Source organism: Pelodiscus sinensis, chromosome 11 (assembly GCF_049634645.1).
Source record: "Pelodiscus sinensis isolate JC-2024 chromosome 11, ASM4963464v1, whole genome shotgun sequence".
NCBI classification, from domain to species: domain Eukaryota; kingdom Metazoa; phylum Chordata; order Testudines; family Trionychidae; genus Pelodiscus; species Pelodiscus sinensis.
Genome location: NC_134721.1, coordinates 33,182,116 through 33,314,875, shown reverse-complemented (window position 1 = coordinate 33,314,875; position 132,760 = coordinate 33,182,116). Strand labels below are relative to the sequence as shown.

At 57.2% G+C, this 132,760-nt stretch overlaps 12 protein-coding genes across 25 annotated transcripts in view; 9 read left to right on the top strand and 3 right to left on the bottom strand.

Moving 5' to 3' along the window:
- The window catches only part of DNAJC4 (DnaJ heat shock protein family (Hsp40) member C4), a 97,469-nt gene extending 76,862 nt beyond the window's left edge, over positions 1–20,607 (top strand). Inside the window, exons 5-7 of one of the 2 annotated variants that reach the window (XM_075939059.1) lie at positions 733–900; positions 19,254–19,340; positions 20,400–20,607. In XM_075939059.1, the coding sequence (XP_075795174.1) occupies positions 733–900; positions 19,254–19,340; positions 20,400–20,502 (358 nt within the window). In that variant the 3' untranslated portion in view covers positions 20,503–20,607. Of the gene's footprint in view, positions 1–729; positions 901–19,253; positions 19,341–20,399 lie in introns of both variants that reach the window. The other variant, XM_075939058.1, reaches the window with a different exon arrangement.
- Positions 20,608–22,893: 2,286 nt separating this feature from the next.
- On the top strand, positions 22,894–28,030 carry VEGFB (vascular endothelial growth factor B). Of its 2 annotated transcripts, XM_006129646.4 has the most exons (8): positions 22,910–23,571; positions 24,475–24,517; positions 24,809–25,014; positions 25,483–25,556; positions 25,901–25,933; positions 26,047–26,127; positions 26,629–26,754; positions 27,194–27,821. In XM_006129646.4, exons 1-8 carry the CDS (start codon positions 23,500–23,502, stop codon positions 27,213–27,215), a joined length of 657 nt encoding a protein of 218 aa, XP_006129708.3. In that variant the 5' UTR covers positions 22,910–23,499; the 3' UTR covers positions 27,216–27,821. The 2 variants fall into 2 exon arrangements, with proteins under 2 accessions (XP_006129709.3, XP_006129708.3); XM_006129647.4 differs by lacking the exon at positions 26,047–26,127 and having other exon boundaries at positions 22,894–23,571; positions 27,194–28,030.
- Positions 28,031–32,044: 4,014 nt separating this feature from the next.
- Positions 32,045–39,037, top strand: FKBP2 (FKBP prolyl isomerase 2). 3 transcript variants are annotated; one of them, XM_075939066.1, is made up of 8 exons: positions 32,080–32,199; positions 32,723–32,771; positions 33,200–33,239; positions 33,654–33,822; positions 34,096–34,208; positions 37,850–37,896; positions 38,470–38,505; positions 38,853–39,037. In XM_075939066.1, the coding sequence occupies exons 1-8, from the start codon at positions 32,095–32,097 to the stop codon at positions 38,912–38,914; spliced, it is 621 nt and encodes a 206-aa protein (XP_075795181.1). In that variant the 5' UTR covers positions 32,080–32,094; the 3' UTR covers positions 38,915–39,037. The 3 variants fall into 3 exon arrangements, with proteins under 3 accessions (XP_075795182.1, XP_075795181.1, XP_075795184.1); XM_075939069.1 differs by lacking the exon at positions 32,723–32,771 and having other exon boundaries at positions 32,174–32,199; XM_075939067.1 differs by lacking the exons at positions 32,723–32,771; positions 33,200–33,239 and having other exon boundaries at positions 32,045–32,199.
- Positions 39,038–40,866: 1,829 nt separating this feature from the next.
- PPP1R14B (protein phosphatase 1 regulatory inhibitor subunit 14B) lies at positions 40,867–44,724 on the bottom strand. The gene is made up of 4 exons (XM_006129648.2): positions 43,657–44,724; positions 42,367–42,450; positions 41,709–41,741; positions 40,867–41,253 (listed from the first exon to the last, which is right to left on the bottom strand). Exons 1-4 carry the CDS (start codon positions 43,873–43,875, stop codon positions 41,185–41,187), a joined length of 405 nt encoding a protein of 134 aa, XP_006129710.2. The 5' UTR covers positions 43,876–44,724; the 3' UTR covers positions 40,867–41,184.
- A 7,514-nt stretch (positions 44,725–52,238) lies between these two features.
- PLCB3 (phospholipase C beta 3) lies at positions 52,239–73,661 on the top strand. The gene is made up of 33 exons (XM_075939057.1): positions 52,239–52,541; positions 56,290–56,367; positions 57,766–57,834; positions 58,508–58,648; positions 59,273–59,352; positions 59,549–59,602; positions 60,315–60,390; positions 60,470–60,570; positions 60,911–61,077; positions 61,303–61,449; positions 63,827–63,984; positions 64,493–64,575; positions 64,676–64,760; positions 65,093–65,279; positions 65,806–65,919; positions 66,207–66,277; positions 66,529–66,625; positions 66,994–67,078; positions 67,353–67,477; positions 67,767–67,921; positions 68,097–68,258; positions 68,401–68,500; positions 69,076–69,180; positions 69,333–69,424; positions 69,723–69,855; positions 70,501–70,536; positions 70,719–70,935; positions 71,137–71,281; positions 71,569–71,645; positions 71,751–71,840; positions 72,085–72,142; positions 72,358–72,444; positions 72,722–73,661. Exons 1-33 carry the CDS (start codon positions 52,443–52,445, stop codon positions 72,872–72,874), a joined length of 3,627 nt encoding a protein of 1,208 aa, XP_075795172.1. The 5' UTR covers positions 52,239–52,442; the 3' UTR covers positions 72,875–73,661.
- A 568-nt stretch (positions 73,662–74,229) lies between these two features.
- On the bottom strand, positions 74,230–86,401 carry LOC102449703 (sodium/calcium exchanger 1-like). Its single transcript, XM_014576858.3, has 7 exons — positions 85,823–86,401; positions 80,833–82,611; positions 78,209–78,315; positions 77,961–78,085; positions 77,263–77,362; positions 76,794–77,066; positions 74,230–75,809 (listed from the first exon to the last, which is right to left on the bottom strand). The coding sequence occupies exons 2-7, from the start codon at positions 82,581–82,583 to the stop codon at positions 75,433–75,435; spliced, it is 2,733 nt and encodes a 910-aa protein (XP_014432344.2). The 5' UTR covers positions 82,584–82,611; positions 85,823–86,401; the 3' UTR covers positions 74,230–75,432.
- A 569-nt stretch (positions 86,402–86,970) lies between these two features.
- LOC102449948 (glyoxal reductase-like) lies at positions 86,971–91,695 on the top strand. Of its 5 annotated transcripts, none has more exons than XM_075939061.1 (2): positions 86,971–87,083; positions 90,141–91,695. In XM_075939061.1, exons 1-2 carry the CDS (start codon positions 87,070–87,072, stop codon positions 91,003–91,005), a joined length of 879 nt encoding a protein of 292 aa, XP_075795176.1. In that variant the 5' UTR covers positions 86,971–87,069; the 3' UTR covers positions 91,006–91,695. The 5 variants fall into 5 exon arrangements, with proteins under 5 accessions (XP_075795176.1, XP_075795179.1, XP_006129712.2 ...); XM_075939064.1 differs by lacking the exon at positions 86,971–87,083 and adding an exon at positions 89,505–89,618; XM_006129650.4 differs by lacking the exon at positions 86,971–87,083 and adding an exon at positions 89,655–89,781.
- A 3-nt stretch (positions 91,696–91,698) lies between these two features.
- Positions 91,699–93,667, bottom strand: BAD (BCL2 associated agonist of cell death). 2 transcript variants are annotated; one of them, XM_075939070.1, is made up of 4 exons: positions 93,468–93,667; positions 93,098–93,255; positions 92,662–92,834; positions 91,699–92,098 (listed from the first exon to the last, which is right to left on the bottom strand). In XM_075939070.1, the coding sequence occupies exons 1-4, from the start codon at positions 93,650–93,652 to the stop codon at positions 91,970–91,972; spliced, it is 645 nt and encodes a 214-aa protein (XP_075795185.1). In that variant the 5' UTR covers positions 93,653–93,667; the 3' UTR covers positions 91,699–91,969. The 2 variants fall into 2 exon arrangements, with proteins under 2 accessions (XP_075795185.1, XP_075795186.1); XM_075939071.1 differs by having other exon boundaries at positions 93,522–93,667.
- A 197-nt stretch (positions 93,668–93,864) lies between these two features.
- On the top strand, positions 93,865–100,973 carry GPR137 (G protein-coupled receptor 137). Its single transcript, XM_006129652.2, has 7 exons — positions 93,865–95,468; positions 96,267–96,316; positions 96,959–97,184; positions 97,528–97,677; positions 98,293–98,421; positions 99,848–99,954; positions 100,304–100,973. The coding sequence occupies exons 1-7, from the start codon at positions 95,103–95,105 to the stop codon at positions 100,467–100,469; spliced, it is 1,194 nt and encodes a 397-aa protein (XP_006129714.2). The 5' UTR covers positions 93,865–95,102; the 3' UTR covers positions 100,470–100,973.
- A 1,460-nt stretch (positions 100,974–102,433) lies between these two features.
- On the top strand, positions 102,434–110,958 carry LOC106732466 (uncharacterized). Of its 3 annotated transcripts, none has more exons than XM_075939055.1 (14): positions 102,441–102,888; positions 103,124–103,320; positions 103,799–103,869; positions 104,023–104,090; positions 104,327–104,474; positions 105,034–105,146; positions 105,700–105,813; positions 106,245–106,337; positions 106,503–106,611; positions 107,001–108,505; positions 108,929–109,109; positions 109,402–109,548; positions 110,174–110,334; positions 110,432–110,958. In XM_075939055.1, the coding sequence occupies exons 1-13, from the start codon at positions 102,727–102,729 to the stop codon at positions 110,314–110,316; spliced, it is 3,051 nt and encodes a 1,016-aa protein (XP_075795170.1). In that variant the 5' UTR covers positions 102,441–102,726; the 3' UTR covers positions 110,317–110,334; positions 110,432–110,958. The 3 variants fall into 3 exon arrangements, with proteins under 3 accessions (XP_075795171.1, XP_075795170.1, XP_075795168.1); XM_075939053.1 differs by having other exon boundaries at positions 106,500–106,611; XM_075939056.1 differs by lacking the exons at positions 109,402–109,548; positions 110,174–110,334; positions 110,432–110,958 and having other exon boundaries at positions 102,434–102,888; positions 106,500–106,611; positions 107,001–109,068.
- Positions 110,959–112,767: 1,809 nt separating this feature from the next.
- On the top strand, positions 112,768–124,858 carry KCNK4 (potassium two pore domain channel subfamily K member 4). 2 transcript variants are annotated; one of them, XM_006129654.4, is made up of 7 exons: positions 112,768–112,909; positions 114,960–115,285; positions 116,569–116,689; positions 116,849–117,009; positions 118,244–118,430; positions 122,409–122,548; positions 123,532–124,858. In XM_006129654.4, the coding sequence occupies exons 2-7, from the start codon at positions 115,097–115,099 to the stop codon at positions 123,997–123,999; spliced, it is 1,266 nt and encodes a 421-aa protein (XP_006129716.2). In that variant the 5' UTR covers positions 112,768–112,909; positions 114,960–115,096; the 3' UTR covers positions 124,000–124,858. The 2 variants fall into 2 exon arrangements, with proteins under 2 accessions (XP_006129716.2, XP_075795167.1); XM_075939052.1 differs by lacking the exon at positions 112,768–112,909 and adding an exon at positions 113,188–113,554.
- Positions 124,859–125,282: 424 nt separating this feature from the next.
- Positions 125,283–132,548, top strand: CATSPERZ (catsper channel auxiliary subunit zeta). Of its 2 annotated transcripts, none has more exons than XM_075939065.1 (10): positions 125,283–125,326; positions 126,132–126,178; positions 127,851–127,893; positions 128,181–128,227; positions 129,080–129,146; positions 129,341–129,419; positions 129,622–129,713; positions 130,221–130,274; positions 130,863–130,951; positions 131,778–132,548. In XM_075939065.1, exons 1-10 carry the CDS (start codon positions 125,321–125,323, stop codon positions 131,971–131,973), a joined length of 720 nt encoding a protein of 239 aa, XP_075795180.1. In that variant the 5' UTR covers positions 125,283–125,320; the 3' UTR covers positions 131,974–132,548. The 2 variants fall into 2 exon arrangements, with proteins under 2 accessions (XP_075795180.1, XP_025043823.2); XM_025188038.2 differs by having other exon boundaries at positions 125,287–125,326; positions 130,885–130,951; positions 131,778–132,541.
- Positions 132,549–132,760: the final 212 nt, after the last annotated feature.

The window sequence follows — 132,760 nt, the reverse complement described above, 5'->3', positions numbered from 1 at the left end:
CACTGTCCTCCCAGCACTGGCTCAGACCAAAGGGCCCATCCAGCCCCATAACACCCATCCTTACACATCAGACCAAGGGGCTCATCCAGCTTGGAATCTCCATCCCCCCGCATCAGATCAAGGGCCCAATCCACCCCAGTAACCCCCATCCCCCCGCATTACCCTCTTCCAGAAGGGGTAATGGGGTGTGAGGACTGCTAGCCTGGGTTGGCTGCATTGGTGGCTGAGTCCCCTCACCAGGGCGGGCCATCCCACAGCTTGCATGTCAGCACCTAGCACTGCTAGGGCGAGGTGCCAGAAGATGAGTGAGTGAGACTGCAACAGACATGCCTTGAGGTGAGTGCTCCCAGCTAGTGCTGGAGTTGGGACAGCCTTCTGCCAGCTCTGGGAAGAAACCATTCAAGCATGTGCTGGGGCAGAACACCATGAGCTTGGGCACTCTGTGTGGAGGGCAAGGAGGGCCCTGCTGAGTTTCACAGGCCACCAGAGTAAGGTGGCCCCATCCGCACTGGAAGGGTTTTGTGGCCCTGAGACTCTGGGAATGTCATAAGTGGCTGATCCAAGGGGCAGATAGAAGCCAGGAGCCCTGACAGCTGGCGCCCTACCCTGAGCCTGCAGCCCTCTCCTTGATCCTTGGAGAGACCCCAGGAGTCCTACCCAGTGACATCAGTCCCCTGAGGTGAGACCTTTCCCCCAACACAGCCCCATCAGTGTCCCTTTGTCTCTCAGCAGTTGGGGGCCTGACAAGAACACGCGCTACTGGGAGCAGTTCCACACTCACCGTGCCGAGGCCTTCTCAGGTGCCCAGGCCAAGCAGAGGCAGCACTGGAACCGACAGCTTTTTGGCTACTGCCTCCTCCTCATGCTGGGCAGCATGGCTGTCCACTACGTGGCTTTCAGGTAGGATGGGTGAGGTATCGGTGGGGCGCTATGCGACAGCCTGCCTGGGAGGAGGCTAGAGGCCTTCAAGGGGGGATCCCAGGGTCATCCTCTGTTCTGCTCCCTCCACAAGGGCAGGCTCATCTCCTGTTTGACAGTTTGGACCCCGGGATATCACCCAATGTGCTGAGGTACTAGGGAGCCCATCTTTTCTGCCAGCCTGGGCACCCTGTAACCCCGTCTTGCTGAGCCAGGCTCTTAAGTCTTCTCCAGCAACATATAGGCAGAGCCACACGCAAATGCAGAACGATACAGACACTGAGATCTACTCTGGGAAAACTCAGCTTAAGGGATTTGCCACAGAATGGATGTGTCCACCTCTCTTGAAGAGCAAACCCAAAGATACGAAATTTGCCTCCTTTCTCAATGTGGAAGAAAGGATGCACAGCTCCCCCAACTCCTGTGAGAAATCACATACACTGGGTTATATTATAAAGAAGAAATGAGTTTATAACTACATACGGTGGATTTTAAGTGGTTAAAGCAAACAGAGCAAAGCAGATAACTAAGAAAATAATTCAAATCACAAACTAAGATTCCTTCATAGGTCAGGTATCTTTACAGCCTAGGTCTAGCAGTTCTTCCCACCCCCAGAGCTGTCCCATCCATAAGATGGTTCAAGGTGGCCGCACCAGGCCCCATGCTTTTGGAGACCCTGCAGTGGCCACTCCAACCATCCTATGGACGGGACATGGGATTATTTGAGGTTGGGAGCCTGGCGCTCACTGTGGTGGCAGGAGATGGAACATCCCAGCAGCCTGCTCTGCCCCACTGCCCTCTCCTGGCCCACTGTGCATGGCTTCTGAGTGGCAGCAGGAAGCAGAGCACCCTGGGGCTCTCTGCCTCCCACTTCCTCTGAGAAGCTGTGCACAGCACACCGGGAGAGGACAGTGGAGTGATACACAACGGAGCAGTCTGCCAGGCAGCTCCAGTTCCCGCTGCCCTGGTGAGTAGGGAAGGCAAGCATTGCTGCCACCATGCCAGACCCCTATAATCCCTCAGGCTTCATGGCTCAGGGCGGAGCAGAGGCAGGGCTTGGGGAAGGAGTGAGATGGGGCCTGTGTCCCCCTCAGGATGGCCCTTCCCATCCCAGTGTTTTCAGGTGTTTTCAAGTATCTGTTTGGGTGTGGAGGTGGAGGAGAAGAAAACTGAAGACTTTGATTATTTTCTTCCCATGCCTTATTAAGGATTTCCATAAAGCAGGAATCCTTTGTTTGATTCCCCCATCTCCTAGTGGAACAATTCAGCAGTCCAAGATGGAGGTTAGTATCAGGTGACTAGGATACCTGACTCAGCATACATGAGTCAGTAGCTGTGTGGAGAGTCCACAGAGAGGCCAAGTCCTTTCAATGTCCATTTTCCTCATTCATGGGCCATCAGCTCTCTCTGGCTTTTCTCTTTTTGTACCTGATGTGTTAGCAGTCAGTGTCACCCAAAGTAGCACAGATGAACTATAGACACATGGTTAATATTCCTAATTTCAGATACAAAATTGATACATGCACACAAATAGGATAATCATATTCAGTAAATCATAACCTTTCCAATGATACCTTACATGAGTTAGCTTGTGTAAAGTATATCTTAGTTATTCCATATTCATATCATAAGCATATTTTCATAAAGAATATGGAGTGTTATGTCACACCCTACAGTCTGTTCTACCCCCACCCCTCTTCCAAGGACATGATCTCTACTTTCTATTCCAATCCCACTCCAAGGGCAGGATCATCCCATAGTCTACTGTGTCCTTCCCCCAGAACAGAGTCATTGCCTCCAGTCACTTTTCCCCAGAAGGAAGGCTCACTCGCTACAGTCAGGTCTCCAGGACTCTGGTCTTGGCAGTCCTCTCCTCTACCTCGTGAAGAGACAGTTGCTTAGGCTAATATGCTCTCTCTATTGTGGGTTGTTCCACAAGAGCCCACAGAAGTGTCCTTTTCCCCAAATGCCTCTCTGGGCCCTGCACACCTCCCTCTCCCAGAGCCTGAAGACAGTATCTGGGCCCCCACAGGGGGCATGGGATCCACAGTAGGGCTATGTCTAGACTGCAGGCGGATCTTTCAAAAGAGCCTCTTTCGAAAGATCGCGTCTAGACTGCAGGCGGATCTTTCGAAAGAGCAATCCGCTTTTTCGAAAGAGAGCACCCAGCGAGTCTGGATACTCTCTTTCGAGGAAGCCCTATTTACATTGAAGAACGCCTTCTTTCGAAAGAGGAACTTTCGAAAGAAGGCGTTCTTCCTCGTGAAACGAGGTTTACCGCCATCGAAAGAAAAGCCGCGTTCTTTCGAAATTATTTCGAAAGAACGCGGCTTGAGTCTGGACGCAGGGGAAGTTTTTTCGGGAAAAGGCTACTTTTCCCGAAAAAACCCCTGAGTCTGGACACAGCCTAGGAGGAGAGGAATGGACTTTTAAGAAGGGGCAGCTGATATGAAGTGTCCATCCAAGCCCCACCCTTCATCATATAATCCCTTCTCCACTGATTCCTGGTGCCATTCTGTGCCTCAGTTTCCCCATCTGTAGAATGGGGGGATGACACCCGTTGGCACTGCCACCCATAACTCTGATGTGGCAGATCAGCACCAGCATGCACCTTAGGGTCCTGGCACCAACAGAGCTATAGGAAACTTGGCTGGAGGTGGGTGTTGCACTGACCCTCGCTCTGGTTGTGGGGTGAAGTCTTCGTCTCATTGCATTTCCTGGAAGCCATCTGGTGCTGTCTTGCCTGGTATCTGGTCTGTTCTGTACCATCCCAGCATGCCTCTTCAGAGAGACCTGGGTCAGATGATCAGGAGTTGTGCTGGGTGGGGTGTGGTTGGGTATCTCCCTGCTTTCCTTGCCATTGCGCCCCAATGTCATCCCCACCAGCCCAAGCCCCCTCCAATCAGTATTTTCCCACCCACGCCCACCAGCGTAAGCCCGTCTTGATCTCAGCTTCCCATGTGGCTGACCTTCCCACTCGCATCGCCATCTGCCCCCTTGCCTCTCACCATGATCTGTCTCCCACACAGCCAGTGTCACTTTGCAGCTCCAGCCCATGCCCCCCTCACTCCCAGTCTCAACAGGACCCTGGCACCTCAGTCCAGCTTCCCATTATCCAGCACAGCTGGGCACGCATTTGTAAGGCATCATCATACATCTGGGCAACTGTGGCAGTGTTGCCAGCCAAAGAGTTGGGGAGCCGACAGTGTGGTTTCTCTTAACCCAACACCAGCCAGAGACTTGCCCCTGAGGAGCCAATATCCCAGGGCACCTGCTAGCACTGGGAGCAGCTCTCCCCTGGCCCTCGAGGCATGGAGCATACATACACCTGCTTCCCTAGGGAAGCATCTGGGTCACCCTTCCCAGAATGTGGATTCTGCCACCGTCTGCCCAGGGCTTCCATCAGAACCTTTTGTTTCTTATTAATATTTTAGCACATTAATGATTCTCATAAATTAACAGTGGCAGGGTTTTAGGGTCAGGCTCCAGCTGCTGGCTGCCCAGTCCCCTACAGGGGTGTGGCCAGGGTCTGACTACCTGGCCCTGCCCAGCAGAGGTCTTAGATCAGTGTTTCTTAAAGTGTGTTCCACGGCACACCAGTGTGCTGCGAGGCAGTCGGAGGTGTGCTGCAGAGATATGGTGACCATATGTCCCCTTTTTTCTGGGACAGTCGCGAATTTAAAGACACCTAGCGCTAGTGCAGCGTCTTTGGCAACTCTCCACCTCCACCCAGCACCTAAGTGGCTCCCTTGGTGCTTTGCGTGGGGAGCCAGGGCTGCTGACGGTGGTGTGCAGTGTCCAGATCTCCGAGCTCATGTGCAGCGCACGCCGCCGTCCAGCACCCCCCCTTCCCCGCGTGGCCCTTCCCTCCCGCTGTGGGACTGCCTCCACCGTGCGCGGCCGCCAGCCCGGCCTCCTCCATCCACAGGCGGCAGCCGCCGCTGCTAGAGGAGGAGGGGCACTGGTTGGAGGTCAAACCCGGTGAGCCGCTCCTGGGAGCTGCCACTGGAGTCCCAGCAGGTAGCGTGCAGAGCCTGGCTGGAGTGCTGCAGAGCGTGGTACGTTCAGGATCTGCCAGTGCGCTCTGTGCATGGCCCTTTCTCCCACTGCTCTTTCCCACCCCGCTGGGAGAGTGGCATTGCATGGACCCACTCGCCCTGCTGCGCGCCGTAAGCCAGGTCTGGTAGGGTGGGGGGGTTTCTCCCCTCCCCCCCCCCGCCGTGTTCCTCCTAAGGGAGCCAAAGCTGTGCAGGGACTGGAGTGCACTAAAATTAGCACCGCAAGCAGCCCAGCTCCAGGCCCAGCAAGCAGTCGTGCCCCAGAAGCAGCTGGGGCCAGGGCTGCAGGGACTTCTGGGGCCCGACCACAAACTGCAGCCCCGCAAACTAGAAGGCAAAAGGTGGAGGAGGGGCATGGAGCAAACTTGGGGTGGGAGAGGAAGGGGCTTGTGCTGAGGGGAGGGGGGCAGGGCAGGAGAAGAAAGGGGAAGGCATCAAGGGACAGGGTGGAGGAGAGATAAATGCCAGGGGGCCAAGTGGAGACAATGAGGAAAAGAGCAGGAGGAGGGAGGGAAGGTGTCAGTGGGGGTGGGAGGATGGAGAGGACAGGGTAATGTTTGGAGAGGTATTGGGGGCAAGAGGGAGGAAGGGGAGGGGGAGGTGCTGGGAGAAGTGTTGAAAGGAGGGGTGGGCATGAAGAAGGAGAAGATGGAGTAAGTGATATGTGAGGGCACAGAAGGGCATGAGAGGAACTGGGGCAGAGGGTGGTGAAGAGATGGGCATCAGGGAAAAAGAGGGCAAGGGGGGCAAGAGCAATGACGGAAGGAGGAGGCACCAGGAGGTTGCAGGGGTAAGGGAAGGTGCAGGTGCCAGGGGATTCTGGGGGTGAAGCAGAAGGGCAGACACCTGCAGGGGAGGGACCAGCACCAGAGGAGAGAGGCAGGGCAGGTGTGTAGAGAGAGGTGTTAGGAGAGGAGATGAGGAGGGGTAGCTACACATGATCAGAGGGGGGCTACTGGAGGAGTGGGCACAGGGGAGAGAGAAGGGCTGGTGCAGAGGGCAGGTCCCATGAGGGCTGAGGACAGTGAGAAAGGCAGGAGTCAGGACAGCAGAGGAGGGTGAGGGGGTGGGGGGCAGCAGGCACCAGGGGAGCTGATTGAGTAAGGGGAGGAGACAGGGCAGCAGAGAGAAAAGGTAAAGGTTTATAAGATATTTATTAATAACTTGGGTGCCACAGTGGCACATCCAAACAGCCACATGAATTCAATACTAATGCACAACACAAAATTCATTCTGCTTATGGGAGGAAAAGAGGGAACACTTCCCCCAGCCTCTCCTCCCCCCTGAGTTAATGTGATACAAATTGGGCTAATGCAGTTGCAGGATAGTTGCATGAGGGGGGTTTGGTGGGGGTCAAACTCATTCCTGTTGGTAGGAGGATGGTGGGAAAAGTGTTAAAAAATCCTTGGTGTTCCCCATAAAAAAAATTATTGTTTGGTGTTCCTCAGTCTTAAAAGGCTTAAGAAACACTGTCTGGGTATGTCTACACTAGCCACCCTAGTTCGAACTAGGGGGGCTAATGTAGTCATTCGAACTTGCAAATGAAGCCCGAGATTTAAATATCCTGGGCTTTATTTGCATATTCCTGGGCGCCGCCATTTTTAAATGCCCCATAGTTCAAACTAGCTGCCCACGGCTACACACGGCACGGGCTAGGTAGTTCAAATTAAAGCTCCTAATTCGAACTACTGTTACTCCTTCTGCAATGAGGAGTAACGGTAGTTCGAATTAGGAGCTTTAATTCAAACTACCTAGCCCGTGCCATGTATAGTCGCGGGCAGGTAATTCAAACTACAGGGCATTTAAAAATGGCAGCTCCCGGGAACATGCAAATAAAGCCCAGGATATTTAAATCCCGGGCTTCATTTGCAACTTCGAATGACTACGTTAGCCACCCTAGTTCGAACTAGGGTGGTAGGGTAGACATACCCTCTTAGGTACTCCTCGTGGAATGAGGTGTACTGGTAGTTCGAATTAGAAAGCCTAATTCGAACTACCTACTCCGTGCCGCGTGTAGCCGCGGGCACGGAGTCCGCACTAACGGGGATTTAAAAATGGCGGCGCCCAGCAAGATGCAAATGAAGCCCGGGATATTTAAATCCCGGGCTTCATTTGCAACTTCGAATGACTACATTAACCACCCTAGTTCGAACTAGGGTGGTAGTGTAGACATACCCTTAGAGACTGGCCACCTGTAACACAGACTGTTATTAAAATACCTTGAAATGGAGCCCAGCCACAGGATTGGACCCTGAGAGACCAAGAGAGAATCCCTGTCTTCAGACCCTCCTCCCTGCTTCTCACTTCCCAAGAAACTAAGGGAGAACTGATCCCTGCAGCTGCTTGGTCAGGCTTGCTTTACCGTGGTCCCTGCTCTCTGGAGCCTGGACTCCCCTGGGTGAAGGGGCTGCGAGCTGAATGCACACCCAGCACCAATGGACAAAGCACTGTGTGTTTGCAGGGAAGTCAGGGAAGAGGCTGCAGCCTGCCTGACCACTAGCTGGAGCATCTCCTCAGCCCCCCATTTCCCTGTGATCCCAGGCTTCCAGTAGACAAGATCTGGGGCCACTTGTTAGAGAAATGGCACATAAAGCAAGAGAGACCCACCAGCTTATCTGTGCTCTGGGAACTCACACAGCAATCAGTGCGGTGACGTGCAGGGAAGGGCTCAGAAACATGCTATGCATGCCAAGTGACCAGGAGTGGGGGTGGCACAGCAAGGGAACTGGCAGGAGTTGTGCCTGGGAACCACAGGGTTGTGACAAGCCTTCAAATGGCTCTTTGGAATAGGCCTAGCAAAATCCAGCTCTGTCAAATGGAAGAGGCATAGTCCTGTCGTTAAGGAACAGTGCTGGAGGATGAAAAGACGCCCTTTTTGTGCCAGGAGCTAGAGAGAGATCCGGCCCCTGCTTTGCTGGGTACTGCACAGATACCCCATGAAAGATAATCCCTGCTCCAGACAACTCACAATCTAAACAGCAAAGGGTGGAGGTGCGGGGTATTGAGGCAGCCATGTATTCCACACAGGTGTGCTGCACTAAGTGCACTGGAGCTGGAGAACTTTGCTTGGCAGAACCCATAGAAGCAACGGTCACACCTCATGGTCGTAGCCCTGAGCTTGGCTATATGAGGTGCTACTGCCCTGACTCTCCTCAGTTCCTTCTCAGTGCCTGTGGCTGGCATCAGAGCTCTGTGTGGTTATCACCGCACAGTCTCTATCTCATTTGTCTGAGTGTTTTCTTTGTGTGTATATAGTTGAGAGTTAGCAGTACCCTAGATTGCTTAGTTATGTGGGAATTAGTTAGAATACTTACTGTCCTCTGGGATGCCCTCATCAGGGCTGACTCTGTCTGTCATAGAGAGGGGGGATGATTCCTAACAGTGATCCCCATGCAAGGTGCTTGTGATTAGGGAAGGGACATGCTCAGGAGAGGTGCTTTGTTTGTAAGTTGATTACCAAAAGAGCCCTGATTACCCAGACTTACATCTGAAGCAGCACCTCCTCGAGCAGGCCTGTTTCGGCACCGAGGCCCGCGTTTGAGCGTGGTGAATGAGTCCACTCCACATTCCAGTGCTAGAGTCTCCCCAAGGAGGAGCCATTTGCTGTCTTCTGTGGCACAGAGGAAGAAGTCCCGTAAAACTAATTGGGACTATCTCAGGGATTGTGGACATCCTTCCTCCTCCTCCTCTTAGATTGACTCTGTGCCACTTTGGACATGTGGGATGGAACAGATCCATCAAATCCCTCTCCAGTATTATGCTGGGACCTCCAAGAGTCAATAGCATTGACACTGGTTCTGCCATGGGGGCATCTGCTAAGTCTGGTACTTAAGTCTGGTGGCACACCAGGTGGCAGCAGATTTACCCTCCCTGTTTGTTCTGGGCTCCACTCCTCCAGCACTTTGTCAGGGCCATGGCCTACCCTGTGTTGATGCTGTCTGGTCATGTGGTAGAGACAGTGTCCACAGTGATCCTTCTGCATGGCTACTGTGGAGTTGAGGCCAGTGCCAGGCTCCATCCCATAGAGCAGTAGTGCACTCCTCTGCACCACCATTCTTTTATCCATAGATCTTGTTTTCTGCTTCCGTACATGTGCTGACCTCAGTACCAAAGCCTTCCCAAGCATTGGGCAGGTGCCACATATTTGGTACCAGTGATGCAGATTCCTCACTTCTTGTCAGGACAGGGACCGCTTTCCAGTTGGGCTAGAGATGAGTCTAACTATCTGCTGTCACTGGACACAGGGACTCCTCCGAATCCATGTTGGAATCCTCCTTCCTGTCTTCATTGCCTGACTGGCACCATAGACCGTTCTTGGAGCAGTATCAGTATTGAGATTAAAATGCAGGATAATGTAGCACTTTAAAGACTAACAAGATGGTTTATTAGATGATGAGCTTTCGTGGGCCAGACCCACTTCCTCAGATCAAATAGTGGAAGAAAGTAGTCACAACCATATATACCAAAGGATACAATTAAAAAAATGAACAAATATGAAAAGGACAAATCACATTGCAGAACAGAAGGGGGATGCGGGGGGGTGGGAAGGGGGAGGAAGGAAGGTAAGTGTCTGTGAATTGCTGATATTAAAGGTAGGGAGAGTGGGATGTTTGTGAGTTAATGGTATTACAGGTGATAATTGGGGAAACTGTCTTGGTAATGGGTGAGAAAGTTCAAAGTCTTGTTAAGTCCTTGTTGGCAAGTGTCGAATTTTAACATAAATGACAGTTCAGAGGATTCCCTTTCAAGTGCAGATGTAAAAGGTCTTTGTAGCAGAATGCAGGTGGCTAAGTCATTTAGAGAGTGTCCTTTCTGGTTAAAGTGGCAAGAAACTGTTTTCTCTTTGTGATCTTGTCTGATATCTGTTTTGTGGGCATTAATCCTTTGGCGAAGTGTCTGAGACGTTTGTCCAATGTACATAGCAGACGGACACTTTCGGCACATGATAGCATAGATTATATTTCTGGATGCGCAGGAATATGTGTTCTTGATCTTATAACTCACTTGGTTAGGTCCAATAATGGTATCAGCAGAATGAATATGTGGACAAAGCTGGCAACGGGGTTTGTTGCAAGGGAAGGTACCAGGGTTGGTATTAGTGTGGTATGTCCTGTGGTGGTTGGTAAGAATCATCTTGAGGTTAGGTGGTTGTCTATAGGAGACTATGGGTCTGTCTCCCAGAGCCTCTTTGAGTATGGTATCCTGTTCCAATATAGACTGTAGTTTATTGATAATGTGTTGGACAGGTTTAAGTTGGGGGTTGTAGGTGATGACAAGTGGTGTTCTATTGTTGGTTTTCTTGGGTCTGTCTTGAAGTAGATGGTTTCTAGGTATTCGTCTGGCTCTTTCAATTTGCTTTTTTATTTCTCTGGGTGGGTAGTTGAGATTTATAAATGCTTGGTAGAGATCCTGAAGCTTCTGGTCTCTGTCAGTGGGGTTAGAGCAGATGCGGTTGTATCGAAGGGCTTGGCTATAGACGATGGATCGTGTGGTGTGTTCTGGATGGGAGCTGGATGCATGTAGGTAACTGTATGAGTCGGTGGGTTTTCTGTAGAGAGTGGTGTCTAATCTTCCATTGTTGATTTGTACGGTGGTGTCCAGGAAGTGGATCTCTCGTGTAGAATGGTCCAGGCTGAGGTTGATGGTGGGGTGTAGGTTGTTGAAATCTCTGTGGAATATCTCCAGTGTTTCTTGGCCATGTGTCCAGATCATAAAGATGTCATCGATGTACCGTAGGTAGAGGAGGGGTGAAAGGGGACGGGAGTTGAGGAAACGTTGTTCTAGGTCAGCCATAAAGATGTTAGCATACTGTGGGGCCATGCGTGTACCCATGGCTGTGCCGCTGATCTGGAGGTATAAGTTGTTCTCAAACTGGAAATAATTGTGGGTGAGAACAAAGTTACATAGGTCTGCTATCAGGTTGGCAGTAGTGTCCTCTGGGATAGTGTTTCTAATTGCTTGTAATCCGTCTTCATGTGGGATGTTGGTATATAGAGCTTCTACATCCATGGTGGCAAGGATGGTATTATTGGGGAGGTTATCGATGTTTTGTAGTTTTCTTAGGAAGTCAGTAGTGTCTCGGAGATAGCTGGGGGTATTGGTTACGAAGGGTTTGAGAAGAGTGTCTACATAGCTGGATAGACCAGTAGTGAGCGTGCCAATACCAGAGATGATGGGACGTCCGGGGTGCCCAGGTTTATGGATCTTGGGAAGTAGATAGAACAATCCTGGTCGGATTGAGATTGTCACTCTCTGCATAGTCAGAACAGGAGCTTACTGGCCACCTGTGCCTTATCTGGCCAAAGGGAAGTGTTTTTATATGGTTGTTGGCCTGTAGAGTTCCAGTAAAGGCTGCTAGTATCCATCCTGAAACATCTTGGAGTATTCATTACATCTTCACTTGTCAGGTCTCCTACTTAGCTCATTGAGGGTGGCATCTGGCTGAGATTACAGCCTTTTATCCGCCCATCCATGGGATGCTGGTAATTTCTAATACCATGGTAACAAGGGTCTTGAAAGGATCCTTTGTCCCTGCTCACCATTGAGAGAACATGTTCCTTTGTAGGACCTTAATATGGTCTTAGTGGTGCCAATGGGACATCCATTCAAGCCCCTGGCATCATCCTCTTTTTCTCTTTTGTGTCAAAAACCTGTGTTCGGGATGGCAGTAATGTCTGCAAAGAGAGTAGAAGGTCACAGGCTTTGAGGACAGACTCCTTACACACAGTCCTTAAAGGCAAAGACATAGTGGCCACACCTTACGTTTTTCTCTGACACGATGTCTTGATTTCATTTGAAGCAGGTGGCATATTTACCTGGGTTCTCTCTTGTGCTACATCCAACTCTGGCAGACCAGTGTCTTCACACAGATGTCAGGCAATGTCTAGCATTTTACCTGGACATACTAACCCTTTTCGTGCATCGCCTGGCCTGCTTGTGTTGAATGCGGACAGACGGAAGGGACAGGCAGTCACTTCTCAGGCAGTCTCTAAGGGATAGCTTCCTGTATCAGGAGAGCATGTGGCCAGCTGTTTCTCCTTAATGGTGTGAGCTCATTCTACCAGAGCACAGGCTGTGGCGGTGGCATTCAGAGATATTTCAGCATAGGTCACCTGCAGGGCTGCCACTTAGTCATCTCTACATACACCTATGAAACATTAGGCCATTACTGAAGCACCCAGAGGAGATGTAAGCTTTGGGAAGGCAGTTCTACAATCCTTGTTTCAAACAGACTCCCAGCCCCACCTCCTCAAATACTGCTTGAGTCACCTGCTTGCATTACACAATTGCATCTACTCCAAGAAGAAAACATGGTTACATTCCTGTGTTGTGACCATCCTTCCAGATGTGCTGCAGGTGTGTGTGTTCCACAGCCCACCTTCCATCCCCTCTGCCTCGAACTCTGTGCTCCTGATGTTCAGAGTGAAAGACCTGAGGAGGATCAGGGTAGCACAGCCTCACTTAGCCAGAGGAGGGCTTACAACAGTGAGGTGTGAGCATTCCCCTCCAGGTACTGCTAGGAAAAATTTTCTGGCTCCTGTGCAGTGGGAGTGCACACACCCTACATGGAACACACACCTGCGTCACATCTTGAGGAACAACTGTAACACCATAGATAAGTAGCTGCTTTGCCTTATTGGGCAGCCAGCTGAACATGGGCTCCTGGTGTGATGCTGTAACCAAAAGGGCCAGTGCCATCCTTGGCTGTGTAAACAGGAGTATCCAGTAGGCACCGGGAGGTGGTTTTGCCTCCATAGACAGCACCCACAGTGAAATTGTGCATCCAGTCCGGGAGTGCACAGTTTAAAAAGCACACTGAAAAACTGGAGCGGGTGCAGAAGAGAGCTAGAGAACTGATCAGAGGGCTGAAGAAGTGCCTGACAATGAGAGACCTGGACAGCTCAGTCCATTTAGCTTCTCCAAAGAGGATCAAGAGATGATTTGATCATTGTGTGTAAGTAGCTTCCCCGGGAGAAAATACCAAGTGCTAAAGAGCTCTTGAGCCTAGTAGAGAGAGCTAGAGCGAGGGCCAGCAGCTGGAAATTAAAGCCAGATACATTCTAATGAGAAACAAGGCACCAAGTTTTCACGGTGATGGTGATTAACTCTTGGACAAACTCCCAAGGGAAGGATGGTCTTTCCATCTCTCAGTGTCTTCAGTGCCAGCCTGGCTGCCTTGCTGCAGAGGCACCCCTGTGCTGTAATCAGTCACAAGTGACTAGGCTTAATCCTGGGGTAATGGGGCCATTCTCTGGCCTGTCCCTCACAAGTCAGACTAGCCAGTGGTTCTCAAAGTGGGGGTCAGGACCCCAAAGTGGGTTGCGATCTGTGTGTTAGTCCACAGCTGGCTTGGACTTGCTGGGGTCCAGGGCTGAAACCCAAGTCCCACCACCTGGGGTCAAGCCTAGGGCTGCAGCCCTGGGTGGCAAGCCTCAGATTACAAGCCCCCTGACTGGGGCTGAAGTCCTTGGGCTTCATTTCCCCTCCCCCACCCTACAGGCAGTGTGCTTTGGCCCCCATTCCTGGGCTGTGGGGCCAGGTGGGCTCAGGCTTTTGTCCCCTTTCTGGGGTCATGTATTTTTTGCTGTCAGAAGGGGTCCTGGTAGGATGAAGTTTGGGAATCCCTGACTACAACTCTCAAAGGGTACGTCTACACTACAGCGCTAGTTCGAACTAACTTAGTTCGAATTAGTTAATTCGAACTAAGCTAGTTCGAACTAGCGCATCTAGAACTAAAAACTAGTTCGAACTAGCGTTTTGCTAGTTCGAACTAGCGCGTCCACACTGATTGGACGCAGGGGGGCATTTAAGGGCAGCTGAAACCGGTTCTGGCAGGGCATCAGGTCAGCAGTTGCTTTGTGTGGCTGCTGTCTGAGGCTATCTGAGGCTCGTGCTTAAAGGGACCCCCCCTGGACAGCCGGTTCTCAGCTTTTCCTGCTTGCTTGCCAGCCTCGCAGAGGGACAGCAAAGCGTCGGTCTCTGTGCCCGTCTGTGTCGGTGCTTCCCTTCGGGGGGGCCGCCGCAGGTGGCAACATGGAGCCACGGCTCGCCCTGCACCTTCTGGTGCACGTTCTGGACTTGCTGCTGCAAGCCTGCCAGCAATGGCTCGAGGCTGCCTGGCACCACCTGGGGAACGTCAGCCCCCTGCCTCTCCGCCTGGCCGCCCTGGGGGCCGTGGAGGAGCCGCGGCGGCGCCCCGGCACCGGCGTGCCCCGCCGCATCTGGCGTCTGGACACCAGCAGCGACTGGTGGGACCGCATCGTCCTGGAGCGCTGGGACGACCGACAGTGGACCCAGAACTTTAGGATGAGGAGGGACACCTTCCTGGAGCTCTGCGAGTGGCTCGCCCCTGCCCTGCAAAGAAGGGACACTCGCATGAGGCCCGCCATCCCCCTCCAGAAGCGGGTGGCCATCGCCCTCTGGAAGCTCTCCACGCCGGACAGCTACCGATCCGTCGGGAACCAGTTCGGCGTGGGGAGATCCACTGTCGGAGCAGTGCTCATGCAGGTACGGCGCTCGTCGGCCACCGAGCCGGGGGGGAGGGGGGCTGCGAGGAGGGGATGGGCCGCCCCAGGGACAAAGGGGGGGGCGGGAGGAGGCGAAAGCGCCCCGCACCGGAGGGGTCGGGCTGTCCCGGCCGTACTACACGCCGCCAGGGGGGTTGCTTCCGGGAGTGGGGCGCGGGGCACTGCCAGGGCACGCACGCTCCCAGCCACCCGGGCGCCCCACTGATTGACGCTTTGCTGTGTCTCTCTCCGCAGGTGGTCAAGGCCATCAACCGGGTGCTGCTCCGCAGGGTGGTCCGCCTCGCCAACCCGGATGCCGTCATCCGGGGATTCGGCGCCCTCGGCTTCCCCAACTGCGGGGGGGCCATCGACGGGACGCACATCCCCATCCGTGCCCCGGAACACCAGGCGTCCCGGTACGTGAACCGCAAGGGGTACTTCTCCGTCATCCTGCAGGCCGTATGTGACCACCGGGGACAGTTGACGGACATAAATGTGGGCTGGTCCGGCAAAGCACACGACGCCCGGGTGTACCGGAACTCCTCCGTGTGCCAGCGGCTGCAGGACGGGACCTTCTTCCCCGACCGCCACATCAGGGTCGGGGACGTGGACATGCCCGTCTGCCTGGTGGGGGATGCCGCCTACCCACTGCAGCCCTGGCTCATGAAGCCCTACACGGGACACCTCAATCCCTCCCGCCAGGCCTTCAATAACAGGCTGAGCAGGGCCCGCATCGTGGTGGAGGGGGCCTTCGGGCGACTGAAAGCCCGCTTTCGATGCCTCCTCACCCGTCTGGACCTGGCCGAGCACAACATCCCTCCCGTGGTGGCGGCATGTTGTGTGCTCCACAATTTGTGTGAGCGGAAGGGGGAGGCTTTCTTGCCAGCCTGGATGGCTGAGGCTGACCGCATGGCTGGACACTACGGTCAGCCCCGCACCGACGCCGTCCGGGAAGCCCAGCGGGGGGCCATCCGGATCCGGGAAGCCCTGCGGGAGAGCTTCCAGGTGGAGGAGGAGGAGGACTGACCTCTCCCTGCATGCCCCACCGGGGCCTTCTTCCACCCTACCCCCCCCCTTCCCCTTTCCCCTCCCTATCTACTGTACAATAAAGACACCTGTTTTTCAAACAAAAACGTCTGTTTATTTCAGAGAACTGGGGTGGGGGAGGGAGGAATGAAGGTGGGAGAAGGGAGGGGGAAACCTGGGACGAGGGAGCTGGAAGGGGAGGGGAGGGAAGGGAGGAAGGGAAAGGAAAGCTCAGGGGTGGGAGTCTGGGTGCCTCTCCCGTCTCGCCACACTGCGGGTCCGGGGGCGTCGGTGGGGAATGGTTGTGGAGGGGGGGGCAGAGAGGACAGGGGGTGTGGAGGAAGCAGGAGCGGGAGCAGGAGGAGCAGGGGGAGCAGGGGGAGCAAGAGGGGGAGCAAGAGGGGGAGCAGGGGGAGCAAGAGGGGGAGCAAGAGGGGGAGCAGGGGGAGGAGGAAATGGAAAGCGGTCTAGCAGGCTCTGGAGGTGGCCTCGCAGGGCACGGCCCTGCTCCTCCAGGGCCTCCAGACTCCTCTGGCGCAGCCTGAGGTCCTCCTGGACCCAGTGGTCCTGGAGACGGAGCTGTCGGTCCAGGAACCGGAGATGCCGCCTCTGGTAGTCCTCCTGGTTCCTGGCTGTCCTGCTTGCCCGGGCGCGGGCGGCTGCTGCAGGCGGTGTGGTGCGCCCTGCAGTCCCCGGTGCTGCAGCTGTGGTGCAAGAAGACCAGCGGTCAATTACCCCAGGGGCCCAGGTGTGTGAAACCCAGCTCCCCTCTGCAAGGCCAGGGCCCCTGCAGGATCCCCAGCTGCTGCTCCGTAGTGGGCAAGGCCCAGGCGCACGGTCCCGGGGCTCCCTCTCGCCCCAGCCCCCCGTACACATAAGGGGAACACGAGGGTACTCACAGGTGGATGCCTCCCCGGCCTCTGATGATGCAGGCGAGCGGCTCTGTGGGGTGCCTCGGGGGTCCCGGGTCCTGGGAAGGCTGGCAGCAGGCTCCTGGCTCTCAGAGCCCTCTTCCTCCTCCTCGGTGTCCAGGAGCGGTCCCTCTGCCCTGGGGTCAATCACGTCCCGGGGGGCAGGGACGGCATGAGGCCCCAGGATGCGGTCCAGGGCATGGAAGTGGGGGCAGGCCTCCGGGTCAGCCCCTGGCAGGCAGGCCCGGGAGTAGGACTGCCGCAAGTCTTTAATCTTGCAGCGCACCTGCTCCCGGCTGCGCTGGTGGCCCCTGGCGGCCAGGCTGGCAGCCATGCGTCCATAGACGGCCGCGTTCCGGTGGCTAGTGCGGAGATCGTGGACATTTGAGGCTTCCCCCCAAACCTCGATGAGGTCCACGATCTCCGCACTTGACCAGGCGGGCGCCCGCCTTTTGCGCCCCCGGGCAGGCTCCCGGGAGCCGCCAGGCTGGTCGTGGGGAGCAGTGGAGGGCTGGGAGCCCTCGGATGGCTGGCTCATCCTGTGGCAGGTGCAGGCTGTGCAGGCACGGGTGCTGGCAGCCTTGCAACTGGCACAAAGTGAGTAGCCAGCCCGTGGCCCTTTAAGGGCTCCGGGGCCGGGAGGGGGGCAATAGAGTTTCCCTGGTGTTGGCCAGAGTGGCCACCAGGGAAACCTGGGAAGCCTTAGCCTCCCACTAGTTCGAACTAAAGGGCTACACAGCCCTTAGTTCGAACTAGCTAGTTCGAACTAGGCGTTAGTCCTCGTAAAATGAGGTTTACCTAGTTCGAACTAAGCGCTCCGTTAGTTCGAATTAAGTTCGAACTAACGGAGCGCTAGTGTAGCGCATAGGAAAGTTAGTTCGAACTAACGTCCGTTAGTTCGAACTAACTTTCTAGTGTAGACATACCCAAACTGATGGCACAGACGGGAAGAAGCTGCCCGGAGGCTGTCCTTCCTGTGGGCTGGGATTTCACATTGCCTTTCCAGTTCAGCATTGCTGCCCCGGGACTGGCTCTCTTCTCTGGTTGTTGGATGGTCCCTACCTCAGATTGCTCACAGACTAGGACCTGCTCTGCAAGAAGGTCTGGGGTCAGTTTAATTGGATCAGTTAAAAAACAGGAATAGTTATACTGGGAATGACTCCTCCAGTGCACGATGTGGATTGGGGGACACCTCCTGCTTCACACAGTATGAATTGAGGATACCCCCTACAGCATAGGACATAAATTAGGGGGTGCCCCCTGCAATACAGGACGTGGTTGGGGGGATGCTCCCTCCAGTGCAGGACATAGTTTAGACTAGAGGGTGCCAACTGCAGTGCAGGACATGGTTCAGGGGACTCCCCCTGCAGCACAAGATGCAAACTGGGGGCAAATCAAGGCAGCCTCCTCCACACTTCCCCCAGGACAGGATGCTGCTAGAGCCTCTTAGTGCCTGTACTGTGGTCACGGTGATTCCCTGCACTGTTGCCAGTCCCAGTCTAGTTAAAGTGGTCTCCAGTCTGCATGCAGAGTAGCCTGTTAGCACATGACAGCCAGACAGGGGAGTGTGAGGTTCCAGGGAGATCCAGCTAGTCTGCGCCTCATAACCCTGCTGGAATTGTCATCAGCAGTGGTAAAGCCAGAAGCAACCATTAAATCATCCTTTCTGCTGCCTGCATGCCATAAGCCAGAGAATCACACCCAGTTACCCCAGCCCTAAGCCTAATGACTTGTGTCTGGCTAAGGCATCTTCCAGCCCCTGCACCGCTCTCCACCTCTCCTACTCCCCTCCCACTGCTGAGATGGGCTGGGAGCCAGGACTCCTGGGTTCCCAGTCACCTCTCTTAAAGTGGCTCTTTCAGACAATGAGGTAGGGGGCAGAGGGAGCAGAGGCTGGGGATGGGTGCCTGCCCATCCCTGAAACTTGGGCACCCCAGAGCTAGTGCTGTGGACTCTGGTACATAAGGAGATGGTGGCTTCCAGGGGAAGGTTGGGGCTCTCACTGGCCTCAGAATTGCCTCAGCCAGTCTATCCCTGCCTGGCTTTTCACCCGCTCACACCCCTTGCCCAGCACCCAGCGCAGTCCACACTGGGCAGCCACCTCCAGCCCCAAGTTCTGGCCTGGTCTCTTGTGTGCTCAGCATTCAGCCTGCTGGAGCAGAAAGAGGGTGGGAACCCTGTTATGATACACCACACAGGCACCACATGTAGTGCACGGACAGGCTTGCACACAGACATGCTGGACAGACACACATGGTGCACAGGAGGGACATTCATACACGCATACAGATTGTACAGACACATCACATGGACACACTGCACAAACATACTCGCACACAGTCACTGCACGGGCACACCACATGCGCACAAGGCATAGATAGACTCACACACAGGCGCGCCACACAGTGACATACATTTTGTATAGACAAACATCCTGTACCCATGATATCCTGCACAGACACAGACCACATGCACACACAACATGTGCGCACACACTACACATACATATGCACACACATACACAGCACACAGAGACGTACACACCACACAGACACATAAACATTCGGTGCGGTCACACACCATAAATCCCACCCCTTAGAAATACACACAGCATACAGACACACCCAGCACATCCACCACGGTCACATACACTCAATCCACATAGACACAAACCACTCACAAAGCCTCAGACACACACAGATCTACCCATTCATTGCCAGACAGGCTGATGCATTCATCTTTCAAATTCTCCACTCACCCCCCCTACATCTCTCTGCCCCTTGACAAGGAGGGTGCAGGGCGAGGTGTGTAATCCCCACCCCTGTTCTCTGCAGGAAGCTGGAGGAGATACACAAGAGGTTCATGGACAACAAGGACGAGCTCATAACCAGCATCTACAATGAATCCAAGGAGCGGGCCAGGTTTGCACAGCTCCCCCAGCCCCTGCCTCAGTTTTCCTCACCTTATCCTATAGACAAAGATTTCCTCTCCCAGAGGCTCTAGTGGGTGTTTGCTACCAGAACCCCTCCCCATGATGGACCCCCTATTCTCTGGAGACCCTTCCCCCTTCACAGCATGCTGCCCCACCACCCTCAGGAGAGTTTTCCCCCCAGTTTATCCCATATTGCCTACCATCCTCTTGGAAATCCCTTTACCCCATATGGAGGTTCCCTACCCACTGGGAAGCCATGCCCTCTGTTCACCCTATGTTGCCCCTTACCTTCTGGGGATCCCTCTCACACCAGTTTACTCCTTGCCAGCTCCTACCAACCTTTGGGGACAAATCTCTCCTTCCCCTCTGGGCATTCCCCTCTCCTGCACCCCATATGCACCCCAGCCATCACAAGGGGAACCCTGAGGCACTAGTCAGGGGCCATCAGCTTGAACGGGTGGGTGGAAATGCAAACATGTGTTGGAGGGTATGGATCAGTGTGTGTTAGTAGCTAATACAGGTTCACTAGTGTGTTAACTTCTGTGTGTGTTAGAAAATCCACAGATACTTTAGTGTGTTTGTGTACCAGCCTGGTTTGGAGTGTGCATGTGCCCTCTGGGGCATTTGAACTAATATGTTAGAGCATGAGCATGTATAACTAGAGCATGTGTTACTGAGCATGAGAACACAAATGCGTGCACTAGTTTGTTTCAGAACATGTGCATCTGTACACTAGCATATGTGCCCATGCTCTAATGTGTGTTAGCATGGGCTTCATGCACTCGCATGCTACTATGTCAGAGCACATGCCCCCATGCAGTAGTGTGTTAGCATGTTAGTGTGTGCCCCTGAGGACTGGCATGTTGGCATCCTAGTACATGCACATACTCCCACCGTAGCGAATGCCTGTGTTTGTATTAACACATGCATGTATGCATGAGTGTGTTAGAGCATGTGCATTCACATGTTAGTGCATGATGCTGAGCATCACTGTCCTCCACCCCACTGTCCCAAGTGTGACCTGGCCCCTGTGCCTCTCCTCCCACAGGGTCAATGGCTTCCAGAAGCAGCAGGAGATCCTACGCCAGAAACACGCCGAGTTCATGCAGCGCCACCACATCCGGCACAGCAAGGACAGCGCCCAGAAGTGACAGGCGCTCTGAACACTGTATGGGGGACTGGGAGCCACAGATGCTCTATGGGCAACATGTCACATACGCACATCTCTCCCCCCTTCAATAAATCACTGCTCATGGGCCTGGTGCCACTGGCCTTCCTGGAGGGTTCCCATCATCGCGTAGGGGATGCGGACATGGGATTTTTCTGGGATCCCTAGCTACCAGCCTGCACTACCCAGGGTCACCATACAAGGGGTCTTGGATCAGGGATGTGCTATTAGGCTCTCTGCTGTCCCCACCATCCCTTCCCGTGCTGCAAGCTTCTCTGCGGCAGTGGCCAGGAAAGATTCCAGTTCTGAGAGCTTCCTCCCCTCACTGCCATGCCAGGCCCCCCGTCCCCATGAGCTGGGGCAGGGAGGACAATGGTGGAAGGAGACTGCGTGGCACATACGTAGCCCCCACTGGCAGGAGGAGCAGAGACCACTGGGGCCGATGCTGCCAGAATGGGAGTCAGATAGTTGGGAGAGCAACAGCCCCCCAGAGGCAGGTGCTTAGCCAAGGGCTCTGGGCTGAAACGCTGTTCTGAGTGGGTGACAAGGCTCAGCGGTGCTCTAAAGAACCACATCACGCCACTGAAGGTGCCATGGCATGGCTAGACAACTGTGCAGGCGCTGAATGAAATATGCCAGGTGGGAGCTGGGCTGGGTGCATATGGCAAGAGTGGCAACCAGTGTTCCCTCCAAGGTGTGCGGCAGCACCACTTCACGGGGGGGGGTTAACCAGCCTCACCAGATCAGTCAGCTCCCTGCTCAGAGCCCTAAGCCTCTGATTGGGCGGGGCTGATTAATCACCTGTGAAGCACCTGGGGGGCAGGTGAGCCACTGGAGGTAGCAAAGGTTCCAGACTCTGTTCCCCCCTTCCCTGGGAAACCGCCAATCCCACTGGTCATCCAAGAGCCCCCATGACAGGGCCGCAGATATCAGAGCCCCAAGGGCTCCTGTGCATCCCTGAATTCCCTTCACCCCTTTGTGTGTTATAGCTCTCCATCCCCACTGCACCCTCCATCCCCATCCTCCTCACCCCCTCCGCTCCCCGCATTTGTCCATATACAGCCCTCTAGCTATCCACCCATCGCTGTATACACCACTTTGGTGTATCCACCGCTTTCGCTGTATCCATGCATCCCCATCTCATCCGCTTCCCTCTCTGCTATTTCCAGTGTGACTGTGGGACCATGACTCTCATACCCCAGGGACCCGTGTCGGGTGCATACAAAGGAGTGAGTGGAGGGAGGATTTGGGAGACACACACACCCCTGCTGGGCAGGTGCCAGATGGAGTGCCATTCTGGGGCCTGCGCATGAAGGATTAACCCTGGAATTTCACACATTTCCCATTGCAGCACACTTCACTAATCCCCTGCTTACGTCACAGCCAACCCTGCCACACACCCCTCTGTGCCTGCTGGGTGGTAGCTGCTGCATGGAGCTCCCTGCTGGGAGGAAGAGCCCCTAGGTGTTGTGAACTTCCCCTCAGTAGTGCCCAGCTGGCAGCTCCAGTGCCATGAGTTTCTACAGTTGCAGCCAGAGATTCCAGTACTGTGAGCTTCCCTGCAGTAGTGCCCAGCCAAGATCTAAGAATTAGCAGGGAATTAATCCCTTCAGGGTACAATAAGTGCCCAGTAAGGAAGTGCGCTGCTTCCAAACACATCTCATGGGCAACACCACGAGCTGTGTATCCTCCATCACACCTCACAGCCCATTCCTGGCACCCTGCTCTGCCCCCTGTCCAGGATGGAGCTGGCATTAAATTGGCTTCTACATTTGTGCAGCTGGGGAGTTTAGCTTTGGTGGCATTTTCCATGCCTCTTTCTCCATCTCCCATCCCAGCAATTCCATCCTGTGCGGTGGGGCATGGAAACCCATCTAACCCATTTCAGGCTTTCCCCTCTGTCAGTGCCCCCTGCCCTGGGACTTGCCGTAGTTTCTCCTAGTGACTGCCATAGGGGACACCAACTCAACTCCTGCTCCACTGGTCAGAGATGGAGTGGGCCCAATGTAGACAGAATGACCCAGAGCAAGCTCCCTATGGCCAGTTGCTCCTGCACCTACTACTGACACCCCTAGGGGAACTTCCCCAAGTGACTCCAGAAGGCTCTGCCAGTCCAGCACCCTGAGCTGCCCCCCTGCAAAGCAGTGGATATGGTCACATGGGCCCCAGCTCAGCACAATCCTTTCTCATCTCCACCCATTTGTCCCCTTGCACCCCTCCGTCCTTCCATCCATCCCCATGCCTCCAATCTGTCCTTGTGCACCTCTGTCCTTCCATCTCTCCCCACTCACTCACCTATCCCCACCCACCCCTCCATTCATTCTGCAACCCCACTCACCCCTCCACCCATCCCTTCCCACCCAACTCTCCATCCTTACCCCCATTCCTCCCCACACACCCCTCCACCCTTTCCCCACTATCAGGCTAGGGCTGCTCCTGGCATCTCCCTCCTCCCTGTGGGAGCCAAGTACCAGCCATTCCCCAGCCAGCTCCCTCCGCCTCTGCTCCCTGCCCGTCAGCCCTCCCCGCTCCGCCCTGCTACCCCCCGCTCCACCTCCCGCTGCTGCCGCCTCCCCCGGGGCCGGGCTGGGCTGGGCCGGGCCGGGCCGTCACTCACTCCCCGGAGCCAGCCCCGCTCGCTCTCCCCAGCCGCCCGCGACCGCCTGGCTCACTCCGAGCCGCTCGCTCCTGTTGGCGCACTGGCCCCGCGGGCTCCGATGCACCTGTAGCTGCCCCCTGGGGCCGGCCAGTCCCGGTCCGGTCCTTGGATTTACCTTCTCTCGGACTGCGGAGCGGGGATCGTGCGCTGCCTTCGGGGAGCCCCAGGCGAGGGCTCCGTGCCCCGCGTCCCGCCAGCCCAGCGCTCGGAGCTACCATGCCACTGCCCCGGACAGCGGGCGCTGCCGGAGGAAGGGGGCAGCTGCCCGCCAAGCGCCCCGGGCATCAGCGCTAGGGAATTCCCGCGCTCCGGCTCGGCACCATGAGAGCCCCCCGCGAGACCCTGCACCTCCTGCTGGCTACAGCCCTGCAGCTGGTCGGCTGCGCAGCCAAGGTAGCGGGGGAGCTGGGCCCTGGGGCACTGGGCACTGGGGAGCCGGGCACGAGGCGTTAGGGGAGCTGGCACTGGGCGCTGGAGGGAGACAGACACGGGTGGGCGGAGCCGGCACTGGGGAAGGGACCTGGTACTGAGGGACCCACCGGTGGGACGCATCCCGGCATGGGCAGGGTACAGGCCCCTGGATGAGCGCCGCGTACGGGGCGGAGGTGGGTGGCGTCCGGGCTGGCCTTGCCTTGCCGGGGGCCCCGGCAGGAGGGGGGCTGGAGCCCGCCCGCAGACTGGGGACTTGTACCTGGGGGAGGGGCTGAGCTGCAGTGTCCGGGGTAGGGCTCAGGGCAGGGGCCAACCCGGACAGACGAGCGCCGCCTCCCGCCCGCCTGGGATTCCCCCTCCGCACCTCTTGGGTACCTGCCGGGCTGGGATCGACCCCCCACTGCCCAGCGCCTGCTGCCCCGGCCACCGGGGCTGCCATTCCAGCCCCCTCGGCCCCCTCCCCTCTGAGCCCGGGTGGCGGGGCTGGGAGCCGGGACGCCTGGGTTCTGGGTTCTATTCCTGCTGGGCCAATGACTCCCTGTGAGCTGGGGCCGGGGGCGCACTGGCCAGCCCAGGGCAGTTCCTCAGGCTCATCCAGCCAAAGATTGTTCCATTTCCCCAGTCCTAGTGCCACATACACGGCCCCCCCCTCTGCTGGTTTATTATTGTAGGGTCTCCTGGGCGTGGACCTGGCCTACCCTATGAGCTAGGGAAGAGCCCCTGAGGCTGGGGTGTAATGAAGTGGGAGTGGAGTGGGGGCTCCCTCAGAGCTCAGAGGGGGCTCAAGAGAGTCTAGGGAGGCAGCCTCTCCCTCCGCCTTTGCCTGGGTTTCTGAGCCTGTTGCCTCCGTCTTCTCCTTTCCAGGCACCACAGCCCCAGACAGAGGGGACCCACCCACCAGGGGAAGGTAAGAGACTGGGCCCAGGGTGTAGTTGGGGGGCTGCTGCCATCAGGCAGAGGGACATGTTTGGGGGTAGCAGTGCTGAGGGGGCACATTTGGGGGATCGTTGAGGTTACAGGCACGTCGCCCCAGAGGTAGTCGCATGTCAGGGCTGAGTGAAGGATCCCCATGTAATCAGCCTTCACACCCCACCGCAGAGCTTGCTGTGTCTGCATGTGGACCCATTGGGGGGGGTGCCTTGGCCATGTTGGTTGGCACTGTCAGGGCATACTGACCCTTCACACTGACCCCTTTTAGCCCCCCCAGTGATGCAGTGGATGGAGGTTTATAACCGCAGCTTCTGCCAGCCGAAGGAGATGCTGGTGCCAGTGAGCGAGGAGCACCCGAGTGAGGTGGAGCACCTCCTGGCACCCTCCTGCGTGCTCCTGCGTCGCTGTGCCGGGTGCTGCGCCGACGAGGGACTGCAGTGCATGCCCACCCGCATGCATGTGGTGGTGATGGAGGTAATGGGAGGGAGGACAGGATAGAGAGGTTAAGAGCCAGGCTCTGGGGATAGGGAAATGCCAGGGGTGGGCAGATGGCTGGGGGAAAGGGATGCTGGGGGGAGGGGGAACCAGGCTCTGTGGAGAGGGGAATGCTGGGAGGAGGGAGCTGGGCTTTGGTGAATGCCATAGATTGGGCTAGGAACCAGGCACCAGGAGGAGGGGATGCCAGGGGTAGGCTGGGAGCCTGCACTGGGGGGAGGGGAAGCCAGAGGGTGGGTTGTGGCCAGGCACTGAGGGTGGGAAATGCTAGAGGTTGGAGGCTCCAGGTAGTGGGGCCAGGAGAATGCCCGGGGGTGGAAGAAGAGGTGTCGGGGGTAGAGGAATGCCAAAGGGAGGGGAGCCAAGGGGAGGGCTGTTGGGCATTAACATCACCCCTGATCCCTTGGCACTGGCACCTCCCTCCCTCACCCCCTCTCTGCCCCCCAGGTGATGAAAACCCGCTACCCGCACAGCCACCTGGGCCAGCTGGCCTTCGTGGAGCACAGTGCCTGCGAGTGCAGGTGAGGGGGTGTTAGCTGTTCAGAGTATGGGGGGGGCATTGGGAGGGCTCAGTCTCCCCCAACTTGTGACTCCCTTGTTCCAAGCTTAACCAAAGCCTGAGCACTGCACTGCAGCCAATGACCCCCCCCCCCACCTCAGGCAGGTGGCCCCACAGAGGCACGTGGGGGGCTATGAGCTCCCCGGTTCCTAGGGTGAGTGCAGTGGTCTTTTGCCTTTGGCACTGTGCCACTCCCCACATTGCAGAGGACATCACAGTGTCTCTCATGGATTGATCTCCTTTGGGGAGCAGTTCTCAGCAGACCCCCTTTTCCATGTTAACCTGGCATCACCTCTTCTTTTGCAGACCAAAGACAACTAGCAAAGTCAATCCAGAAAGGTAAGGACCCCACCTCCCAGAGCTCCCTCCACAGCCTGTGCTCCCCCCCCCCCCACTCCCTGCAGTGCCCCCTGCTGGCTGAGAGGGGAGCTCAGGTCTGATTCTCTCCACAGGCCTGAGCGGCCCAAGGGGAAAAACAGCACTGGACGCAAACACAAAAAGAAGAGGCCCCCTGAACAGGACTCCCCCCACCTGTATGTCCAGGGACCACCATGCTTCCTCCAGTCCCTGCATGTCCCCCACTTCCTTACTAACTCTGCTTGCACTGGGGACAGTGAACTGGGGTGAGCAGGGAGGACTGGGTCAATGCTCCCCACATCTTATGGAGGTTCACTTCTAACTGGGGTAGCCTCATCTCCCTCACTCCCTGTATAGGGGATCAAAGGAGGAGTGGACTATCCAGTCCAGCAGCATCAAGGCCTCCTCCAGCATCAAGGTTAGGGGTTCCTCCTCCTCCATGTGGTGACCCCTTTGAATTGGAGTAGAATGGGGTGCTGTTTTATAGGGTTCCCTATACATCCTGAAGGGTGATAAAGGGCCCTCTGTTATATAGCAGGCAGAGTAGGAGATCATCAGAGGTTCTGGGGGGACAGGAAGGGAGACCTTCCTCAATGTGGAAGTGAGAGAGTGTGTGTGTGGGGGGGTCCCAGCACATGCCCCTGGGGCTGAGATTATCTGGATTCTTACTCCCCCAGGCCCTCCTGCCCCCCCTGCCCAGACAAACGGAGGCGCCAGGATCCCCAGACATGCCAGTGCCACTGCCGGCGCAGAAGCCAGCACTGCCGGGATCGGGGCTTGGAGCTCAATGAGCACTTGTGCAGGTGAGACCCCCCTGACTCCTCCAACCTCCCTCCAAGCCAGAGACACCCCAAAACTCCCTCCTGGACCAGGCAGATCCCCCAGCCTCTCCCAGACCAGAGACACTCCAGATTCTTTCCTGGACCAGGCAGGTCCCCTGGCTTTCCCCAGACCAGAGACATCCCAACCTCCTTCACGGACCAGGCAGATCTCCACCAACATCTTCCCACGGGCCAGGGACAGCCATGACCCCCCTCAGGCTGACGGACCCCCAGGAGTTAGAGAACCCCCCTGATCTCCCTTCACAGGCCCCCCTATTGGTGCTGCAGGATAGAGCCCCCCCAGACTCCCATCAGGCTTTGGGACAAGGGAGGGGCTTCTGCCTAGAAGAGTTGTGAGTCCTGGTGTTGGGGGCTGAACCTGCATTTCCAGCTGCCCTGAGCCGCTCTGTTCTCCCCCCAGATGTGAGAAGCTGCGCAGATGATCTGATGGAGGAGGGCTGGGAAGACCTGTGACCAGGCTCTCCACACCTAGCCCTGCTCTGCATTGGGAACAAGACAAGACTCCAGCCCTGAGTGCCCCCTGCTGGAAAGGAGCCCAAGGAAGCTGGGCAAGACTGCTCAGGAATGGACCTGATGACAAGACTCCTGGGACCATGTGGGAGGCCAGACTCCCTTGTCCACTGCCTGCACAGGACCTGCCAGAAGGGGCTGCATCTTGCACACCCAGTCCTGGACTGGGGCAGCTGAATCTAGTGGTCCCTTCAGGATCGGGGAGGCCAGATCCTGTGGCTCCTCGAGGACGTGGACCCCCCGATTCCTTCAGTGCCCACCAAGGTGGCCCCAGCTCTGCTGGCCAGATTCCCTTGTCATTATTTAAAGTTCCGCATCACCCCTCACTGCCCCAACCCTTTTAATTTAATACTTGCCCTCCCCTTCTTCTCCATCCCCCCGGATCAAACCCCATTTGCCTGCTGGAGCCGAGGGCAGGCTGGGCACCAGCTCAAGCCCCCTCCCGGGGCATGTCTTGCTGCTGTAACTGCCCGCACATTGGGATCCGGTGATAAAGCTATTAAATGGATGAGACTCGATGTCCCGCAGAGCTGTGAGTGCACGATCCCGCAAACAACTATAGGGGTCGAGGGAGCACGCCGCACTCTCAGGACACATGGGATTGGATTCTGTGGGGTGTCCTATATGCTGTATGGGCTGGGGAGTGCTTTGCTGGAGGGGTTCCTTCTTGTGTAGGGCGGCAGAGCTGGAGAGAGGATCCTTATGGATTATTGGCATTTCTCTTTGAGACAGCGTCTTCGTTTATACTCCACAAAAGCGTGGCAGCATTTACACCCTGAGCTCTTTATCCCAAGGTTGCGGGCTCTTTCCTGCTTGGCGTCTGTGGAAAAATTGCTGCTCCATCCTAGAGGCTGCTGCATCTCAGCACCAGGCGAGGGATCCTGTAATGAGCCCTGGTACCTCCCTTCAGAGGTGGCTACATCGTGGTACGGGCCAAGGGATTCCTGTTGGTACAGTTGCCATATTTTTGGATCCCTTGGAAACACATGGTGCCAGGAATGAATGAGATGCCATGTTCTCTGTGGGGAGGCAGGAAAAACAAGTGGGCTGGACTAGCTGGGAGCTGTAGGTCAGGATTAAGACCCACCACAGAAGTGAGTGGAGGGAATATGTGGAGGGTTCCCTTCCTGGGCCTGCCCCCCTCCCTTGGAAGCATGCGGAGCTGTCACTCTGGTTCCCCGTGCCAGCGCTGGCATTGCTCACACAGCTGTGCTGCACTTCATGATCAGGCTGCAGCCCTGGGAAAAGGGAGGGATGGATCCTGGCAGAGCGAGCACCAGGAACACCTGGCAGAGTGAGTCTACCTGTAACACATGGATCAGAGGCAGCTCACGGATGAGCCTAACTCTGCTGCTCCCAACCCCTTCACAGCTTGTGCCCAAGCGCAGGCTTCCTAGGCATCAGGAGGAGGGGCAGGGACCAGGACGCATCATGCAGCTACAAGGGGGGAGAGTGTAATGGAGAGAGCTCCCGGACTCTATCCAGGCTCTGGGAGGAGAATGGGGTCTAGTGTAGGGAAGTGAAGGATTAGTCAATATGCTGGTTGCTTCCCTCTATCAGATAGAGTCAGCAAGGGGCAGGGGAAGAGAAGGTACTTCAAAGTGGCAGTGCCACTTGAAGCTTGGGGCCAGATCCCAGACTCCATGTGGTGCTGCTGCTTTGAAATGTCACATGCAGCCCAGAGCCCGCTGGGGTGTCCCCAGGCTGCACGCGGCATTTCAAAGGGGCAGCGCTGCGTGGAGCCCGGGATGAGCTGGGGACTCCCCCGCTGACCCTGGGCTGTGAAACACCGTGGGAACCCGGCGTCAGGCTCCTCCCAGTGTTTCAAAACGGCAACTCTGCTTGGAGCCCAGGATCAGCAGGGGAATCCTCAGCTGATTCCAGGCTCTGTGCAGCATTGCCACTTTGAAATGCCGCAATGCCGCGAGGAGTCCTGTATCAGGTTCCTCATGGCATTTCAAAGTGGCAGCACCACGTGGAGCTCAGGATCAGCTGGGGTCCCCAAATGATACCAGGCTCCACGCAGCGCTTTCGCCCTTGAAGTGTAGCAACAGCCCCTAGAGATCACCCTATCGACTAATCGAATAGTCAATGCAAAATGCATCGACTGTTTGATTAGTCAGTCAGTTGATATTTAACATCCTTAGTCTAGTGATTAGAGCAGTGGGGGTCTGGGAGTTAATACATCAGGTTTACAGTTCTGCCTGTGCCACCTTGCCCTGTCCACCCCCATATGTGCCACTTGCCTAGCCTACCTCATCTGCACTGAGCTTCTCTAAGTGCTGAATGGCTCCTGTTTCTATGAGATATGTGGCTAATCCTGATTCCTACGGACTTGCACAGAGGGGGGAGGGCACCATCTCCACCCTGCCAGAGAAACTGAGGCACACAGGGGGAAGGATGGACCAAGTCTCACAAGGAGCTAGGGATAGACTCCAGGAGTTCTGACTCCTAGGCCCCCTGCTCTAACCACTCAATCTCACAGTGTAGCTCTGATCTCAATTCCAGCTGGATAAACTCCCAGGATTCAATGGCCTGTTAGGAGGGGATCTGAGGGCAAGCCTGTGACATCCTGCACATGCCATGGCCTCAGAGAGCCTGGGGTGGTGGGGGAAAGGCCTCTGGCAGATAAGGAACCACGCAGCCTGGCAGAGGGCCCATAGCTGAGCACTTGCTGCCAGTCCCTTATCAGTTCCCAGCTGTGGCCTCCTACTCTGGTGCATGTAAACTGGTAGTGCAGCCTTAACGCCAGAATCCCAAGGCAGGGGGCAGCTCCTGGATGCCAGGGTCTTACACCAGGCTAGAAACGTGCTGTTGCCCTGACCCGGGGCCTCAAGCCAGACTAAGGTTCTAAGCCAGACTGGGAGCAGGGCAGCCAAGATGCCAGGGTCCCAAGGCAGGGTGAGAAGGTGTGAGACAGATGCAGCAAGCGAGAGGAGGCAAGGCTGTTTGTTTGCCCTGCACCCGCTTGTTTGCCCTGCACCCGCTTGTTTGCCCTGCACCCGCTGCCTCCAGACTTTGCCCCCACCCAGAAGCTCCAGGAAATTGCAGGGGGAGGGGTGGAGGGTCGACTTTGATCCCAGAGGCACTAGGTGCAACCTCAGACATAAACACCCCGTAGCCCCTCTACGATCCCATGAGCAAGAGAACAGCAAAAGAGGTGGCACCATGCCCTGTAATGGGGAGCCAAGACTCCTGAGTTTTATCCTGATTCTGAGAGGGGAAGGGAGTCTAGTGGTTGGGGAGCCAGGACTCCTGGGTTCTAGCCAGGGTTCTGGGAGGGGTTGAAGACTGCCAGGGCACTGGGCTTCCCCCCACCCCCCACGGCTCCTGCCCAGCTGATTTCCATTCTGTCCGCACTTTGGTCCCAACTAGATCCCTCAGGAGAGTCAATATTTGGAGAGTCCTGTGGGGGGCTTGACTGGCTCCCCAAGCAGCCCCTCTCCCCCAGAGACACAACCTCTTCATTTTCCTGGTCAAGGCCAGTGGGGAAATGAGCCAGGCCCTATGCATGGGCACTGTGGCAGAGTGTATTCTATGCTAGGCAAGTGGGGATGCCCTGCAGCTGGCAAGGCAAAGAAATACAGGGCTACCCTCCACCTCAGAGGTGTATGTGCTTCTCAATTCTGACCCACAGCCCCCTGCTAACCCAGCACTGCCCTCCTACCACCAAAGCTCTGCTCATGCCCCTTGATCCTGACTCATAGCCCCTTGCTAACCCAGCCCTGGGCTCCCCCACCTACACATCACTCACATCATGAGGCAAGACCCAAGGGTAAGGGGGCTGGGGCTCGAGAACCTTATAGTCAGAAATAAAGAGAGTTAGGGTATCATGACCCAGATGCCAGAGTCTGAATTCAGGGTGCAGCCCAGACATCAGGATCTCCTGCAATACCCAGGGCCAGGGAAAGGTTGTATTTGGCTTACTTCAGATGTCACTACACTGTTTTGCAACTGGCCCATAGCCATGGCCAGAGACCTCAGATCTCATCTGATCACCCCATCTTCTAGACAGATACCTCCTGGGATTCTGGGAGGGAGCAGCACAACCCTGCAGGCCCCAACATAACAGGGTCAGAGCTGGATCTTATCCCCTTTGTGCCAGGAAACAGTGAAATAATGGGACCCCCCCATAAACCTCTTGCCCGCCTGTAATCACCCAGCCAGCCAATCCGTACTGTCTGGGCACTGAGTGATTAGCGCCAAGAGCTTCTCCCAAGCAGAGGCAACTCCTGATCCAGCCCTGTTACATCTGGACCCCCCTAGCAAGCTGGGCAGGCACCTGGCCCTGGAGAGGGAAGGCAACTTCCCTCCCACCAAGCCGGCTCCCTGCAGAGCTGTCATGGGGCACTGGCACCCCCTCGTGGGGATAATGGGCACGTCCAGGTGGGGAAGGTGCCAGTTCCCCAATGCCCAGGGACAGGCGAGTGGGGTGAGGGAGCTGGACAGATCCTGGGAGACACTGCTGGGTGCCAGGGCCCAGGGGTCACTAGCGATGGGCGCAGAGCGGAGAGGCTGGGCCAAGGCGGGGGCAAGGGGTGGAGGGAACCTCGCAGGGCTGGGGGTCAGAGACAGGCAAGGGGGGGGGTGTCACATGGGGCCAGAGGTCACAGAGCGGTCAAAGGGCCATATAAGGTTATCTGATGGCAGCGCGTGCCCCTGGGGTTAACCCCGCCCACGGCAGGAAGGCCCCGCCCCCCACGGATGCCATTTTGCGCCGCCAGCCAGCAGCCAGACGCTGAAGTGGAACTTGTCTCTGGTCACGTGACGTGGAGCGGCGATGTTCACGTGATGGAGAAGATGGCGGCCGCCAGAGCGGCTTCCGGGCCTGGCCAATCAGGAGTGGGAGCTGCCGGCGGCTGCGCAGAGGGGTTTGGAGCAGGGTCTGGCGAGGAGGTGAGAGCGGGGGGATGGGGGGCCCCGAGGGAGACCAGGGGCGGGGGGGTCCGGTAGGGGACGCGGGGCCCCAGGAGAGCGGGGGCCCGGCCAGAGGGGCGAGGGGCCCGGAGAGGGGCGGCCCAGCTGATGGGGAGCCCGGGGCGGTGGGGAACCAGGTGTCTGAGGGCGCAGGGAGGGGGGAGCCTCAGGGTCAGGAGGGAGTGAAGGAGGCCGAGCTGGGGGCTGTGGGGAGCCAGGAGCCAGTGGGGCCCAAGCGGGACCCGCCCCTGAGGAAAGGGCAGCAGAAGGTTCCGGTGGGGGGTGGCCAGGGAGAGGCGATCTGGATCCATAGGGAGTGGAGGCAGGGGGCCCCGTCGGGGGGGCAGAGCCCTGTTGAGGTCTGGGTGCCCCGCAGACATATCAAGGGCACCCCAGCAACTGGGGTGCCCCCCTGGGCTGCTCAGGGCAGGTGGGCATCGAGAGGAACCCATGATGGAGGAGGGGAGTGCTCCACGGATCCTGACCAAGTGTGGATCCCTAGGGAGAAGCCAGCTCCTGCTGGGGGGCCTGGAGACATCTGGGTGCACAAGGTGAGGGACCCAACAGGAGCTGGGGAGATGTGGGTTTGGGCTTGGGAGACCACAAAGAGTGAGGAGAACCAGGAGGAGGCCAGGGTGTGGACCCTCCAGAAAGCTGGGGACAGGAAAAGTGGGCAGGGAGAGGGGAGGCAGGAGGCACCGTAAGTGGGCACAAGCAATATGCATCACATGGGGCCTGATACTGGGGGGAACTGCAGACTCATACTGGCAGGGGAACAGATATCATTGGGGGGGTGGGAATGGGGAACGCAGACTGAGGCACACTGGAGGGTGGGAATGGGAATACACATGAGGAATTCACATTGGGGTAAATTAGAATAGAGGGTGCAGTTGGGGAGACGGTGGATTTAGGGAAACCCCACCATCCAGGAGATTCTCTGGCTGGCACACCAAAGGGCAATGGTGTCTGTTGCTGGTAGGGCAGGGAGCGGAGGAGAGGCTGCTTCAGTGGGAGGACAGGTAAGTAGGCGGCACAGAGACTCCCGGGGGGGATTCGGACGGATGGACTACGTGCCGCTGCATGCCTAGGGTAGGATCTGGATGGGTGGGTAGTGGTATGAAGGACCAGTGGAGGGCTTAAATTATTTATAGCATGTCACTGTGTGTTTGAGTTGGGGGAGCATGGGGTGTGCAGAGGATCTGTTCCCAGGAAATGGGATAACAATAGTTTCCTCTCTAGGGGATGCTGGCTCTGAGTTGGCCCCAGGGTGCAGGTACTGGCTAGCTCAAGGGGAGATAATGGGTTAGGGGGACTTTCCTCTATAGGAGGAGGCTGGCACCAATCCAGCTCTGGGGAGGGATGACTGGCTGGGCCTGCGGGCAAGTCTCTTGGTTTATCTGCACCAACTAGATTCTCTTTGCATGGTCTACCAGGATGCAGTCAAGCTGGGCCACAGCACTGCTCACACTCTGCCTGTGTATGCTCTGCCAGCCACTGCTGGGCACTGAAGGCAAGAAGAAGCTTCAGATAGGTGTCAAGAAACGGGTGGAGAACTGCCCCATCAAATCCCGCAAGGGAGATGTGCTGCACATGCATTATACCGTGAGTCCTGCCCTGTGATGGGGGATGGGTATATGGATGGGACAGTGCCAATAAGCTAGGGTCTGGAGGGGTCTGTGCACCAGCAGGCATGGGTGATGCCAGCTAGCCAGAGCCCGAGGTGTTGTTGCCAAGGAGAATTCTAGCTAACCAAAGCCCCTGTAGGAGGAGAAGCAGGGGACACAAATATTTACCAATAGCTCCTGGGGCAATGTTTGTGTTGGGAGTCTTTGGCTGGAGGCAGGCCCCACATCTCATCCTTCTTCTTTTCACCAGGGCAAGCTAGAAGATGGGACCGAGTTTGACAGCAGCATCCCACGTGACCAGCCCTTCATCTTCTCACTGGGGACGGGCCAGGTCATCAAGGGCTGGGACCAAGGCCTGCTTGGGTAAAACCGCACCCTGCAAGTTGGGGGAGGAGGTATTCAATAGGCTGTTCCCAAGTGAAGGATCCAAGTGTCCAGCTCATGGCCCAGCCCCCTTTAGTCTCTTTCAATATGTCACTTGGCCTCCCCCCTTCTTGCCCCGAGGACCCTTCACTGCTCCTGGCACTACACAGACAGGGCCAGGGGCAGCCCTGACCCCCACCACTGGTAGAGGGGGTGAACGGCTCCTGTTCTGAGCCTGGGCATGGATTTGCAGTGCGATCTGTGCCCAGTCTTTGCACAGTTCTGGAGCATCTGCTGGATTGTGCTGCCGTTAGAACCATCCCCTTTGGCAAAGTGTGAACCCTACCACTCTGAGACAGGGCCCTCAGGCTCTTTCTCTCTGTGGCTCCCCAGCTACTGCCTGGTGGACACTCCCTTCAGGGATTTGCAGTGATCCGGTGCAGCCTTTTCAGAACAGGTGGGTATTTGTTAGTCACTTTGCCTCCAGAGGCCATCTTAAAGTGGAAAACAAAGCGAGTCTACTGGCTCCTCTAGTCCAAAGGCTGGCGGCTTCCTGTCTCCCTACACCAAGTGTCTTCCTATAACGAGTGTTGGCAGCAGCTGATCTCAGCCCTCAGTTTCTTGGTACCCAGGTGCAGCCATGCTCTGTATGGGTCTCCTTTCTTGACTGGCCTATGGATGTAAGTGACTAGTTGATTATTCGATAAACAAATGCTTATTGGATAGTCGACAGGATAACCGACTAGTCACTTCTCTTCCCCCCCTTCCCCTTGCTGCCTCTATCTATTAGAAGCAGCAAGGCGTGTGGAAGAGAGGGGTACTTCAAAGTGGCAGCACCGCACAGAGCCCAGGGTCAGCTGCTCTGTGTGGAGCTGCCGCTTTGAAAGCCGCAGGGAACCCAGCGTCAGGCTCCTTGTGGCGCTTCAAAGTGGCAGCACCGCATGAAGCACAGGGTCAGTGGAGAAATCCCCAGCTGGCCCTGGTCTTCAGTACTTTTGCCTTTGAAGTGTAGCACCAGCCCTAGGGCTGGTGCTACACTTCAAAGGCGGAGGTGCCCTATCAACTAATGGAATAGTCGATGCAGAAATGCATCGACAATTCAATTAGTCAATTACCTGATACTTAACATCCTTAGTAGGAACTCAACTAGTCGCTTTACCTCCTTGCTGCCTCTGTCAGAGAGAGGCAGCAAGGGGGCAGAGCAGGAGCTGGCTTAAAAGCTGGTTTCCCCCCAGTACTGTCTTCATAGGGGGCAGAGAAGGCAGAGGGCAGCGGGGAAATGGCATGAACAGGGATTGAAACAGTCTTGCTCAGGTCAGTTTTGACTGCTGCTCCTCTGCTGTTGAAATGTACAAGAGCCACCTGTGGCTCTTGTACATTTCAAAGGGAGAGGCATAGCAGGATAACAGGTCTGTCCCCCCCCCCCCATTGACTAATTGAGTAGTTGATGGAAATTCCATCAGCTACTTGATTAGCTGATTAATTGAAATTTAGCATCCCTAGACTGGCAGTGGTGACTGACCAGCAGAGCTCTGTGTTTCTCCAGGGCTCCCTGCCTAGGGACAGTTTTTGACAATGCATCTGCCCCCATCTGGAGAGGCCCGCAGTAGTCAGGTCTCCCCTGCCCTCAAGGAGAAAGTATCCCCTTCTTGCCCAGGAATGGTAATCCCAAGTGGGTGGGAAAACCATGTGAACGATAGGACCACAATCTTCACGCTGCCCGTGCTTTCTGATCCTTAATTCTAACTTAGCTCCACCTGCCCTGTCTGCAGTGATCTTCCTGATGCTGCAAGCCATCCATCCATTGCTGGGGCTGTCCATTCTGCATGACTTCAGAGCAAAGAAACAAACAGCTTTCTCTCTTTGAGCATGATGCTGCTAATTTCCACTCTTGGTCGGCCGAGCTGTAAACAAAGCAGGAGTCCCGGCTCCCAGCCTCCTTTGCTCTAACCACTAGACACACTGACTATTAAGCTGTGCTGCTCCAGAAATGTTATTCAACTGTTAATGGCTATAGGCAGCCTGGTACCACACACTGTTCCATCCCTAGTAGTGGTTACACGTGGATACCTGGGTATATTTTTTTGCCCCGAGGGCGGGGTGAGGGCAGATACCTCACACAGACCAGTGAGCAGTGGCTCTGCTGACACTTCTCTCTTACCCACTATGATTCTCCTATGCATCTCTCCATTGGCTAATCTTAGTTTTGAAGCCTCTTGTTGTGGTTTGGGCTGTCCTGTTTGCTCTTGGAGCCAATAGTGGCTCAGGCGTGGACAAATTTATAACAGGAGCTGACTGAGAGGGAGCAATAAGCAGACAATGGATTCTCATGCAAGTAAGCCACTCTGAGCCAAGCAGCAGGGTTGAGGGGATTCCACACCTTCTGTGGGGTGGTCAGGTGCCCCAAAACCTATCCACTGGGTGAAGGGGGATGTACAATGGTTGGAGTGGCTTAAATTGCAGATTCTCTGAGTGGCTCCTGCTGTGATGGTAAGAGAAACAGGCCCACCCTCCCCTCCGCCTATGGCTTCAGGAGCTCTGGTTCCATTTACTGTATGGGTAGGTCACTCAGTTTCTCCATCTGTGGTGGGGATAATAGCTCTGCCCTGCCTCAGACCTATGCTGAGGATTGAGGTGCCCAGCCCTGGTAAGGATGGGACCTGAGCGGTGCTGAAGATAGGTCTGGAGCTGACTCTGCCCTGCACAGTCATCTGTCCTAAGACCACTCTGGCCTGACCTGTCACAGGACTGATGCTGAGCAGTTGGAACAGCCTGTTTTGATTTGCTAATTGCCATGGTGGGGAACCCACCACATCTTGGGAAAGCAGATTCTGGATTTAGAGGCCAGAGTGTAGCCATTACCCCACATACCAGCCATCCTTCACCTGGAGCGGCAGCCAGATTCCAGCCCCTTTACCTTCAGATCTTGCCAAAGCCTCTGGTGTTTGAGGTACAATGGAGGTGGTTGAACTCTGCCAGGTTTCAGCACTTGTGATGTGTATGTGCTGCTAAATACCTGCTTTTTGTGTAAGGGGAATTAGCCAGCTCTCTGTGCCAGCAGAGGGTTTCCAGCTGTGGCACCTGGGAGAGGCTGTGGTACTGGAAGGTAAATAGTCCATTGACAACTTTGGCCTCAGATGTTAAGCAAGTGGACAATATCAACTCTGCACAATCAGTGGCAGAGGCCCCCAAGCACTTGGCCCCTGTGGAGTGGGGTTATCTGCCATTGCACTGAGAGAGGCCGCAGGGGAGGGGGGTTTCCCCAGGCTCCATAGAGTGAGTCAGTGGTTGGGCCAGGAGTGGAATTCAGGAGCCCTGCCTCCCAGCCCCCTGCTCTAGCCCACGAGACCCATTCTCCCACAGCCAGGGACAGGAATCCTGACTTTCATTCCCACTCCCCCCCCCCCCCATCTCTGCCCTAGCCCCAGAGCTAGAGGTAGAACCCAGGAGTCTTGCCTCTCAGCCATATCCTTTTGCCCCGTGGGAAGGCCCTGAGTGGTGGGGTAGCAGGGGCAAGGCTTGCTGCTGCTGGAGCTACAATAAGTGTATGAGCCTGTCCTTGCTTCCTAAAAAGGGGCTTTGAGGGGATTGAGAGGTCTGGTGCTATTCACTCACCAAGTCTCACTGCTGTCTCCTTTCAGAATGTGTGAGGGTGAGAAGAGGAAACTGGTGATTCCCTCCGAACTGGGTAGGTAGCCAGGGATTGGACTGACCCATCCTGCAGGGGGAATGGGGTTCAAAGCCTTTCTCCTCTTGGGGGCACTAGCTCTGATCCAGGCCTAGCAGGCAGTGATCAGTGATCATGTTTGGATCTCCGTCATTTTCCATGTTGTGCTAAAGTCACCTGCCCGGAATCACTGCTAGAGGGGGCTGCGGGCTGGGATGGAGCAGCATCAAGAGAGCAGTGAGAGGGGAAACCTGGGGCTAGTATAGCAGGAGCTGTGGGTGGGGATTGAGGGGCACTGGCCGAGCTGTAGGATACGAGGCCAGGGCTGGGCTAGCAGGGGGCTGTGGGCCAGGACTGAGGCATCAGGATGCCCATCCCGAGGCCCAGTCCCTTGGAAGGCAGATGTGAGGGGTGTTTTGGGTACCGAAGAGACCCATTTCAGGGAGGGTGTTCTTTGTGCCAGTCTTGCCTCTTTCCCATTGCTCAATCCCTGCCCAAACCTCCCCTCGCCCCAGGAACTGGTGTTCCCCCCTCCCACATTGGGCTGTGGGGGTGGAAGTGTTCCTTGCTTTAATTTTTCTCTTTCTCCCCAAGGCTATGGGGACCGAGGGGCTCCACCCAAGATTCCAGGTAAGGCCACTGTGCCCCCCCGTGCTTGGTCCCAGCCTGTCCCTCCGGTGTAGCAGAGCTATTTGTATGAACTGCCAGCACCTCAGTCACTTGCTGGGGCAGCCCCTGAGCAACAGGGTCCCTATTTCCTAATCACAAATTGGGGGAAGCCCCTCCTCATCCAGCCATTAGGCTGCGATGTACTCCCTGCCTCCCCCTCAGCGTCTTCACGTCCCCGCTGGAATGGTGGGGGGGGGGGGGGGGGTCCCTCCTCTGTTTGTCTGGTCCTTGGGGCACCCCTGCTCAGGTTGGGAAGGAGAGGGCAGGGTTGCCATGGCGCCCCTTGACTTTGCCCTGCCCCCCTCCAGGTGGCGCAACGCTGATCTTCGAGGTGGAGCTACTGAAGATTGAGCGGCGGCCGGAGCTGTAGGCGGGTAGCATTGGCTGGGAGCGGGGGCGGTCCTGGCTAGGCAAGGGTGGGGTGCACAGTCACACAGAGGGCAAAGGGGTGTTTAAAAAACGTGGAAGATCAATAATAAAAGCACAGAGTGGAGCTGCCTGGTATGTGGGGGAGGGGTATTGGCAGGAGGGAGGTCCCTGGAGAGCAAGGCACGGGCAGCGCAAGCCCTGAGCAAAGGAAATGGAGAGCTGGGGCTCCGGAGAGCAGGCTCAGAGGGATGTGGGGGCTTGTTGGGGCAGGGAGTCCAGGTTTCTGGGTTTTCTCCCTGGCTCAGGGCAGTTGCCTCAGGCTGTGAACTGTCCTGCTATGGAGCAGTGCTTCCTGCCTTCACCACATGATGACGCCTGGTATCTGGCAAGAGGTGGCTGTGTGGCAGCCTGCCTGCTTGTGACCCGCTTTCCCAGGCAGACAAGGGAGGGGCCACTTGCTGAGCCTGGCACAGACTAGGCAGGGCAGGAGGGAGGCCTTGGGCACTGGCCTGGCTGGGAAGAGGAGCTGGGAGCAGGCTTGGACCCACTGCAGGCCAGCTTCAAAGGCAGAGCAAGCGGCACGTGGGAAACCAGCAGCAGTGACTCAGCCTGCTCCCAGATCCACCCTGTGAGACAGCAGCTGCACCCTGTGCTCATGAGTGCCCTGCAGCAGCAGCTGGGGGCAGGAGGGCTTGTAGGGCAGGGTAGCAGGGACGATGGGTTGGGAGGGCACTGGGCTAGCTGGGGCTAGAAGGGGACATAGGGGAGGATAGCAATGGCTGAATCAGAAGTGAAGGGGACTGGCTGAGCTCGGTAAAAGGGGACCCTAAGTGGGGTAGCGAGGGACTGGCAGAACTGGTGGGGTGCCCAGGGAGAGGCGGGAGGGGCAGCGCCTGGTCTGTGCCAGTCCCATCTGAGCAGCCCCATGCTACATTACCTGGCAGGGTGGAATGAGGAGCCAGCTAGGTTGCTGCTGGGGGGCAGAGAGCCAGGCTGGGTTGGGCTGGAGGCCACCAGCATAATGGGGTGCTGGCCCTGGCCCCATCCTGACAGCCCCAGCCGCCTGCTGACTTCAGGCCAGAAGCATGAAGTGCGGCTGCTGCCCGATTTGTTCCAGGAGCAAGCGACATTCTTTCCATGCTGAGCTCAGCCCTGCCACATGTGGGGGAGGGGAGGCACTCAGCCTGGCCTGGATGGGGCCTAACCAGGCTCCTGGGGCATGAATTCTCTTCCCCACCCCACCCCCCAGCACAGCCAGCCTGTTGCCAGCACTGGGACCCATCTCACCACCCTTGTTGCCACAGCAGCTGCCTCCCCTTGGGGAAAGAAGGCCTTGGGAGTGCAGAGCTGGCAGGGAGTGCAGAGCTGGCAGCCACTGCATGCAGGGGAGAAGGGCTGCTCTGGGGTTGGAGGGGGCGCTGTTGCCCATTAGCCAATCTCCTGCGTGAGGTTCAGTTGGTCGGTCTTCTGCCTGTTTTCCCCTGTGATTTACAGGTGGAGGGGACTTGCCTTAGTGCCAGTGTCCCTCCCAATCCTACTGATTAGCCACAACTAGGTAGGCCTGAGATTTCCCCCTCCACACCCCACTTGGCATCAGTTCAAACTCCAGGCCTGTCCCCAGCTGGGCAAATGGGGCCCAGTTTGGGCATGCCTCTCATTCCCTTATTCTGGTAGGGGGAAATGAAGGATGCTTGAGAAGCAGGAGTGGCTGCAGACCCCCTCACTAGAAGCCTTGCTGATTCCCATCCACCCTCCATCTCACCTAGTGTCCCCTTCAGCCACCTCCTACCCACGGTGGGATGTGTCCCCCACACAACAGTGCCCACTTGCACCAGTGTGTGCCACCCTCTGCCCCCCATTTCCTTCCTGCAAGAGTTCCCCCATTGGTCCTGCACCCCCCACAAATTGCTTACTATGTACGCCTCCATTAGTAACCCCCACTGCAGCCCCCAATCTCAAACCATCTTTTATTAAATTCATATAAAAACATAACAGAAAATTCATTTAATAATTAAAAACCTCAAAAAAAATCCTAAAAAAAATCATAACCTCCCCCAGAGACTCCCCACTACCAAAAACAGAGGAGGCTCAAGTGGGGGTATTGCTAAGGAGTTGTCCAGCTGGCTAGTGATTATCAATGCACTGGGGAGCTTCTGGAGGCCCCTTCTACATCCTCAGATTTCAGAGAAGGGATTCCCCCACCCCAGCCTGTGCCATTGGTTGCTTTCCCTCCTTTCCTCCCCCTTCAGCTGGGTCTAAGGACCGGATGGATCATTTCTTCTGGGGGGTGCTGAGCTTCTGCATGCCCCGGATCTTGTCAAGCAGGTCACCCACAAAAGCCTGACATGGGGAAAAACAAGGGTTATGGGGTGCAGTAGTGAAATGCCCTTTTCCTTTTTGCTAGAATCCAGGAGTCTTCCCACCCCCTCACCTACCTGGCCCTGCCGTAACCCCCTAGACAGATGCTCTCCCCTCAGACACGCACAGGACATACTCCCAGACTGGTTCTTCTCCCCAGTTACCCAGAATCCTCTAAGGATACAGCCCCTACCCAGCAGTAGTTTCAGGAGGCCTCAGAAATCAGCTCTGGAGAGGAAACCCCCAAATGACAGGTGTCAGGGGTGGGGAACTGGAGAGGGAAGAACAGCTGCTAACACACACACACACACACACACACCCCTCCATTGAGCACAACAACTGCTGAAAGCCATCTATCCCCTCCTCCCTCCCCATTGACAGAGGCAGGGCCCAGTGTTCTGGCTCCTGTGCCTGATGGAGTGGGACCTGGCACTCACCTCAGTGGGTTTGTAACAGTCAACCAGGAGCTCCTGGGGAAGGAAAAGAGGGGGGGGTCAGGGCTTGGCGAGGCCTCTTGGGCCTGATACACCCCTTCTCTGGGCCCTGTTGCCATCCCCAGCATAACAGTCTTGCAGTGCAGCTACCTTGCCCCTGCCTTTCTGCCCCATAGCCTGGTGCACCATCTCCCCACCTCAACTTATATCCCCCTCCTTTGTAGCTCCCAGCCCAGCTTCCTCCCCTGCCTGGTCCCTATGACTCCCAAGACTTTACCACCACCCTCCCTTTGGGTTCCCCACCCTTTCTGACTGCGTAATGCCCAGTCCTGTGACCTAATCTCTCCCCCCCTCAACAAGCTGGCATGTGCCACCTCATCCCATGGGTGGCAAATACAGGCCCCTCCCTACAGCCAAGCCAGTGCTGTCCCCCATTCTGCCCCCATCAAGCTGGCTACTATCCCCCACAGCCTGGTGCTCTGCTTCTCCAACCCTTTCCCTCAAGCCTGGCACTACACACCACCGTCATCTCAGGTACCTCACTAGTCCCAGCCCCATCCTGCTCTCCTCTCCTTGGACTCCCAGCTGAGCCCCACACCAGCCCCGGGGTGTGGGGCTCTGTGTCTGTTGGTAGGGGGACCCTGCTGTACCGCCTCCCTACCTTCACCCTGGCTCCCCGGGCCTCATCGCTGCCCATGTCCAGCAGCTCATCTACATCAATCTCCAGCTCTGGGATCTCCTCTTCCTGGGGAAGGGATGGAAATAATGGGGGAGGGTTAATGCACTGGGGTAGCTAAGAACCAGGTGGCTCCCACCTTGGTGTGAGTCAGAGCACTGCATGCTGGGAATAGTCACACCTACCCCCATCACCCAGCCCCCGCTAACACTGGGAATAAGGGGGTGAGGTGAGGGATTAGTTGGAAGAATTTTAGCAGCATAACAGGAATGGCCTAATCAGGTCACCCGCCACTCCAGAGCCAGAATCACCCCCCATCAGTTCCCTGGCTCAGTAAAGTCTGGAGTTGGGCGCCTCCCCCCCAGGGGGCCATGGCAGGCACCAGTCTAAGCAATAGGCGTCTGCTCCCAAGCAGCTTCAGCTTCTTACAGCCCCATTAGCCGTCTCAGAGACACGCTCCACATGGTGCATCTGGCCCTGTGCAAACAGCCCTGGCGCCTCCCCCCGAGGTGGCTGCACCTCAGCTCCTGGGCGGGAGCCCTGCGTGGGCCCCTCCCCCCGGCGCTGTGTGTGCAATCGGGAGTCACCAGAATCCAGACGGAGATTTGGAAACAGGAAGCTTAGTCAGCGGGAATCCAGGGAGGAGTCAAGCGCCCTCCCCCCACTTGCCCCACCCCTTGTTCTCGGGGGGGGGGGGGGGGCGCCAACGTACACTAGCCGGTGCCCCCGTGGGGGGATTCCCCCACCAGCCAAAGCTGATTAACGCCAGCAACCCCCACCAAACGGCCGGGACCCCGAACCAAGGGGCGGGGGTAATTCGCCTTCCCATAGGCAATTCAGGAATTAACCCTTTAGGCTCCATCCGGCCCCAGAGTAGAAACGAGGGCGGGGTTTCCAGGCTGCGCGTCTCCCCCCACTCCATCGGCTGAGACTTTAACGCGATTACAGCCAGCAAAGGAAATCCTTGGAACTAAGCAGCGTGAGAAACCTTGAGCCACCTCCCCCACGGGAGTGTGTTTAGCCGCTGTCCCATCCTGCCCCAAATCCGCCGGCCAGAGGGCAAAGCCTGGGGCGGGTTGTGGCTGGTACTTAAGGGGAGCACGAATCCCAGGGGGTCCCAGTCATGTGCCCGGGCGAGGCCCTCTGGCGCCCGGCTCTTGGGAGGGGTGTTCCCGAGTATGGATGCGGGGCCACCATGGTGGTTATAGGGAAATTGGGGGGTCGGAGGTCCTTGGCAATCAGAGATGGGCTGTTCCTGGGCTGGGGGCAGGGTACCTGGCAGTCGTACAGCTGCGTGAGCTGCTCTAGGATCCACTCCTCCAGGTTGAGCCGCTTGCGAAGCTCCTTGCGATCGTATTTCACCGTGACCTTCCCCTGGCGCCGGCCCGGCCCCTCCTCCTCCTCCTGGCCCGGCTCCCCCGGGGGGTTCTGGAAATATACTCGGGGGCCTGTGGCCCCCGCCGGGCCGCTCTCTGGGCTGCAAGGCGCTGCCATCCGCCGGGCCGGGGACCCGAACCGGGTCAGAACCGGCTACTGCTGCCCCCCGAAGCGTGGATTCAGAACTTCCTGCTGATACTGGGACTTGCTTTCCGCTGAAACCGGCTGATGCTACCTCTGCCCAGACTAGAACCCGGCCCACGTGGGTCCAGCACCGACACCGCCTTCTGCTGCCGATACCGAGATGTAAGCAAGTTCGAACCGGATCCCCCTTCTGCTATTATGGGCTCGGGGTTCTGCCTCCAAGGAACCAGGGCCACATACAGTCTGGGCCAGATCCTCCTAGGTATGGGAACAGAACCAGCACCGTCTTAAGCCCACTATAGGTGCTGGATCGAGATTTACTTCTTGTCTACACCGAATCAGAACCAACCCCACGTCCGTCCTGCCTCTTCTGGGACCACGTGCACACTGAACCGGGACGATCGTCCTCTCTGGACCCTAATTCGCTTCTTGCTGGAACCTAGTGGAATCGGAACCGGGTCGTGGTACTGTCTGGGTCCGAACTGGGTCCAGATCTGCTCCTCTTCCTGATGTTTCCGAACCAGGGGTGGAGATCAACCCGAATATGGAAAAGCTCGGTCTTTTCCCGCCGATGCCGGATTCCGGATCTGCCCCTGGAGCTGCCGTCTCGGGGTCTTCCAAGGCCCAGTTACTGGTACCGACTCCGGCCGGCGCTGTCCTGGGTGCTGCTGCCGGGGCCTCCGGTATTTACTTACCCTGCAGCCACACCCGGCAGTACCGGTTCCTCTCCCCCCTTGCTCCCAGCTCCGGTTCGGTTCCGATCCGCTCCCCCCGACGGCCCCTTTGTCCCGCTGCTGCCGCTATCGCTCGCTCCTCGCCTCCCTCTCCCGCCCCCTCCCCGCCCCCTTAAAGGGGCCGCGTGTCTGTCTGTCTGTCTCCTCCCCTCGTCCTTCTGTCCGTCAACACCCTCCTCACTAGAGGAGAAGACAGGTCAAAGCTGCGATCCCGACCCACTCCAGCGTCTCTCTGTCAGTCCGCGTCCCGACCCCCGGCGCCCTGTATCTGCCTGACGGTCCGTCACCCCCTCAGGGGCAGGAGTGAAGTGAGGGTACTTCCCCTCAACACAGCTACTTTCTGTTCCATCCAGGGTGTGTCCCCCCCAATTCCCTCCCCCCCGTTGTGTCCTCCGTCAACCCTCTCCATGGGACAGAGGTGCTCGGGCTATTCTACCCACTCTCAAAAACGGAGTCGATCGGCCTGACTTTTTGCCCCCCTCCTGTCCCTCGTTTGTCAATCCCTGCCCTAAACTCCTCCCGCCCCCCCCCCCGCCCCATACCCAGTGGCTGGCTGCCCCCCGCCCTTCCCCATGGAGGTCTGGTTGTCAGAAGTGGGGTATTCTGTCCTTCCCCCCTACAAAGTGCTCATGCTGCCGTCCAGGTTTTTATTTTCAGCGCCGCCTCCGTGTCTGTCCTCCATCCAACGCTACACAGCTCCCTCCCCGCAGTATATCTACCTGTCTGGCCCCTCCAGAGCATGCCCATTTGTCCTCCTGTTTCACAATGCGGAAGGGGGAGTGTCTGTATGTCCATAACAAAGGAGAGGAGGGAGGAGGCTGCCCCTGCTCCATGGCACTGTCTCCACAGCCAGGGGATCTGCCCCCTCATCTCTGTCTCTACCTGCCTCCATCCTTCCTGTCCCACTGTGGCAACGTGGGAGGAGCAGCTCCCTACAGTCTGGGAGATATTAAGGAATCTGGCTCAGATGAAGTTTGAAGGAAGGGGGCAGCTTTGATCTAGGTTATGTGGAGCAGGACTAGGGTAGAGCCAATGGGGGCTGGGCAGGGCCCTAACAAGGGCAGGGCAAGTGGAACACTTACCCCAATGCATCATAATCCGGTGCAAAGACAATAAGTAAAAATAACCTGCACAAGCTGCTAGCCTAGGCTAAGCATAATTAATATTTTGCTCCAGGCCCAAAAATACCTAGTTGGGGGAGGGAGGGGGGGAGTCAAGTAATTACTCCTCATGCTGGTGGGGCACAGGCTCTGTTTATCCAAGCATTGTTCCCTCCCTGGGGCAAGGTGCTGAAATTCAGCCACCTTTGGGGTGGGGCATGGGACTGTTTATACAGGGATTCCTTGCCTGGTGCTGAGATTCAGCCACCTCTGGGATGGGGGAACATCCATATGCTGAGCCGCAGAGTGCTACCTTGGGGGTGGAGCACAGGGGTTGCGCAAACCAGTATTAGAGAGGGAAGAGGCAGAGATTTAGAGAAGTAGAATGGAAAGGCCTGGAGGCCTGGGGTCACATTGCCCTTCTCATATGGAAAACTCTAGGGAGTATGCACTGGGGTTTGTTGTCCTTACTAACAACTGCACTGGGGTGTTGCCTCCCACCTGACCAGAAGGCAGAGGAGGGGACAGAAAGAAGGGGTAATGGTGGAAAAGTTTCAGGGGGTTGGAGGATAACTCTGGGTACAAGGGGAGAACATCACACACACACACACACACATTCTCTCTCTGTCATATGCACCCCCTGCACCCTGGAAGGTGAAGACCTAACGGCTGCTGTCCCTTTAAGAACTGTCTCCCTGCAGCCTTCGGCTGGCCTGGCCCAAGGCATCAGGGAAACACGTGGCCGAGAGTAACAGAGCTGCGATTCAGACACTTCCTGCCCTGGCCCTCGCCCCGGAGCAAATGCGGCAGCTGCGCCGGCAGCAACACCCTCCACAGCCTGATCCGAGCCCCCTGTGTGACTGCACCCCCCATCCCCAGCGTGACCCGCCAAAGTGAGCACCCCCTGTGGCTGGCACTACCCAGTGTTACCGCCAGTGTTCCTGTAAGTCCCCCAGCTAGATGCTCCCCATCCTTTCCGCCGCACTCCCCCAGCACGGTGCAGATCATCATACCCATCCCTCAGCATCTCCCCAGAGCTGCTGGCGCTGTTCTTGGGTTCGGCATTCTGGAGGAAGGGCAGCGGTTAAATGCCCCCTGTGGTTGTCCCGATTGAGGTATCCCAGGGGGTAGAACCCCAGTGTGGGGAGCTGGGAACCAAAACTCCTGGGTTCTGTTTCTAGCCCTAGGAAGGGAGTGAGTTCCCTTGCAGCCCTACAATTTTACTGTGCTTCAGGAAAGGGAGGGGAGAGTAGTGGTTAGAGAGCCGCAAGGGCTTGGAAATCAGTGCCTCTCCCCAGAGGTACCTTAGCCACCATGGTGGTGTGATTGCACACCATCCACACCATGGCAGGCTATTCATGTAAGTTGCATGTCACCCATGCAGTATTCCGTGGGACAGACAAGGCATTGTGGGGGATAGGGACCAATTGCAGCACGTGGCTGCTGCCTGTGAGCTTGCACTAGGGTGGTTAGTTCAGTCTGCAGTAGTCCAATGCACTATCCCCATGCAACATGCAGGGTGCATGCAGCAGTAATGCGTTCCATATACAGGCACTGGAGTCATGTAGCACTCCCCTGCTGTGACCCCATGCATCTAGGACAAAGTTAGGGGGCACATATGCAGCTATAAGCACACACTAGGGTCAGTGCATCCGTGGCACTTTTCCCAAGCAGGGCAGAGCCAGAAAAGGCTACAACAAGGCAGGCACCACTCCATTGTGCCGCTGTCTGTGCAACAGGCATGGGGGCTGTGGCCCTGCGAGCCACGTGCAGCACACTGTGCATGCTGTGGTGGTCTAAACTTTCCACAGGCTGTCCCCATGCAGCACGTTGACACAGCCTGTGAGTATCCACTAGGGCCGATGCACACGGTTCCGCTGGCACGAGTAGGGTCCTTAGGTGTAGGGAGCGTCGCGTGGCCCCTGCCAGGGGTCAGCTCCATTCACGGAGCCAGGGCTGAGTTTCAGGAACGTAAAGACTGGGACACAAAGGCTGTTTTGCGGGAGGGTGCGGCAGCTGCATCCCGACACTGCCACCTGCAGGCTACTCGGGGAATGGGCGCAGCAAGGACAAAAGGGAAATGGGATTCACCCATGTATATGGAAGGGGCGGGGCTGCTGCTCTGGCTTGAGGGGCACTGTCAGAGTTGGGGAGGGGAGGGCAGAGGAGCCCAGGTTTGGGACTATAGGGTGCTGTGGGGCAGGACTGAGGGGCACCAGCAAAGCAGGGAGAGAACAGGCAGAGAAGGACATCCAGATGCAGTACAATTCTTCCTTTGTGCTCTTCATGTCTCCACAGTCCCACCCTGCACCAGACCCGGACGCTGCCTTTGGTTTCCCCTACTCTGTTCTCATTGCAAATTCCCCCAGGAGCCTCAGGACACAGTTCCCCCCCCCATTGTTTATTCCCCAAAAAGGCTGGCATCGGGCTGGGAGGAGGAGCGGATGCAGATAGGGCTTGGTAAGGGGAATAACCCCAAAAGGGGCTTCATACAGACTGAAGGGTGCCATCCATTTGTGGAAACTGCAGGGTGGGTGGGTGAAGTATCACTGGAGTGGGCAAAAATGTCTCAGTGGGGTAGCGGTGTGAGAGTCTGTAACTTTAAAAATGAGTAGTCCTGTGGCACCTTAGAGACTAACAAAAATACCTAGTAACATGAGCTTTTGTGGGTAAAACCCACTTAATCAGTTTAGGGGGTAGAGCAGAAGTGCAATGGGTCCCCCTCTTGCTACTCCCCACACCAGGCACTAGGTGGCTAGATTTCCCTCACAGCATCCCCAGGATTCCTGAGTCCTGGGACAGTGGCAGGTGCATGGAGGCAGGTAGACCTCACTTTTCTGGGTCTGGTTCCATCTTTGGTGAATCCTGTTCTCTCCCCACTCCCATGCCTCTGTGTTTGCCAGGCTGGAAATGGCCTTGGGATCCCCTGGATTGATCTGGCACTAGGAGGTGCTGTGTTACAGGGAGAGCAGGTGACAGGCTCAGTACAGGGTACTCTTTCCTTGCAGTCCGTGCTGGCATCAGTGTGGTGCTAGGGAGGTTCTGTGCTCCAAGCTGCAGTGCTCTCCCATTGTATCAGTGCTGACCACAGTCCCTCAGGGCTCTTGTGTTGCAGTAAGCAAGGAGGTCAGTGGGAGGTGCTCTCTCCCCAGAAGCAGTATTCTTCCCAATGGGGGCTTAGAGGGCCTGTGCTGCAAGGACTATGATGACTTATTGGCCCAGCTTGCGAAGCCTTATACTCAACCTAATGGCGTTTCTTGTCTGCTACATGTCTGTAGCACAGTAATGTTAGACTGCCTCATCCCATCAGTTCCAACATGCCAGGGATTGATCTAGGAATCTCTGGTTGGTACCAAGGGTGCCATTTATGGGAGGCTGGGGGGCAGTAGACCCCCCTCCTGAGTTCGAACTCTCTGGATTTCATACCTGAGGTCTGCTTAAAGCTGCATGCCCTGACTCCAGAGGCACATCTTAAATGCAACAGAGTTTGAGCTGCTTGCAGCTTTGCCTTTGGGGCAGGGAGTTTGTTATAAAAAGAGGGAGGCTGGGTGATTAAGAATAACAAAAGGCTGGGCATTCCAGTAATTGAAGGATCATTAGATCATCATAAAAACATTGCTGTGTAAAAGATAGGGGAGGAAAGTGTAGGAATGACTGTTGTGCTGCAGGGATATGCATTTGGACTACTGTGTTAAACTTACAAATGTTCCTGATGGGGTAAACAGGGACTAACCCAAAGCTGACTGCAAAGAGCTACAAAGGGATTTCACAAAATTGAGTGATTGGGCAACACAAAGGCAGATGGAATTCAGTGTTGATAAGTGTAAAGTAATGCACATGGAAAAATATAATCCTAACTATAGATACAAAATAGCTGTTACCACTCAAGAAAGAGATCTTGGCATCATTGTGGATAGTGCCCTGAAAACATCTGTTCAATGTGCTGTGGCAGTCTAAAATCTAAAACAGATAACATAATATTCAGAATCATTAGTAAAGGAATAGATAATAAAACAAAATACCATATTGCCTCTACATAAAGTTATTGTATGCCCACATCTTGAATACTGTATGCAGATCAGGTCAACTCAACAACAACAAAAAAGATGTATTAGATTTGGAAAAGGCAGAAAGGGCAATAGAAATTATTAGGGAGTAAAGAACAGCTACCATTTGAGGAGAGATTAACGAGGCTGGAACTTTTCAGCTTCGAAAAGAAAAGACTGAAGGGTGGGGAGACATGTTAGAGATCTAGAAAATCATGAATAATGTGGAAAAATAGAATAAGGAAATGTTATTCATTCCTTCACTAACATAACACAAGAAGATGACCCAGTTAAATTTATAGGCAGCAAATTTAAAACAAAATAAATTATTTTTTCACAATCAACTTGTGGAATTTTTGCCAGGAGATGGTGGAAATTGGTGACAGGGAAGGATCATGATGATTGCCCCTTCTGTTCATGCCTTCTAAAACACCTGGCATTGGCCACTATTGGGAGTCAAGTTACTGGACTAGAGGGACCTTTGGTCTGACCTCGTCTGCTCATTCTGATGTTCTTATATAGAGCTGAAATGTATCTGCCCCCTTGCTGTAACGCCCTAGACCCTCCTCACTTCTTCCATAGCTGAGATAGAAACCAGGAGTCCTGATGGGGCCTCTCTCCACAGAGTTAGTAACAAAGTAAATATACATTCACATTTTAAGGCTAACCAGTGTCCCTTAAGTGACTTGCCACAAGATGTCAGAATATTAATATTAGAGCTGAGTGGGTCTAATATTTATTTAATTTTCTTTCTTTTATACAGGAATTAGATACAGTGCTCCTGTCAGTTAACTGCTAAGTTGCCTTCCAAAAAAAGTAGAGTTTTCCAGTACCTTAGTAGGCCCTGGATAGAGACAATGTACAGTGTGTGTGGAAGAGTGACTAGAGTTGGTCTGCTTCCCATTTGGTGCTTGGCTTGTACTGAGCATACTCAGTAACACTGCTGCAGCCTCTGTCCTCAGTTTGCCCTCCCATGTTTTCACTCTCCCCTCCCCCGTCACAATCTAAAATGGCAACCCTGGTTGACACCGACTGGGTTTGGGAGGAATTGGAAACCAAAAAGGAGAAATGGGGGGCACACTGAGCCCTGGGCACTTAGGAGAGCCTGAACTTCAGCTGAGTCTGGAACTGGCTATGGATCAAAGACCAGATTGGTGCCAGTAGTCAGCATCTTCCAGCACAACTCCCTAGTCCAGTAGTTGATAGCCTGAAAGAGAGGAGAGATTCAGAGGTAATATGAAGGGTGAGGGGATGAGGGCACAGAAATGTCCCTGGCATAAGGGCTTTGAGAACAAGAATGGGGAATTCTATGGGACTAGGGGGCAACCAGAGACCCAGGCAAGAGTGTAGTGGCAAATGCAGAGTCCCTGAAATAGAGGGGGATGGGTGAATGGTACCCAGCAAGCTTGGAGAAGAGAGGGCATTGAGGAGCCCTATTGAGTTGTAGTGTGCAAACTTTTAGTATTAGCTGAGATCCAAAGTCCAGCTCCCATAGCTTTAAACCTGGCATCAGGAGCACATCCACACAGTTCCCTCATTAAATCTCTGCTTCCCCAAACTGCCCTTTTGGACTCAAACCCTGGAGGGGCTATTCCCAGGGGGCGAGGGGGAGTTATTGTATGGAGTGTAGCTCATCAGCTTATTCCAGTGGCTCCCTATCAATCCACGCCCTCGAGAATGAAAAGTATTGTTTACAGATAGGACCTACACTACAGGAAGCAGGACGGGTACAGCCGGCATGGGGGCGTGGGGAGGGCGCTAGACTGCTACTGTAAAGGAATGGAGAGGGGGGATTGCCAGCCTGGGCGGGACGTAGAGGCAGCTCCTTCCCTTGCTGCTCTTCACATCACCCCAGCCCTCAGGAAGTTGAAAGTGAAGGCTGTATCCTCTATGGAAGGTGGCCAAGCTGGCTTATGCAATGATCCTGTTAAATATCTTACACTCTGCGGGTTGGGGCGGGGCTGGGATGGGGACAAGAGTCCCCAGGGTGACGCCTCGGGGCTCAGTAGAGGGCGCTCTCCCTCCCTGGCAGTGGTGACCCCAATGCCCTAGCACCATCTTGGGGCTGTACTGGTGGCAGGAGAGGGGTGAAAACTCAGTCGGGGGCACGTGCCCCTCTCAGTCAGTGCTGGCCCCAGTGCCCCAGTTTGGCGCTAGAGGGCGTTCTGCTGCAGAGAGCAGAGCTTGGGGGATGGTTTGTTATTGTAGGGTCTCTTTCCAGGCCCCGGCACTGGGGAGGAGGTGGAGGGGAAGAAGCCTTTCTGGAGCCTAATTTCTGCAATGCTCTTCCAGTCAATGTTCCTGGACTATAAACTATGAAAAACTTTCCGTATGTTCCGGGGCGGCGGTCCCTTTAAGAAGCTGCCCCGTCCTGGGGAGGAAGACGCTATTCCTCCCCCTCCCCCGTCAGTGCCTTAAAGGGCCAATCCCTCAGTCCTCGCTGTCTTTTAAAGGGACAGCGCCCCTCCCCCAAGTCTGTCCTCTCCCTCTTCTTAAAGTGGCAGCACCCCCTCCGGGAAGGGGGGGGGACGACGACTATTTCTTTAAGGCGCTCTTCAGCCGGCCCCACCCCCGCGCCTGTGCCAGCTCCGCCCGCCCGCAGCTCTCGCAGGAGAGGCCGAAGCAGCTGGGTTGGGTGTCCCGGGGCGCTGGGTGCAGCCATGGCCGGGGCGCGCCCAGGGGTCCACTCGCTGCAGTTGGAACCGCTGCGGGTCCCTGAGACTCTGATCCGGGGCAGCAAGTTCATCAAATGGGACGAGGTGAGTCGTGGGGGAAAGACACCCGCCCCCGCCTGTCCCAGGAGAATCCTGCCCTGCTTTCCCCCGCCCCGTCCCGGGAAACCCCCGCACCCCTGCCGGGGAGATCGCCCCCAGACGGGAGGCGTCCCCACAGGAGAGACCACCTCCTAGCCCGGGATGGCCCTGCACCCCCAACCCAGGAGACCACCTGCATCCTCTCCTCCTCCCTTCCCCCCCCCCCCGCCCGAGAGACCGGCTCCCAGCCCGAGAGACCGCCTGCACCTGCCCCCCTTCCTGGGAGAGTCAAATCCTCCTCCCTTCACCTCGTGCTCCTGACCTGAGAGAGGCTTTCCACAGCCCCCGTATTCCTCCCAGCATCCCTCGAGAGAGTTCCCCCTGGCATTTCCCTCTCTGTTGGACAGATCTCCCCCAGGTACCCCCAGATTCTCCTGCACGCCCTTCCCCTGAAGGGGGGACCCCCCTGCATCTATCTCCTTCCTGTGAAGTCCCTCCAGGAGGAAGACCCTTAACATCACTTCTCACAGGAGAAAGCCCCCCAATAGCAACTTGGTATGGGTGAGGAAGTTAGAGTGGGAGGAAATTACCCTGGGGGGAACACTCCACATCTTGAGGGAGATGCTCCCCTGCCCTCTTCCCGCAAGGCAGCTGGTCTTTCTTGCCTCACTCCTGCACCCCTCCTGGGGACAGTGCATTGCCATGTACCTCAGGTCCCTGGAGAGATCCCTCTGACCCTGCCTAGCACCCTAGAACCCTACCCAGGCAGATCGAACGCTGTCCTGTGCCCCCTAAAGCCACACTGAGCCACATTCCTGCCTTCTGAAGCCTTGAGGTGAAGGGCTGAATAGCGTCCCTTGCAAGCTCTATCTGACTGGTTTACAAGGGAAGGACTCTACTGAACCCCCAAATCTTCCTGTTTGAACCCTAGGAAAGGCCCTGCCATTCATCCTCTGCACATTCCTCCATGCTTTGTGCACCAATTCTTTTCTGCTTCCCTCCAGAGAGGGTTCCCTTGCTCCACCACTGAGCCCCAGCATCCTGGGGGAGGGGACATATTTGGGGAGCAACCCTAGGCATAAGCCTGTTTTGACTTTGAAATTTTCAGGGGCAACTTGAGTCAAGCCAATAGGGCTGCAAGTGGGGGCAGATTTCTGTGCTAGTTCTGAGGCTTGCAACTATGACAATCGTGACCCCAGGATGGTGGTGGGATCTCCCTGGCTCCCCTCCCCACCCCAGCTGGTTTTGCAGTCTCAGGCCCAGCAGTTCTCCTGTGGCTTGGAGCTGAGTTCCCAAAGCCAAATAAGGAAGTGGGAGATGGCAAAGAGAGGACCCCTCTGGGGAAGAGTGACCCCCATCTAGCGAGGCACAGAGTCAGCTCTGCCTGGCCCTTCGGCCTGATATCATGGCTCCTGGGCTCCCCCTAGCTGTGCAGGAGCCCCCCAGTCCTGACTTGCAGACCCCTCCCCCGATTGGTTTCATTGAGTCTAGTACTGCTTTTGCCCTCCTTCCTTTCTGCCTGCCCCTCGCTGGGGGGCCAGGTTCCCCTCCCCAGTCCTGAGAGGGAGGCAACCCATCATAGCTGGGGGGGAACAAAGGGTCCCCGGCACCTGGTCTCTCAGCTCCATGTGTGTTTGTCCTTATCACTGGGAGCAGTGAGAGGTGGAAGTGTAGCAGGGGTTATGTAGTTGAAGGTTTCCCTCCCCAGCCTTGAGCACCCCAGCCCATAGCAGTGTGCCCCTATCCATCCTTCACACTCCAGGGTGCCCAAGCTCACACTGTAATTGGATGCTGCTGGGATGATGTGGACAGGGTGGAGTAGGGAAGCTGTCCCCGGGAACTGGCCTTATCCAAGCCCTCCCACCACATCCCTTCCTCACACATAAGGGCCTAGTGCTGAGATGTAGCCACCTCTAGGTTGGGACATGGCAGCAGCTTAGAACCCTTGGAGCCAGGAATGACAACCCCTTTTCCATGGAGGACCAGATTTAGGGATGGAGGGGGTGGAGTCTCTTCTAATCTCTTGTGCTTTGGCTCCCTCCTCTCCCAGCGCCAGCATCCCCCCTTCTTTTTCCCTGTGGGATGTGAAATCCTAACTATGTTTGCACAGCTCAGAGAAACAAGCTCCCAGGTCCTTGGCCAACCACCTCTCCACCCCTCAAGCACTTCCCAACCAGCTGTGCGTGTGGCCAGGCCAAGCCCTCAAGGTGCTTCCCACGGCCCCAGTTCTGTCAATACCCTTCAGCCCTGGCACTCAGCCCTCAGCTATCCCAGCCTGGGCTCCTTCCCAGGCTCTATGGCACCCCTCAATCCCAACCTGCAGGCCCTGCTATTTTAGACGTGTAGTTGTCAAATCACACCTTGTAAGTTCAAGGCTGAGCCGGTGCCAGGCTCTGCCTGGGATGGGTGGTACTAGGAAGGCTGGGGGAGAGGGTTGGGCACTCCCTTCCCACCACCTTTGCACCACTCAGGGGCAAAGTCCCGGGGCACCAGCGTCTTTGTGATGCTATTTTATTGCGGCTGAATCTGGGGCCCAAGGTCTTTCCCAGGTGAACAGGAAACAGGTGCTGTCTGTGCCCCCATCCCCTCAGCTAGTGCTCCAGGCTGCATCCCCAGCTGGAAGAGGCCAGTAGCCCAGAGCTCCCCCATAGCCAGAGCTCCTGCCTAGTTCTCGACAGCATCCCTTGCTGCTAGCAGAGGAGCTAGAGTAGCTAGGAGCTCCCCCACAGCGGGGGCTCCTGCCTCACTTACTACAGTGCCCCCTAGTGGAAGAGGCTGGGCTGGAGTAGCTACGAGCAGCGTGTGTCCCTATCTCTCTGGTTGGGTTTTTGACTCATTGTCTGGCATCCCCCTCCCCCAGATCTCTGCATTTAAGCCAGAAGCACAGAGGGGCCATTGACCAAGAAGCACATCAGGTCTCCATTTCCCCCCCCCCCCCCGCCCCCGAACAATGTGCTGCCTAGGGGGAATCCTGTCTCCTGGAGAGCCAGGATGGGAGTCAAGGGGCGTCTCCAAGCAAGGAGGTTAATAACCCTCCCCCCAGCCCGCTGCCCAGCATTTGTGATCCCTGGAGTTCGGCTATAAGCTGTTTTTATTGGGGGGAGGGAGACCCTGCCTTTCTGGCAGGAGGGGCAATCTGGAGTAGAAAGGGGTAGATCTGCTCATGATGCTGAACAGTTCTATATGGGGGCAGCTGGGCTTGGAGGGGCCCTCACTGTGGATTACCATCGGCTTTGCAGGTCCTGGACCCCCAGATCAGGGCACTCCCACCCCCTGCTTGTGGCTGCTAATGCTCCCTATCCCCAACTAGAACTTCCAGGCCAGGCATCCCATGTCCTCTCGCCAGGGCAGTTATTCCTGTGTGCTCACCCCTAACAAAAATACCTCTGTCTAGCATGATAGGGGACTCGACAGAGCCGGGGGCACTGAGTGTCCCGAGGGTTAGGTATGTGCAGAAAAAGTCACTAGGGTAAGCGTTGTCTTCAGATCAGGGAGCACTGGCCAAGCTGGGGGGGTGGTCTGGTATATGAGGGGGCTGTGGATTAGGGTTGAAGGGCAGGGCCCTGGCTGAAGTGGGAGGTGGGATAGAGCCCAGGGCTGGAGTAGCTGGGGGCCATATATTGGAGCTGAGGGGCACTGGCCGAGCTGTCTGGGGGGGAGGGGAGGGAGGGAGCCCAGGGCTGGGCTAGTGGTGTGGGTCTGGATCAGGAATAGAGCCGATTGTGCTGACACTCCCTCCTTTTTGTGCACCCAGGAGCCAACAGCCCAGACCCTGGTGACGCTGCGGGTCGACCCCTTGGGATTCTTCCTCTACTGGAATGCGCCCCATATGGTAGGGCCCTGGCAGCACTTGTACTGCATGGCTTGAGCTGAAGCTGGTTTCTGGGACCCCACCCCCTCATTGGGGCCCTGTTGAAATGACCAAGTCCGGAAACACTTGGCACTTTCCCTGCCCTTATCGAGGTCAGCCAGGGAACAAGGCGGGAAAGGCCCCGTGGCCGGAAACGTCTGTCAGCTGTCCCCTGCCCGCCACCCCCCTCCGCTTCCTCGCAGCCAACCCTTCCTATGGTGCCCGCTGCTGGCCGAGGCTAGCACTGGATGGGAACTCCCTCCACACTGGCAGTCCCACCCCACTCCCCACAGTGCCCCCTGCTGGGACAGGCTGGTGTTACAATAGCTAGGAGCTCAGCCTGTTGCTGCTGATCTTCTGGAACTGCCATGGGAGGCTGGGTCACTCACTCTGGGGCTGAGCCATCAGGCCTGTTTGGCAGGAATTTGCTGGGGTGGTGCCAAGGGGCGGTCACCTGCCTGCCCTCTCCCTCCCCAGGCTCAGTCTGGGGTGAGCACCTCTGCCCCCAGTCTTGTCTTCCCAGTGTGCCCCACCCCCGCACTCTGATTAATGGTGTTGATGCATTCTTAGAAGGGGGTGGTTCTTGAGGGAGAGGGAGCAAGCAGAGGCCTGGGAATAGTGGGATTGGGAGCGGATGAGAGTGGAGGGACCGAGGGGAGAAGTAGAGGGGTGCAGAGTGGTGGGAGAGTTGAATTTGACCCAGTCTGTATTCAGTTCTCCTTCCTCCCTCCTCCCCATTTGTCTCTTGTAGCTCTCCCATCCCTTCCCAATTACGTTGGTTTCCCAAGGGTGGCTAGTTTTGAGACACCCCCTGGTGTGGAGGGGGGAGGGGCAGCCTGTAGGTCCTCTCTCAAGGGACTGTGTGGAAATTCATATATTTATCTGAGCTGCGGAGCATGGGTAGGTTCCAATCTCTGCTGTGTTCCCCCACCCCCCTGCGGGGGTGTTAAGGAGAGTGTTTCTGGCTTGTCCCCTCTCCCTCTCTGCCCTTTCCCATGACCCAGGAGTACAGCCACCCAGGCATCATGCAGGAAATGCCCCCCTCCCCCCACTGCCAAGAGTTTGGGCTGCCTCCCTCCTCCAGGCTCCAGATGGTCCCTCTCCTGGACTCCCATTGCCCCCATAGCCCACTACCTATGTCATCCTCCCACTTCCTGTCCTGCCGGGTCCTGGGCCTGGGGGAGGGGAAATGCAGTGGGGATTCTCCAGCAGCAGTTCCCACAGGATTTGCCTGTCTTGGCAGCTGATTTGCATATGGCTGGGATTGATGCCCAGAGCCTGGACCGTTAGGCAGGCACCCCGCCTCCCCTGGGTCTGCACTGCCCCAGCTCATGCTGCGCTAAGGACATCTTCCCCTGCCCCTCTTTTTCTCCCTGGCAGGAAGTTGACATCTTGGACATCAGCTCCATTCGAGACACGCGGACGGGGCGCTATGCCAGAGTCCCAAAGGTGAGGAAGGGGGCTCTGCCAGACTCAGCGGGGAGACCCTACAACCACAACCCTGTAGCCCACCCTTCTCGCAAGCGACCGTAGATCCTACGACAACACAATGGGGGGGGAGACTTTCATATTCAACTGGCCCATATAGTCCCCAGTGTGCCAGGGGAGACCCTACAATAACTAACCCAGCCCTCCATCCCAGCTTCCGGCTGGCCAGTGAGCCTCTGCAGGGGTATCTGAATAATCTCTGCCAAGCTCCACCTCCTCCCTTTTTATGTCCGCCTCTGCTCTGGGCCCCAGTTAGGGAGCATCTGCAAATTCCTTGTCATGGGAAGACAGCTCTCAGGATGGAGCTGGGAGAGGCTTAGGGCTTAACACTTCCCTCACTTCTGCAGGGGAACCATTCCAGATGGGGGAGAGAATTAGGGCACCTGGGAGATTCTCCCATAATGCACCGGGGGCCTAATCCTGGCTTGTGCTGGGAGATCTTACAAAATGCAGCAGGGGAAAGGCAGGGGAGCCGGGCACTGGCTCCTGTTCCCAGAGATGGCCTGGAGTTGGGGGTATTTTTAACTCTAACTGGCCTGCCCAGTGCCACTCTTCCTGGGGGGAGGTGATATCAGCTCACCCCCTGCTGGCAGGCAGAGCATTGTTAGCTCACACCATCCTCCAACCCTGGCAGGACCCCAAGTTGCGGGAGATTCTGGGGTTGGGGGCCTCAGAAGCACGCCTTGAGGAGAACCTGCTGACTGTGGTGCATGGTCCAGACCTCGTCAACATCAGTTTCCTGAACTTTATGGCGGTGCAAGAGGATGTGGCCAAGGTGGGTTGGTGGTGAGGGGCAGTGAGGGCAGCTGGCAGGGGCCTAGGGTTGACAATAAGGAGGGGGAATGATGGAGAGTGTTGCCATCTGTGATGCGGGGGATGTTGGAGGGGGTCTGATGGGGGTGAGGTGGGAAAGGGGATGCTGTGAATGCAAGGGACAGTTGAGTGCCTGGGGTAATGGAGGGAGTTGTGGGTGGGGAAGGGAGCTGGCCAGTAAGGGAAGGTGAACATGCAGGAGTAAGCACCAGGATAAGGGTGTGCAGGACATGGGGTTAGTACAGTTCTTGGGGTGAGGAATGAAGAGGAGTCCATGGGAGAGGGAGACTGGCAGAAGGATGCCAATAGGCTGTGGAGGGTGGGTCCAACTATGTGTGGGGTGCTGGAAATGGAGGAGAGTGGGGCTGTGGGTGAGCAAAGGTTGCGAGTGGGTTGCCAAATGAGTGGGGATTGGAGACAGGAGGGTGCATCTCAGATGGGCTGGGGGCTGGGTGGTGCCTAGATACTGGCCTATGGGAATGCACACTACTGGCTTCCTGACAGGTGGAGGAGAGAGCTTCCTTGGCAAAGGGAAGGAAGGAGACAGCAGCCCTACAATTGCTCATCTCTCCCCTCTCCCCCCCAGGTTTGGACTGAGGAGCTGTTCAAACTAGCTATGAACATTCTGGCCCAAAATGCATCTCGTAACACCTTCCTGCAGAAAACGTAAGTCTCCACATCTGCAAAGGGGTCCCTGTATATGCAGCCCCTGCACCCTACCCCAGAAGCAGCTGCATCCCAGCACCTGGCAAGGGATCCCTGTACAAACAGCTGGTGCCCCCACCCCCAAGGTGACCATGGTGGAGAGGGTTTGGCCAGGCGCTGCTGCTCTCTAACCTCTGTCTTTTTTCCTTCCCCTTAGTTACACCCGACTCAAACTCCAGGTGAACCAGGAGAGCCGGATCCCAGTGAAGAAGTAAGTTTTCTGCCCTGCCTTCCACTCCTTTACTGTCATAGGGTATGTCTACACTACCCTCCTAGTTCGAACTAGCGGGGTAATGTAGGCATACCGCACTTGCAAATGAAGCCCGGGATTTGAATTTCCCGGGCTTCATTTGCATAAGCGGGGCGCCGCCATTTTTAAAACCCCGCTGGTTCGAACCCCGTGCAGCGCGGCTACACGGGGCTCGAACTAGGTAGTTCGAACTAGGCTTCCTAGTTCGAACTACTGTTACTCCTCGTGAAATGAGGAGTAACGGTAGTTCGGAATAGGAAGCCTAGTTCGAACTACCTAGTTTGTGCCCCGTGTAGCCGCGCTGCACGGGGTTCGAACCAGCGGGGATTTAAAAATGGCGGCGCCCCGCTTATGCAAATGAAGCCCGGGAAATTCAAATCCCAGGCTTCATTTGCAAGTGTGGTATGCCTACATTACCCTCCTAGTTCGAACTAGCGGGGTAGTGTAGACATACCCATAGGGAGCAGCCAGAGTCCCACCAGGCCCAGGGGTGGCGTCCTCAAACTCCCTGACCAAGATGAGCTCTACTTGTACCCCTCAATCCCAGCCCACAGCACCCCAACCCTTGCTCTGCTGGTGCCCCTCAGTCCTGACCCACAGCCCCCATCCAACCCTTGTTCTTCTGGAACCCCTCAATCCAGACCACAGGCTTCCCACTTTCCTGTCTCCCCAGCATCCTGAAGATGTTCTCGGCTGATAAGAAGCGCGTGGAGACGGCTCTAGAGTCCTGTGGTCTTAACTTCAATCGGGTACGTCCCTCCCCACGGCCCCTCCCCCAGCTGCCTCATGCCCCCAGTGTCTGACATGGCCCCTTGTTATTCCCCCCAGAGTGAGTCGATCAAACCGGACGAGTTCACCCTGGAGATCTTTGAGCGCTTCCTGAACAAGCTGTGCCTGCGCCCTGACATTGATAAAATCCTGCTGGAGATGTGAGTGCCAGCCCCCATCCTATGGTGCCACTGGGATGTTGGGCCAGTGTCTGGGCAGGGCAGTGGGGCTGCAGCAGAGGGTCCACAGGCTGGGAAGCAGGGTAGGGGCCTGCTGAGGGTGTCTGGACTGGAGAGGGTCCATTGTCCAGTGGGGTGTGTCCGGGGATGTTTTTTTGGAGGGGGATGGCATCTAAGATGGGGTGAGGAAGGAAGGCTCCCAACCACCAGGCAGGTTGGAGGAAGGGGGTTCAGCATCTAACTGGGATAATGGTGCCTTGCCAGATGGAGGGGTGCTGTTGGGGGTGGGGTTGCCTGGTGGGTAACATCTCTGCCCCCCCAGTGGGGCGAAGGGGAAGCCCTACCTGAGCCTGGACCAGCTGATGGATTTCATCAACCAGCGGCAGCGGGACCCGCGGCTGAACGAAGTGCTGTACCCCCCCCTCAGCCGCGCACAGGTGCGCCAGCTCATCGATAAATACGAGACCAACCGCCAGTTCCTGGAGCGTGGTGAGCCCCTGGGGTGGGGGGGGGAGGAGGGAGGACCACAGGGGCAGGACTGGAACCTGAGTGCAGATGGCAGGGCTGGGGGGAGCCCTGGGACAAGGCTGGGGTGGGATGGGCATGGGCACTGAGGGAGACTAAGGAGGGTAATGATGGTGGGGGGGTGGGAGGCCTGGCCCCAGTGTGGTGGTGTTGGAGGCTGGTAATCCTCACTAACCCCCTGCTCCCCAGACCAGATGTCGATGGAGGGGTTCGGGCGCTACCTGGGGGGGGAGGAGAACAGCATCGTCCCCCCTGAAAAGCTGGACCTGAGCGACGACATGAGCCAGCCACTGAGCAGCTACTTCATCAACTCCTCCCACAACACCTACCTCACTGGTACGGCCCACCCAGACAACCCCCTCTACCAACCCCTGCCTCCTAGGGACACCCACCCTCTGGACTGCCCCCCCTCAACCCCTCCCACAACACCCACCTCACAGGTACACTCCCCCCCCGACCACTCCCATCAACTCCTTCCACAACACCTACTTTAAAGGTATATCTGCCCCCCGTCAGCCCTTCCCACAACACCCACCTCACAGGTACACTCTCCCCTCCCCCCCCCGCTCCAGATCGCTCCCATCAACCCCTCCCACAACATAAGAACATAAGAATGGCCGTACTGGGTCAGACCAAAGGTCCACCTAGCCCAGTAGCCTGTCTGCTGACAGTGGCCAGCACCAAGTGCCCCGGAGGGGGTAGACTGAAGACAATAATCAAACGATTTGTCTTGTGCCATCCATCTCCAGCCTCTGACAAACAGAGGCCAGGGACACCATTCTTACCCCCTGGCTAATAGCCTTTTATGGACCTAACCTCCATGAATTTATCTAGCTTCTCTTTAAATTCTGTTTTAGTTCTAGCCTTCACAGCCTCCTCTGGCAAGGAGTTCCACAGGCTGACTATGTGCTGTGTGAAGAAGAACACCACCCACCTCACAGGAACACTCCCCCCCAGACCACCCCCTATCAACCCTTCCCACAACACCCACTTCACAGTTACAGTCCCCCCAGTCCACTCCCAAATGACCCCTCATAGAATTAGAAGATTAGGGTTGGAAGAGGCTTCAGGAGGCCATCTAGTCTAACTTGCTGCTCAAAGCAGGACCAACTCCAACTAAATCAACCCAAACAGGGCTTTGTCAAGCCGGGACTTAAAAACCTCTAGGGATGGAAATTCTACCACCTCCTTAAGCAACCCATTCTAGTGCTTCGCCACCCTCCTAGTGAAATAGTGTTTCCTAGTATCTAACCTAGACCTCCCCGCACTGCAACAATGAGGACCATTGTTCCTCGTTCTGCCGTTTGCCACCATTGAGAATAGCCTGGCTCCATCTTCTTTGAAACCCCCTTTAGGTAGTTATAGGCAGCTGTCAAATCCACCCTCATTCTTCTCTTCTACAGACTAAATAAGCCCAGTTCCCCCAGTCTCACCTCATAAAAAATGTGCCTAGCCCCCTAATCATTTTAATTGCTGGACTCCTCCAATTTGTCCACATCCTTTTTGGGGTGGGCCCAACACTGGACACAGTACTCCAGATGTGGCCTCATCAGTGCTGAATAAAGGGGAATAATCACTTCCCTGGATCTCCTGGCAGTGCTCCTCCTAATGCACCCTAATATGCTGATAGTCTTCTTGGCAACAAAGGCACATTGTTGACTTGTATCCAGCTTCTCATCCACTGTAATTCCCAGGTTCTTTTCTGCAGAACTGCCCCGTAGCCCATTGGCCTCAGCCTGTAGGAGTGCTTGGGATTCTTCTATCCTAACTGCAGGACTCTGCACTTGCTCTTGTTGAACCTCATCAGGTTGCTTTAGGCCCACTTCTCCAATTTGTTCAGGTCACTCTGGACCCTCCCCCTATCCTCCAACGTATCCACCTCTTGCCCTAGCTTAGTGTCCGCTGTGATCCATCCCATCATCCAGATCATTAGTGAAGATGTTGAACAAAATCAGTCCCAAGACTGACCCCTGGGGCACTCCGCTGGATGTTGAGCTGTTGATCGCTATCTGTTAAGTCCGACAGTCTTGCCAGCTGTCTCTCCACCTTACAGTCCATTTGGCCACGCCATGTTTCTTTTACTCTTTCATCTCTCCCATACCGTCTGCCTCACAGATACGGCCCCACTGGCTTCCCTCCCATTAACCTCTCCCACAACACCTACTTCACAGGTATATCCCAACACTCCAGACTATCTGCCGTAAATCGCTCCCTCAGGTGTGGGGGGGCTTGAACTATCTGCTGCTCCCACAACACCTACCTCAGAGGTATTGGGGGAGCCTTCCCCTAGCACCTTTGAGCTCCTCAACCACTGTGCAAGTCTGGGGGACCTCAAGTGCCCCTAGAGAGGTCCCTAGCATCTGCCCCCTTATAGATTCTGGGCATTGTCCCCGTTTCTCCTCCCTGTGGTGGTGGGTGTGTGGAAAAAGAGACAGCATGCGAAGTGTGTGGGCAGGTCTGGGGGTTGGCGATCTCTCTGGGTTTGTGTTCAGAGGCTGTGTTTGGGGCTGTGAGGGGTGTGTCTGTACCTATGGACGAGACGGGTCTGTGATTCGAGTATTGGGGCTGGGAGGGAGCTATGGAATGGGTGGGTTGACAAGGTCAGGGCTGTGTGTTTGAGCGGGGCAGAGGTCTATGGGTTGTATATGGAGCTGGGGAGGGGTCAGGATGTCCATGGGGTGCTGATGCTGACACGTTTCCCTCCCCGCCGCAGCGGGCCAGCTGACGGGGAACTCCTCTGTGGAGATGTATCGACAGGTGCTGCTGAGTGGCTGCCGCTGCATCGAGCTTGACTGCTGGAAGGGGCGGCCTCAGGATGAGGAGCCCTTCATCACGCATGGCTTCACCATGACCACTGAGATCCCCTTCAAGGTACTGACCAAGGCACCACTGGAACCCTTCCTTGCTTTGTGGGTTGGAGGGGCCACTACAGGCCACCAAGTCCAGCCCCCTGCACTGAGGCATGACCAGGACATCTCCACCTTCCCTGACAGGGTTTGTTAAAGCCGCCTCCAGCCTCCCTTGGAAGCCTGTCCCACAGCCTGAATGTTCTGCCTCAGACCTAAATCTCCCTTGGATACTCCCCCCCCTCCCCCCCGGGAGAGCAAAACACGGATAACCGCCCTTTGAGCAGGGCCTTGTGTCCCGTTTGGCTCCCCCCACAGTAATATAATCCCCACAGCTCTCTAGTTTGCTTATGGCAGCTGCAACAGGACCGCGGAGATTCCATTAAGAAACTAGGGATCCCCTAGTCCTGGGCTCCTGACCCATAGCCCCATGGTGTTCCAGTCCTGGACTCTCCCAGCCCTGTTGGTGCCCTCAGTCCCTGCTGGCAGCCCCTTGTTATGCCAGCCCTGACTCTGGTCTCCCCCGGCTCTAGGAGGTGATCGAGGCCATTGCTGAAAGCTCTTTCAAGACCTCCCCGTTCCCTGTCATCCTGTCCTTTGAGAACCATGTTGACTCGTGAGTAATCCCTATGCGTCCCCTCCTGCTGCTGCCAGTGCTCTCTGGGACACAGCCCATGGGGCTCCGTAGGTCTCATGGCCCTTCCCTCTGCCTGCAGGGCCAAGCAGCAGGCTAAGATGGCTGAGTACTGTCGCAGCATCTTCGGGGAGGCTCTGCTGATCGAACCCCTTGAGAAATACCCGGTGAGGCAGCAGAAGTGGGGGGCAAAGAAGGGGGGTGTCAGGCATGGGAGTGCGGGAAATGGAGAGAGGAAGAGGAGTACCAGGAATGGGGAGCAGAGGGCAAGTGTATCAAGAAGCTGGGGGGTCAGGCTTGGGAAATTTGGGAGAGTGTGGGGAAGTGGGGAGGTTCCTGGGGGGAAGGAGTCATGAGGATCTGGGGATGGAGGTGCAGACAGGTTGTCTGGAGCAGGGAGTTAGATCAGTGGGGCTTGTGGGGGCAGAAGAATAGGGTGTCCCTGCGGCTTCCATCCCCCTGTGGCGGCTGGCCCTGCTCTAAACCTCGTCCCCACCAGCTGCAACCAGGCATGGCTCTGCCCAGCCCCCAGGAGTTGATGGGCCGCATCCTGGTGAAGAACAAGAAGCGGCGGGAGCGGCGGGCAAGCAAGGGCCCTGAGGGGAGCAGCATCCGCAAGCGCCTACTGGAGGCCACAGTGAGCGATGCTGGGCCAGGCCTTGGGGATCTGCCTTCGCTCCCAGAAGGTACGTATCTGCTCCCTATCCCATTGGATACATGCCCCTCCCCAGACAGTGCTGCCCCCCCTTCTAGGGTATGTATCCTGGATTCACCTCCACCCAGGTACATACCCTTCCCCAGCTCGTGCCATCCCCCTGCTGGATACACCCCCCCGGATGTGCCCTCACTGCCCTGTCCAGTGCACCCTCATTCTGTCTCCTGACAGGGACTCTTGACTCGCTACCTCTTCTCCCACCTCCCTCAGGGACAGCTTAGGTATAGACCAGCTCGGCCCAGCTACTGAGGGTGGAATTGAGCAGTGGTTCCCTTTCAGGCTCTGCTGTGATCTCCCTGCTCCCCCCATCCATGCAGTATGCTCCCCCCTTTCAGATTTCCTCAGCAGAGGGGAATGGGTGCTGTGGCTCTGTCATGGGGTCTTCACAGACAAACACCCTTTTAGATTTGGAGTCTACCCTCCATTTCCTGTCCCACTGGGTACCTGGAGGCCCTCCCCTCAGTTCTATGGTGCTCACAGCCTTCCCCCTCCTCCAGGCTCCTCCTATGTGGAGCAGCACAAGGGGGCCACCCTCCCAGTTATTGCCAATGGGGAGGAGAAGGCGCCGCCGGAAAGACTGGCCAAGCTGGCAGAGCCCCGCAAATCTATCGGTGAGTGGGGGAAGCACATCCCATCCCTAAACGTCTCCCTGGATGGGGGGGTGGGAGGAGGGGTCTGAGTAACAGGCTGAAGTAGAGGGCGGGCCGTGGAAAGAGTTAGGAGTTTGGGGCTGGAGCACTGGGGTGACACTCCTGTGTAGGGGAGTGTGGGGAGGCCTGGGAGCGCTAAGGCAGATCTCCCTGGTCAGTGTGGGGTGAGCAGGGGGTAAAGTGACTGTTGAAGGGTTAAGGGGAGCGATGGTTCAGGGTTTCTAACATTTCTTTCCCCCACCCCCCAGACCGGGAGGCTGAGAGCGAAGATGAGGAGGAGGAAGAGCAGCCAGACCCTAAGAAGCCCACAACAGATGAGGTAAAAGGGGGCCATGGGTGTTCCATTTCTGGGCACTCTCCTCGGGAGTGGTCTCTCCCTGCCTGTCCCCTGGTTTACAACATAGGGGGTTACTGGGTGGGGGTGGCTAGGAGGTGAGATGGCAGCTGTGGGGGTCGAGAGCCAGCTGTGCCTGCCCCCGCCCCCAAACCTTTGCAGAGGACTTTGCCTCTTGGGGAAGTGGCCTCAGGATCTCCAGCTGTCTGCCCTAACGCCTCTCCCCCACCCCGCAGGGCACGGCCAGCAGTGAGGTGAATGCTACCGAAGAGATGTCCACGCTGGTGAACTACATTGAACCTGTCAAATTCAAATCCTTCCACGCGGCTAGCAGTGAGTGTTGGCTTGGGGACTGCCTGGGGGGCAGAGAAATGTGGGGTGCTTAGGTCTAATAGTGGGGGGGCAGGAGCTCTTTGTGCAGTGTGTTTGGTAGGGGGCAGAATGCTCAGGGAATTGGGGGGGGGGATAGGGTTTGAGGGCCAAGGGGCGCTAGGATGAAGAAGTGAGCAGGGATGTCTGTGAGGACGATGGGGTGTGGTGGTTTGGGGAGGAGAATTTGAGGGGCTATTGGGCAGGCTGTCTAGGGGGGCTCAGGAGGGCCGGTTGGGCGTTGCTCATCGGGGTGTAGTGGGGGGAGCTGATGCTGCAGGAAGGAGTTCTTTCCACAGGGGGCACTAATGCTTTCCCCCTTACTGCCCCAGAGCGGAACAAGTCCTTTGAGATGTCGTCCTTCGTGGAAACCAAGGGGCTGGAGCAGCTGACCAAGAGCCCCATGGAGTTTGTCGAGTATCCTGCTGGGGGCAGGGAGCTGCAGGGAGGAGTGGGATTTAGTGGGAAGGGCAGAGGTGGGTTTGGTGGAGCTAGCAGGGAAAAGGAGGGTAGGGATGGGCAGGGAGGGGTGGGAGGATACTGGGGAGGGCAGGGAAAGGAGTGTGGGTTTGGGACGGGCAGAGAGGAGTGGGAGGACAGAAGACCATGATCTGCAAGGTAGGGGCGAGGCTCCTGGGGGGCTGTTGGCCACTGTCTCCCATTGCTCCTTGACACCCCGCCACGTGCCCAGATACAACAAGAAGCAACTAAGCCGCATCTACCCCAAGGGCACACGGGTCGACTCCTCCAATTACATGCCCCAGCTCTTCTGGAACGCTGGCTGCCAGATGGTAGCACTCAACTTCCAGTCTCTTGGTGAGGGTCCCCCTCAGTCCTGACCCACAGACCCCTGCTGTCCTGTGGGCTGCCCCCCGCTGTGCCCGCGCCTTTCAATCCCTGGTGCTGGGTTCCCTGGGAGTAGTTACTGTGTCATGTTCCCTCAGCACCTCCCTCTTGGTGCCATTAATCTTGCAACCCCCCAATTGAGATAATGCCAGTGAAGGCGGGGGGGGGGGTGAGAAATTCCCCAGCCCAACTCCCTGAGGATCTTTCAGTGCCCTGCCCCTAACCCCCACCTCCGCATGGGGGCACTGTCACCCTCCAGACCTGCCAATGCAGCTGAACCTGGGCATGTTTGAGTACAATCGGCGCAGCGGGTACCTGCTGAAGCCCGAGTTCATGCGGCGCGAGGACAAGCCCTTCGATCCCTTCACGGAGAACATCGTGGATGGTATTGTGGCCAACACAGTCAAGGTCAAGGTAAGAGCAGGGGGCTGATGGGTACCAGCCCCTCCTCGTGGGAATGAGGGCAGGGGTGTGGGTCAGGCACACAGGGGTCTATGGGGCTGGGGCTAGTCAGGGGGCACTTGGGGAGTGTGAGGGAGGATTGGAGGTATTTGCAGGTCGCCAGCAATTCTCAACCTCTTCCACCCAGATAATCTCGGGGCAGTTCCTGTCAGACAAGCGGGTGGGAATCTACGTGGAAGTGGACATGTTTGGCCTCCCTGTGGACACCAAGCGCAAGTTCCGGACACGCCCGTCCCAGGGGAACTCCTTCAACCCCGTCTGGGACGAGGAGCCCTTCGTCTTCCCCAAGGTACGGGCCCTGGAGCAGGGGTGGGAGGAGCAGGGGGCAGCTGCTAATACTGAGTAGGCAGGGCTGGAAGAAGGTCCAGCCTCTGACCCAGCCCAGGTGTAGGTCCCAGGGGCAGCATCTAACCCCCGCTTTGCTCCTCCAGGTGGTGCTGCCCACACTGGCGTCCCTGCGCATTGCTGTCTTTGAGGAGGGGGGTAAATTCGTCGGGCACCGGATCCTGCCCGTCTCTGCCATCCGGTCCGGTAAGCGGAGCCTCCTGGGGTCCCTGCCCCCACCCCACCATTCACCAAGGCAACGGCTGGGAGACATGGGACGTGCTGGTTACCCCACAGCCTCCCCCCACGAGTGCTGGGCCTGGTCCCCTCAGGCATTGCTCTAGGCCCGTCACTGAGGCAATGGAGGCAGGATTTGTGACATGAGAATTGCTCAGAACCCCCTGAAGTGAGCTCCAGACCTGTCACCTTGGTGATGGGGAGGTGCAAATTACCTCATGATCCACTCTGGGATCCTGGCCTGGTCCCATCGTGCACTGCTCCAGGCAAGCAGGGTGCAGGAGGTGCTGCTTTCCCCTGCTCTGCTCCAGGATGCATTACTCCTGCCCCCTACAGTTACTCCTCCCCCACCCTGAAGCTCTTTTGGCCCACCTGCCCTAGGATCCCTTCTGTTGGCAGCCTTGTCCTTGTCCCTCAAGGATGGTGGCACTCCCTGCCCAGCCCCCAATAATGCTGGGGGGCACCATGCCCCCATAAAATCCCAGGTTGCCCCCCAATTTGGTCTGATCTGACCCTCCCTCCTGTCTCTATGGCGTCCCAACCAGGGTACCATTACATCTGCCTGCGTAGTGAGAGCAACCAGCCTCTGAGCCTGCCTGCCCTGCTGGTCTACACAGAAGCCAATGACTATATCCCGGACGACCACCAGGGTACGGACAGATGGGAGGGCATCCTACTGTGGGGCTGGCTGGTGGGGTGTCTCTGGAAGAGGGTGTCTGTGTGGCCTGCAATGTTGAGGGGAGGGGAACTGGGGGGGAAAGTCCTTCCTGTGCATCCTTTACTCCCCATTTCTACCCCTCAGACTACGCAGAGGCCCTGATCAACCCCATCAAACATGTCAGCCTCATGGACCAGCGGGCAAAACAGCTGGTGGCGCTGATGGGAGAAAGCGAGGTGAGTGGGATGAGGGATGGGCCAAGGTGGGGAGAGGGGCCATTGGCTCTGGGAGGGAAGGCCTGTGCAGTAGTGGCTCTGAGAGAGAAGGGGGGTAGGGTATCGGATGGGTGGTGCTTGGGGCAAGTACGGGGCAGTGGATCTGGACTGGAGCATAACGGGATACTGGTGAGGGATAGGATCCCACTCCACGTGTGGGGGAATAGAAGGGAGTTTCAGTGGTGGGGGTTTTGGGGGCAGGTTGAGGGGTGACTCTGTGTCCCCACTGAATCCGTCATGGAACCCCTCTCTTCCCCAGGAGAGTGCAGAGAAGCCGCGGGAAACACCCGGAAAGCAGCGAGCTGATGTAGTGGCTGAGCCCCCCACGGACCCTCGACAGCCACCCACTGCCCTGCTGCCCCCTGCCGGCAACCCCAGTGTCGCCAGCCCAGGCAAGGGGGAGCTCTGATTGCTGTTCCCATTGTGGGGGCATGGTTATAAGTGGGGGGAAGCACCCTCTGAGGGTAGGACTCCCTTTAGGCTATGTCTAGACTGCAAGCCTCTTTCGAAAGAGGCTTTTTTGAAAGATACTTTTGAAAAAGCCTCTTTCGAAAAAGAGCGTCTAGCCTACAAGCAGTACTTTCAAAAAAGCAAGCTGCTTTTCTGAAAGACAGCACCCAGGCAGTTTGGATGCTCTCTTTCGAAAAAGCACAGTTTGCATTACATAGCGCCTTTTCTCGAAAGAGCACTTTTGAAAAAAGGCATTCTTCCTCGTAAAACGAGGTTTTCCGCGGTCAAAAAAACTGCCGCGTTCTTTCGATTTACTTTTGAAAGAACACGGCAGCAGTCTAGATGCAGGGGAAGTTTTTTTCGAAAAAACCCTATAGTCTAGACACTCCCCTCGTGTGGGGGAGGGAGCATTCCCTGTGAGGGGGGGGTCACAAGCAGCATGAGAATGGGATTCTCCTGTGATGAGAAGTCAGGGGGCATAATGGCCGAGATGCCTTCAGAGCCATAACTGTTGTGGGGGGACAGGGTTGAAAGAGATGGGGGGGTTTCTTTATGCCCCACTCACCGCTGCATCCTCCCCCCTGCAGGGCAAAGGGACGACCTCATTGCCAGCGTCCTCACAGGTAAGATTTGCTCCAGAGCGAGGGGCAGCTACGGAGCAGTAACCACTGCCCAAGGATAGTGCATCCCTCTGCCTGGGGAAGGGGGAAGAGGAATCATCTTTGCTGTTGCCAGCCCTCCATGACCCACCCGAGGGCATGTGTATGCAGTGCCTGGGGGATGCTGAGACCCTCCTCTGTTCCAGAGGTGGCCCCCCAAACCCTGGAGGAGCTGCGGAAGCAAAAGGGCTTCATCAAGCTGCTGAAGAAGCAGTACCGGGAGCTCAAGGAGCTACGCAAGAAGCACATGAAGAACATCTCCAGCCTCAACAAGAAGCAGAGCACCCGGGCCAACCAGTTGCACAGTGACAGCCTCCGGCGCCGCTCCCAGGTGGAGCGGAGCCTGCGCCGTGGGCACCAGGAGTGAGTGTCCCCTCGCGGCGCTGCCAGTGTCCATCAGTCCTGACCTGCAGCCCCTACTGCTGCCTCTCCCACAGCCCCTGCTGTCCCAGCCCCACTGCTGCCCCTCAATCCCGACTCACAGCCTGGCTCCCCCACTAGCTCTGGCAGTGCCCCCCAGTCCACCACCCAGGCCTTGTCATGCCAACGCTCTGTCCCTTGCAGTGCCAACGGCTCGCTGGAGGCGCTGGAGCAGGAGGTGTCCCGACAGAAGCTGGCACTGCAGGAGGGGCAGATGCGTGGACTTCTGCAGCTGCGAGAAACCCAGCACCAGATGGAGAGAGCCTGCAAAATAGAGCACCTGCGACAGGTACCCAGGAAGGCGAGGGGAGCATGGGACTAAGGGGCAACTCAAACAGGTTCCCTTCTGGAGGAAGGCACAGGGCAGGTCCAAAAGATACCCCCCCATTAGGGGTTGGGGGAACCGCACATGGGGTGGGGTTCCAGGAGCAGGGAGGGGCTGGTCCCGGGGGGTGGAATGCAAGGGGAGTGCTTTGGTGGGGGGCAGTGCGGGATGGCTAACATTGGGAGGAGAATTTGGGGATCTAACTGCAAATGCCCTGTTATCCCTCCTGTCTGCCCCCACTCACCCACAAGGCCCAGCAGCGGCTACGGGAAATTGCCCTGGAGTGCCAGGCTGCCCAGCTCAAGCGAGTCAAGGAGACAAGTGAAAGGTGGGTACTGGGGGTGGAGACAGGTGATGGCACTATTTACCCAACACACTGCGGCCCCCCTCTCTCCCACCCCCATGGCTAATAGACCTCTTCAACCTTCCCCAGGGAAAAGAAGGAGCTGCAGAAAATCTTGGACCGCAAGCGACACAACAGCATCACGGAGGCCAAATCCCGGGAGAAGCAGAAGAAAGATGCGTGAGTGGCAGGGGTGGGTGGGGAGGAGAGGCGTGAGCTGCTGAGGGGGGAAAGGGGCTAGTGAGGGTGGGGTTGGGACTGGGCTTGCCCTGTGGACCTCATTACACATGGGGGCGGTGGGGCAGGGAGACAATAGGAATCCTGGGGCATGGATCCCTGTGCCACTTTGGGGATTGGGCCCACAGAGCCTTGTGCTGGGGGCTCAGTCCCACCTGACTGTCTCTTCCTCCTCCCATCCCTGCAGAGAGCTGACAGAGATTAACAGGAGACACATCAATGAGTCAGTGAACTCCATCCGCAGGGTGAGTGCCCCCCAATGTCTCGGTCTGCTCCCTGCGTTGGCCATTTGGGGGGAGAGGATAGCCAGCTGCCCCACAGATACGTGGGATCCCACAAGCTCTGAACATCAGTGGGGGCATCTCTCCTGCTAGTCCTGCCCCTCCTTCATTCGCTGGATCACTGCACCTTTTGCCCTTGGGCCGCTCCCCCATAACATTCTCTTGCCCCTGCTCGGCAGCTGGATGAGGCCCAGAAGCGGCGCCAGGAGAAGCTTGTGGCCGGGCACCAGCAGATCCTACAGCAAATTGAGGAAGAGGTGCCCAGGGTGAGTGGGGCGGGGAGAGTGGCAGCACCTGGGGGTGTCTCCCATAGGCCCAATCGTCACAGCAGAGGAAACCCTGGGGGAGTGAATGCAGCAGGTGGGGGACAAAAGGGGATTTGGGGAGCCATGGATGCTTGCTGCAAGGGGAGGAGCCATGGACCCATCATGCAGCATGGAGGGGTGACTGCAGCTCCAGGCCCAAGTGCTGCTGTGCAGTGGCGGGGGGCGGGGTCTTTCCTCTCGTGTCCTCCACCAACACCCCTCTCCCCCTTCCATACAGCTGGTGGAGAAGCTGGAGCAAGAATGTGAGCTGGAAGCACAGTTGCTGCCCCAGGAGATCCGCCGCTTCCTCCAAGCCGAGCTGGAGGTGGGGGTGAGCAATGGGCACCCTCCTGCTGCCCCTCAGGAAGAGGATGAGAGCACCATGCTGTGAAATGGCAGGGAGGCCTGGTACGAAGCTTCTGCTGCCCAGAACGCTGTGCTGGGAGATGTGGCCCCCCCAGCCACCCTGCTGGGGAGACCACTGCTGAGACGGGGAGTCGCCCCAGCACCTCTGCACCCCCATCCAACCAGCATGTACTGCGGGGGGGAGGGAGGTGGCACTGTGCATCTGTGCACTGTGCATGGGCCAGTGGGGCACGTAAAGTCTCTGCTTTCGGGGTGTTCTAGGAGGTGGGGGTGCAGGGGTGGGGGGCTACACAGGGCAGGCCACTGCAAATACACTAAGACACTCGTTTTATACTTTTTTTAAACTTTTTTTTTTTTTAAATCAGCATCCTTGATGCCTCTGCAGGGACTGGGCCACAGATTTTCAGGTGGCTTAATGCTACTGGTGGCTGGCGGTACACTAACCTTCCCTGACAGTCCCCACCAGACGGCGAGATTGGGGAGGTAACCTGTTGTGCCCCCCATTATGATCTGAGGCTTACTCTTGGGGGAACCTCAGAGCAGGATAAAAAGGGCTATTTTTATATACAATCTTTTTTAATCCTATTTTTTACTGATTTGCATTGTTGTAGTTTTTGGCAGGGAGCAGCTGGGTGTGACGGTCCCTCCTTCCCCCGGGACAGATGTAACATAAGAGCCGTTTATTCTTCTACAGATTATTTTGTATTGGGGGAGTGGATGGGTGGATAAAATGCCCTTCACTGTAACTTTTTTCCTGTCTGTAATTTTTTAATGTGGAATTTCAATAAACCTGCCTGCAGGGAGTAACCAGCCTCTTCTCTGGTGAGGACGGGTCCTGCCTGCAGAACCGCTACTCCTGTGCCCCACAGGTGGGCTGTGGTAAATCTACCCCCAGCACTGCAGAGCTGGGACGCACATGGGGAGGTTCTGTCTGTGTTCTCCCCCTACCTGGCTGCTGCTGCTCTGTGACTCCCAGCCCCCAGTTTGGAGTGAGAGAAGGGGCCGTGTTCAACTCCCCCCATCTCCACCAGGTTCACAACCCAGTGTAGTGCAGAGGTAAACACTGAGGCCCTGGTTGTGGCCCCAGCTCAGGGGCACGTCTCTGCTGGGCCAGTGCACACAATTCTGCCAAGGGCCTAGGGATATCGGTGCCTCTTGAAGCCACGAGAAATGGCCTTTGGACCTGATGAATTGAAGGAAAAGTCCCAGTATTGCATCCCCCCGGCCTGTCTCCCCCCATGCCTTGGGACCAGACTGGAGTCAGTGACCTCTGGAGCACAAAGACACAACACTTTTAGTACAAAGTTTTATGTTTCTATTTGTTTCTCTCTTTTTTTTGTTTTGCTTTGTTTTTTTTTTTTTACAAATGAAAGTGCAGGCAATGGGGGTGGGACAGGGACCAGGGGACAACTGGGGCAGGAAACATTATAGGTTTAACCAGCCAGCAACAAGCAGACACGGACAGACAGAGGGACAAGTGCAAATACATACACAGGTGCTAACGACAGACGCCAGGACGGGACACCATGCACGGAACAGGGGCTATGGCTGCATCAGTTATTCCCACATCCCCATTTGCCAGGAAGGGCATCTGAGGCATGGAGCGCTGTTGTTCTTAAATACAAAATAAAATATTCTTTTCTATCGTTTAAATAAAATAAAAGCAACAGAATAGAAATCTGGGCTCTGTAGGGGCACAATGGACATGAGGGGCATGGACTTTAGTTTGATGCTAGTTTCCTTAGCAAAAGACTTTGTGCTGTTTGGAGGGCAATGTGGGGTGACTCCAATATTGAATTTGGAGTCTCCCCCCCCACTGAGACCCATGGAGAGGTCCTTCCCCCTTGTTCCAGTGGGAATCAATGAATAATAATGTTTTGGGATGGAAGACACGAGTCCCAGTGCTTAGGAGCAGGGACGCTAAAAAACAAAGCGAAGGAGAGGGAGAGTGTCAGACCCTCCCCTTCCCGTTTGTGTACTGATCTGGTGGGGCTGCCAAATGCCACATTCCCTAGCAACCCCTACTAACCACCTCCCCAACTCTTCTACCATCTACATGCAGGGCTACCTCCTCCTGCATCCTTCCTGCCCTGATGGCAGAGGTGGGGAGGCAGCAGGTGGGAGGCGCTTGAGGCAGGAAGAGCTCGCTGTGTGTGTGTGTGTGTGTGTGATGGAATGACCTTTGCCCCCTGCTAAATCCAAACTGCACTGGGGGGGGGCAGTTGGAATGTCCTTTGTTCCCTTTTGAACTGAGGAGGGACTCGGGGTTTCCTTAGAGCTTGATGGGGGCCCAGGATGGGGAAAGGGGACTCCCCGTGTGGGTGGCTTACCCAGTCTGAGGGAGGCAGGCAGTGGGGGAGATTGGAACGTCCTGTTGTGCTCCCTCCACCAGCCAGAGCTGAGCCGTCGGCATTGCCTCCCAGGAATTATGGGGCTTTCCCCAGAGCTGATGAGTGTTCCTCCCACCCTCAGCCAGAGGCCTTCCCACCCAGGGACTGGGGCAGAGGGGCTCTCCCCACCTGAGCTGGGACTGGGGGGGTTCCCCCAGCCAGAGGGCAGGGGTCTCTCTCCCAGCCCTGCCTCTCAGAAGCCTTGGATGTGGCAGTAGGCCTCCAGAGCAGCCAGTAGGATGTAGAGGAGCCAGAGGCAGAAGAGGAACACAGCAGTGAGGATTTTGGGGGCGCGGGGACCCCCCAGCTCTCCGCCCACGGGTGCTCGGCGCCGGTACATCAGCACGGCGATGCTCAGCAGGGCAAAGATCGTGAAAAGGGTGACCGAGAAGGCCAGCGTGCCTGGTGACACCACAAAGCGTTGGCCCTGGCTGGCCCAGTACCCGGCCGCAATGGTCCAGGCCACCCCGATGCCCAGGAAGACGTTGACTGCGTTACTGCCCGTCACGTTGCCGATGGAGGCATCTGCATATTGGTCCTGGATGGCCGCTGCCCGACTGGCAAAGGTGTCTACAATGGAAGAGGGAGGTTAGTGGGGGGAGAGGTTAATGGAGGCAAAACAGGGATAAAGGAAGTAGTGGGGGGAGTGGTTTGTGAGCAGGGGAAATGGTGTCAGGGAGCAGGGGAGGGTTTGAATGGGGTGTGGGGGTTAGAGGAGCAGAGTTGTTAGCCTAGTGCAGGGGAAGAGAGAAATTAGGGGGCATGCTGTAGGGGGTGACATGGGGCTGGGAGTTAGTACAGCACTGCCCCCATGCCAAATTCCCTATGTCCCCCGCTGCTCACCAAGCACAGAGCCCCCTGATTGCTCTCACTCCACCCCAACACAGAGACCCCCCCCATACAGCACCCCCACCCCTACTCAGCACCTGTGACAAAGTAGGGATTTGCTGTATTTGTATGAAGCCTATGCATGCCCCAGTTTCCCTCTACACTTCATATTGTAATGGGTCTCCTGCAAAGACAGCACAGAGGTGGCTGTCACCTGGCTGGAGGGATGGACTGAACAGGACTATAGGCTGAAACCAGCCAAACCGCCCACAAAATAAGGGCTCCTGAAAACCCCAGGAAGTCAGGCAAGGGGGAGAGGGAGAGGGGCAGTGCTGGCATCCAGTACAGCTTGGCTGGCGCGTCAGGGCACTGATTTGACCAGGGTGGACCCTCTTCTGTGCTAACCTGAGGACTTTCAGCTGCTTTCAGTGTTGGGGGCCTCGTTTCGAAAAGGCAGCCTGTGTAGCTGTGAATATGCCTGGGAGCATTGCAGCTGGAAAGGGGCATGGTCCAAGCCTAGTGCTGGCTTGGCTAGGTCTGCTGCAGGGAGCCCCAGAGACACACAGATTGTTGGTGCCAAAGGCCCAGGCTCAGAGGCTGCAGGCCTGCCCTGGTGGAACTGAGTCCCTGGGGCCCAGCCCACTAGACTGGGGCCATACAGCTCTGTGACTTCATGATAGTAGGCACCAAGCCCCCGAACCGCACGGAGCCTCCTGCACCACTCACCAGGCACAGAGGTGCCAAGGGCCACGAAGACCACAGCAGTGACCGAGTCCTTGAGGCCGATGGTGCAGCCGAAGTGTGAGGCCAGGTCGCCGGTGAATGCGGTAAGCACCCCAATGAGCGCAATGGAGACGAGGAAGCAGGCCCAGCCCCCCCAGTACTCGGTGGGGGGCACAAAGGCAAAGAGAACCTTCCAGAACACCGTCAGGAAGTGCATGATGTAGTCAAAGCAGGACGGGAGCCGCTCCTCACCTGTCTCGTCCTCGTCCTCGTCCCCTGGGGGGGCCAGAGGTAAGAGTGGGGTAACCCCTTGCACACCCCACTGCCTCCCTGAACCACACAGTGCTCCTCACCCACCTCCTCATTGTGTCCTGGGGCAGGAGCAGCGTAGGGTCCGGCCCTGCCCCGCCGCTCCTCTGAGTCCTGCCCCTCCCTGAGTGGGATGCCCTCCCCCAACCCCACTCCTCCGTACCAGCGCTGACCGTCACGGCACTGACAAATTGCTCCCTCCAGCTGCTGCTCCCCACAACCAGCGCCAAGTTGGTTTTCTTGATCAGTTTGTCCACAGTGCTCTGGGGAGGGGGGATAAAGAGGGGTGAGATGGGGGGCAGAGTCCTAAAGCCCAGTGTAGGGGCTATGATAGTATGGGGCAGAGCCCAGATGCCCAATGCTGGGAGGCTGGGGGCTGGCAGAGATGTTGGGGGGCAGGGTACCTATGGAAGCACTCCCTCACACCTGGGCTCCAGATGCACACCTAAAGGCCTTCTGGCTCTGGCAGCCTCATGTGAGAGACACAAGGATCCCAGGGAAGAGAGCAGTTGCCCATGTGTCTGGTGCATCATTCCCCCCCGCCCCCCCCCCCCCCCCGCCCCCAGCACAGCTGTGCCCACAAGGGCACTGGAGCAGACAGCACAGGGGACAGGTATGAAGTGGGGAAGATGTATTCTGAGAAGGTTGGTAGAGTTGGTCTGGCCCCAGCTCAGCAGGGTAGCAGTGGGGGCCATGAGGGGTTCCTGGGGTGGAGGCAGGAAAGGTTGCACAGGATACTGTGGGTTCCAGGAGAATGGGGCACCTGGAATATTGGGGGGGACAGAAGGGGAGCATGGGGAGCCAGAGGGGCATAGGAAGTGCATGGGGGCAAGGAGGGAAGGGACACACTTGGGCACTTACCTTGAACTCGTAGGACTCCTCAATCACCACCTCAAGTTTAGAGTGTTCCCCCAGACTGGGGCACCCCATCTTGGCGATTGCAGCCCCCTCCTCCCCCTCCATGGGACGGTTCTCGTTAGAGTCTCCTGTGGTAAGAAGAGGCCCAGGGAATGTTTACTCTCTGGCTTTCCCCATCCCACCTCCGTGTACGCTCCAGCGCCCCACCCACACTGCACCCCCCCCAATGCTATGGGCTGTGTCCCCCATACCGTGCCGCAGACCCATCTCCAGCAGTTCAGGGGGGCCCAATTCCAGGTGGAAATTCTTGTTTTTCTCATATTCCTCGTCGTCAATTATTTTAATCTCGATGAATTTCCTGAAGGGAGAGATTGAGAGGCGTGGTGAGATGGGGGTGCTGGTCTGGGGCTGGTTGCAGGGCACAGGGTGAGATGGGAGTGTGGGTTGCGAGGTAGGGGATGAGATGGGGGTGTGGGGTATGGGGTGAAATGGGGTGCTGGCTGGGGGTGAGATGGGGGTGCTGGTCTGGGGCTGGTTGCAGGGCACAGGGTGAGATGGGAGTGTGGGTTGCGAGGTAGGGGATGAGATGGGCGTGTGGGGTGAAATGGGGTGCTGGCTGGGGGTGAGATGGGGTGCTGGTTGTAGGGCACAGAGTGATAAGGCTGCTGTATGAGAGGAGGGGGGGAAGCTCATCCTGGCCTGTCTGCTCCAGCTGGACCAGATGAGGGTCCGTGGCCATGACCCCTGACTGGGGAGGGGGATCCTTGCCCCACAAGAAGGAGGTTGGGCTACAGTCTTAGCTTGTACACAGTCAGCCCGCTGCCCAGACTGTCATACCCCTCCCATGACTAGTCCCTCCCTGCAGCTAGCATCAACTCAAAGCTAATTTGAGGAAGGTAATTACCAGATGGAACAGCTGGGAACACTGCCCCTCCACTGCAACCTCCCCCCTCCCCACCCACCTGCCACGCCCCTAACACACAGATTTCTGTCCCCCCTCACCTTCTCCCACCCTTCCCCCAAATGTCAAGCAGCAGGTTAGGGGTTAATGGATGCTGCAGTGCTGAATGGGGGGAGGGGATCAGCCAATGGGCTTGGGCCCATTTGGGGGGCGGCTCCAGGCCCCACAATCCCATTGGCCATTATCAGAGCACAGGGGAATCAGATGTTTCACCCCATTAGTGACCCTGAGACTCCCCCCAGCTCTGCTGATATCCCTGGATCCCCCACCCCAGCTTTCCCAGCCCCTGCCTCTCCACACTGTTCTGCCGATGCTCCTCAATCCTATCCCATCCCATCCCATCCCCACTTGCTCACCCAGCCCTGGTCTCCCCATCCTCCCACAGCTCTGTGGTGCCCCTCAATCCCAGCCTTGGCTCCCCTACGCCCCACCTAGCTCTGCCAGTGCCCCTCAATTCTGCCCCACAATCCACTGCCATCCCAGACCTGGATTCTCCCTCCCAGCTCAGCTGGCCCCTCACTCCCGATCCTCAGTTCCTTGCTATCCTAGTTATGGGCTCCCCTGCAACCCCGTTGCTGTGGTCACTTGGGGCTCAGGCCCTGGCAGTGCAATCCCTGGCCGTACCCTCCCCCGCCTGGCGCCATCTGTTCTGTTCTCTAATCATGAGCACAAAGGGCCCTTCGCTCTGGCGGTGCTGGAAGCAGCTGTGGCGGGTGGGGGGAAGGAAGAGAGCCGAGGGGGAGCAAGGGAGGGTTATCTGCCAGCTGCAGGGATCTCAGCACAGAGCATCTCACGCCCTCAGTGCAGCCTGTGCCCCCCCCATATACCCTGGTGGTCCTAATGTTCCCCAATCTCCATGAGAACCCATCCCAGCACAGAGCCCAACTAGCCCCTGCCCTGCCCCCTTGGCCTGAGTTACCCCATAGCAGGCAGGCTGCTGGGGGAGCCCATGGCAGCATCCCAGCCATTCTCACCCACCACGCCTGACTACTGGTGTGCCGGGCACCACTCCTGCTGGGGGCATGACCGCCCTCACCCACTATCTGCTCACCCTCGCAGGTTCACCCCACCCCCGCGCACACGCACATTCGCCCTCTTGTTGGACTGGCAAACAGGAGACACAGGGCTCCCTCAACCCCCTAGCTTGGCTTATAAGGGGGGAGGGAGGAGAGAAGGGGGCAGCTCACTGTTGCCATGGAGGGGTTTGGGGGGGATGTACCCTTCTCTGAAATTGGTTTTCCATTTTCTGTGCTGTTGACTGACTTGGGGAGGCGGCAGGGGGCAAGGGATGGAGGGGAGAGCCCATGTACAGTCATGGGGGAGGGGACTTGGTGCCCCATGCTTTCCCTTTCACCCACTAAGCAGGTTGGGATTGAATCCCTAGTGTCCAGAGCTGCAAGGTAGATACAGCAAATGGCCCCTGCTCCCTGCTGTACTGAAGTGCAGATGCTCCCCCACCCCACCAAGGCTCCAAGCTCAGCCACTGGGGAGAATGGCTGCTCCAGCAATTGCCTCATGCAGTGTCCTTCCATCTGGTGTGCAGCCCCCTGCTACCCCAGCCTTGGGCTCTGCCCCAAGCTCTGCTGGTGCCCCTCGGTCCCAATCCAGGGACCTCCTGCTATCCTGGAAGTGTAGGCAAGATGCCCAGCAACCATGGCTCCTCCCAGGTACCTGCTCCTCTGATTCCCCACACCTATGCCTTGTCCTCGACCCGCCTTTCCCTAGGCACTGTCCCCCTCACATACACATCAGATGCCTTCAGCCTGATTGCCCCCCAAAGCAGCTGTCCCTTCCCCCAATGGCTCCCCCACAGTCCCACCTCGCCTGTGTTCTCCCTGCCTTTCCTCCCACCTTGCCCCCTTGCACCTACTCCCCTCTGGCATTCCCCCCACCTGCCCCCTCCATGTCGCTCACGTGGTCTCGTCGTTGAGGAACTCCACCTTGCCCTCTGCCTCCTCGTAGTCCTCACCAGCCTTCGCAGTACCCTCCACGGTGCGATAGGGTAGGGCCACGCGGCCCCGGGCCCCAGAGGTGCGCAGCACCCGCACTCGCACGACCCCCACACTCTCGCTGACTCGCACCGAGGCACCCTCGAAGGTAAAGATTCCAGCGTGATCGTCGTCAAAGATGGTGACAGTGGCAGTAGCAGCCGGGCCCAGGCAGGCCTTGGGGGGTGGCTCGGTGCCCAACTCAGCCCAGGCAGCCCGCACGTTGCTGAGGTGCACGCGGAAATACTCATCCTCCTCGAAGATGTCGTCGTCGATGATACCCACGCGGATCTCACGCTGTGTCTCCCCTGGCTTGAAGAGCAGTGTGCCCTCGGCGTACTCGTAGTCTGAGCCGGCATTGGCTGTGCCGTCCTCAGTGCGGAAATCCACACGCACGGCTGTGCGGGCCACGTCGCCGCCACGCCGCTCTACTGTCAGCACCACTGCGCCACAGTTCTCAAAGCACTGGTAGAGCGCCGGCTCAAAGGTCACCCTGGTGAGCAAGTCGTCATCCTCGGGGCGCACCTCTGGCAGGCTCAGTGCCTTGCGTGCCTGGTCGGCCGCATGCTTCTTCAGTATGTTGCCTGCTCCGATCATCATGCGGGTAGCCTGGATGCGATAGAAGGCCCGGCTCTTTTGCTGCTGCACCAGCACGTGGTAGTTGGCCATCTCAATCAGCTGCTCCATGTCCTTCTCTGGGTGCTTCTGCCGCAGGTCCCTCAGGGTGCGTGCCATGTCACGCCGGGCCTCCTCGTCCCCATCCTTACCTGCCTCGCCCACTCCATTGGCTTGGGTGCTGTCCAGCTCCACCTCCAGCTTGGGGAGGGCTGCATCTCCTTCCGTCTCAATGATCAGGCCCCGAGCCTTGTCAGCGCGATACTTCTTCTGCACGTACTTGTAGAAGAGGAGGCGGCGGTCGGCCAGCCAAGCTTGCACCACACAGATGGGGAAGAAGAGGAAGGTGAGCAGGCCTTCCCAGACCTCCACCTCTCCCGGGGAGAAGCAGGCCAGGATGAGGTAGAGCCAGATGTAGGCAAAGATGCTCCAGGCGGCCGTGACGAAGAAGACGCGCAGGTGCTTGATCCTGCGCGTCTCGCCCTCAGGCACCACGTGCACACACACGGCGATGATGACAAACATGTTGAAGGCGGCGCTGCCCACGATGGTGCTGGGACCCATGTCGCCTGCCTGGAAGCCGTGGCCCACAATCTCGATGATGGAGAGCAGGATCTCAGGTGCAGAGGAGCCCAGTGCCATGAGCGTCAGGTTGGAGACGGTCTCGTTCCAGATGCGGATGGTGGTGGTGCTGGTCTCACCGTTGGCCTTCTTCACGGTGATCTCCTTCTCCTGCGAGGTGATGACCTCGATGGAGGCCATGAAGCGGTCGGCGATGATGGACATGCCCAGGAACATGTAGATCAGCGCCACGAAATACACAATGGCCCGGGCCACCTTGTCACCCACCGAGGGGTTCTGGGGAAGCCACACGGGCAGGATCACCCCCTCCTGGCACTCTGTGTACTCCTGGCACAGGTTGCTGACGTTAGCCCCTTCCAGGGACGATGCCCCCTGGGATTGGCCCCCAAACCCCTCCTCCACCTTGGCCTGGTGCAGCGGGAGGCTCAAGGCTAGGAGGAGGAAGAAGGTAGAGGCCCCAAGGGGGGACAGGAGAGGCATGGTGGGAGTGAGGGTGGGCGGGCAGGACCTGCAAGAGAGTAAAGGGCACAGTGAGGAGTAAGGAAGACAAATGGTGACCTGCCAGCTCTCCTCCACACCAGCCCCATTTCCTTGTGGCCTGGAAGGGAATGGGTGGGGCTGCTGGGTTGGGGGGCTCTGGAGTGTGTACTCCATTATTAAGGGCATGGCTTGATGCTCAGGGGGTACAGACACTGCTGGGGTCATAGCTTCCATCCATAAGAGGCCATTAGGAACTCTAGTTACTCTTCCCCCTACAGCTGGGCCAGCTCATCTTTGGGTTCCTTTCTCCGGGTTCTGTTTCTGCCCCATCTTTCCCCAGCACGACCATGGCAATACCCACCCTGGCCCTTTAACACCTGAGACTGCAAAACACAGTGCATCCCAGGTCAGCCACCTGTGCCCACTGCATCCTCCTCCCCTCCTGGAGACAGGGTGCGGGTTAAGAACAGGAGTCTTGAGCTAGTGGAACCACTCCCCATACAGAGCTGGAAATGAAACCCAGGGGTCCTGGCTCCCAGTCCTCTCTGCTCTTCCAGTGGGAGGAGGGCAGGAGAGGAGAAGGCTGGGAGCCAGGACTCCAGGCTTCTCTGACTCTGTGCCCCATGATCCATGCCAATGATTCACACCAGCGCTGGTAGCTGGTTCACAGGCCCCGTCTGTGCTCAGTGGGCTGAGAAACAGCACCAGCCAGACATGAATGGGGCCTGGGACCAGCTTGGCACCACAGGGCTGGCACTTGCCCCAGCTGGGTTCTGGAAAAGGGGGGGTTCTTGTGCGCTCTCCAAGCCCTGGTGGGACTAGCTGCCCCATCAGTCTGCATGGACAGCAGGATTGGCCCCATGGCGGGCCAGGGGGAGCAAATGGAAGTGGCCCCCTGAGCCAGCCTTGAATGGAGAATTCAGACCCACACCAGTACCCCTCCAACCAGTTGCTGGCAGAGCTTGTGAATTTGGAGTCTGCCCCCACTCCAGCTCCTCACTCAACCTGTGCTTGTGTGGAAGGGGGTGACTCCGTGGTCTTGGAACTGGAGATACTGCAGGGTGACCCTTCCTCTGCCTAGGTTAATGGGTTTTAGGGATCTGCAGTAATCTGCCCCACAACCACATGCGCACACACAAACACCCCTCTGAGGCAAGGGAGCGGCACAATTGGAGACTCCCCAAAAATGGGACCAGGGCCAGTGCCTGGAAGAGCCCTCTGCCCCAGTCTCTTCCTGCCCCACTGAATGTCCCAGAATTCTCCATGTTTCCCTGACTTCCATTCTTTCCAACCCATCCCCAGAAAGCTTGTGCCCCTTGCCATCCCCCACCCCATTCCAAGCTCACCCCCCATCCCATTTTCTGGGCTGCCTTTCTGCAGGCTGAGCTATAACTGCAACCTCCCCCGCCCATTTGGGATACATGGAGGTGGAGGGACTTTCCATCCTGCACTTTCCATCCTGCAACTCTCCTCCCAGTTTGGAGGCAGGAGCCTCCTCCCCATGGGGTGGGAATGCCCTTTTCCAAGTGGGCTGCAGTCCTGTGTAAAAACACCTGGTGGGAAGGGGTTTCAGTTTTCCCCAGACATTCTGCAGTCTGAATGTGAATTTGCAAGAGGTACATGAAGGAATGGTGGTGTGTGCGAAGGGGCAGTCGGGGTGGGGCAGGGTTTCACTTATAGTGGGGTGAGTGTGCAAATATTGTGCTAGTGAACATGCACAAGACCATCTTCCGCAGGCCGGGGGACTAAGATGGCAAGAGTAGGCATGGCAGCTGTGAGGTTGGCTGGGGGGCCACATGAACTTCACCTTAGACTGTGTCAGGTGCCTCCATCCTGAATTTTCTAGGAGGGTCTCACGAAAGTCTGAACAGAACTATGGAAGAGTGTGCAAGGCATTACTCTGGGTGCATGGGACCGTGCTTGAGTGTGCAAGGCGCTGTGCTGAGTGCTATGGGTGAGCATGCAGGTTACTGCTCCAGGTGCCTGGGGACCATGGGTGAGTGTGCAGGGCACTGCTCCAGGTGAGAAGGCTATGGGTGACTGTGAATTGCCAGGTGTGCTGCCGGGCATGGGTGTATACCATTACTGTAGGCACAGTGTCCCTGTACATGCAGGGCTGGGTTGGTACATGCACCATAGTGACTATAGGGTGTTGCACATGCATCCACCATGCAAAGTGTTGCACACACATGTCTCCTATCCTCTCATAAGAAGCACTGCACACATGCCTCCATCCCCGAATACAAGGTGTTTTCCATTTCCTGGCCAGTTTTCATGTATGACCCCAGGCTACTCCAGTACTGGGTGTGGGATTCCCATGGCCTCCCATTGAGAAGATTCCCTCCCCCACCAAAGAAAAGGCAGCTGAACCCAGGCCATGTCAGGCAGCAGAATTTCCTGGACAGTTGGTTGAGCGGAGGGGGGGGGGGGAAGAGCCCCAGGGGCAAGATGACAGCACCGAGGGACAGTGAGACCCAGAGCAGAGACTCAGTGCCCCATGTTGCCAGAGCTGGGGAGGGGGTGGCTCTGTAGAGGGGGAAGAGCCCCAGGTGGGGGTTTTATGGAAGATAGAGGGAGCCCACAGGTTGGAAAGAGAGCTTTCCGGGGAGCTCCCCAAGATTGCAGGGGGAAGTTTGGTGGGAGAAGCATCAGCTTTAGGGGACAGTTCTATAGGGTGGAGGCAGCCCCATGTGGCTGCAGACTGCAAACATTTTTTAAAAATCCACACAAACCAGAGCCAGGTCCCTGAAACCCCAACACCTCGGCTATGGCCAGGTCTCCTGTGCCCCCAATCTCCATTCCAAGGCCCAGATGTCAGCAATCTCTCAGATTCTTTTCCCCACCCCTCCCTTTCCCCCAGCTTTCCCCCTGTGGCAGCCCTGGTGTCTGGTCCTCCTCTCCCGCCCCAGCAAGACAGCCTAGGAATGCAGAATTGGGCACATACGGATCAGCTGCCTCCATCGCCCCCCCCCCCCCATAATTTTACCTTTCCCCAATCCCCTTTTTTCTCTTTCTATGCAAGTTTCCTCATGGAGGGAGGGGGCTGCCAATCCATTCCGGGGGATTAAGGATGTAAAAGAGGCAGCATTCCCCAATACCCCCCACCCAGAACCCCCGGGGGTCTTCCTTGGGCATCAGTCAGGGCGGGGGGCAGGTCGCTACTCCCCCCAGGCAGCATCCACTCACCTCCCAGCTTAGCTCCGGGGGGCAGATTCCCCTCTTCTCGGCCTCCCCCTTACCTGGTTGTGGGGTCAGGGCGCCGCACCACCTCCCCCCTGGGGCGGGCTGCACACGCTCCCCCGCCGGGGCTCGGATCTGTGGGGAGCAAAGGAGCGGGCCCCCGTTAGCTGGCGCTCGAGGGGCACAGGGATGCTCCTGGAGTCACTGGTCCATCTGCCGCTCGGAGAGGAGGGGGGGTCGGCACGATCCCCTCCACAGCCTGTGCCTCCGCCCCTTCCTGCAGAGCCCCCCAGCCGAGATGGCCCCCGAACTGGGGGGGAACGGGGTCCCTTCTGCCGCCAGGCTGCGGGCACCAGCAAAACGGCGGAGCGAGCCCGGCTGCCGGGGACAGGCTGAGGATGCTCCGGCTGGCAGCTTCATGCTCCACCCTGGCGAGGGATGGATGACTGGGGAGGGCACCGTGCGCAGCCTGCAATGGTGGGGGGTGTCCTAAGACGGCCAACGGAGACAGGAGGAGAAGGGCCCTGGGGAGGGGCCCCCCAGTGCAAAACAGCACGAGCAGGGGGCAGATCAGTGCACCGGGGTCCCCAATAGCCTCATTGCAAAATAGTACCCGGACAGCCTGCAAGCCAGACACCTTCCAGCTGCGTCTCTGCTGCTCCCCGACCCCAGCTCCCTCCCTTCCCTCAGACCCTGCCTCCCAACGCTCCCCCTACACCGCTCTCCAGCACATGCCCTCAGCCCCCAAATCCCCCTCCAAATGCCCTCAGCTCCCCCCACCTGCTCGTATCCCCACCTCCCCCCATCGCTTTCCGGGGGATTCTCCGCAACTACTCTCCCAGCAGGGGGCGCTGTAGGGAGGGGGTAGACGCCCTGACAGTGTGTGTGTGTGTGGGGGGGGGTGTCCTGGATACTTCAGCCCTCTCTCCCAGCAGGGGGTCCGTAGGGGAGGGTGGGAGCGCTGGCTGGGGGAGGCACCCCCTTCCCTCGCGCACTCTGTAATCCTGTCTGACTGCTCCTCTCCTCGCAGTCCTCAGACACCCCCATTGGCTGCGGCTCCAAGACAGTGGGGGGAAGAGTCTGTGTCCTTATCTGATCCCCCAACCCCGCTAATCCCATGAAGCCACTTCATGCCACCCTGGTCCTGGAGCTCCCACTCCCAGTCCCTCTCCAGAGAGAGGGTTGGAGAGCTGGGGAGGGGGGAGCATCTTCCCTTCCCCCACACTGGGAGGGAGGGGTCCCGAAGTCCCCCCTTCAGTGGGCGTTTTCCGAGCGTTTCATCCGGTGCGGGGCGGAGGACAGGACTATGTCTCCGCACAGGTTAGTGGCGGCACTGGGGGGGGGGGGGGGGAGTATATTCCTCTGCTAGAGCCGGCTCGGGCGGGGCAGGGGCAATTTGGCAGGTCAGCACTGAAATCTGCTAGGGTTGCAGGGAGGGATGGGACGCCACCAGGCTGGAAGATGAGGGGGCTCCCAGGCGATGGAGGGGTAATGGAGATATAGATGGGGGGGGCTCCCAGGCGATGGAAGGGCGGTTGGGAGGGGGGCTCCCATTCAGTGGGGGAGGCGCTGTGGGATCGGTACCGTATGAAGGCTTCCTTGGGGACAGCGCGAGGCTATGGGGTCAAGCGAGAGCGTCCCCTTTGTGCTTGAGAGGTGTCTTTAGGGGTCAGGTGTTTCTTTGGGGTGGGGGCTTTGGGGTCAGTGGGATCGGGGGGACAAGTAGACCCTCAGGGCTGAGGGGGCTTGGGGGTCAGGATTTGCGTCATACGTGGGGTCTCCCCTGAGGCGGGAAGTGACTGTGGGGTCTGGGAGCAGAATCGGGAGCGGGGGGCTCGGTCTGGATTCATTCACTTCTGCGCCCCCTCACCAGTGTTTTCAAGCTGCGCCCAGATAGCGATAGTGGGCGCCCTCTGGCGGTCGTTGGCTGGTTCTCCAACCTACAGACCCATCCTAACTCTGCTCCAAGGAGTCTCATCCTGGCATCCCATGGAGAGCGGGGGGGGGGGGGAGGGGCTCCCTCGGTGTTGGCAGGATGAAGGGTTCGGGGGAAAGGGGTCTCCCGGGTCGGGCAGGAGATAATGTGGTCGGCGGGATGAGGGACTTTCCCGAAGCCAGAGGGGTCACAGTGAATGAGGGGTCCATTAGGACAAGGAGGGTGACAAGGGGGGGGGGGGTGTCCCACAACGTGTTGGTATCATGTGAGGGGCAGGGTTGGGCAGGGAGTGGCGCTCCCTTAGGGTCAAGTGAGGAAGGGGAAATACAATTGTGGGGGTTCCACCTTCCACAAAAGGTGAGGGTTTAATGGGGCAGTGTTGGGGAAGGGACAGCTCCCTAGGGTCAGCTCTCCAGAGTCAGGACTGGTAGGTAACAGGGTAGAGTGGGTGGAAGAGATTGCCCATGGGATTGAGGGAGGGTAACAGGGTTGGTGTTGGGTCCCAGGCCTGGGGAGATTCCTCCTGGCATACCCCCAGGTATGGGGCTGAGTGGGCTTGGGGCCCACAATAAGCATATGCTCACAGGAGATGTCCACAATGTACACATCAGAAAACACATATCACAACTTTGTTACCATGGGATGCAGACTCATAAGAAAAGAGACATAACAGGCAGCATGCAGGTAGAGACTATGCACCATATAGCAATAAAAGCACATACACATTGCATGTACTGAGTATGCATCTTGAGGAGCAGGCATGAAGCGTGGGTTCATGCTTGGTGTGCACCCTCATTTATAGCTGATGTACAGAGATGCAGCATAAAAGCATGTGCATCCCAATGTGTAGCTGAGGTGCAAGATGCAGTGTAGGGTTGGTGCATGCACCATACACTCTGATTTATTATTGAGGGTATGTTTACACTGCAACAAAAATAACTAGAGCTATTCTGAAATAACGTTGTCTGCATCTACACAACAGGCAGTTGTTTTGAAATAGTGTCAAAATACTGTCAAGCTGGAGGACTTCTTACTCCAACTCCAGAGGAATAAGGGAAGTCAGAGGAAGAGTGCTCTATTTGGAAATAAGTGCTGTGTAAATACTCACTATTTTGAAATAAGCTATTTTGAAATAAGATATGCAATTGATTTAGCTCGATTTATATAGTTTATTTCTAGTTAAGCCCTACAGTGTAGATGCACCCCCATGAGATGCAAAGGTGTAACATGGAAGTGGTACCAAGGATTTATATAGGAGTGCAATGTGGAGTACATGCATTCTCCCTTTATTATATGTATTACTATGGCACTGAACCCTAGTCAGGGACCAGGACCCCACTGTGCTAGGCACTGTACAACCAGAAAGGACAAATCCTGCCCTTCCAGTGTCAACAGATGAATAGAAACAGATGAGGGAGTACAAAGAAACAGAGACAATATTGGTCAGGACGATAACAGCAGACTCAGCAAACTCTGTGTTCTGAATTGTACCGAGAGGTGTGCTCTGTGCACCACAATTTTTAGCTAAGCCTCGGATGCAGTCTGGGATTCATACATGCGACATGCACCCCGTTTTATACCAAGGTACAGGGATCCAGTGTAAGGTAGATACATGCATCCTGATTTGTTCCCAAGAAGGCACAGGAATACAGCATGGTCTACGTGCATGCGCTGATTTACACCTAAACTCCTAAAGTCAGGGGTGCAACGATTTATGCCTGGCCTACGGGAATGAAATACAGGGTACCTGCACCCCTATTGGGAAGGCGCAGAAGTGCAACGTGAGGTACGTGCATGCACGATGCACGATGCACGCTGACATAGGGTACACCATGGGCTGCATGTTGCTCCAGGAAGAGCGGCAACACTGCAGCAGCGCAGCACCGCTCGTGCCCGCCAAGGAGCCGGACAGTTCGAAGGTATGCGCAGCGCGCGATAGCCGTTTATTACGCCTTTACTTCCGGCCCCGGCGCCAGTGGTTCCGCCCCACGACGGGGATGGTCCTGGAAGGTCCTGGCCCCGCCCCTGGTCACGTGGAGGAAATTGCGCTAGAACCATGGAGCCGGCGGGTGTGTCGCTCGGGTGGGTGATGTTGAGGGCAGAGCCGGGGATTGCCTGGGCGCGGGGCGTGCAGGGGGCGGGGTCTGGGCAGCAGGAGCTGAGTGCACGGGCCACCTGGGGCCAGGGCGATGCAGGGTCAGTAAGCGCAGCCTTGCACAGACATCCCGCGCACGCTCGCGGTGCAGGCTAGGGCGAGACCCTACTTGTGGGGCAGGTTCACACGCGTATCTTCTTGGGTGCTTGTGGTACAGGCTTGCATGGGCGTCCCCTCCCTCTCGTGCATGATTGTGGCTTGGCTTTGCATGCACGGCCTTCTCTCCCCTGGCTGCCCTGAAAGCGATGGTGGCACCGCCTAACACCTGCATTTATTTATTCTGCAGACCCACGGAGCAGACTGTGCTTCTGAACAGTGGAACCCGCATGCCCCTGCTTGGCATGGGCACTTTCCGCCTGCAGGGTGCTGAGCTGGTGTCCCAGTGTGTGGAAGCTGCCCTAGCCCATGGGTACCGTTCCTTTGACACAGCTACCGTCTATCACAATGAAAGGGCTATGGGGCAAGCGCTGGGGGCCCTGCTTCCCCTTCATGGCTTAGAACGCTCTGACATCTTCCTCACCACTAAGCTGGGACCACAGGACCAGGGCAAGGCCAAAGCTGAGGCTGCCTGCCTGCGAAGCCTGGAGCAGCTGGCCTGCAGCTACCTGGATCTTTATCTCATCCATTGGCCAGGCACACAGGGCAAGCACCAAGAGGACAAGGGCAACCGGGAGCGACGCTGGGAGAGCTGGCAGATACTGGAGCAGATGCACCATGCTGGGCACCTACGGGCGATTGGTGTTTCCAACTACACCCTACAACACTTGCAGGAGTTGCTGGCCCATTGCCGGGTGCCACCAGCTGTGCTGCAGGTGGAGTTCCACCCAGAGCTGCCCCAGCGGGAGCTGTGGGACTTCTGCCGGCACCATGGGATCCATCTCCAGGCCTATGCTTCACTTGGCTGTGGGCAGTTGTTGGGGCGGGCAGAAGTAGAGCGGGTGGCAGAGCGCCGGGGGCGCACCCCTGCTCAGGTACTTCTGCGCTGGGCCTTGCACCAGGGTGTGGGGGTGATCCCCAAGTCTGCCAGCCCCACGCGCTTGGCTGAAAATGCCCAACTCTGGGGTTGGGACCTCAGCCCAGAGGACATGGCTGAGCTGGCGGGGATGGACTGCAGCAGGCACTACTGCTGGGACCCCAGTGGAGTGACATAAAGTGGAAGGTGCATGTGTGTATGGGGTGGTGTTGGGGGGTAGGAATGTGTTTTGGGGGGCACCATTGCAGGAAAAGGGATGATGGAACTTGTGGCTGGAAGGGTGGCACTGCGGCAGGTACATTGTAGTGGGGAAACACAGTGACGTGGGGCATGGTGGCATGCAGATGTGGCCACTGGAGGCAGTGGCAGATGTGTGTGTCTGTGGCTGGAGGGGCAGTGCTGCAGGAGGGGCACAGGATGGTAGATGCATGTGATCTGGGGGAGAGGGGACTGTGCTGAGAGGGTGTCAGGCATGTGGGATAGGTTGGCAGACATGCCTGACTGAAAGGGTGGTACTTCAGGAGTGTCAGAATTGTAGATGCATGTGGTGGGGAGCAGTGCTGCAGGCAGGGTGACAGACATGGCTGGAAAGTGTTGCTGCAGGAGGGGGACAGGTTGGTAGGCACATGTGGCTGGGGCAGTACTAAAGAAAGGTGTGGGGGTGAAGATGTGTGGCTGGAGGTGAGGAAGCACAGTGGCAGGCAGGCATGAATGCGGGGGGATGGTGTTGCAGGACAAGGAATGATGGTAGACATGTGTGGCTGGGTCCGGGAAGTAGTGGGGGGCATCAATGTCTGCCTTATGCCTAGGATATGTGACAGTATCTGTACCATTACTACAGCGATGTAATAAAAACTAGTGCAGGCAGCCATAGAAAATATCTGTTTTTTTATTACAGCTTTTCCATACAGTGTAGAAAACCCAGCCTTTTTCCTCTCCCCCAAAGATAGGGATGGGGACTCGCCCTACAATGAGATGGGCTGTTGCCTACCCCCAGTGTTGGGTAGGGAGTAAGTTATTTGGGGGAATATACCCCATAAAAAGCTCCCCTAACATTTCTGTCCTCTCATAAGACACTGGCATCCTGCTGAGGAGTCTCTCAAGGAACTGGTCTCATCCCCCTAGTAGCAGGGGGACTGCAGTCACTTGGGGCTCCTAGGCGGAACATCACGGGCAGGTCTGTGCCCAAGCCAGGCCTGTAAGGTCTCTTTCCAGCTGCTCCCCCTGTGCATCTGGGCTGTTGTGCCTGCACTCTTGGGACGTGGCAGTACCTGGAAGAGGAGGGAGATGCTGAGAGCACAGTGGGGACACTCCTACTGCAACTGCCTCAGTTGCAAATACTGACCCTACATAGCAAGCTCTCCTGACAAACAACCCCCATTATTCCTTCCCTTTCTTCTCTCTCATGCCCCTCTGCAGTGCTCCATGTCTGCCCCCCCTTGTGTGGGTGAGTCAACTGGCTGCCTCTCTGATTGATGGGCCTGCATGCTGGTGGCCCTGGCCAGCTGAGCTATGCCACTCCACCTAATCTGTGTGAGGGGAAGACAAGGATAGGCCCACCTGCAGTGGTGCTGGAGGGGAGCTCCCTCTGTGGTGAGCAAGGAGGACTTTTTAGCTTCTCTAAACTTGCCTCCCACCCATCTCCAGCATCTTATGGGTCCAATGTGAGCCACAGGTCTTAGACATGAGACCTGGAGGTGTAAGAGCTCACTGGGTTGGTGGTTTGACTGTACCAATGACATCCAAAGATTGTCCTTCCTTCTCCTATTTCATCCCTCCTCCCCGGGTGTTATCCCCTAGCAATGTGCCCCCACCCTTTCTACACCTATCTTACCTGTAGTGCCACGTCAAACTCATCACTCATCCTGCGCAGCTCCCGTCCGTAACGCATGGCAGCCCAGAGGATTGGGGGTGCTGAGCGTGAGCGTGCCCGAAAGAATGCCCCACCTGGTTCATCCGGAACTTCTGGCTCCAAGGGGGGGTCTGAGCCAATCCGGCCTCGCAGGTCTGTGGTGCAGGGATAGGAAATGGAAGAACTGGAGATCAGGGGCTGACACCTGCAGGGGGAGGGCTTTTTAGGGATGGGAAATTCCCGGGAAAGGTCTGGGAATCTCAGGGAGAGGGGCAAGGAGCTGAGTTACAGGGGACAGAAGAGCCCCTGTGGAAAGATCTGAGCCCCTCCCCCATTGTGGACAATGCTCTAGGGGTGGGGGGAAATGAGCATGCTGAGTCCAGGGCTGTCCCCTCCAGTCCGGATGCGGGGGTCTCACCAGCTGCCGGGGTGCCTAGCTGCTTGGAGCCGGACGTGGCCTCCCGCTGCGACTCAGGGGGAGCAGGCGACTCCTGCTCTTGCCCGGGAAATACCTCGTCCGGGAACTCCTGGATGCGAAACATGCTCAGGGGCGGGGCATGGCGCCCGGGCGCCGCGCTGCAAAAGAAGCGGGGTGTCAGGGGGTGCATAGCCCCGGGGCCCTCGCTCGGGCACAGGACTCCCCGACATATATCCCAGCACTGCCTGATCCCCCGTGCCCCTTCCTCCGGATTCCCCGCGCCCACTCCCAGGGGTCGTTTCCCGCTCCGCCTCCAGCCCCATCCCCGAGTCTCCCCCTCAGCTCCTGGGATTTCCCTTCCCCCACTCACCCGCCGGGGGGGGGGGGTGCTATCAATCCCCTAGTTACACCCGGGATCGCGGACCTAGCCTCAGTCACCCCGGCAATAGGGACTGGCACCCGCCGTGCCCAATCAGCGAGCCCTACATCACGGGGGAAGCCCTGCCCCCTGGTGACCTCAGCCACAGCTGGCCCCCTCTCCCGCCCCGGGTTCATGAGGCTGCCTGCACCAACCCCGGCCACCCCTCAGCCCCTTGCCAGCAGGGCGAGTGGGGCGTGGCGGGGGGTTTGCGGGGCAGCAGGGTGGGGGCACAGGGGAGTGCAGGGGTAGGGGTTATGGGGTTGCAGGGTTGGACTAGGGTAGTGACATATCGGGGTTTTGGGGGGTTATTCGGGGTCGCTGGATGGGCTCCGGGGGATATAGTGGGGGCACTGGCTGGAGTGTATGTGCGCTTCATTTGCCCATAACTAAGATGGCGGCAGGAAATGACGCTCTCCCCGGCTTCGCTTCTCTATGGTCGGGGCTCTTCCGCTTTGGCTTACGCCGCTTGCGCGGGGGGCGGAGCTGTCTCCTGCGTGGGGGAAGGTTACGCAGTTTGCGCAGCTAGTCGCTGCCGGCTGCTGTCATCGCCGCTGCCGCGACTGAGGCCGGGGAACCCAGGCGTCCGAGGACACCAAGGCGGGGGTCTCTTAGTGGGGGGGGCGAGGGAGCCGGGCCGTCCGAGGACCCCGGGGAGGGGAAAGGGAGAGTAGGGGCGCGCCAGGGGCCCTTGCGCAGGATTCCCCGTTGGGCTGGGTCCGGGCGCTTCGTGCTGGGCGGACTCTCAGCGAGAGGGAGGCGCTGACGGGACCCCAGCTGGAGGGGCCGGGGGCTCTAACCTGGAGACCCTCGTGAGCTGGGGACCCTGGTGTCCAGTGAGGCTGGGTAGGACTGGGAGGGTGCTGGGGTGGGGGCTGTCCCCTGGCAGGAGCATACCCGCCCCAGCTGGGAATCGGGCCAAGCTCTCTGTCGAGCCTTTAACCTGGGCTGTCCCTCTCCATGAAGCAGCCTGAGCCTGCCAGGGCCCCTGTGGGCTCTTGTGCCCCAGGACTTTGCCTCTTCCTGTGGGGGAGGCTGTGATGCCCACAGCTGGTGCTACTGTTGGGGAACTGTTGGGGGGGGTGTCCAGGATCTGCTGGAACCCCCCCCCCCTCCCTGTACATCCACGGGAGCTGGTTCTCCCTCTGCATGCTGGACTCAGCACATCAGACAGGGAATTGATCTCTGGACACGCTGTGCCCCATAGCAGTGGCACCCTGAGTCTGGGACATACCGTGCCCCCTCCTAAAGCAGCAGCACCTAGCCTAGGACACACTGAGCCCTACCCCTGTAGCATCAGTACCCCTTATCTAAGACAGACAGATTTATCCTAAAGAAACCCCCTAGGACAAGCTGTCCCAGCAATAGCACCCTTCAGCGCAGGATAAACTCCCTGTGTAGGGTATCCCCCCTTGGTACCTCAAACCCTCTGTGTTACAATCCACCTCCCTTGCTCCATGCTGGCCTTGCTGCATCCTCCACCTGCTTTCAGGAGATGCCTGCCCTTATAGACCTCCTCTAGTTGAGTCCTTCCTCTCCTCCCCCCCCCCCCCCCCCCGCACTCTCCCCTCAAAGAGACAGCTGGGCATGGAGCAAACTGCCAGCAACCTAACAGTGATTGTGCCAGCCCAGCGCCTGACACCAGCCTTCCCTCCGGCAGTCAAGCTGGGGCTCACAGCACTATATACAGCCCTGTATGCTCTACTCTTTCTCTCAGTCTATGCCCAGCTGTGGCTGGTGCTACTCTACCGGCACAAGAAGCTCAGCTATCAGACCGTTTTCCTCTTCCTCTGCCTGCTCTGGGCCACCCTCCGTACCACACTCTTCTCCTTCTACTTCAAGAACACTCTCAAGGCCAACCAGCTGGGCCCTTTCCTCTACTGGCTGCTCTACTGCTGCCCCGTCTGCCTCCAGTTCTTCACTTTGACACTCATGAACCTCTACTTTGCCCAGGTAAATCAGTTTTGGGGGGAGGGGAACTGCACAGCTCAGCTGTGTGAGGAAAAGCCACCAACTTGGGTTTTTGCACATGTGGTGTCACTTTTCCTTGCTTGGCGCTTCCCAGAGCTGGGGATGGAACTCAGGAATCCTGGCTCCCAGCCCTTTCTCTAATCCCTAATCCCCACTACTCATCTTCCAAATCTGGGGACAGAACCGAAAAGTCCTGACTCCCAGCTCCCTGCTCTAACCCACTAGACTCAATTCCTCTCTCAGAGTTGAGGACAGAACTCTCTTTATATGCTGCTTGCATAAATATTTGTGGAGGTGCCAACACCCCAATGATGGGGTCATAAGAGTATCTAGACCCCAGAGGGTTTTGTCCTCCTATGCTGAGGGTTTTGTCCGAGCCCTATGGAGCGGACTTCAGCATGGGGCAGAAGATCAGCTGGGGTCGCATTTGTGGGTGTGAGGAGTGGAATGGAGGGAGGGGACTATCTGACTCGGGTTGAGGAATGAGAAACAGGGCCTTTTTCCTCTTGCAGCAGTCTGTCCTTGGGGCTTGCTGAGGCGGGTGGGGAATGAAATCCTGTAATGAAATCCTGGCCTTAGTGATGAGTCTTGTGGGGGGCTGAAGAAGGAGAGGGGCTGCACAGGGAGGGTTGCGCTTGCTGCTGGGGAGAAGTGTTCTGTTTGCTGATGATCTGTAACTCATCTCCCTTGGATTCTGCCTTCTTGGCCACGCTGCAAGGGGCATGCATTAGTGGAGGGTGCCCATTAGGCTGTGACCCTAACTCTGTCCCCCTTCCCTAGGTGGTGTTCAAGGCTAAAGCTAAGTACCACCCGAACATGACCAAAGGCCTGTGAGTATCCCTCCCATACCATATCCATGTGGTCACTTACTGGCCCTCCACGCCCCAAGCTGGGAATAGAACTCAGGGATCCTGACGTCCCCATCCCACTGGAACCCACTACACTCCACACCCTTTCCAGACTCAGGGATAAAACCCAGAAGTCACTCAGCTGAACTGGGGCCCTCTCACCCTGGCTCTGTCCCCTACATTCCCTGGTGCTGGTGGCTTTGGCCTAATGAGCATAGAGGCTCTGTGCCCACCCCTCTTCCCTGGGCAGGAAGGCTGGAGGGAGAAGTGGGACAGGGCTGGCTCTCTGAGTGGGCATCTTCCTCTCCAATAGCATCCTTTGAGCCCAGCAGCAAAGCTTGATTGAGATTGAGCTGGGGCAAAGGGAGAGAAGCTGGAGAGATGAGGGAGGGGCAGGGATGAGAACCTGTGGTGGGGAGCAGAGCTGGGGAGAGTAGGAGGGGCAGGGAACAGCAAGGGAGCTGCCCTGAGTGGGGAAGGGGGAACTGGAGGGGTTGGTGAGGACAGGGCAGGGAAGCTGGCAGGGATGGAAGGGACGTGGGGGGGGGCAGATCTCCCACCCCCAGGACAGGAGGGGAGCAGTGTATCTCCAGGCTCCCTCCCCAGTCTCAGTCTCTCCTGCAGGCTGGCTGTGCGTGGGGCTTGCCTGGGCACCAGCCTGCTCTTCCTGACCGTGAACGTGGCCTGTGCCTTCGTGGTACGGATGGGGCAGGCCGAGCCCTGGGCCGTGGTGCTAACCCGAGTCCTCATCAACGATTCGCTCTTTGTGCTGGGGGCTGTTACTCTGGCGCTCTGCCTCTGCCTTGTGGCTCGTGGCTCACCAAGCACCAGCCTTTACCTGCAGGCCAAGGTGAGATGCATCCTTCTCCTCTAGAGGACACTAGCTCCAATCCAGGCCCAGAGCCAGGGCACTGGCTGGCTGAGGGGTGTTAGGGGTGGGATATGGGGCCCTTCACTTCTAGGGGGCATTGGCTCCCACCTGACCCCAGGGTGGGGAGACTGGCAGGTTTGGGGTGTGTGGGGAATGGGTCATGGAGCTTTCCCCTCTAGGGGTGCCATCTAGCAACTGGCCAGAGACCATGCTACCTGGTGGGGTCAGGGGATATGGGGCTGATGGGAGTCGTGGGTATGGGTTGTGGAGGTCAGGTCTCTGGAATGGTGCCTGCATCTGTCTGTCTCCCTCCCTCCCCCAGGGCACCACCGTGTGCCAGACAGCAGCCATTGGTGGCACCATGGTGCTGCTGCATGCCAGCCGTGCGTGCTATAACCTAGTGGCCCTGGCGTTGAGCTCCCACACCCGGCTGGACTCCTTCGACTACGACTGGTACAATGTCTCAGACCAGGTCAGTGTGGGCGGGGCAGGACTTCTACGGAGGGGGGGTGGCACCAATGGAGAGGCAGATGAGGGGGGCCTGCAAGGTATTGCGGGGCAGAGATTGTGGAGCTGAGGGAGTATGTGGCTCCAAAGGTCTGGGAGGGATGGTGCATGTGGTAGTTGGGAAGAGGCTCTAGAGCAGTGGTACTCAACCTTTTTTCATTTGCGACCCCCAGAGGTGGGAACATTTTTGTTGAGCAAAAAAAAAAAAAAAAAAGCCAAGAACATTTTGTTGCCGCCCCTTTAATTTAAAGCGCTGGTCTGCTCCCCTACCACTCCTCCTACCCCCGCTGCATGTATGTCGGGTGCTGAGCCAGGAAAACAAAACAGGTTGCACATCGCTGCTGTAGGGCATAGTGAAGGGATGTGTGTGGTGGGGGGGATCATGGGAGTCAGGGGCACAGCCTCTCCAGGGTGACTGGTGTCTTTAGCTCTCCCCTTTTGGGGGAGTGGGCATAATCACTCCCTCACTATTTGCTCTCTGCTCTTGAGGGGCAGCATCTCAGCCCTTCTGCAGAACCCTGCTTTGGCTGGTGGCCAGACTCCCAAAGGAATCTGAGCTGTCTCCCCTTCCCTCCTCCAGGCGGATCTGATCACTGACCTGGGGGACCAAGGATATCTGGTCTTTGGCCTCATCCTCTTTGTGTGGGAGCTGCTGCCAACTGCCCTGCTGGTGGGCTTCTTCCGGGTCCACCGCCCTCCCCAGGACCTGGTGAGTGGGGCAGTGGGAGCCCAGGGTTGTGGGAGTGGAGCAGGGTCTACTGGGTTAATTTTGAAGGAATAACGACACAGAATCAAAGGCATTGTCATGACTCTTGCACTGTCCGGCTCTAGCCAGAGTTTAACTGGAGCTTTGAGTGGAGACCATGGTCTGCTCAGCCCCATGGCAACCTCCCATTAGATGTCTTCTGAATCTTGGGTACCAGGTACAGTTAAGTAGGTGAATCTGTGAAATCATTTGAAATAAGTAGAGGCCAGATACATTCAGACAGGCTGAGCTGGTGTCGTTACTAAGGTTCAGCCCTGGTCCCTAGAGAACAAAACAAGACAAATGCACAACAGGAAATTAAAACTCCCGGCCAAGTAAGAAGTGCAGCCTCCATCTGTGGGGCCAGCCCTCCACTGAGGCCTCCCTGCTGGAGAAACACAAGTTGGGCACAGGCGTATGGCAGTGTTGCAAAATATGCCGTCTGAGCTGGCTAAGCCAGCCACTTACTAGACAGGAGGCATAAGAGGAAAGACAAGAAATAAGGGAGTGGGGAAGGAGGCATGGGGTGGGGGTGACAGTCTCTCCCAACTGGTGTTTGCGTTTAATAAAGCTAGTGGCAATCTGGGCCTTTCTTTGGCCCAGTCTGATGAGAGCATCTTCTAGGGTCAGCACAGCAAAGGCACAACAATGTCATGGTACATTCCAAGGTCCCATGGGATGGGGGGCAGGCAGGCAGTCTCTTTTCCTGGTCTCCTGTCTCTGTCCCGGGATGTTGCCAACCTGAGTCCCCCCAGCCCTTATCTTCGAAGGGCTCCAGAATAGGGTGAAGGGCAGGACAGCCCAGCCCCTCAGTATTTTGTCCATCAGTTAGGCCTGATTTCCAACATGCCTATTTTGGTCTCTTGATTTTTGGGCTCACACAACTCTTGTTTAGCAGCCCTTGTGTTAGCTCCATAGGCCTCTGGCTCCCTTTGCTCCTTTCCTGTCAGCGTTTGCTGCCCCAGCAATTGTGTTTTCTGAGCTTGTGCCCCAACTCACAGTCAGAGGGAGTTGCGGACTCATTATGCCGATGGGGAGCGGCCTGCTGAGATGTCAGTAATTGGCTTCTAAGGTTGGGAAGGTCTCCCCTACAGTGTGCCTCAGAGCAGTGAGGATCCCCCAACTCCCTTCCCTTGGTACAGATGGGCTGGTGCAAAATGGGGGATACTGCTCCCCATTTGGCAGGATTGTTACATCAGGCGGGGGGCAGATCTGATAGGAGGGGATCCCCCACAAGGTATCACAGGGGGGGAATCTACACCTCCCCTCACAGAACAGCCCTTGTCCTGTGGGTCAGTCTGGTGGGTTGCAGCCACTTAAGAGAAAGAGGGGCAGTGAAGTGAAAGCCCCCCCCCCCCCAAGCAATAGCCTCTCTCTTATCCCCCTGCAGAGTGCTGGCCACATCATCAATGGTCAGCTTGGGGGCTCCCGGTCCTACTTCTTTGACCATCCTGGGCAGTATGAGAACGACGGGCCCCCCCGGAGGAAGGGCAGCAGGTAATCCCCCCCTTGACCTTCCAGACCCCGGGCAGTACTAGAGCGAGCCCCTCCCCAGGGAGAGCAGCAGGTAATACTCCCATCAGGGAAGACTAATGGGTGGGAAGGGAGTTCTCAGGATCCTCCCCACTCCATTGGAGTTTAAGGCTCCTGGGGGAGAACTGTCCCTCCTGCGATCTTGCTGCTGGGGCGCTGGAGCATTGCACGCTGGAAGCTAAGACCCCTGGATTTCTGTCTGCTTGGGGTTGGGTGGGGCAGATGGGGGAACCCTGCTCTGGGAAGTGGGATGGGGGTTGGTGTGCTGGGGCTGGGTCCCCCACTCCCTGTAACTCCTCTCTCTGCCTTGCAGCCTGGCAGGCCGACTGGGCAGCAGCAGCTGGTATGGAGCCATTGGCCGGACTGGGAGGGATCCAGACTGGCTGGGGGGGCAGCCCCCCACTACCCCACTGCTCTTCTCCCAGGTCACTGTGCAGGCCAGCCACCATCACAGCCTCTACTCCACCCCGCAGACCTAGGTGCGCACGCCCCCGTGCGTCACAGGAGGACGCTGGTGAAATGGGGGCATGAGGACACGAGGGTGCCAAGGGCGGGGGGATGAGTTCTGAGTGCGGGAAGTGGATGGGACCCAACTCTGTGCCCCTCCATCTGAACACCCTCCAAACACACAGTGCCCCCCTCCCCCATTATATGGGAATAGCTCTGTCTTCTGAGGGTCCAGGCCAGTTTGGGCAGGAATCCCAGTGTTGACCTGTGGGTCCAAGGAAGAATGGACTGTCTCTTCCCCTTGCCACTGGATGTGCTGGAGCATTGCATGCTGGGAGTTCCCCCTCTGGATTCATGCCTGCTGTAGAACCATCCCGGTGGGGGTTGCACGCTCAGATGCCAGTTGGTCCCCTCCGACGCACGCCAGCTCCTGGCTCCTCCCCGAGTCTCCCCAGCGCTACCCTCCCACCCTAAGGCTTTGGTGCTGTCTTGTCACTCTGTCCCAGCCTCAATAAAAGGTTTGTGTTTGTGGCATAGCCTGTGTGTGTGGCTTTTGTGGATGTGGGGAGCCAGGACTTGTGGGTTTTATGCTAGCTGTGGGTGGGAGTAGGGTGGGACTGGGAGCCAGGACTCCTGGGTTCTGTTCCCAGCTCTGCTACAGACTGCAAGAGCTGCAGCAGGTAGTATCCTCTGCCCCCCCCCCCCCCTCACCTTAACTGGCACAAGCAGTGTGCGTGAATGGGCTCTCTCTGCTCTCACTCCTTGGACTTTAACCTATCATCCTGATGGGGTTAATCAGCAACCTGCCCCCCCTCCCCCCCCCCGTTGGCCCAGCGTAGGTGGTTGGGGTGGGGAAGAGAACCGTGCCTCTGCAACCCTTGCCCCAGGGTGCACAGAGCTGGAGCTGCCTGTCGGTCTGGGAGGGACATTGCTCCCAGAGATGCCCTGTATTTATTCCATCTCAACCCTCTTTATATTGCCTGTCTTAAGCCCTTCTGCCCCTCCCTTTTCAGACGTGGCGCTGTTCCTCCCCCCACGCAGGTGCTGTTACTCTGCCTGCCCCCACTAATCCCTCCATAAGCTGATCCACCCACGCACGCTCCCTAAGAGCCAGCTCAGCCAGGTGCACAGGTTAGGGGGTCACTGAGGACAAGCTCTTGCCCCAGTTTCTTGGATACTGAGGCAGGCCCTGCCCCGGATGCCTGGCTTGTCTGTCTGAAACTGGCCCCTTTCTCCACATTTACCCCACCGTTTTGCAACTCCTAGATCAAGGCAGTTGAAGAAATTGCAATGGGGGCTGGAAGCCTGGACTCTTCTTCATCACAGGGGTACCTGGCCCTAATGACTCTGAAAGGCTGCTTGGCCCCAAGCCCTCTGGCCTTAGTAGAACTCCGCCTCCTGGGCCTTGCAGCCTCTATAAAACCAGCTCTGTAGAACTGCTCTGGACTGGCCAGCAGGGAGGCTGACAAGGCCTAGCTGCTTCCTAGTATAGGTGGGGAGCGTGCTCTGCTGGGTTCAAGTGGGGGCCCTGGGAGGCAGGACACCTGGGTTCCATTCTCCGCTTTTGGATGGGGTGGGGCAACAGTCGAGTCATGTGATAATGGCCCAAGAGCGAAGGACAGGGTGGGGAGGGAGACTGGAATGGAATCACCCATATGACAATAGCACTTGCTGTGCCCCAGCCCTCTGCCCCCCACGCAACCCTCTGTGCAGCCCAGCCCCTCCCTGCCACAGCCCAGCACTCCCCACTGAACCCCCAACCCACCCCTGTGGCCCAGTGGCCTTCACCCTGCCCCTGGTAGCCCAGCAACCCCCACTGGGCAACTGCTACGCTCCTTGTGGCCCAGTGCCCCCCCCTCCGTGCCCTGTCCCACTCCTTGGGGCTCCACTTGCTGCGGCCTAGGGCCTTTCATCCTTCTCCCTGCAGCCCAGCACTCCCTGCCAAGCCGCTGTTCTGCTTCCTATGGCCCAGCACCCACCACCCTGCTCCCTATGGCCCCCTGCTGAACATCTGCTCTGCTCCCTGTGGACTAGCACCCCCCACCAAGCTCCTGCCCCACTTCCTGTGGCCCAGCGCCCCCTGCTGAGCCATGCCCCACTCTCTGTGGCCCAGCACACTTTGTGGAGGCCCCCGCAGCTCTCTGTGGCCCAGCGCCTCCTAGCGCTCTGGCTTTCTCTGGGCTGTGAGGCCTAATCCCTGCTAATCCCTGCTGCATCCTGGCAGCGTCTGTCCTTGGAGCAAGCAGCGGGGGCTGGAGGGGCCCAGCCCTGGGCTGGGGAGAGGACACCATGAGCTGGCCAGGCGAGGCTTGGCAGGAGGGGCTGCCAGCACGGGCACTGCAGGGGGTGAGGGAGCTGGAGCAGCGTCTGGAGTGGGCCACCAAGGAGCGGGTCCAGAAGCAGGCACAGCTTGACACACTGGAGGCCGCACTGCACAAGCAGAGGCAGAAGGTACCTGGGTGACCCCCATGCCCATCTCCACCCATGGCTCCCGGCAGGCCAAGCACCGCTATGGGTGAATCAGTGGCCAGGCTGCAGGCATTCCCCATGCCCCGGAGCCAGCCAGTTCGCCCTGGCCTGGGCCATTCATGTCCCCATTCCCACCACCCAATGCACACACCTCTCTGCTGTGCACACTTGGGCCTCTCCCCACTAGCCGCACACACTCATGCCCCATCTCTTGTAGCACGAGGAGGAGCGTGGCACGTGGGCGCTGCTGGCCCAGGAGCGGAGGGACCTGGCTGAGGCCTGCGAGCGGCTGGAGCGCGGGCGCCAGCAGCTGAGCCGCGAACTCCAGGCCAAGGGGGCACAGCTGAGCCAGCTAGAAGGGCAGCTGGGCCGGGCCACCCAGCGCATTGAGGAGTTGGAGGAGGAATTGCGGAGGTACCAGCCAGGGAGGTGGGGTGGGTGCCAGTGGAGCGCTGGGGATGCTGGAGGGCTGTGGTGCCTGCCACTGAAGGAGGGCACTAGGTGGGGTGCTACCCAGGAGCAGGCAGAGGAAGTGCCATGGGGCTGTGGGGGTACGGTGGGGGCGCAGTAGGGGAAACGATGGTGGGAGCTGAGGAGATGGTGGGGAAGGTGCCTGGAGAAAAGTGGAGGAATCTGAGGGGTATAGGGTTGTGCTAGTGGTGGCAGGATCAGGGGGCAGCATGAGAGTGGGGAGGCAGTGCTCAGGGTGGAGGAGGGGCTGTGGTTTGTGGTGTCGGGATGGGGAAACACTTGTGCAGTGTGGGGGAATGGGGTTGAGTGAGGCAGTCTTGGGGTGAGGGGACTGGTGGAGCTATAGGGATGGGAGCACTGGGGCTGGGCATGAGGGGCCCTGGGCATGCAGCGCTAATCACTCTCTGGGGTCCCCCTCTAGGTGCCAGGCAGAGCTGGATAACCTGCGGTTGAGCACCTCTCTGACCCATTGCTGGGCCCCCCACAGGGAAGGTGAGGAGGACAGGAGGGAGGGGGACTTGTTTTTGTCCCAGACTGCTGGGGGATTAGAGCTTGTGCCAGCCTGTTGGGGGGGGGGGGGAGTTGGACCCCCTTAGCGAGCTGGTCATTGGCCCTCCAGAGCTGACCATGTCTGTCTCCACACAGGGCCTGAGCTGGGCACATGGGGACAACTCCCCCGACTAGAGAACAGATCCCAAATGCCCAGCATGAGAGTGAGTACAGAGGGTGCCCTCAACCCCAATCACAAGCCCCCTCCAGGTTCCCCCACCTCCAGCTCTGCCGGCCTCTCTCAGTCCTGGTTCCCAGCCCCTGCTTATCCCAGACCTGGGCTTTCCCACCTCTACCTTTACTGGTGCCTCTCACTCCTGACCTGAAGCCTCTGCCCCATAAACTGGGGTGCATTTAGTAAAGGCCTGTATCCCCCATGCCCTTGTCTCCCCTTTTGTAGTTGCAGCCCAGCAGCCTCACACTGGAGGAGGAGCAGCCTCTGCATCACAGGGGTGCCTGGCACAGTGTCCCTCCTGGGGGCCCTGCTCCCCCAGAGGACAGCCAGGGGATCCCACCCCCTGGGGAGGAACCTAGAGAAGAGAATGAAGGTAAAACTCAAGTAAGGTTGAGAAAGACGAAGGGGGGGGGGGGTAACTGATTCATGTGCAACCTAGCTATGGCAGTTTCTCCTTGTGAGCAGGTCACCTAGCTTCCAACCTGCCCTCCCTGTAGTGGGGATCTGAGAGGGGCTGGGCTAGTGGAGGGGCATTAGGGGTCTTACCTCTTTAGAGCCAGGTTGATCTCCAACGCCTGGGAATGAAGCATTCTGGGCAATTTGATTACACAGGGGCTGGGAGTTGGTCCAGGGGAAGGCAGAGCGCTGGCTGAAGACTGGGGGGAGGGCAGCTGAGCTCAAGCCTTAAAAGTGGGGCTGCACACTGGGCACAGGAAAGAACAGGGGCTGGTGTCCTGTCATGGTGGGGGAAGGAGGCGGTGGGTGGACGACTAGACTCAAGGGTTGTGGGGTCAAGTCAGTCCCTGGTGCCAGAGGTGGAAGCCTGTACAAGACCCATGGTGATGGAGAGCGGCGGGGGGGACAATGGCCCTAGGTGACTGAGGGCGTTGGAACAGCATTGCTGTTTCTCACTCTTACTGTCTTCCCTGAAGGGCCAGGATGCGGCCCCCCTGACACGGAGGCCTGGGAATCAAGGGGCCAACTGCAGTCGGTGCAGCAAGAACTGGCCCAGTGCACAGAGCAGCGGGACCAGGCAGTCAGTAAGGTGAGCTTGGGAGAGAAGAGAGGGAAAATGGGCAGCTTCATACTGGGTGGGAAGGGCCACGTGGGGGCTCAGGGAGCTTCTGCAAGGTGCAGTGCCTCCTGCTGCCACACGGGGGGGGGGGGTAATGGAGCTGCTGCAAGGTGCAGTGCCGCCTGCTGCTCCTAGGGGTGAGCGCTGCTGCAGGATGCGGTACCACCTGCTGCCACATGGGGGGGGCCATGCACTTGCTGCAGGGTGCAATATTGACTGCTGCCACGAGGTGGCTCCCTAGTCCTTGGAGCACAGGGGCTGCAGGGATCAGAGGCCTAGAGCAGAGGATGCAGGTTTCAGTGGGGCAGCCCCACAGGGGAGGGATCCTTTCACTCCCCCAGTTATGTTCCTGCTGTAGATCCCCTCCCAGCTGTGGTGGCTGATCAGGACACATGGGACTGGTGCCTCCAGAGGCTGGGTGAGAGATGGCACCCTTGGGAGCTGGGGGGGTGTATCTGTGGGTTCTCCATGGCTGGCACAGAGCCACAAGAGGGCTCGCCCACATCTGACATGTTCCCCTCAGGTGAGTGCCCTGCAAGGGCGAGTGCAGCAGCTGTTGGAGGAGCTTAGGGGCCAGAGACAAAAAGCAGGGGCCGCGCAGCGCCGCCTGGAGCAGCAGGAGAGGAAGCACCACCAGGTGGGAGAACCCCTGTTGTGCAGCGCCGCCAGCACAATCCCTCCAACATGACACTGCCTCCTCTCCGGGGCTCCTCATCCCATCCCCACCTCACAGCCCCTTCCCCTCATCGTCCGCTCACCCTGCACTGCCCCTCCTTCCTAACAGTGCCCTGACCACTGTTCTCCCCCCCTTGGCCTGTGACCCGACCCCACCAATCTCCCCCTATGCTACAGCCCCCTCTACGGCCAGACCCTTCTCCTCACCCAAGTGTTTCTCCAGCCCAGAACAGCCTCACGAAGGACCAGAAAGGGCTGTGGTGGGCTCAGCTACAGGTGGGGTCCCACCAGGCTGAATCCCCCCTTCATTACAAGAGGCCCCTGGGGTCTCTCCAGCCCCTGCTCTGGGCTCCAATGGTTGTCATGGTGCCCATCACCTCATCTCTGTTGCAGGAGCTGGCAGAGCTGGAGCAGCGCCATCGGGAGGAACTGAAGCGGGGCCCCAAGTCGGACATCCCTGTGCCCCCCACCCACCCACCCGACAAGGTGAAGGGGGGTTTGTGCCAAGGGAGGGAGGGGGCAGTTTAATGGGTAAATAGAGCCAGCGCCCCCTGGAGGGGAAAGGCCCTTACCCCATTCCCCACCGCTCTGAGCCAGCCAGGCCCCTGCCCTGGTCAGAGCCCATTTCATTCACACACCTGTCTCCAGCAGGGCCGGGGGGGATCAGCGTGGCGCCCCCCAGGCTGTGGCCCGCGCAGCCTCAGCACCTCCCGGCTGGAGAGGGCACCCGAGAAACGAGAGGCAGCTGGAAAGGTCAGAGGTAAGATAGGGGAGTAGGGTCAGGGTGAGGCTTGTGAAGAGAAGACAGAGCCCTGGGAATGGGGTGTCAAAGGTGGGGGAGACGAGGGGATACTGAATGGGGGGCAGTGGACAAGGTTGGATGTTTGACCCTCTAGGTTGGGGGTGCAGCCCATGGCTGTGGCAGGGAGGCCTGGAGGGGAGCAGGTGATTGGAGGTGGGAGGGGAGGTGTCTGTGGGGAGGGGTGTCATGAAGGAGGCCTGGGAGTGTGTCTCAGGGACCATGGAGGGCCTCTGGAGAGGTTGGAGGAGCTGTCTCTATCCTGCACTAGCCCAATTTGGGACCAATAAAGCCCTCTGGCACCTTCTCCCCCTAACCTCTCCCTCTCTGCTATGTTTGCTTTCCCCCAGGTCCCTCAGCCCGGGGTCCCCGAGCCATGGGCACTGTGAAGCGGGGCCGGGAGCCAGGTGCCCCTGCAGAGCTGCTGGTCCTGAGGGCTGAGGTGTTGGAGCTGCGCCAGCACCTGGCTACCTCTGAGAGTCTGCGCAAGCGGTTGCTGGAAACCTGCTGCCAGCTGCGCCAAGGCGCCCAAGACCAGGCTGAGGAGCACTGGGCACTGGCTCAGATTCCACCGGCCCAGGATGCCACCACGGAGCACAAGGAGGAAGAGACTCAGAAGCTGCTCAGGGAGCTGGGACCTGGTCTGGCCAAAGCGGAGAGGGTGGAGCTGCAGGCCCTGGTTACGGAGGAGGAGGCTAAGGCTTGGGGGGCACCAGGGCCCGGCCTGCCTGGGAGGGAGGCTCAGGAGGTGGAGGAGCTGCAGGTGCTGCGAGGGGAGTTGAGGGCACTGTCCCAGGGCAAGGCTGAGGCAGAGGCCCAGGCAGTTCAAGCCCAGGAGCGGCTGCGGTGGCTCCAGGAAACGCTGGGGTTGCAGACTGAGCGGCTGGCGCTGGCCTGCGAGGCCCAGAGCCGGCATGTGGCAGAGCTGCTGACTGAGGGACACGAGCGAGAGCAGGAGCTGGAGCGCCTGGGCCAGGCGCTGGGGGAGGCGAGTTGGGCACGTGGGCAGCTGGAGGCTGAGGTGAGGCAGCTGCGGGCATTGCTGGGGAGGGAAACACCTCCCACTAGCCCCCATGAGCCACCCTCCACAGTCCCGGAGCCTGGACCCTCTGAACTGCCCCCCACAGCCTCATGTCCCAGCCCCCCATTTTCCACAGTCCCAGGATCCAGCCCTGCTGAGTTGCCTGGCACTGGCTCCCTTAAATCATCCCCCACAGCCCCACAACCCAACTTCCTTGAGCTGCCTCTCTCAGTCCCAGAGGCCAGCCCCCCTGAGATGCCCCTTAGAGTCCCAGAGCCTGGATCCTCTGAGCTGCTCCCAGCAGCCCCACCATCCAGCTTCCCTCAGCTGCCCCCAACAGACCCAGAGCCTGGATCCCCTCAGCTGCCCCCAACAGACCCAGAGCCTGGATCCCCTCAGCTGCCCCCAACAGACCCAGAGCCTGGATCCCCTCAGCTGCCCCCAACAGACCCACGGCCTAGCCGCCCTGAACCACTCTCCATAGTCCCAGAACCCAGATCCCCTGAGATGCCCCCCACACACCCAGAGCTCAGCCCCCTTGAGTCATCTGTCACAGTCCTAGAGTCCAGCCCCCCTGAGCTGCCTCCCACACTCTCTGAGCTGCCTCCCATAGTCCCAGAGTCTGGCTCCTCTAAGTTGGCCTCTCCCACCCCTCCTGAGCTGCCATGTTCCCCGGAGTTGCCCCTCCCTGCCCTGGAGTTGGCTGTGACTAGCAAGATGTGGGCTCCCTCCATAGACCCTCCCCTGCTGATGGATAAGCAGGCTTGGCACAGTGAGCAGGTACAGCAGTGGGAGCCACAGAGGCCAGCAGGCCAGGCTGGATTGCAGAAGCAGGTGAGTAAGCTTGTGGGAGGGCAGTTCCCCCAATTCCCTCCATCCCATACACCCTTTGCCTGATCTAGGGCTTCCTTTCCCCATACAGCCCGTGGGCTCCACTACCTGATTGGAGGCTCCTCTGCAAACCCAAGGTTCTCCTGCTCCATTTCCCCCAAACTTGGGTTCCCCCACCTCACACCCCTTCCAAAATGCCCTTAGTTCTTCACTGGGCACAGCCCACCCCGTCCCCCCACCCTCCCCTCTACCTCCTCAGAACCATCTCCCATCAGTGTCCTCCATCTTGGACCAAACTGGTCTAGGTGTTGCCTCCCCACTTCCAGAGCCAGGCTGAGGTTCTCTGGGGATGAACCCTACTCTGACTGGGATAACAGGGTCTGTCTCCTTCCTCTGTCCCCTCCCCCGGTCTCTCCCCCATGGGAGGAGGTGCTGTCCCACCTGCTGCAGGAGAACCAGGCCCTGCGGACTGAGCTGATGCTGTGGCAGTCCCAGGGCCAAGCAGAATGTGCCATGTCTACCATGGGAGACAGACAATACCAGGAGACGTCAGCCACCCTGCCATCAGTGCCCCTCAGAGACAGAGGCTGTGGGGACCTTGCTTATGGTAAGAGGGAACATGGAGCTTTGGCTCCCTTGAGGGGGTGAGACCAGTGCGTTGGCCCCGAGTGCATGGGAAGAGGGCTGGGCATCAGTGGGATGCCCCGCCTTTAGGGGGAAGGGGTGGCACCTGCCTGCAGGTTGGGGGTGGGGCCTGCACAATTGTGGGAATCTTGGGGGGCTGGAGCCCCAGGTATTTGGAGTGAGTCTTTGGGGGAAGGGGAATAATGGGTGGGGGCCCAGGCATTGGAAGGTCATGGGGGCTAACCTCAATTTGTGTCCATTTCTCTTTTTCTCAGTTCTCCAGACTCCCTGGCCGGGGACACGGGATGCCCAGACCCAGACAGAGGGGTCGGTGTGGGGTGGGCGCCGCAGAGAGTTCATCTCAGTGGCCTTTGACCACACTCATTATGAGCCCTATGGGTTGCCTGAGGTCGTCATGAAGGGTGTGTGGTGGGTGGCTGGACCGGGTACATGGTGTGGGCACTGCCCCAGTCTAGGGGAGCTTTGTTCTCCCTCTAGGGTGTGGGGGGCAGTTCAGGGGGTTATGGGATGGTCAGCCTTTGGGGATACTATGGGGCGGGTTATGGAGCAGAAGGGTTCAGGGAAGAGGTATAGGGCAGGGGAACTGCAGACTGAGGGGGCATATGGATTGGAGGGATTTTGGGGGAGATTCAGGGCAGGGGAAGCCCTAATTTGGGAGGTTTAGTGCTAACGGAGTATGTTGAGGTTACATGAGAGTCCTGTACACCCCCTCCACCTGCAGCCTGTGGCCCTGTGCCCAGGCTCGGCTGGGAATTCTCCCCCGCCCCAGTTGATTTTCCATGATGCTCAGCAGCTGAGATCTGCAAGGAGGGCTGGGGGTGCAGTGTTGATTCTGGCTCTGATCCCTCCCCGGCATCTGCCCTTCCCCCAGCAGAGCATTGGAGCAAGAGTGGGGGGGACATCTGGCAATGTTGCCGACCCCCAGGGAGTGAGGGATTGGGACCCAGGTGTCTGGGATGGGGGCTCACCCTTAGCAGAGCTCAGCCCCCCACTCAATCCCACTCTCACACACTACTCCATCAACAGGTTTTGCCGACATCCCCTCTGGCCCCTCCTGCCCTTATGTCCTTCGGAGGGGCATCCTGGGTAGCACCCCATTGGCCCAGCTTATGCCCAGAGCTGAGCCAGAGGAGGATCCCACTGAACCTGACATGGGTACAAGTGTCTGAGAGCATCTACTCTGCTGGGTGAGCAACCCCTGTATGTACCCCTGTGGCTGCATCTCAGTGCTGGGGCTGCAAGATTATGATTTCTGTGTTTCATTCTTTCCCATTCTCTTTCCAGCCTGGGTGGCAGAAATGTGCTCCCCCCCAACCACACTAGCTACTAAGATCCCTGATGCTGCCTGCAACTCCCCAGCTGCTACGTGCCTCCCCTCTGGCTGAGAAGGGGAGTCCCTCCTCGCCCCCTCTACAGCTGGATACATATAACCCTCAGATTTATTTTACAACCTGGCTTCCTTAATGTGCTAAAAATTGTGGATGCTGCCCACCTGCGTGCCCCACAGCTCAATGGGCTCAGAGCTGCTCCACACAAAGAAGGGGAGAGCTTGAGGAATGGGGTTAATTGGAATCTCTGCCCTTCGCCCACCACAGTTTGAAGGGGGTTAAGCTCTCTCTGCATGGCTCAGGAATCAAAGGGTGGGTTGTGTCCACCCACACAAAGTTTGAAGCAGCTGCAGTTTGGAGTCACCCTCCCTAAAAGGGGCTCAGCTGAAGTGCCGTGGAGAAGAGGTGGCACAACACAGGGAGGCTGTCCCCCTGCTCAGGGGTTTGTGTGTAACTGTCTCCCCCGACCCGAATAAATTTCCTTGCTTCTGATCCAGGCAGTCCCTGTTTGCTTCTTTCTGCCTGTCAGATTCTCCTCACTGCATTGCCCCCAAACCCGCTGTGCACATCTCCAGCATTTCAGGGTAAGAACATCACAACAACCCCTCCCCATTCTGCAGGGGGGAACAAGCACAGAGAGGGGATGTGGAGGAGCTGAGAATGGAACCTAGGAGTCCTGCCACCTCCAGTGTTGGGAGAGTTTGGGGGTTGCACTAACCTAGGGAATTCCTACTGTTGGGGGAAGTTCTTGGGGGTTGCACCAACCCAAGGAATCCCCAGCAAGGGGAACCCCTTCATCCCCAAAAAATCAAGCTGAACTTAGAATCCTTTGGCAAAGGGTTGTATCTCTATTTCTGTCCCCCTGGGTACCTTGTGCTGGTACCAGCCTGTCCCTTCTCCGTGCACTGCCCTCCTCTATACTCTCCCTCCCAAAGGGTTAACAGACCCCCCCCCCCCACACACACACACACTCTGCAGTTCCTGCAGCCGGAGGCACTGGCTGTGTCTGGGTGGAGCAGGGAAGGCTCCTGGCAGCTCAGGGGCTAACAGGGTGGAGGGGGAGAGGAAGGCAGGCCAACAGCTGCCCCACGGGATGGGGGGGAGGGAGGGCGGGGGCGGGTGTGGCAGTGAGGGAGGAGGCTGCACCTGTCTGCAGGATCCCAGTACAGGGAGGAGCCGGTGGTGCTGCTGCTGCTTCTGCTGCTGCTGCTAGTGAGTGAGTGAATGATACAGGGAGTGGGGGGATGCTGGGGTGGGTACCACTCCATCCATCCATCCATCACCTTCTCCCGGAACTCTGGGCCCCAATGCCCACACTGGGCAGGGAGATAGGGGGCAGCTGGGTTGGACAGCAGTAGTTTAATCTGTCAGATGTGTGAGAGACACGGTGTGTGTCTCACTACTGTATGTGAGGTTGTGTGTGTGTGTGTGTGAGAGAGAGAGATCCTGTGTGATGTGTCACACAGTCTGTATGAGAGACAGACACAGGGATGTGTGTGACCGGGTATGTGAGCGTTTATGTGATACAATGTGTGACTGTTTGAAAGAGTCCATGTATGGGGGACAGATTTGGGGATGTGTGTGAGAAGGGGTGTAACTGTGTTTGAGAATGTACGACTATGTGAGAGTCCATGTATTATGGGAGTCACAAGGGGATGTGTCTGAGATGGGGTGTGACTTTGTATATGTGTGTGATACAGTGGGTGACGGAATGTGGGAGACAGGCTATGTCTGAGACAAATACAGGTATCTGTGTGTGTGTGACAGAGAGAGAGATGGGTGTGACTGTGATACAATGTGACATGGGGTGTATGAGAGGCACTGTGTGTGTGTGTGTGAGAGAGAGAGAGAGACCCCCTGCAGGAGACAACGAACCCAGCTCTGGGTGAGAGAGAGAGAGAGAGAGAGAGAGAGAGTGTGTGTGTGTGTGTGAGAGAGAGAGAGAGAGAGAGAGAGAGAGAGAGAGACTCCCTGCAGGCGACAACGAACCCAGCTCTGGGCGAGACTGTGTGTGTGTGTACGTACAGCTCAGGGGGCGACAGGGGGCAGTGCACAGCGCCCCCTGCTGGCAGAGGCCAGGCTGGCGTAGCCGGGAGCTTCCCTTGCCGCTGGCTCCTGCCCCGCTCCCTCCACCCCCTCTGCTGGGAGAGGCCGGGCTAGCAGGCTGGGCAGGGTGCTGGCTGGCAGCCCCTGTGCAGTGCCAAGCCTGCGGTGGCGGCATCAGGGTCTGGCGGGGCAGAGCTAATTGAAAGACTCCCGTTAATTGGGCTCCGGCTGACAGGTTGAGTGGGGGAGGGTTGGCTCGGAGCCAGCTGTGCACCAAGCAGCTCCCCCCCTCACCCAACAGGGACTGGGAGGGGCCGGGAAACTCAGCCCCCCTCCGTCGCTCCCTGGAGCCCAGCTACTGTAGGATCTGGCTCCGCATGGCACCCAGGTGAGTGAATGGGGCAGCCTGTCCCCAGAGTGGAGAGGGGAGCCCCCGCACCCTCTGCAATGGGGGTGATTCCCCCCGTCAGGGATCCCCACGACTGAGGTTAACTCCCCCAAGATTCCCCCCTGGGATCCGTAGGATTGGGATTATCCTCCCCCGACTCACCGTCCGACCCTCGGGCGCTGGAGCTAACACCTCCCTCTGTGGGGCCCAGCTACCCCCAGTGCCCCTCCCCCCGCCTCCGTGGCAGCTGAGCACACTCCAGGCTCCTGCCCCTTTAAGCTCGGCTCCTCCAGCTACAGCATCTCCTGACAGCAGCCCCGACCGGCGCCGTGTCCCTCCCCACCCAGCCGCGCTCCAGCCTCCGCAGCCCCTGCCCGACGGGTGCTCACTGCGCGCGCTGCTGCCCAGCTCCGGGACGGCCGGGGCTGGCAGACCCCCCCCCCCCCGCTCCTTGGCCGCCCCGCCTGTCCGTGGGGGAGCGGGGCCGCGGAGCCTGCGGGGGGGGGGGGGGGAGGGCGGCACTGGGCAGAGGTTCCGGCTCCCAGAGGCGCTGGGGGGATCCCGAGCGGGGCAGAGCCGGGTGCGGTGCTTGGTGCACAGCTGCCCAATCCGCCTTCTCGCTGCTCTGCTGCCGAGCCCCGCAAGGTATGGAGCGCGGGGGGGGGGAGGCAGGGGATCTCGGCGTGACGCGCTCACTCCCCGTCACCCCCTTGCAATGAGCAACCTGCCCCCGGGCACCGCTGGGGCGGGGCGGGGCGGGGGGGGGGGGTTAGCGAGGGGAAGGAGGGTGTATCCCCTCACCCGCAGTGAGGTACCTCAGCTCTGGAGCAGCATGGGTATTGGGGAACTGGGGGGGGGGGAAACGGGCGTGTCTTCCCTCTGCTCCCTCTGCCGTTCCAAGCACCATGGGGTAGGTGTGGGGGGGGGGGAGGCTGGAGGCTCTGTGTAGTGGGGGTTGTTGGAGGAGGATGGCTGATGGGTGGTCTCCCCAGAAGTGAGCCGCCCCCAGCCATCTTCTGGGACACAGCGCATGGTACTGGGGTGGGAGGGATGTCTGTGCAGTGGGGGATTTGGGCAGTTGGCCGAGGATTTTTCTTTGGACACTCTTGCGTCTGTTCCCCACAGAGAGTTAAACCCGGAGTCCCCTGTGCATGGGGCATTGGGGATATGCAGATGCAATGGTTGTCTCTATGCATTAGGGACTTGGGGGGGTGTTGGCATCTCGCCATAGGCCTCCCATCTCTCCCTCCCGCCCCCGCAGAGAGAGACTGCCCCAAAGCACCATGGGCTACTGGGTGTGGTGTAATGGGCTGGGGGTTTATTGGGGGGGGATATGGGGGCATATTAGTGTGGGAGCTATGAGTGGCATTGGGTATGTAGTAGGATTACAGGAGGTGTGGATGTGGTATATCAGGGTAAAGGCTCGGAGGGTCTTTAAGCAGTAGAAGTTACAGGGGTATGAGAGAAGCGTATCAGAGTGGAAACTATGGGGGTGTCTGTGCAGTGGAGATTGGGGTATGGGTAGGAGATATTGGGGGAAGCCATTTGGGTATCAGGTGTAATGGGGGTCTCTGTGCAGTGTGGGTTGTTGGGGGTATGAGTGAGACTATAGGGGTATCAGGGATGCAATGGGATCTCTCTGCAGTGGAAGTTATTGGGGTATGTGTGGGGAGCTGAGAGTGGGATGTAATGGAGGGTTGTAATGGAGGGTTTCTGCACGGAGGGTGAGACATTTATGGGTGGGGCAGAATGGGGGGCTATGGATAATATTGTGGTATAATGGGTCTCTCTGAAATGGGGGATATTGGGTTATGGGTGAAGTGTATTGGGATGGGACATGGGTGGTATCAGATGTAATGGGGGTCTCTATGTAGAGGGGCATGAGTGTGGCATTTCAGGGTGAGAGCTGGGGGTCCCTATGCAGTGGAGGCTTGTGTATTGGGATGGGGGTGTTATTAGGGTGCAGTTGGGGTCTCTGTAGTGGGTTATTGGGGTATGGATGATATTGGGGTGGCCTCCCTGCATACTCACCCTTGTCTCCTCCCAACAGTGAGCTTTCCCCTGACCTCTGCAGCCCCCCATGCTGCCGAGAACCATGGAACACTGCCTGTCTGCTACCCATCTAAGGAGTCAATACTGAGTGGGGTGGAGGTGGAGCAGGAACCCCATAGTGGGCGGACCAGCGTGATGCGACGGACTACGGTCCTGGCTCTGCTGGCCGTGGTGCTGGCCTACCTGGTGAGCGGTGCCTTCATCTTCCGCCTGCTGGAACAGCCCCATGAAAGCCACCAGCAGGAGGCTCTGCAGGCTGCCCGTGAGCAGTTCCTACAGAGATACCGCTGTGTGCCCAGCCAGGAGCTGGACCAACTCATCCTGGTGAGATGGTGGGAGAGGGGCATGGAAGGGACAGGTCTGGGGAGTGGATGAGGTGGGATGGATAGACATGGAGGAGGCAGGTGTGGGGAGTGGATGGGGAAAGGATGGGTTAATGAGTATGGAGGGGGAAGTTTGGGGGTGTATAGACATGGAGGGGAGAGGTGGATGGGCAAGGAGGGGGCAGGTGTGGGGAAAAGAATGAGGATGGAGTGAGGTAGATGAGCATGGAGGGGGCAGGTACAGGGGTGTATGGGGCAGGTGGATTGGCATGGAGGGGGCAGGTGTAGGGAAATAGATGGATATGGAGTGGGATGGAGGGAGCAGATGTAGGGGAATGGATGGGTGTGGGTGGGGATGGAGTGGGACATGGGAGAGAGATGGGGCAGGATAGCAGGCATGGCGGGGGGGGAGGGGGGAATGAGAAATGCTATGGCCAGCACTAAACGTCCCCTCTACCTCAACTACTGCACTGCAAGTTCCTTGAGCGAAAGAGGCTCTCATGGGCTCAGGGATGTTGCAGACCCTCCAGTTTTTTCCTAAAATCCCCAACAATTAATTGTGTCTCACCAGTCCATACATTAATTTTTCCTCTGGCCTCCCACATCTTCCCCCCTGCTCTTGCAGTTCCAGGGGCTTATCACCCTCTCTCAGTCCAGGGAGGGCAGAGCTGGAGCAGGGAGCAAGTCTGCTCTAAATTGCTGGGCTCTTTCTCCTCTCCCCCTGGGAAAATGCCGTCCCCTACTCCTTCTCTCCCCGCCAATCTGATATCTCCTGTGGGGGAGGGAGAGCATTGCTTATCTCCTGTGGCAGCCCTGATTGGCTGAGGTAGAGAAAGTGGGAGATGGACAGCCGATCAGAGGGGCTTTTCACCCTCACCCAAGGGAGAGGCTGAAAAATACCTAAGATTGTCCAAAATCAGAGTAGTCAATGGTGGGGAGGGGATGGTTGTGAAGGGTAGATGGGGGATGGGGAGCGGCAGTGCTAGAATCATAAGAGGAGCGTGGGGACTGGTGTCACTGGGATGGGGCAGAAGCAGATGTGGGCCGGGATGATTTGGGGCACAATGGGGTGGAGTGAGGCTGATAGCAGGTTTTGGGGGAGATGAGAGGAAGGGGAAAGAGTCAAGTGTCTGGAACAACAGCCATGGGGCAGTCAGGAAAGGGTTGGCAAGTGAGTACTGGGAAAGCCAAATTCAGAGCTAGGGATTTGGGGAGGATACAGCAGGAACTGGTATTGTGTGCCCCCATCAAGCACTGGCATTAACCCCTTCTCATCTCCCTCAGCATGTCAGAGATGCCATGGGGGCTGGTGCTGACCCCACAGCCAACAGCACCAATGGCACCAGCACCAACTGGGACATGGGTAGCGCCTTCTTCTTCGCTGGCACCATCATCACCACCATCGGTACTGGCCCGTGGGGGTGGGGGGTGTACTCTGTGGGTAGGATTGAGGGCAGAGCTGGGGAGCGGGGTTCAAGGTTGCGATAGCAGGGAGCTGCAGTTCAGGATTAAGGGGCATCAGTTTTGCTCCCTCTTTGCTGACTCTGTGCCCCCCCCCCCCCAGGATTCGGTAATATATCCCCCAAGACAGAGGGGGGACGTCTCTTCTGCATCTTCTACGCTCTGGTTGGGATCCCACTCTTCGGGATGCTGCTGGCTGGGGTGGGTGACCACCTGGGCTTCTCACTGCGCCAGGCCATTGGCAAGGTGGAGGACATCTTCCTGGTGAGTGCCCTCCATGTCCTGTCCTCTGGCCCCCACAGAGTCAGCTCCAGGGCCCCAGTGCTTCCCCTGCTCCAACTCATCATGTCCAGCAGCTACAGTGTCTCCTGCAGTCCCCCAGCAGTTCCCTACATGCCCCTCTACCCACTCTCCACGCTCTGTGCAGAGCAGGTGTGCAGCAGAGGAGAGGTCAGACATTAGTGGGATGGGGAGCCTGGATCTGCCCCCTTCATTAGGTCTCTCCTATTTGTGGGGACAGCTTGGTTGGGGGCAATAGTCCTGGGGTGCTTTCCAGTCTGTTTCCTCTCTCACACCCAATGCGGGAGTCCTTTCCTCATCATTGTGTGTTAGAATTCCCCTTCTGGGAAGGGTGACCTACTTCAAGATGCAGAAAACCAGCTTCTGGCCACCCTGCCATGTGACAAATTAGAGCCCCTGGCCATCACCCCAACAAAGTCTGGCCCACTGGTCATATCACCACCTACAACAAAGCCTGGCTCACTGGTTATATCACCAGTACCCACCACTACCACCAAAATGTGGCCCATTGGCCACATCATCACCACCACCACCACCAAAAACTGGTTCACGAACCACACCACCACCACCAACAAAACCTGTCCCATAGGCCATGTCACCAATATTACCACCTACAACCAAACCTGTACCACTGGCCACTTCTCCAACCTTACCATCACCAAAACCCGCTCCACTGGCCAAATCACCAGCACTGCCATCAGAACCTGGCCACTGGGCAGCCACACCCAACCACCCCTGTTTTGAAAAAGGGTCCTACTGCCCATTATAGGTATTACCAAAATGTGTCAGAGAACTGTTTTACAAAACAAGCAATCCCCCCATCTGTATATTTTTATCTTATTTTATCATTTTTCCTACCTCATCCTAACACAGGTCACAGTCCGAACCACACAACATGGATTGTAAAGTGCTTTCATGAGTCCCAAGTGAAAAAACACTGCACAGAAAATCCTTTACCTGGCAAAGCAGTACAAAAGCCAGCCAGGAGGCACCTCTACTGCCGGGGGCTATGTGAGGGAGCAAAGAATTTTTGTTGGGGAGGAAGCAGTGTATGTGTGGGGTTTCCCCTTTTGGAGGTTGGTGCGTGTGTGGTGGTGGATCCGCTCTTTGGGGTCAGAATATGCATGGGGGTCTGGGATGGTCTGTGGGAAGGGGGCTTTCCCTTGGTCCTCCCCCAATACTGTCTCCTTCCCCCTAGAAATGGCAGGTGAGTCCCACCATTGTGCGGGTTCTCTCAGCCCTGCTCTTCATCCTCATTGGTTGCATCCTCTTTGTCACCATCCCCACCATGGTGTTCCAGCGAGTGGAGGGCTGGACCCTGCTGGAGTCCATTTACTTTGTGGTCATCACCCTGACAACCATTGGCTTTGGGGACTATGTGGCAGGTAGGTATGGGGGGGGGTCTACTTTGGGGAGGTGGGAGCAATATGGGGGCTCAACAGAAGCAGGGCTCCATGGAGGACAAGGGAAGGGGAGAGGGAGTCCAGTGGAGGGTGGTAGTGTGAGACACCCACTGTGGGAAGTGTAGGGTGTGGTCCACAGGGAAGGTGCGGGGTAGGGGGGTGTCCTAAGTGGCACAGAGGATGTGGTCTGGGAGCTAATTATATAGCAGGACTGTTCAGTAATAGTGACCACAAAGTAATTAAATGTAGCATCTCTGTAGGGAGATAATACCAAAAAAATAATAAAATCCCAGCATAGTAACATTTAGCTTTAAAAAGGGAAGCAACACAAAAATGAGGACTCTTGTGAGACAAAATTTAAAAAGAGCAATCACAAGAGTGATTGCCTGCAAGCAGCATGGGAACTATTTAACCCCCCCTATCACAGACTCATAGTAAATGTATACCATGGACCAGAAGAGATAATATGAGGACCAAAAGAACATCACTATGGCCAAACAGCAGAGTAATGGAGGCTGTTAGAGGAAGGAACCTTTAATCTTTGGAAGTCACATTCCAATGAGGATAAGAGGAAGGTGCACAAACTCAGGCAGATTAAGGGTACACGTGTGTAAATTTGACTGACTCAGGTCATTGGCACGTGGGATTGAACCTGGGGGGTTAAAGCTAGGTGCTTTTACCACATATGCTAGAAGCCTCCTGGCTTTTAGCTAAGGCTACAGGGCAGATTTCATTCTTCCTTTCTCAGTGTATGTCTACACTACAGAGGGTATTTTTGAAAAATAGCCGTTTTTCTGAAAAAAACCGTCAATTATGTCCACACTGCAATCACATTCTTCTGAAAGAAAATCGAAAGAACAGGGGGGTTTTTCTGACACTGGTAACTCTCATTCTATGAGGAAGAAGCCTTTTTCTGAAAGAGCTCTTTCGGAAAAAGGCGTGTGTGGACGGGGAAGAGGGAGTTCTTTCGAAAGAAGAGGAAAGAGGAAAAAGCACGGGTGCCTTGGTGGCCACTCCGTCCATAGTAATCACAGCGGAAATGCGAGATAGCATCCATTCAGTGTGGATGCTATCTTTCGGAAAAGCAGATCGCTTTTTCAATGTGGATGCTCTCTTTCAGAAGAAGTTTTTCTGGATGATCTCTTCTGAAAGAAGCCTGCAGTCTAGACATAGCCTCAGGGTTACATATTTCCCTTAACCAAGGAAAGTGCATCTTGAGCTTCAGAGACTTCCAAGCAGTTCAACCACCATTAACCCCCCACTTGTAAAACTGACAGACCCAGGTCTTCAGCGGGTGAGATTGAACCTGGGACCTTTGTGCCTCTACCACATGTGCTTAAAGCCAACTCGCCCAGTCTCAGTGGTCTCACTGCCTCTGGGTTACACATGCAATACAACAGGCCAAGACAGAACTTGAGAAGCAACTTGCTGAAGACACAGAACCTAACAGTAAGAATTGTTAAAAGTACATCGGAAGCAGGAAGCCGGCCAAACAGGCAGTGGGGCCAGACCACAGAGGTGTTTAAAGGAGCACTCAAGGAAGAGAAGGCCATTGCAGAGAAGTTAAGTGGATTCTTTTCATTAGTCTTCACTCCAGAGGATGTGGGGGAGATGCCTCTCTCAGAGCTGTTCTTTTTGGGTGGTGCATCTGAAGTACAGTTACACAGCTGTGCCAGTAGAAGAGATTTTAGAACAAATTGATAAATAAACAGTAATCAGTCACTAGGGCCAGATGGCGTTCACCCAAGAGCTCTGGAGGAACTCAAACGTGAGATGGCAGAACTACTAGCTGTGATAGGTAATTTGTCATGGAAACAAGCCTCTCTATCAGATGGCTGGAGAATAGCTTAATGGAATGCAGATTTAAAAAAAAAAAAAGGCTCCAGAGATGATCCTGGCAGGATCAGTGACCCTAACTTAAACACTGGGCAAACTGGTAGAAACTATAGTACTAAAACACCCAGAATTCTCAAGCTCTTAGATAAACACATTTTGCTGGAGAAGAGTCATGGCAAATTTTGTAAAAGGAAGTTGTGGCTCATGAATCTAAGATTTTTTTGAGGGGGTTCACCAGGTATGTGGGTGATTTAGTTGATATTGTGTTCTAGGACTTTCAGAAAGTCTTTGACGAGGTCTCTTCCCAAAGGGTCTTAAATAAAAAGGAGACGTGTTAGGAGGGATCAGTAACTGGTTGAAAGATAGGAAACAAAGGTAGGAATAAATTATCAGTTTTCAGAAAGGGGAGAGGAAAATAGTGGGGTCCCCCGAGGATTTGTACTGGGACTTGTCCTGTTCAACATATTCTCTAATGATCTGGAAAAGGGAGTGAACAGTGACATGGCAAAGTTTGTAGATGACACAAAAATTACTTAAGATAATTGAGTCCAAAGTAGACTGCAGAGTTACAAAGGGATCTCACAAAACTGCATGAGTGAGCCACAAAATGGGAGATGAAGTTCAGTGTTGATAAGTGCAAAGTGACACACACTGCAAAAAATAATCCTAGCTATGCATACCAAATGATGAGGTCTAAAATAGATGTTGCCACTCAAGAATGAGATCTTGGAGTTATTGTGAGTAGTTCTCTGAAAATTTCGGCTCAGTGTGCTGCAATGGTCAAAAAGGCTAGCAGAATGCTAGGAACCATTAGGAGAAAATGAGGCAGAAAACATAATAATGATGCTATATAAATCCATGGTGCACCCACACCTTGAATGTTGTATCCAGTTGTGGTTGCCCCATCTTAAAAGGGGGATACAGTGGAACTGGAAGAAGTTCAGAAAAGGACAATGGAAATGGTCAAAGGTACCAGGGGTGACAAGTGGAGTGGGGATGAAGAGTCATGTGCCCCCAAATGCCGTGGGGGAAGAAGCAAGAGGCCAGCAGCCAGTTGGGGCCAGAGCCTCTGGGTGGCCCAGGTGACTAGCTGGGATCAGCCCCACCCCTGCACTCATTGGCGACGGCAGGAAGCAGCGTGACCTGGCTCTAGCCCACTCTGCTCTCCCACTCCCAGTCATGTTGCTTGGGGGAAGAGACAGAACTGCCCTCCCATCCTCACCGGTGGCAGGAAGTAGAACGATGTGGCTGGGAGTGGAGTGGACAGGCTGGGGCTGAGTTGCACCACTTCCCACCACTGTTGAATATAGAGGAGGGCAGCTACCCCTGCTGTACACCAGGCCCCCCAGTAGTTCCCCTGGCCCTGCACCCTCCTAGAGACAGCCCTCACCCAGGCTAGGGATGGCGTGGGGAGAAGTCACATGGGGGTGCTCATGTGGCTGGTGCCCCCACTTGTGTCCCTCCTCAGCAGTCACCTATGAAGGGTACAGAGTAACTTCCATACAAGGAGAGACTAAAAAGATTGGGGCTTTTCATCTTAGACAATGAAGGATGGGGGGGATATGATAGCGGTCTACGGAATCAGGAACGGTGGAGAAAAAGTGACTAGAGAAGTGTTATTTACCCTTTCACACAGTACAAAAACCAGGGATCACTCATTGAAATGAATGGGGAGCAAGTTTAATGCAATCAAGAGGAAATGACTTCAGTCAATGCACAAACCGCCATGAGATATTGTGAAGGCCAAAAGTATAACGGGGGTAAACAAGGGAGACTAGGTCACCACTGGCTATTGGCCAAGATGATGAGGGATGCTCAGGGTGACCGTAACCCTCCAGAAACCAGAAGGCAGGGAGAAAGATGGGTGGATCTCTCCAAGTTACCCTGTTCTGTATGCTCTCCCTGAAGCTCTGTAGGGGCTGTTTCTAGAAGACCAGATACTGGCAATTCTTATGTGACTGGGGGGCCTGATATGGGGACAGAAGAGAGGGGGTGGCAGAGGGAAGCAGGTGGAAAGCAGCTGACAGGAGGACTGGGCCAGTGCAGTTATGGGGCAGGGAAGGCACAGGCGTAGTTAGGTGGTTGTGTGTGCTGGAGGCAGTGTCTTAGCATCTCCCTTCCTAGGTGATGGTGTGGGGGACAAACACCCCTGGTACAAGCCTCTGGTCTGGTTCTGGATCCTGCTGGGCCTGGCCTACTTTGCTTCCATCCTCACCATGATTGGCAACTGGCTGCGGGTGCTGTCCCGGCGCACACGGGCTGAGGTGGGTACCCCCTACAGCCACTCCACATCTCTAATCCCCTCACTTCCCCTCTACCCCGCAAACCCTGTTATTGCCCCCGTCCTGTCCCTCACCCTCCCATGGAACCCCACTAGTCTGCCCCATGCCCCCCACTCCTCCATCCTCTCGAACCCCTACTTTCATCCATTGTTCCCTGCCAACCCCTTCAGAGCCCCCACTGCTTCCTACTTTAACCCCTCCAACTTCCCCTTATGGAGCTCCCCACTATCTTGCCCCATTCATTCCCCCTCACTGCCTTCCCTTTGCATCACCCACATGGACTTCCCACTGCCTCCTCCTGTCCCCCACAGATCTCCCATCCCCCCCACCTCTCTCTCCCCCTCATGGTTCCCACTCTACCGCTCCAACTCCACACAGACTCCCATTGTCCCCTGCCCCGCTCCCCTCTTCATGCTTCCTCAGACTGCATCTCCCCATGGTGTCCCCACCCCATCCCTATGTCTCCCCATGACCACACAACTGGCTGTGAGCATTGTCCCTGGGTAAGTTCTCCACTACAGACCCTTTGCAACCATCACCCCCTTCAGCCCCAAAGGACCCCCATTGACAAATTGTTGTGGATGCTGACCTGACATGTGGGTTGAGATAGGGCCTCCCCACTCCCCAGCTGACTGCTCCCAGAGTCCCTGCATCCTCCAGTAGACTCCATCACTGCTCCACTCCACCTTCACGAGATACACCTGCTGGCGGGTACAGGCCTTGTGCCCACAGGCCATATACTCTCTGCTGCACACACACCCTAGCATGCACACCACTCCCGCACCCTCCATACATATATCCCAGCCTGATAAGCCCTAATCCATCAGAATATGTGTGTGGGGAAGGGGACATGTCAGTGGGAAGGGAAGGGGTGGAGGAGTAAGTCTGTGGAGGGTCAGGGTGTAAGTGGAGGAGGGTCAGTGGAAGAGCTTTCAGGGGTTCCCTGATTCTCCTTCTCCCTGCAGATGGGAGGCCTCACTGCACAGGCTGCCAACTGGACAGGCAATGTGACGGCCCAGCTGCGGGTGACGGGCATGGGGCTGCCTGAGAAGCTTCAGAAGGTGGGGACGCTGAAGGGACACCCGCCTTCCCCGGCGCCCCTGGAACTGCCACCTGCCACGTCTTCACCACCACCTCCCTTGCCGCACCCAGAGCCCTCCTCTCCCAGCACTGCCCTGCAGGTGGCACAGCTCAATGCCCGCAACATGGCCACCTCAGCGGGGGCTCTCCGCCCTATAGACTATGTGGGGGAGAACTTGGCCTTCATTGATGAGAGCTCTGACACCCAGAGCGAGGTGCCTAGTGATGGGGGGCTGCAGGCCAAGCGCCCCCGCCGACTCCGCCGCCTGCGTACCCGCCACACCCATGGCCAGCCCCCTGGTCTGCCCATGGACCTGCTGAGCCGCACCCGCCACAAGGGTGAAGCGGTCTAGAGGGGAGTAGAGCAACCTCAACACAGAGACTGTCCCCCGCAGCATGGTGCTAGCCAGGCTCCCAACAATACAGAGACTACCCCGCCACTGTCAGCTGGACCTACCTGGCATGGAGACATCCTGTCCCCCATGGTACCACCTAGGCCCCCTAACACAGATCCCCAATCCGTCCTGGTACCAACTGGACCACCCAGCATGGAGACAGCCCATCCCTGTGATGCCAACTGCCAACCCAGCACTGAGACTGCCCCCCAGAACCAGCTGAGCATCCCTGGCACAGGGACACCCCATCCTCAGTGGTATCACCTGACCTCCTTTCAAGGAGCTAACTGTTCCTCTGCAGCCAAGCCCTATGAAGGCATTTGTCCCTGTGCCCTTCCTGGTACCAGGAACCCCTCCAATACAGGCAACCCCGCTGCACACAGACACTTAGTGCCCCCAGCTCAGAGACTAACTCCCTCCCCTGAAATGTCTGGGAGCAGCTCTTGGGGACACCCTCATTCCCCCAAATCTGTGCCTCATTTGCCTTGCAGGCTGCGTCCTTAACCCACCTAAAAGGGGGAGAGATCAAACTGCCAAACGATATTCTGAACCTCCAACTCCTGCAGGGTGACCCTTGCCCAAATCATCCCCTACACTCAGAGTAGGGAGGAGTTTATTAAACGTAGCAAGGGGTGATGCTGTTCCCTGCTACCTCCCTCCTTGGTGTATGTGTCTGTCTGTCCCACTGTCCCACTGTGTATGTGTCTGTCCTGCCTCCTCCCCAAAACACACACACGTGCCTGTTTGATTCTGTTCGATGGATGATTTTTTGTTTGTTTTTTATTTTCCAGATTAAACCAAACTCTGAATGAGAGACACTGCATCTCTGTCTGTCCAGGGTGTGGGTGGCTGGCACAGCGCCTCAGGGGTGGGGGGCTCAGGAAGTACCAGCTCAGGAGGGGTGGGGGTGGGGTGTATGGCAGGAGTGCCAGGGAGTGCAAAGACAAGGGGCTGTGAGGGTGTGATGTGGGACAGGAAGTAGGAGAGGGAGCAATGCAGAAGGGCTGCTGGGTATGGAAGTAGGTGGAGCATGTTGGAGATAGAGCTTCAGAGTGGGGAGTTCACCCCTCCAAGTGTGTCCTCCACCCCCAGGGACATGTGCAAGGCATGGTGTGGGGGATTAGGAATCTTGGCGGGCAGGTCTCCTCCTCCCTTAGTTCTGCTGGAGCAAGTGAGGGATTCTGTGGTCTATGGGGTGGGGGTGGGGCTGTTGCCCAGCAGGGTTCTTCTGTTGCCATGGTATCACCTCAGGGCACCACTGGGGCCTGGTCTGTATGAGATGTCTGTGAGTGCATCCCTTCCTTGTGAGGTGCATGGGCATTGGGGTCTCTAACCTCACCCAGGCCTCAGCTTCACTCTGTGCCCCATAATGAATGGGTGAGGGGGGCAAAAATAGGTAGGGTTCTGATGAGAGATGGAGGAGTGGAGGAGGGCAGAGGTGGGTGGGTTTGGCGGGTTAGCAGGGTGTGTGGAGGGGTAGGCAGATGGCAGGGTGACTGAGATGCCAGGGGCATGAAGGATGTGGGGGCTCAGTGGGAGTGCTGGGATGGGGATGATTGGGTACCAATGGCATGGAATGGTTGGTATTAAACAGGAGGCTTGGGTGGGGACCACTGACTCTGACATTCTCCCTTCCCCCTAGTGCCTCAGGCATTGAGCTCACCCAGCTCCCTGTGGTATCACAGAGGGTAGAGATGACTATAAGCAAAGCAGGTAACAGGGTATTTGAGGTGACCTGTCCCATATCCCTTTGGGTGGATGGGGGATGAAAGATGCAATATGGATAGGAAGACATCAGGAGAATCTGTCTCAGTTCTGGAGGGGCCCTGTCAGGGCACAGAGTCCCAATTTCGGGGGGGAGGGCACATCTGGCAGCACTGGGACCTGATTCCAAAGGTAGTAATCTGGGTGCTCTGAGTTGCAACTTCAAGGAAGGTGTCTAGGGAGAACTGGGACCCAGTTTCCAGAGGGCTGCTGGTGGCATTTGGGAGAGTGCCAGTCCTTGCACCTCATAAAGCTCTGGATAGCCCCTTCCAGCACAGGGGCTGTGAGGGAGGAGGCACCCCATTAATGGTTTGCAACCTTTGCAGGGCAAGGCAGGAGAGGCACTGGCTGGCAAGACGGATTTGCGCAGATGGTGAGAGCAGAGGATGCTGGGAATATAACCCCCAAAGGGGTGGGATACAGAGCTATGGGGTTCCCTTGGGGAGCCAGGATGGCAAATTTGTTGGACCCAGGGATTTGATCTGTTGCTGGGGGAAGGATACTTGGGAACCAAAGGTTTGCTACTCAGGAGCGATTCCTTATTAAAGTTAGTCATAATTCCGTGTGTGGATGCCCTAATTTCAGAATCATCTTGTATTATCTCAAATTATCCTAATCCAGATTAAACTAGGGCTGTCAAGTGATTAAAAAAATTAATCACAATTAATATCATGATTAAAAAAATTGTGATTAATCCTGTGTGCTACACCTCTAGAAATGTTGCGGTGACGTTTCAAAGGGGCAGAGCTGCAGAAGCCCGGGATAAGCTGGAGTCCTCAGCTGACCACAGGCTCAGTACAGCTGCCCCTTTGAAATGCAGCAGTGGCATTTCAAAAGGGCAGCACCGCAGGAGCCCGGGATCAGCTGGGGTCCCCAGCTGACCCTGGCTCTATGTCTCACTGCCCCTTGGAATCACTGCCCCGCCATTTCCAAGGGTCAGCACCGCTGAAGTCCCCAGCTGACCCTGGGCTCCATGCAGGACTGCCCCTTTGAAGCATTGCGGTGGCACTTCAAAGGGGCAGCGCAAAGCACAGCCGGGAATCAGCTGGGCACGTCAAAGGGGCAGTGCAGCATTAATGCCTGCAATTATTGCATTAAAAAAAATTAATGCGTTAATCCTGCCCTGCATTAATCGCAGGCTTTAATGCACATCAATTGACAGCCCTAGATTAAACTAATCTGAAACAAGGCACACTGCTCTTGGTTCAAATGCATCCACATAAGGCATTAATCAGGAATAGAGAATCCACTTAAATCACACCCTACCTCAATCTGCAGGAAAATTTCCATGTAGGCACAGGGGCTGCTATCCGGTAATAAATAATTCCTTATCCTGATGCATTACTGGTACAATGCTGTACAGAGGGAGACTGCTGGACTTGGTCACCATTCTTCAGCCAAGTGAAGGTGAAGAGGTAACTTGCTCCCAGTCTGGGGAACAGACCTGACAAGAGAGGTTCTTCAGTCTCACCAAGGGCCACCAACGTTGAGATCTGCCCCAGCTGAAATGGGAATTATTTCAGGGCAGCCCTGTAGCCTGTGGTGCCACAGTCAGATTGGGCAATCCCAGTGGGGTCTTAGGAGCTACAAATGTTGGCATTAGAACAAATGGGGAATAGCCTGGCCAGGAATCCACTGAGGCTGAATGTCAGAAGGTTTGTGCCCACAGAAGAGGGAGGGTCTAGAACAGCCTCCTAGTGGAGGTGGGAGCAAACACGCCAACCAGCCTGAGAATGGAGCTGGGTAATTTTCCAACCAGGATTCTATAACAGCTTGACTGAAAGAGCAGAGGCAGAATTCAGTGGCCAGCAGGTTCCTTCCATGTTCCTAGGTCTCTGGCTTAAGAATTTGGCTGCCCAGGCTAGGGGGCAGAAAGCGAGGCTCTGGCTGGGGATGGAAGAGGAGGCAGAAACAGAGCAGGTGGCTGCCAGCATGGCCTCTGGGCTGAGCTGGCCTTCTGTGCTGAACTAAGGACCCCATGATGCTGGATCCCAGAGGACTAGTAAATCTGTGATGTTCCTGCTAAGCCCTGTCTTTCTCCACAGCTCTGGGCGGAGCCTCTCCCATGACCCCAGCAATGTCCAGGAGGTAGGAGATGGGACCAGGCTGCATGGAGTGGGCTTTGTTAGTGGCTCAGAGGAGCGCAATCCCATGCAATGCCATCCCCAGATTAGGGTGAGGCTAGTACTGGAGATTCCTGTATGGTGCCAATACAGCTGTGAGGTGCTGGCAGGTTTCGTGTCACTGCACAGTGGGGGAGCGGAACAACATTGTTCCTAGGGGATCCAACACAGTGTTGGCAGAGGGACGGGGGTTCTGGAGTGTCACTGAAAGGGATGCAGCTGAGTCTGTTTTAACCCACTTGGTTGTTGCAGGTGGAGGTCTTGGAGCAGGGAGAGCAGGTGCCAGACCCTGCTGAGGGGTAAGAGTGGCCTGGTGGGCATGGCATCTGGGCCTTTCCATCTCTAGTGACTGGGACTGGAGGGACAGAGTTGAGGGAGGGCTGGGTCAGGGGGTCACAACTAGATTGGGGCATGCTCAGGAGTCAGGGATCCATGGGGGGAGCCCCATAGTGGGGGGAGTGTTGCTTTGCTATATGAGACAGAAGCAGCCTCTTCATGCTGGCTCTTTGCCAGCCCTGCTCTCCTCATTCCATTCCCCATCTCCATGCCCTGCTGGGGGTGCTGCACTTCCCATCCCCCTAGCTCCACCCCCCCAGGGGATGATGCTCCACCCATTGCAACCCTCCCAGCTCCATGCCCCCCAGGCGATGCTGCTCTCCCTATTCCATGCCTCCTCGCCCCCCCCCCCCCCCCGCATGCTGTTCTCATACTCTGAATGGAATCTACCCCGGCCAAAAGCTTTTAGCTGATTAGTGCTAAAGGAATTTCCATTCTATGGCTCCACGACCCCTCCAGGGATGTTGCTCCCCCCCCCCCCGCCCCAAGCTCCATCCCCCCAGGGATGCTGTTCTCATGCTCCTAATGGAATCCCCTGTACACACAGAAGCTTTTAGGTGAGAGTGCTAAAGGAATTTCCACTCCATGTCTCTAGCCCTACAACCCCCTCCTCCTCCCCTCCTCCTCCCGTCTCCCCCCACCTCCAAGCACAGGCTGGAGCTGGGGGAGGGAGATACTGGTTGGATGGGCCCACAAGTCTAATCTGGGGCAGGGAGAAGGGAAAACAGGATACTGTGTTAGATGGGCCTGTTGATCTGATCCGGGGAGGGGTGGGGGATACTATCCTATCACTAGGATGCCCTCCCACTCTGCAGGTCATCCAGGGACACCTCCTCCCCACCCCACGAGGACTCAGAAAGACCAGACAGTGCCAGTGAGGAGGTAGGGAACCCTGGGGCAGGGGGATTTGGGCATCTGTCCTGCACACAACCCCACTCCAAGGAAGGGGCAGCCTGTGAGGGAGGAGGCGAGAAAGGAAATTGCCTTTTAGATGCAAGGGGAGGGGAAGGCCTGGGGATGGAGTTAGGGAGCATCTGGGATGCCCTCCACTGCTCTAAAGGGATTCCTCGTGCCAGGAACTTGTGCCTGCTGCTAAAGCCTCAGAGACCTCAGCCCATCTCACCCAGCTGATGGAGTCCCGCTCCTCTCTTGCAGGTCAGTAACAGAGGTGGGGAAGCACAGCATAAGGGGAGAGATGGGATCCCAGTGTAAACAGCCCCTGCCCCTCCCCAGAGGTGGCTGTATCTCAGAGCCAGGTGTGGGATACCTGTGTATGTGTTTGGATTTGTGGTGGGTGGGGGCTATAGACTGATCTCCCTTGCCCTGCTGGCCCCACTCAGCCACTCTGCCTCCTCAGGCAGGAGCAGTTCTATATGGACCATGGGGAATCGCATCAGCCACTGGAGACTGGCGCACCAGCGGGGTTACCACCTGGACCAGCTGACACAGGTGGGTATACCCAGACCCCTCTCGGATCTGTAGGGGTTCCCTTACATCCCTTGGGGAGGAGCTCTATTGTGTGTCAGACCCTGGGCTCAGCATTTCACCAGTAACTCTGTGCCCAGGGCTTGGCCTCTGGGCTTTAGCACCTGCTGAAGCTTCCCAGCCAGCCCCAGAGGGTTCCGCGCCTTTGCTTCTTGGCCAGGGGGATCAGCAGGGACCTAGCACAGCCTGTGCAGAGCATGCCAGTGAGTCCCATGGAATCCCTGCTAGGATGGGGAAGCCAACAGCCAAGCTTACCCCAGAGATCCTGGGAACAGGCTGGCCTGGCCCTCCCCCAGCCTCCTGCCATTCACCTCACAGCTCTCTCAGCTTTTGGAGGAAGCCCAGCACTAGGGAGCAGGGGTGAGGGCAGAGAGTATTGGGTGGTCCCAGGCAGTCAGGATGGGGGGCACAGGATGGGTATGACAGTGTTTGCTCCCCTCTCATGCTCTCTGTGCATCCTCTCTGGTCCAGGATAAATCTTACAGGCACCGAGTGAGGAAACATGAGCGGGACTGCAAAGCAGCTGTGAGTCTGCTCCCCCACCCCATGTTTTATGGACCCCACTGCTCCAGACGGCATACCCCACTCTGCCCAGACCTGAGCCTCCTCCCACCCATTTCCATCTCAGTGCACCTGCCCCCAGTCTCCCCGACCACCTCTCAGTACCCAAGCTGAGGAGTAACCCCCACAATCTCCCTGACCCCCTATGTTGCCTGTTTTCCACCCTTCATCTCCCAGCACCTTCTGACGCCCTTGAATGGGACTCCCTCCTGAGTCAGTTCCCTCATGGGATCCTTCATCAGCTCCAATGCTCCAGTTTGGGGGCCTCAGGGGGAGCCCCAGGCTGGACAGCTCTCATGTGTTCTCCACATCCACCCACAGGGAGCACACACAAACTTAACTGCCCCACTCAGCTGCTATGTAATAAGGAAGGGGCCTCTTCACGGTCCCCTCCCCCCATCTCAGGGCGCCATTGAGAACTGAGGCTCATATGTGCATGAGAACTTGAAAATCCCCTGAGGGAAGGTGTGGGCTGCAGGGGATCCCTTCCTCCTGGCCACTGAGCCCCCCCCTCCAGGCCAGGGCCAGGAAAGAGGGGTCACCCCCTCACAGACCAGAGTCCCTCCCACCACAGGTACCCCTACCCCTTCTGGAGCTGATGGAGGAGGAGGTCCTGGCAATCTTAACAGAGACCCTGAAAGGTGAGGTGGGCAGGGACAATGGGCAGGGGGTAAAGCTGAGGGTGTCAGCTCAGTGGGGCATGGGACCCCATCCCAGCCTGTGCTCTGTGATGCAGCAGGGTGACACCAATGCAGCATGGCAACCCAATAGGATCACCTAGTGCAACACAACACAGCACTGTGTAACCATCCTATAGTGTGACACAACGCAGCTATGCTGTGCCAGATGACATCCCCCTGCAAGACAACCCAACCATGCTGTGCCAGGTGACCCCCCCCCCCAGCAACACAACACAATCATTCTGTGTGCGGTGACACCCCCTCCCAGCAACACAAGACAACCCCACTGCACTGCATAAGCCCCCTGGTCCAGCACAACACAATGCAACAACATTGCACCGCATGATCTCCGTGTGGCAATACAACAACACTGTGCAGTGTGACCCCCGTAATGCAACACAACACTGTGTAGTGCAGTGACACTGTGCAGAATTCAAGTCTGTCCAACCTTCCCCCAGTTCCAAAACCCTGACTGCTGAGTGACCCCTTCCCTTGGCCAGTCTCATGTGATTGCAATGCCAACCGACTGATGGGAAACCCTGCAAAGAGCAGGCCCAAGGTTACATAAAGTTTGCCATGAACATTGGGTGGGGGTGGGAGGTAGGGAGCGAAGGTGGCTCTCTAACATGGGGCTAACCACTCACAGGGCAGGGCGGATATGATACTGTGATACAACTACTTCTGCCCGCTAGATGAAGCCCTTAAACCTACAGTGCCTTCCCCCCAGCAGGGGCCATAGGGCAGGGGGAACTGTGAGTCAGTGCTGATCCTCAGATTTTCTTCCCAGATTACCGGCAGCATCTAGGGGCAAGGCACCCACTCACTCACCAGATGGAGCAGCGCATGGAGCAACTGAGGCAGGAGCTAAGGGCCAGGAACACTGGGTCCAGCGGGGTTGGTCAGACAGGTTCACACCTCTGTATGCCCAACCCCATGACCCCTCAAGGTCCCCTGCGCACTACTCCCTCACCCCCAATTTCTGACCTTGGTACTTCACTCACTCACACCAGTGCCCCCCCTCATGCTGACCCCATCTCTCTCCCAAACATCTGACCTTCCTCGCCCCATCCCAGAATGCACTAAGGTTTGGAACTTTGTAGACAAAATTAAAATGACTCTTGTGTTCTTTGCTCACACCCATCGCCTCCCTGAGTGCAGAACTAGGGGTGCTGCTGAGCTGCAGGGCGCAGGCTTAGGACTCAGGAGTCGCCCGCCAGCCAGTGCCAACCCTAATGTTGGAGGGCAGCTCTAGGGATGCTGCAGGGGTGGGAGGTGTTTGTTAGATGTTCTCCTGGGACCGCAGTCCCTATATAAATAACAACCCCCCCATCCCAGAGACCCCTAGACTCCCACCACAGGCTTTGTTATGAATAGGATCAGTTCCCCACACAAACACACATGGGAGTTACAGAGCTGGGTTATGAGGAAGGGGGAATGCAGGTCCAGTTGTCAGGAGACGAGGGGACATTGGGGCACCACTGATGGGCACTAGCAGAGCTGGGTGAGGAGCCTGGGGCAGAACTGAGGGGCACTAGCAGAGACAGGTGGCAGGGCTAGGATGGGAAAGCAGAAACTGCAGGGGGATGAAGGGCTGTGACGTGGGTTCCATTTCTTAGCACCCTTTCTGCCATATTTGCAAGGCTTTTAAATCCTCAGTCCTGCTCCTCCCCCCTCCCACATGCACCAAAAGCCTGCTGGGATCTCAGCAGCCTGATTCTGACATCTGTTGGCCATAAGTGGGAATGGTACCTCTGGTCCCCCAGCAACCTG

Coding starts and splice junctions, on each gene's coding strand:
- LOC102449703 (XM_014576858.3), bottom strand. CDS start 82,583: ATGCCTCTCCTGTCCCCCCTTGGGGCCTCTACCTTCTTCCTCCTCCTA. Junction 77,363..77,960: donor AGGAGTCCTACGAGTTCAAG/GTAAGTGCCCAA, acceptor CCCCCTCCCCAG/AGCACTGTGGACAAACTGAT. Junction 77,067..77,262: donor TGCCGTGACGGTCAGCGCTG/GTACGGAGGAGT, acceptor TGGCCCCCCCAG/GGGACGAGGACGAGGACGAG.
- CATSPERZ (XM_025188038.2), top strand. Junction 128,228..129,079: donor GTGCCAGACCCTGCTGAGGG/GTAAGAGTGGCC, acceptor CCCACTCTGCAG/GTCATCCAGGGACACCTCCT. Junction 129,714..130,220: donor ACCTGGACCAGCTGACACAG/GTGGGTATACCC, acceptor TCTCTGGTCCAG/GATAAATCTTACAGGCACCG.
- LOC106732466 (XM_075939053.1), top strand. CDS start 102,727: ATGAGCTGGCCAGGCGAGGCTTGGCAGGAGGGGCTGCCAGCACGGGCA. Junction 104,091..104,326: donor CCCAAATGCCCAGCATGAGA/GTGAGTACAGAG, acceptor CCCCTTTTGTAG/TTGCAGCCCAGCAGCCTCAC. Junction 109,549..110,173: donor GCCTGAGGTCGTCATGAAGG/GTGTGTGGTGGG, acceptor CTCCATCAACAG/GTTTTGCCGACATCCCCTCT.
- PPP1R14B (XM_006129648.2), bottom strand. CDS start 43,875: ATGGCAGCGCCTTGCAGCCCAGAGAGCGGCCCGGCGGGGGCCACAGGC. Junction 41,742..42,366: donor CCCGGGGAGCCAGGGTGAAG/GTAGGGAGGCGG, acceptor TTCCTTCCCCAG/GAGCTCCTGGTTGACTGTTA. Junction 41,254..41,708: donor ACTGTTACAAACCCACTGAG/GTGAGTGCCAGG, acceptor TCCCCATGTCAG/GCTTTTGTGGGTGACCTGCT.
- FKBP2 (XM_075939066.1), top strand. CDS start 32,095: ATGGAGAAGATGGCGGCCGCCAGAGCGGCTTCCGGGCCTGGCCAATCA. Junction 32,772..33,199: donor GAGACATCTGGGTGCACAAG/GTGAGGGACCCA, acceptor TGTTGCTGGTAG/GGCAGGGAGCGGAGGAGAGG. Junction 33,823..34,095: donor TGCTGCACATGCATTATACC/GTGAGTCCTGCC, acceptor TCTTTTCACCAG/GGCAAGCTAGAAGATGGGAC.
- PLCB3 (XM_075939057.1), top strand. CDS start 52,443: ATGGCCGGGGCGCGCCCAGGGGTCCACTCGCTGCAGTTGGAACCGCTG. Junction 68,259..68,400: donor AGCCCTTCGTCTTCCCCAAG/GTACGGGCCCTG, acceptor TTGCTCCTCCAG/GTGGTGCTGCCCACACTGGC. Junction 72,445..72,721: donor TTGAGGAAGAGGTGCCCAGG/GTGAGTGGGGCG, acceptor CCTTCCATACAG/CTGGTGGAGAAGCTGGAGCA.
- VEGFB (XM_006129646.4), top strand. CDS start 23,500: ATGAGAGCCCCCCGCGAGACCCTGCACCTCCTGCTGGCTACAGCCCTG. Junction 24,518..24,808: donor GACCCACCCACCAGGGGAAG/GTAAGAGACTGG, acceptor GACCCCTTTTAG/CCCCCCCAGTGATGCAGTGG. Junction 26,128..26,628: donor GAACAGGACTCCCCCCACCT/GTATGTCCAGGG, acceptor TTACTCCCCCAG/GCCCTCCTGCCCCCCCTGCC.
- KCNK4 (XM_006129654.4), top strand. CDS start 115,097: ATGCGACGGACTACGGTCCTGGCTCTGCTGGCCGTGGTGCTGGCCTAC. Junction 115,286..116,568: donor AGCTGGACCAACTCATCCTG/GTGAGATGGTGG, acceptor CATCTCCCTCAG/CATGTCAGAGATGCCATGGG. Junction 122,549..123,531: donor CCCGGCGCACACGGGCTGAG/GTGGGTACCCCC, acceptor TTCTCCCTGCAG/ATGGGAGGCCTCACTGCACA.
- LOC102449948 (XM_075939062.1), top strand. CDS start 89,789: ATGTTGAGGGCAGAGCCGGGGATTGCCTGGGCGCGGGGCGTGCAGGGG. Junction 89,896..90,140: donor TGGGGCCAGGGCGATGCAGG/GTCAGTAAGCGC, acceptor TTTATTCTGCAG/ACCCACGGAGCAGACTGTGC.
- GPR137 (XM_006129652.2), top strand. CDS start 95,103: ATGGAGCAAACTGCCAGCAACCTAACAGTGATTGTGCCAGCCCAGCGC. Junction 97,678..98,292: donor GGTACAATGTCTCAGACCAG/GTCAGTGTGGGC, acceptor TCCCTCCTCCAG/GCGGATCTGATCACTGACCT. Junction 99,955..100,303: donor CCCCGGAGGAAGGGCAGCAG/GTAATCCCCCCC, acceptor TCTGCCTTGCAG/CCTGGCAGGCCGACTGGGCA.
- BAD (XM_075939070.1), bottom strand. CDS start 93,652: ATGAACCCGGGGCGGGAGAGGGGGCCAGCTGTGGCTGAGGTCACCAGG. Junction 92,835..93,097: donor GCTAGGCACCCCGGCAGCTG/GTGAGACCCCCG, acceptor CCTGCACCACAG/ACCTGCGAGGCCGGATTGGC. Junction 92,099..92,661: donor AGTTTGACGTGGCACTACAG/GTAAGATAGGTG, acceptor CTCCTCTTCCAG/GTACTGCCACGTCCCAAGAG.